Raw genomic sequence first — 144,179 nt, 5'->3', positions numbered from 1 at the left:
TAATGTTTGCGTCAGAAGGCACTTTTCCCAGTAGTCATGCCATAAATCTGCAGGATGAACTGTGATTCACTCCTGTAGGTGTGTAGGTGTTAGTATGTGATTACATAAGCATTTCCAATAATGGAAAAATTACTGGAAATTATGACAAAGGACGAATAAAAGCAGCAATATCTATCGAAATGTTATATCTCCCTGTCATAATAAAAGATGGTCTGTGTATAAAGTAGTTTATAACAGCTAGCAAGCAAATCAACACTTTTTAGATGATGATCAGCCAAATCATCATGTACCAAAGAGGAAAAAAAAAGAATAAAATATAAATAGAAATAATGACTAGTTGTCTGTTACTGTTTAGTCACTCAGTCGTGTCTGACTCTTTTGCCACCCCATGGAGTGTAGCCCTCCAGGCTCCTCTGTTCATGGGATTTTCCAGGCAAGAATATTAAAGTGGGTTGCCATTTACCTCTCCAACGGATCTTCCTGACCCAGGGATTGAACCTGTATCTCCTACACATCTCTTGCATTGCAGGCGGGTTTTATACCACTGAGCAACTAAGAAAGCCCAATAACTAATAATAATAACTATGAGATGACCTCATTTTTACATTGTTTCCTCCAATGAGTTGCAGGATTTCTTCACAGAGTAAGGAAGTCCTTGATGTATGCAAAGCATTTCCTATGTCTACCTTAATGCGTCTCTACTAGACTGCCAAGTCATAGTGGTCAAGGACCAAAGTAATTCCTTGGTTTGCATTTAGCACTAAAGCATGTAAATAGGTTTTTTTATTTCTCTCTCAATGGTAGCAGTAGTTTCATTTCAGGGGTTCTGTTTTTTAACATTTTGTTTCCAGCTCCATGCACCCAGCATCTGCTGGACACCTTCTCTTTGGCAAATACTGTGTTAAGACCTGAAAAAAAAAATGTTGTAAAAAAAAAAATGAGACTCAGTCTCTATATTCAAGGATCTCAGGGCCAGTAGATTAATATAGACATTCTATCTTCCATCCGCGTGGTCCCCATAGTTTCCCCAGGGAACTTAGAGAGCTTAGAGGTCCACTCTGCCACCCTCCATCTCTCTTTCCCCCCAAGCATGTCTCATTGGGTTCATTTCACTCTTTCAACACGTATTTTATTTGCCTCTGCATCAATGCCACGTATCTACTTGCAATATCCTCTAAGCAGGTCACAGGTGTTTTCAATACAAAAATAGGTCTTACTTGTTTGATGTCATTCAGAGCAAGGAGACAGTACCTAGGCTAATAAATTGTTTTGTCTCATCTTCCTAATGCTTATTTGAAGACATGAACCATGTCTGATTTTTTTTTTTTTTTTTCTTTTTGGTGATAGCCAAATACTCCAGCATAGCACAAATTCCACAGAACACTCTTAGGAGATATTTGTTGAATGAACCAATAGGAACATGAACTGCTCAGAGCAGAAGCACCTTTGTCTGCTGGTCTAATCTCATTCTCTTCTGGTTCTGGAATTTTGTTCTGCTACTGTGTTTATTCCTCTAAGAATGATTTCATCTATCTCAAAGTGTATTAGAAAAATGAAATACTTTGAAGTGCTCTATACAGTTCTTGGCTCTCAGAGAGAGCCTTAGGAATAGTAGGTGTAGTATAACTTAGCTCTCAAGGTTAGGGGATTAATCTCAGGATGAAGGAAGACCTCCCCCTCCAACTCTTACTTTGAGGGGTGAAAGAAATTGAACCTCCATACTCTGGCCTGAAATGTGTTGTCACCCTCAAAAATGCTCTATTTGTCAGATTTATAGATGGAAACTAAAGGAATTTCTGAGGGTCTGTGTGAGAGCATAGCAAACAGTAGCTTTTAGCTACAGTTCAGTTCAGTCACTCAGTCGTGTCCGACTCTTTGCAACCCAATGAACTGCAGCACACCAGGCCTGCATGTCCATCGAGTCGATGATGCCATCAAATCATCTCATCCTCTGTCGTCCCCTTCTTCTCCTGCCTTCAATCTTTCCCAGCATCAGGGCCTTTTCCAATGAGTCAGCTCTTCACATGAGGTGGCCAAAGTATTGGAGTTTCAGCTTCAGCATCAGTCCTTCCAATGAACACCCAGGACTGATCTCCTTCAGGATGGACTGGTTGGATCTCCTTGCAGTCCTAGGGACTCTCAAGGGTCTTCTCCAACACCACAGTTCAAAAGCATCAATTCTTCGGCGCTCAGCTTTCTTTATACTACAACTCCCACAACCATATATGACCACTGGAAAAACCATAGCCTTGACTAGATGGACATTTTTTAGAAAAGTAATGTCTCTGTTTTTTTAATATGCTATCTAGGTTGGTCATAACTTTCCTTCCAAGGAGTAAGCGTCTTTTAATTTCATGGCTGCAATCACCATCTGCAGTGATTTTGGAGCTCAGAAAAATCAAGTCAGCCGCTGTTTCCACTGTTTTCCCATTTATCTGCCATGAAGTGATGGGACCGGATGCCATGATCTTAGTTTTCTGAATGTTTAGCTTTAAGCCAACCTTTTCACTCTCCTCTTTCACTTTCATCAAGAGGCTCTTTAGTTCTTCTTCGCTTTCTGTCATAAAGGTGGTATCATCTGCATATCTGAGGTTATTGATATTTCTCCCAGCAATCTTGGTTCAAGCTTGCGCTTCCTCCAGCCCAGTGTTTCTCATGATGTACTCTGCATATAAGTTAAATAAGCAGGGTGACAATATACAGCCTTGACATACTCCTTTTCCTACTTGGAACCTGTCTGTTGTTCCATGTCCAGTTCTAACTGTTGCTTCCTGACCTGCATACAGGTTTCTCAAGAGGCAGGTCAGGTGGTCTGGTATTCCCACCTCTTTCAGAATTTTCCACAGTTTATTGTGATCCACACAGTCATGAATGCATTAATTCCCAAATGCTAATCCAAAATGTATGCATAAGCATGAAGATGAATTTTTCTGTGCAATGATTACACAGTTTTGATTAGATATTCAAAAGAATCAAGGGCTCAATATAGAGTTAAGAACTCCTGCCATTGAATAACGTTAGGGTATGAGAGTCCCTTGGACTGCAAGGAGATCCAACCAGTCCGTCCTAATTGAGATCAGTCCTGGGTATTCATTGGAAGGACTGATGCTGAAGCTGAAACTCCAGTACTTTGGCCACCTCTCGCGAAGAGTTGACTCATTGGAAAAGACCCTGATGGTGGGAGGGATTGAGGGCAGGAGGAGAAGGGGACGACAGAGGATGAAATGGCTGGATGGCATCATCAACCCGATGGGCATGAGTTTGAGTAAACTCTGGGAGTTGGTGATGGACAGGGGGGCCTGGCATGCTGCGATTCATGGGGTCGCAAAGAGTCGGACACAACTGAGCGACTGAACTGAACTGAACTGAAGTTTTGCTATTCCCTAAAAATCATTGAAGAGAATTTTCTTCATGAGTTGAAGTGTCCAGGAAGACCCTTGCACCTAGGGTGGATGTCATATTTCATAAAGTCAAAGAACTGGTGATTTTAAAAAACAGAGAACTGAGAGAGAAGGGCAAGATCTGACATCCAGAGGCACAAAATAGCAAGATGCCCTATGAAGAAACAAGTTCCAATGATTAAAACCTGACACATGCTCATTTCAACATTTGGGCTTGAAATATATTAGAAAGAAATGTCATAGCAATTAATAAGCTTCCATTATGCCCTCTCTCCATATTCAAATTGGGGGAAAAATAAACAGAAGATGAGCAGTTGCAAAAATCAAACAGCTGAGTTTTGTTAGTTCCACAGGAAATTCCAAAGAGATTATATTTCTTTTTTAATGAAATATGCCACCAGCAGCCATGAGATAACATAGAGGAAGTTTTGTGGCAATATAAGAATATTGTTTCATGGGGCCAACTCTGTAATTCTGATTTCAATCATTTCAGATTTCAGAGGCTCATAAAATGCAGTGTTTCCAGATATTCTTCTGTCAGTGTTACTATTTAAAACTGCCCAATTATTTCCTTAACTAAAATTTTATCACTGCTTTCTTTCAGCGCTTTTTCCCTAGTTTGTTGTTTGTTATCACTAATGAGTGCAATTTACTGAGTGCTTTTTTTTACTGTATCTGTTGAATTATTTATATTTCTTTATTAAATTATAGTTAATTTACAGTGTTTTGGGTATACAGCAGGTGGTTCACGTGTTTTTTATATATATATATATATATATATATATATACAAATATATGTGATTATATATACTTTTTCAGATTCTTTTCCATTATAGGCTATAGGTTATTACAAGATATTGAATATAGTTCTGTGCTATACAGTAGGTCCTTATTGTTTATCTATTTTATATATAATAGTCAGTCAGTTCAGTTACTCAGTCATGTCTGACTCTTTGCGACCCCAAGGACTGCAGCATGCCAGGCCTCCCTGTCCATCACCAAGTCCCGGAGTTTACTCAAACTCATGTTCATTGAGTTGGTTAATCCCAAACTCCTAATTTACCCCTTCCTTCCCCGCCTTTTTCCTTTTGGTAAGCGTAATTTTTTTTCTATGTCTGTGGGTCTATTTCTGTTTTGTAAATTAGTCCATTTGTATCATTTTTTTAGATTCTACATATAATGAATATCTTATGATATTTGCCTTTTTCTGTCTGGTTTACTTCACTTAGTATGATACTCTCTAGGTCCATCCAAGGCTGTGGTTTTTCCAGTAGTCATTAGGGATGTGAGAGTTGGCCTAGAAAGAAAACTGAGCACTGAAGAATTGATGCTTTTGAACTGTGGTGTTGGAGAAGACTCTTGAGAGTCCCTTGGACTACAAGGAGATCCAGCCAGTCCATCCTAAAGGAGATCAGTCCTGGGTGTTCATTGGTAGGACTGATGCTGAAGCTGAAACTCCAATACTTTGGCCACCTGATGTGGAGAGCTACTCATTTGAAGAGACCCTGATGCTGGGAAAGATTGAAGGCAGGAGGAGAAAGGGACGACAGAGGATGAGATCATTGGATGGCATCACCAACACAATGGATATGGGTCTAGGTGGACTCTGGGAGTTGGTGATGGAGAGGGAGGCCTGGCGTGCTGCAGTTCATTGGGTCACCGAGTCAGACATGACTGAGCAACTGAACTGAGCTGAACTGAAGGTCCATCCATGTTGCAGCAAATGGCATTGTTTCTTTTATGGCTGAGTATATATCTTTTAGAGCTGAGTAGCCTGCCATTGTATATATGTACCACATCTTTATCCACTCATTTGTTGATGAGCATTTAGGTTGCTTCCATGTCTTGGCTATTGTAAATAGTGCTGCTATGAATATTGGGGTGCATGTATCTTTTCAAACTAGAGTTTTTTCTATATATATGCCCAGGAGTAGGATTGCTAGATCATATAATAACTCTCTTTTTAGTTTTTCCAGGAAAATTCATACTGTTTTCCATAGTGGCTGCACCAACTTACATTCTCACCAACAGTACAGGCCACGTTATCATCCCTCCCAAGTTCAGAGACTCCTGCTCTAGGCCCTAATTCCAGATTCCTGGGGAAAGATTTCTGGCTCCACTTGAACCAGGGGTTCATAATTGAGGCAAAGGGAATGACATTCCCTTATGTAAAACAGTTTCCAGGGAGGCATTCTGAGCTGGGACACACTCCAAAATGTATTGCCATATCCAACATGAAGCTTTTAGTCACCTTGATTATATTATATGCCCTAGATTCTAAGACATCAGCCATTGTAAAAAGCGTCAGTTATTGAAAACTCTTCCAGGAAAAGCAAATAACATATTAAATATATAGAGAGAGGGAGAGAGGGAGAGAAGAAAGACTACAAAAGTTTGTATCTGTTCGTATCATAATATACTACTTTCTTCTCCAGAATCAGTATGACCATCAAAATTTGACTCTAAGCTTCATTTGCGAAGTATAAAAATAATTCTGAGTCACTTTGGGGTCACAAAGATATTCTAATTTTCATCACTTTACTCCATTGTCTTGACAATTATAACATTTTTGGATTGCCCGTGTCATTTAAAAGCACATCAAAGAATCTGGAATTTTGCCTACATTTCTGCTTTGATTATGCTCATGGAATTTTTTAATGGACTTACATATTATTGGAATTTAAACTGCTTTTCTTGAAAGTCAGCTTAAAGCTTTTATCTGATGTTCTGAGCTTGAATGATAGACCTTCACAAAACTGGTTGTATACACCTTTCTCCTAGCTTTGAAAATCCCATGATGTATTCTGAAAAACCTGGCCTTCTCTGATATCTTTAAACACATTGCCTGATAGGTAAAAGGTTGTCTACTATTGAAAAAAATAACTTTTAGTTTCTATGTGGCTCTAAGGTGCAGGCTTGTTTAAAAATATTTTTGTTGATTCTTACAATTACACTTCTAAATTTGATTTCAATGATATAGCACCTGTGGGACTACCAATGGTTCTAACTCAACTAAGGTCAACATCTACCCTCTGCATCTAGTAAAGCTGGTACATGAACACAGGTAATTGATCGTAACTTGTCAGGTTCTCTCGCAAGCACCTGGAAAGTCTCTTTGGAAAGGTTTTCAGACACATCCTGATTTCAGAAATGACACAATGTTGGAAATGTTCATCTTGCTCTCAAGCTGATATTCTTTTATTGAGACAATACATGATAGACCTTTTCAGACAAGTAAACCACATGGTTTAATTCATTTAATCTGCACAACAATCTAGGAAGCTATAGCTCCTGTGCCCATTTTACAAATAAGGAAACTGAGGTTATAAGGTTAATTAATTTCCTAAAGCCCACCAAGTTAGATAATAATCAAGTGAGATTTGAGGCCAGCCCATCCAATTCCAAATCCCATGTGTTTAATCAGTGCATCAAAATGCTTCCTAATTAATTGCACCATAGCCAGTAAAAGTCATTAAGAGAAAATTAATAGAATCAATCTATCTTGATCTTATTCAATAACTGAGCTATTGCTATTTAATCTAAGAAATGCAGACAGCGCTACTAAGCAGTTAATGTATACATCAACATCATTTCTGATACTAAGTTGGATAAACCACAAGTCACATGTACTTAGTTCTCTCATCTTAAAATTCATGGAACCGTTTCAAATGACAATAATAATAAGTGGAAAATAATTCACAGTTAAGGGGTTTTGAGGCTGTGAGCTCTTGTTTCACCTCTTCTGGTCCAGGCAGCTGGAGCAGCACAGTGCCATCCTAACCATCACTTTCACAGGATGAGGGACAGGGCAGATGAACATGAAGAGGCCCCTGCCCCTTTCTTTTTTATGTATGTATTTGCTTTTATTTGCATATAGTTGCTTTATAATGTTGTGTTAGTCTCTACTGTATAACAAGGTGAATCAGCTAAGTGTATACATATATACCCTCTTTTTTTATTTCCTTCCCATTTAAGTCACCACAGAGCATTGAGTAGAGTCCCCAGTGCTATAAATAGGTTCTCATTAGTTATCTATTTTATATATAGTATCAGTAGTCTATTTTATCAATAGTGTCTATTGATACTTTGTATATAGTCTCCATCTTCTGATTCATCCTGTGCCCCCATTTCCCACCTTGGTGTCCATATGTGTGTTCTCTACTTCTGTGTCCCTATTTCTGCCTAAGATTGTTGATACTAATTTTTTCAGACTCCACATGTATGTGTTAATATATATGCATTGTTTTTCTCTTTCTGACTTCTTCACTCTGTATCACAGTTTCTAGGTCCATCCACATCTCTGCAAATGACCCAATTTTGTTTCTGTTTATGGTTGAGTGATATCCCATTGTCTATATGTACCACATTTTCTTTATCCATTCCTCTGTAGATGGACACTTAGATGTTTCCATGTCCTGGCTGTTGTAAATAATGCTGCAGTAAAACATTGGGATGCATGTGTCTTTTTGAATTATGGTTTTCTCTTATATGCCCAGTAATGGGATTGATGGGTCATATTGTAGTTCTATTTTTAGCTTTTTAAGGAACTTCCATGCTGTTCTCCACAGTGGCTGTATCAATTTACATTCCCACCAATAGTGCAAGAGGGTTCCCTTTTCTCCACACCATCTCCAGCATTCATTGTTTGTAGATTTTGTGATGTTGGCCATTCTGGCTGGTGTGAGGTGATATCTCATTGTAGCTTTGATTTGCATTTCTTAATAATTAGTGATGTTGAGCATCTTTTCATGTGTTTATTAGGGCTCCTGTCCCTTTCACATCAGGACTGGTACCAAAGGAATGGGAATGGTACCAAGGGGTGGAGTGTGGGACAGCAGGATGTCACTTGCCTCAAACTGTCAAAGGACAACTTAAGCACAGTTGTAGCCACACGTTCTGGGAAACAAACTCACTCAGAAGGACAATGCAGATAGTGGAGTGCAGTTTATTACACCGGCGGGCCCAAGGCAGAGTCTCCTCTTAGCCAAGGACCCCATCAGTCTTTGTGAAAACCTGATATACCCTAAGTGTGTAAGGTTCCCTGAAACTAGTCTGAACAAAGGAAAAAGAAAGTTACAATCAAAATTAACCCATGATTCATATGCCTTAAGCCGAGGTAGTTAACAGTGGACAATTATCAATAGGCTTGTGGTCATACCCCAATAAGCATAATAGAATGTATGATTCTATTCAGTTACACAGATTATTAGGGTATTCTCTTAGGCATGGAGAGCCGGGGGCCTGGTTTTCCAGTTGGTGTGTCGTTTCCATAGATACTGGGCATATAGCTCAAAGTCCACAGCCCGGCCCTAGATGGAGCCCTGCTTTCAAGACAGAGCCTGTTCTGTTTCCTCCTTCACAGCAGCTGTTGCGGAACATTAATGTCCTCTAAGCGCCTGTATTCTTTATCAGGAAACTGATGCTTCCTCATCCTGACCCACCAGGATGGGTAAGGAAGGCCTCACTCTGCTGCGCTGTGCTTGGTCGCTCAGTCGTGTCCGACTCTTTGAGACCCCGTGGACTGTAGCCCACCAGGCTCCTCTGTCCCCAGGCTCCTCTGAGGATACTCCAGGCAAGAATACTGGTGTGGGTTGCCATGCCCTTCTCCAGGGGATCTTCCCGACCCAGGGATCAAACCCAGGTCTCGCGCATTGCAGGCAGATTCTTTACCATCTGAGCCGTGGGAGCAAACATCTTGCCTATTCAGTTACAGTGCGTCAATAAAGCTTGCAATATTATATTTCAAGCACAAGGAACATTTGCAATCCAAGCATAGTGACTCAATCAGGGCACCAGCAGGTTCTTAAGATTTCCTTCCCTGATTCTGGAAACCCACCCTGGAAAGCTTTATTGACTTTCGAAAGTCAATGTGGTTATTTGTTTTTCTTTGATAGTTTATCTAATGAACTGAAGAAACACAGGATTATTGTTTAGAGAACTAAATAGAAGGCAGAGCCACTTTCTGTGTGGGCTTTAAATGTGTTTGCCTTGTTTCTCATTTCCTGTTACTTTCAGGCTCTGGGTTGCTCTGTTGCCTATCTTTATGGCTTCTGTCCTTTGACGTTTCTATCTCCCTGCAGCTTGTCATGCTCATCCTTGTGACTTTTAGGTTAAAACCGGTCATCTTCTGGCTGATGTATCCTTTTCTTTCTTCCATTTATATTTTTCATTCATCTGTGCTACAAACATTGATTGAGTCCCTACCACATCTCAGATCCTGCTAAGTATGTTTATCTGTGGTCCTCATTCACTGGGAACATTGCAGTCAGTTCAAACAAACACTAGCTTTATTCAATAAGAAACAGAAAATTAAGTTCTATTCTTCCTTGGAATTGCAAATGGCTTCTGCGTTGCCTTGGGACACCCTTAGAACAGAACCTAGATCTGCCTGTCTTTATGTATCATCCATGCTGTGCAGGGGAACCTCGGCTTTGGAGGATTATGGATTTTGGCCTTGTTCACTTCCCATCCAAATTCTGTATCAACTACCAGGTGTGAAACCAGAAATAAGTTTGATAAATTCTCCAAGTCTCTGTTTTCTGCGTTTAGTAAACATCATTTTACGTCTACCTCAGAGTAGTTCAGAGGATCAAACGTTACTGTAAGTAATGACGAACCAGGCAGTCAGTAATGTTACTTTCCCAAGGACCTACCCTGTTCTTATTTATGTATTCCTCCTATTTACATTGTGTTACATATTCATTCTTCATCTGTTTACTGAGCCCCTATTATGTGCCAGGCCCTGGGCCAGGCTTTGAGGACCCAATGGGAAACAAAATGACTCTATGGCACATCCCATAGAGTTTGCTGCCCGGTGAAGATAAACTCTTAACTGAATACAAAGAGAGTTAGACATCTTTCTTCTTAAATGGGGCAGAAAACAATGACAGTTCCGGAAGTTCTAAATAGGAAGGTCTTACAGGCACTTGGATGGAATGGAGACTTATCTCAAAGCTTTATATGCAGAGCAAGCTAGTATTCTACTAAAATCTCTGTCCATGGGGTTGGGACTGGGAATGCTGATGGGAGGTACAGCCCTAGTCCCACTGTACCAGCCAACCTACCCACAGAGAATGCCTCCTTCTGCCTATACCTGAATTGCTTCAGCTATTGATACTACAGGCCTGACCTGTGCATGGAGGTGTTTCAGGCTGCCCTCACTCATGAACGAGATGAAAAGAAGATTCCACGGCTTCCCACATCCTTGTCCAGAGTCCCCAGCTCTCCTTCTAAACTGGCTTCCAGGAAGGCAACCAACTTCTCTGCTGGTTCATCTTTTCTGCTCTGGCTGTGGATGAGGAGACCTCTTAAGCCAGCTTCCTCAGTCACTGGATTCTTTTTCTTCTACTCACATGTCCATTGCTTATAAGGCAGCCATAGTTCATTTAATTACTGGTGACAAAAGCTATTTTTTTATTTCCTTTGTTCTTGGGTTTGGAAGTGAAATACTTTTGTGTATATAGATTAAGAATATCTGTTTAGTGTTTTTTCAGGCCACATTTCTCATACATTATCTCATTTAACTCTTAGGACGGTCCTGAGATGTAGGTGTTATTACTCCTCCTATTTTGAAGATTTAAAAAAATCAAACCATAGATTGACATGTAGGAGTCTTCAACTCCATAGGCTCTTACCATTACCCCAATATTGAAGAATTACTACAGATATTCTGCAGACAAATTCATGAGTAGAATAGGATACAAAAACTGTATGTGCAATGGCCAGCTGATGCATGCACTGAACTTGCCTCTATTTTTCATTTGTTAAATATTCGATCCTAAGCACTCAGACATCTTCTATTCTATAGGGAGCACTTGAGTCTAAACTTTAAGAAGCGATATCTCAACTTATTCATCCCTATCAAGGGGCTATTTGGTAGTATATTTTCTTAAGCATCAGTAGGCCAGAGGACTTTATAAAAGTAATGGAGTACAATTATTACCATGCACATCAATTCTTTGTGTCTGTATTACATTTATTTACTGACAAAGCCTTTTTCCCCCAGAGTCAGCACTATATCCTTAATACAGCTTTAGAAGAGAATTGTGTTCTCCTCTGATTCATACATCTCTAACAAAATTACTAGCAAAGATCCAGTTCTCAATTACAAGCACAAAATAGCCTAGATTTTAGCATATATCAAGCCCATCTAGTTCAACAAGCATTCTCTGACACTGATGTATTTCATCAGGATGGGACAAGTCAGTAAACCTTACAAGTTCCCCTAATGTCATATTATTAGGTTGTATTTTTCTTTTAGATCTTCAGTTTTTGCCTTCACACCCTAAAATCAACAGTGATCTGTTATAAAGCAGATTTTTTAAGGCATGTGTAACTTTGAAATGGACACCTCACCATCAAGATGGGAAAACTTTAGCAAATTTGCCCAAGAAAACTCCTCTAATTTTATAAGTGAAGTTTTTGGGGGCAACCAACTTACTGCTTTATTCTTACTCACCCTAGTAAATGTTCAACAGTATAATATATCCTAAATGTTACAATATGAAGGCCTGCTTGAGTCTTCTCAGGCTGCTGCAACAAAATACTGTAGACTCAGGGCTGAAACAACAAACATTGGGAAGTCCAAGATAAGGTGCTGCTATGGTCACATTCTGGTGAGAGGTCTCTTCTTGGCTTACCAATGGCTACCTTCTTGCTGTGTCTGTACATGGCAGAAAGAGAGTATGCAAACTCTTTGGTCTCTCTTATAGGCGCATTAATTCCATCATGAAAAATTTACCCTTATGACCTCCTCTAGACCCAACCACTTCCCAAAGTCTCTACCTCCAAATACCATCACAGTTGCGTTGGGCTTTAATATATGAATTTTTAGAGGACATAAACGTTTAGTCCATAACAATGCCTTTATCATCTATGATGATTCATAGATTCATTCTGTGATGATCTGTCTAAAAGGCTTTAAATTGCTGGTCCTATCACTGGCTTGTGTTCACTCCAAACCATGCCTAAAGTATCATTTTGCTAATCAAAGTAAAGCAACAAAAAGCCAGGGTATGACTAGGGAGGAAGAGTAAGAGGGAATAAGTTAGGATAATAAAAAGAAGAGACAATTGGGAGTTCAGGGACCTGGATCCGGTACAGCTCTGCCACTATTTCTGTCTCTTTAAATTTCATCATTTGCTTGGGCTGTACCTTGCTTACCAGAAAAATGAGTGAGGCAGAATGATCTCTAAACTATCACCAGCTTCAATAAATAAAGATTTTATGATTATATGAATAATGTATACCCTGAGATTGTTGAGAAAACATACCACAGACCTCACTGAGGAAAACTTGACAACGAGTAAGTGTGAACAAAGCTGTAGTGAATAAATAATGACTACTTACTGAAATAGTTATCTTGCTAGCTTCTCTGTTTCTAAGGAGAATGAACTTAAGTGAGATCAACAAAATTTTCTTGCTTAGAACAGACTAAGTAATAAAATGTGAATTTATAATCTATAATACAAGTAATGCTTGCCATCTATTGGGTTGATATTCTGTGCTGGACACTTTATGTCTTTAGCTCCTGTGATCCTTAAACAACCTTGCAAAGTAGAATCCATCATTGCCTTCTTCTCTCTGCTCCAATCACATTAGTTTTCTGGATCCCTCAGATACAACAAGCTCACTCCCACATCTCCTGGCTCATCTTGCTTCTAGTTTTATCTCATCATTTGGGTGTCTACTCAAATGGCACATATCATCTGAGAGTTCTTCCCTGGCTCAGTACCTACTCTGCCTTTACCCACAGTCACTTTCTATCCCATTGCCCTGTATTCTTCATACTACTTATCACCATGTGAAATTATTTTATGTGTGTTTTTTCTCCCTCCACTCTTCACCCTGGCTGCTCCATGAAGTTAGGAGCTCCATGAAGTCAGGTACTTAGCTTGCTCACAGCTAGATCCCCAGCACTTAGGACAGAGCTAGCTTAGTTACTATACACTGAATAAGTAAAGGTCATCCTCACTTTACAAATACAAAACTTCCAGTCCAAAGAGGTTCAGTGACTTCCCCAAGGCTACATACTAAAGTGCGAGGGCCAAGGTTTCAAGTCCAAGGTTACTGAGCGTTAACATCCATGATCTTTCCAGTGTAGCCCAAATTCATAGATGTCGAAATCCTCTCTAAAATAGTTTGTTTTTTAGTTTCGTGAGGGTTTTTGGTTTTTTGTTTTTGGTAATCTAAAAGTAAGCATGTTCAGAATAATATATCATGTCAGCTTATTACTTTAAAAATGAATACTGCTCCCAAATTTTAGGGCTTGGCTTGCTCTTGGGTTTGCCATGAAGTTAACACCATCTAAGTAAACACACAAAGGAGGCTTTTTTTCCAAGAGAAGACTAAGTGATGTAATGACATACTATAGGAAATAAAAGTTTTACAATAGTTCAAATGGGAAGAAATGGTAGAAGAATTAAATCATCACTTGACTTATGATGACTTAAACATACCAAATTCAAATGAACCTGTATCCTAGCATCTAGCACTAAGACACAATGAGCAGAATTGTCTAAAAATGGTCCTAAGAACTCACTCTGGGTCACCTGAATTACAAGCCCAGTGGCCACCTTCCCCCAACTGGAAAGTCTGGCCAAAACCCAACTCTACGTGGATTCCTAATGTCTCCAAGTAGCTGGTTTTCCTCAGACAACTTTTTTTAACACTGGAATCAAAAATTCAGATATCCCAAGGAGTTGAGTGGTCTGTCTCACTTCTAACATGACTACTTTGCTGTGTTTGTACTATAAAAAGGTACAACAATAGGGGGCAAAGAACCTTCCCGAAAACATACATCCACAGCATGTCCAGTTAAGCTTGCTAACTCCAACCACCTCCCTCCATAGACAACCGCACATCTTTCTTCTCACAGATTCTTGCCTTGTAAGTTTCCCCTAGTGAGACCTGTTCCCTATTCATTTTGGCTGGCATTGTGAAATTTTTTTTTATTCCTCTCGCAAGACAGATAGTGATCGTGAAAGGACCTATCTTCAATGAAAGTTGGTAGCTACACAGTATCCATTCACATAATGAAAGGTAATTTAGTTTTTAACAAACCAGCATTAAGTAAGTGTCCTAGATTTGGGTTCTGTCGATCTCATAGGCCTGGCGTGCTACAGTTCATGGGTTCGCAAAGAGTCAGACACGACTGAGTGACTGAACTGAACTGAACTAGTTTGTAAACTTGATTTGTATTATAGTCATATAAAAGCTATAAGCATAAACTGTTGATATCTGGTTCTGGATTTATTCATATGATTATACCTCATTTTATTGGGCTTCACAGTTACTACAGTCTGGGAGGGGGGCAGTTTTTTCTTTACAGATTAAAGGTTTATGGCAACCTGTGTCAAGCAAGTCTATCAGCATCATTTTCCAACAGCATTTGCTCACTTCATGTCTCTGTGACACATTTTGGTAATTCTCAAAATATTTTCATTATTATTATATTTCTTACAATGATCTGTGATCAGTGATCTTTGATGTCACTGTTGTAATTTATTAGGGACATTGCAAACTGCGCCCAAATAAGTAGTCTGGTGGGACATATATATACCATATCTTTATTCATTCATCTGTCAATGGACATTTAGGTTGCTTCCAAGTCTTGGCTATTGTGAATCGTGCTGCTATGAACATAGGGGTGCATGCATTACAGTTTTGTCTGAATATAAGCCCAGGAATGGGATTGCTGGATCATATGGCAATTCTATATTATTTTCTTGAAAAATCTCCACACTGTTTTCCACAGTGGCTATACCAACTGACATTGCTATTGACAGTGTAAAAGGATTCGCTTTTCTCCACACCCTCTCCAGCATTTGTTATTTGCAGACATTTTAATGATGGCCATTCTTTCCTGATTGAGGTGGTACCTCATTGCAGTTTTGATTAGAATTTCTCAAATAGTTACCAATGTTGAACATCTTTTCATGTGCCTGTTGGCCATCTCTATGTTCTCTTAAGAGAAATGTCTGTTTAGGTCTTCTGCCCATTTTTTAATTGAGTTGTTTTGTTGCTGTTGTTACTGACTTGCATGAGCTGTGACTAGCACATTTCTGTTTTCCTATGGAAAGAACTCCCTAAAAGGGTGCATCTTGGTAAACATGAGTTTCTGTCGTACTTCAGTGACACTACCTAAGTAGCATCCCAAACATGTGGGTATGAGTAAGACTGAATGAGGAGGATGCTATTCACCCCTCAATATTAGAAAATATACTTTGGGCTGAGGTTCCCTTTGCAGTCATGAGTTTACTGAGTCACACATGATCACTTGGTTCTCTAGAGGTTAATGGGAGAACACCTTGATATAGAATATTTTAGCCTTAAGCTACTTAGGCAGAATCTGACCTTATCAAAATTTAATATTTGACTGGAGTACAGGAAGGGAACATTCTGTAATACTCCATCCCTACTGGAGGACTGAAAATATTCCCTTGAGTTTCCCTATGGAATCAAGAGGTCCTAGGCCCCCTTTTTGACACCAACATTGAATTTGCCTAAGAAACTTAGAACAGTAAGAGTTTTATCAGACACAGGAACCAAACAAAATAGTACAAAGGTTAAGGATAAAATCACTGGACACATTCATTTTTCTCTCCCTCATTGTACTTTATCAAATCTACAACCCCTAGTTCCATTTCTATTTCTCCCTCTGCCTTTAGGGAAATCTTGACAAGCGTGTGATCCCTTGGAAATTAAGCCCTAGTGACTACATCTCTAGTCAAGTTAAGTTGGGTTCTTCTCTCATTTGCTTTTCCATAAATCATTTGAGCTTTTGAGTTTGCCAACAAGCATAATTCATAAATTCATTTGCTACTGAGTTTCTCAATATACTTTTAATTCTGTAGTTTAATGAACTGGCTTATAACAATATTCTAAAGACATAAAATCTCACTGTTGTTCCTGTTTTGGCGTACTGTGTTTACCCTGCCTCCTACCTACATGTTTATTCTTTCAGAGAATTAACTTATTAAGTCAAACTTCCAGAAGAAAACAATATTTAATCCCACTGCTGTTTCTAACTCAAAGCAAATGCAATAATTGGTTTTGTATAGAGAAGAAGCAGCCAACTACATTATTAATATATAATGCTATCAAAACGTATATGTCAAGTGCTATTTTAATGTGCTGACTATTGCTTAATAAATTATCCAAATATTATCAAAATTTAATGTTTCCATGTAGTTTAAACCATGCATCTGTTTAACACTTCTTTAGGAAAGGCTTTGTATAATTGTTTTCCTGTTTTATATTGAATTAGACTAAACAGACCAGTAGGAAGCTCTGAGAAACTGTTCAGATACCTGAGATAAAAGCTTAAAAATAGAACAATACTTTTTAGTGTTTATTAAAAACATTCCCCATAAGGCTTTTGAAAGGAATCATTTGAAGAGCTATAGCAATTTAGTTGTTCTGGAAATGAGGTTTTATTAAAAAGAGAGGAAAAAAACAAGATGTTACCAAAGAGATGGAATTTTAAAGAAACTGTGAGTTAAAATTAAAACATAATTTAATGTCTCAGTTCATAGGACTCTTTAAGACTTCAGCTCAATTTTAGACGTGACTAAAAATATGATAGGAGTATTCTGATGACCACACTCTTCTCCCCTCAGTGATCTTCACTGACCCTCCTGCTCAGGCCCTTTATTTGGAAAGACTCACAAAAGAAGACTGTCTTCACACCTTCTTTATTGGGCATCTCAAGAAACGCCCAAGAAATTAAGATGTAACCTGTCACAATTAGGAAAGGGAAATAGACAATGACTCTAATATTAGACAGAGGAAAAAAAAGACTCACCCAGAGATAAATTTAAGTATTGCTCAGAGAGGCTGTGTGTGTGTGTATGCGTGCATGTGTGCTAAGTCACTTCAGTCATGTCCAACTCTGCAATCCTGTGGACTGTAACTCACCAGGCTCCTTTGTCCATGAGATTCTCCAGGCAAGAATACTGGAGTGGGTTGCCATGCCCTTCTCCAGGGGATCGTCCCACCCAGGGACCAAAACTGTGTCTCTTAGTCTCCTACGTTGGCAGGCAGGTTCTTTTCCACTAGTGCCACCTAGGAAGCCATATATATATATATATTCACACACACAAACACACATATGTATTTAAATGTATATGCATATATATACCACAATCCATATATCTATATACATGTATATGGATGAATATACCATATGTCCATGTATATATATGTGGAAAGAGAGAGCATGTGTTTTCTTTAGGAAGATTCTGCTCGTTTCTGGTTTAGTCTTTCTGTGCATAATCCTTTAAACATATATGTTTCTAAGAGTATCTGTATGTCAATATCAGTATAGATATATATTAATAAATATACAGATGCAGATATGTTAACAGTAGCAACATAAAGAGTTTTTACAATACTTTAGGATTGAAACATACACACTGCTATATTTAAAATAGATACCCAACAAGGACATACTGAACAGCACAGGGAACTCTGCTCAATACTCTGTAATAACCTAAATAGGAAAAGAATTTGAAAAAGAATAAATACATGTATTTATAACTGAATCACTTTGCTGTATATGTGAAACTAACACAAGATTGTTGATCAACTCTACTCCAATACAAAATAAAACTTTAAAAAAATACCTAAGAATAAATTTAACTTTCTAGAAAGAAGCAGAACCTTCTTGAAGCAAATGTTTTATCTATATTGAGGTCCATAAAAGAAGACTTAAATACATCACATACCCTGTTCTTAGGATAAAAATCTTAAACTTGTAAAAATGTCAATTCCATTTAGATTAACCTATAAATTTATTGAGATCCAAGTAAAAATACTGGAAAGTCTTTTAACTTTGCATAACTGCAATTTTTTCCTTTTGTATAATTTTATGGGCTAATTCTTTCAGAAAAAATTAAATAATGACAGTAATAGTTGTCCTCTTTTTTATTTTACTATACTTTCCATCACTAGGAGTTAGGCCAGCACTGGTTGATACAACATACATGTACTGTAATTTTTTAGTTACATGAAATAACTAATAAAAATAAACAAAAAAAAAACAACACTGAACTTCTTAAATTCAATCAACATTGCTTATCTGTCTTTCTACTTTCTTCTTGTGACTTCTTATGCCACCATACACTCCTACCTCTTCTTCACCATGGTCCTTTGCTGTCTATACCTCTTTATTCTGACGTCTAAAAGTTGAAGATGCCTCAGAGTTTCTCTTCATCTAAACTCTTGTTCATGTAATCTCATCTGGTCCATCGATAAAATCCTAAATTAAAAGAGCCAACCTGGGCCTCTTTCCCAAGTTCCTTCCTCATATCCAACTCCCTTAATGACATCTCCACTTGCATGTCAAATAGGCATCTCAAAACTACCATGCCCAAAATAGGACTCTCTGTTCTCTCTGCCCCCAAACCTATTAGTCACCTCACACACTCTTTGTCTCAGTAAATACCGCCAACAACCCACTCAGTTGCTTAAGTCAAAAGCTTAATTCTTCTTGATTCTTCCTTTTCCTTCATACAGTCCTTTTGGCTGTACCCCCGAAATATCTTTGACATTTATTCCTTTCTATTTCTATTCCTCCATCCCAGTGCAAGCCATCATCATATCTAACCTAGATCCCTATGGCAGCCTCCTGGCCAGTCTCTCTGCTTCCACTCTACTTGTGTCCCCAACCCCACAGCCCATTCTCTGTGCAGCAGCCAGAAGGATTGTTTTAAGCATTAACCACATCTTGTCACTCCTCTGCTTAAAGTCCTTCAATGACTTCCCCTTGAAAGTGACATAAAGTCTAAGCCTTTCTCTGCACCCCAGAAAACAAATCCCTCACTGGTAGGAATCCCCCTCACTCCTCCAACCTCAATTCACACCACACTCTTCATCACAAGTTTCCAGCTTTCTGGCCATGAAGGGAGAGGGATCTGATTAACTTTTGATTTCCAAATCAATAATTTTCTCTTGATTATGATATTTATATATACAATTTTTTCCATGTAAAGTTATGACATTTTAAAGGAGTCCTCTATTTTACCCAATCTGTTGTCACTTATTGATTTATAGCTAGTGTTGTATTTAAACAATTCTTGTCCTTTGCACTAAATCTGAACTCCCTTCTACCACATATAGTCAATGCTTTCCCAGAGTTCATGTTTCCCACTCCATCAGGTGCACAAAATATCTCTACTGAAATGAGCTTATATTCAGTGAAGCAGGCAGAACGAAAAAAAAAAGAAAGAAAGAAAGGTTAAATAGAAGGGTAATTATGCTGTAGAAATCCCTCCAGGGGATCTTCCCAACCCAGGAATCCAATCCAAGTCTGGTAGATCTCTCTCCGGTGGGTTCCTTACCACTAGCACCACCTGGGAAGCCCCATGTAGAAACTGACACTCCTGCAAAATTGTGTGCATGTGCAGCTGAGCTCAGAGGAAGACTTTCACAACGGCTTCTGATTATGGGCATCCAACTGAAGCAGTGCAAGTCTGGGGGTTCCTGTCCCCCCCTTATCTTATCCTTTTTCTTACTCCCTACCTCACAGTACTTCATGCTGCCTCCATCCCACCTCCTCCACCCCAAACCAGAAGTCACTCAGCGTCTTCACTGGCACTTGTCTGGTGTGCATTAGTGAAAATGATCCAAGGCTCATTGTAAACTTTTGTCATTTAAGCTTTCATAAAAATAAAGAAGAGAAGGGCTTTGTTTCCTACTAAAGGCTTTGGGAAGCTTAGGGAAACCCTCCATAGTCACACTGTGATGGGCTTAGTCACTCAGTCGCCTCCGACTCTGCAACTCCATGGACTGCAGCCCGCCAGGCTCCTTGGTCAATGGGATTCTCCATGGCAAGAATACTGGAGTGCATTGCCATGCCCTCCTCCAGGGGATCTTCCCAACCCAGGGATCAAATCCAGGTCTCCCGCATTGCAGGCAGATCCTTTACTGTCTGAGCCACCAGGGAAACCCCCATAGTCACATTAGCTTGTGTGTTTTAGGTAAAATGTACACATTCTTTAAGGACACTTGTATATACAAGCATATTTTGCAAAGTCCTTACATTGATTATTTAAGGTGGTAGAAGAAGTAAGTACAGAAAAGTGGAATTAACCACTGTATTCACTTCCTACTGCTGGTGCGACACCTGTCCAAAAATTTGGTAGTTTGAAACAGCACAAGTTAATTTTCTTCTCATTCTTGAGGTCAGAAGGTCAAAATAGGTCTCACTTGGCTGAAATACAGGGGTCAGCCAGGCTTCTGTTCTTTCTGGAGGTTCTAGGAAGGAATTGTTCCTTGTCTTTTCCTGCCTCTAGAGTCTGTCAATGTTCTTGGCTCATGTTCACCCTCCATCTCCAAAATAAGCATCTCATGACCACTGACCTCTGCTTCTGTCATCACACCTCCTTCTCAGATTCAGATTCTCCTCCCTCCTCCTTTTGTTTACAAGGACCCTTGAGATTACACTTGGGTGAGCCTGGATAAATGAGGATAAAGTCCTCATCTCAAAACCTTTCATCATGTTTGAAAAAACTCTTTTGCTGTATAAGGTAACATATTCTCTGGTTTCAAGGATTAGGACATGGACATCTTTGTGGGGGAAGGTGCAACTAGTTTGCCTATCACAGTGATGAGGGGGAAAAGAATAAAATAGAGCAAGAAAAAGGTAAATTAGGAGTAGAAATAACAATGGGTCTGTAAATTCCATGCATCTGAAATTAGAAACTCCTTGTTTCACTAGAGTATTGTACAAACCAGTGATTCTGAGCCTTAGCTACACATTGTAATCATCTAAGACATTTTTAAACCTCCTAAAAACTAACCCAGGGGCTTCCCAGGTGGCTCTGTGGTAAAGAATCTGCCTGACAAGTAGGAGATGGGAAGTGGGAAGATATCCTGGAGAAGGAAATGGCAACCCACTCCAGTATTCTTGCCTGGAAAATCCCATGGGCAGAGAAACCTGGTGGGCTATAGTCTATGGGGTCACAAAAGAGTCAGACACAACTTAGCAACTGAGCATGATCACAAAGAACCAATCCACAGCCCAGGCCAGTTAAATCAGACTCTCTGAACGTGGGCAACATCAGGAGTCTTCAATGTTCCTCAGGTGATTCCATTTGGCAGCCGAGTTTGAAAACCCCTGGTCTAGGTTCTTATTGCTTAGTGAAAGCCTCTTCCTGTGTGTTTTTATTAAAGACTTGTTCCTAACTGGTTAAGGGACCTGGAGCTCTCCCAGTTGGCTGCCGCCTACTTCCAGCTATGTTCAGCCCTGACTGCTTGCTCCGTTCTGGGGTGAAAAGTGCCCCATTCCAGTTACTTTCTCCAATGGCTTCTGTCTCCTCCTTCGAATCCGACCCTCCAAGCTGCCAGGGTCCAGTCACCATCTCACTGTGCTCTCCACCTATCTCACATTAGAAACTGCTGCCTAAATCTCTTCTACCCCATCCTGACTTCCTCCTAAAGTATGGTGACATCATTTTGCTCTCTGGAAAGGTCATTCCCACTTCCTTGGCCCCGTCTCTCTTTTAGGTCTCCAGCATCCAGCAGAGCAGCCTCTGAAACACCCAGACAGTGGAAGCGAGGACATGGAAAGAAACACAGGAAAAACACAGCTGCCTAAGAACCTAAGAATTGAGAGGTTAGTTCCAGACAGGGTGTGTGTGTGTGTTTATGCGTGTGTGTTTTAAACTGCATGTGTAAAAAGCACAAGTGATTATCATTTTGAAGAACTCATGGGAAGAAAAACTTAACATCTCATCTTGATTCCATAGAAAGTAATACCAAGTTATTTTCATGAATTATTACTTGCATAATCATTGCATAGCATGAATATTATATATAATTTTGTGCTACATAAATATGTGTATCTATGTATCAGATAAACTTCATTTGACAATGACCCTTATAGCTCCTTGTATTATGCATGCTATAGGTTTTGGTTTATAACATCATATCAGAAATCTTGGTATATGAGATTCAGTTTTGAAGTCCATTGTTTAATCAACAACATACCCAATTAATGCCATATGAGTCCTGCTCTATCCAGTGATTCTTCACAGAGTTTTTTACAATATTCTGTCTGATAAGATGCCATCTTTTCCTATGACCTGGTGTAGAAACGAGACTGATTAACTGAAATATTTTCAGTACACTGTGCATAGATGCAGATAGTGTATCGAATATCCATTCTTCCAGCAGGGGGCTGTCTCACCATTAGAAGTGTAGATGGAAAAAATTATTTAAAATTATCCACTCCATTGTACATTCACTTACCCATTCACCAAAATATTATTGAGTACCTACTAACTGCCAAATTCTATTACTTTCCAGGAATACAGTAAGAAGGCCTTGGTCTCAGGGAACTTAGAATCTGATTTCTAAATTTTAGCTACCTCTAATAAAAATAATCATTGTTTCTTAAGTAAAAGCTGTTATTACTAGGACATTCATTTGGGGATTGGGTGATTCTAGTTGCTGAGAAAGTACTTTGAAATGTTTTGGAGTACACATTAAATTTGATTTTTGTTCTCCTCTGTGCTTTGAGAGATATATATTTCCTGTGGCAACTAGAAAGAGAAACTGCCTCTGTTCCTTTGATATACTCTTCTGAGATCCAGTCAATGCTCGATTCTGAGAGGAAGTGACTGACCTAAAGGTAGAGGATTCCTATGCCAACAATTTCAAATTGCTTGTTTTAGAATCGGTTATTCTAAGAGCTGGTGGTTTCCCTGGCAGTTCAGTGGTAAAGAATCTGCCCGCACAGCAGGGGACACAGGTTCGATCCCTGGGAGGGAGGATCCCCCGGAGAAGGAAATGGCAACCCACTCCAGTGTTCTTGCCTGGAAAGTTCCCTGGACAAAGGAGCCTGGTGGGTTATAGTCCGTGGGGTTTCAACAGTTGGACACAACTTAGCAACTAAACCACCAACCACCACCATTCTAACAGCAATGAGAGAATGAGGAACAATATTCAAGATGCAGAGACCATAAACATCATCTAGTACAATGCTTGTCAAGAAGTTTTATATAGGGACTAGTCAAGAAAACTCAAGATTTTTCAGGTTACATTTCTGTCTTCCTTCCCAATGAAAATGACATCATTGCTTCTTATGGGAGAAAACCCTTCCTACAACTTGGATTTTCCACTTTAATGAGTTTTTTAAATGCAAATAAGAAGATTGGTACTGTTTTAACAACCAGTAAAAAAAACATTAACATGAGAACATATTTGAGAGGTAAAACATAGTGGTGGCTTCTAATCTTCCTTCTTAACATTTCAGGCTGGACGCAGCTTCAGGGCCACAGAATGTACCTTGATCCTGTATCCAAACATCTTATCTTGCAGATTAAAGCTGGAGAGCCCAGTGACAGCTCAGGATTTGTTCACATCACACAGTGAGTACTCAGCACATCATTTTTTTTTTTTTTTTTTCAGAATTTGTTCTTAAAGATTGTGAAACCAGAGATTCTGTGAGTTAAAAAGCATCTTAGGAAGTCAACCAATTCAACCAGCCCAAAGTGAAAGCCAGTTCAGTAACCCCTCTGAAAAGACATCACTTAAGAAATGACAGATTGCTAACTGCCTTCACCCCCTCACAGGAGCCCACTCCGTCCTGAGAACTCCCATCTTATAAAATCACACTTTGGGCTCAAAGACAACTTCTCATTGTTTCTAGTTTTGTTCTCTGCATCTGTATAAAGGGTTGCACTATAATTATTTAAGAACAACCATCATAACTTCAGTTCTCTTTTCCAAGCTAAATATCCTCAATTTTTCAGGCATTTTCCATTTCCAAAGTTTCTCCTCAAATCCCACCCAGATCCTAACATGTAATGTCTAATGTAAAGTTATTTAAGAAGAATCTGACAAGCAGTGAGTGCAAAGCAGTGAGTGGGATATTCAGAGAAACAAAATATGTCCATTTCCCAGAACACGTTTTATCTACAGATGAGAGAAAAAAAGAATAATCACTCTGAACAACTAAAGGAAAAAATTCTTGCTTTTCATGCCATTTAAATCAATGGAAGGGCTTTTTCAGTTTAGCCAACCTAAAGAATGAGTTTATTTGGGGGGAAAAATTTAAGACATTGCATCCATATGATAGCAATTTACAAATCAACCCAGAAACTCCAGACACCTCTCCTTCCACCTGAAAATCCCAGACGGGTTCAAATGGATCAGTGTGTACCTGGAGGTTCAGTGCTCTTCCGGGGATATTACATTGTTCTTAAACATATATTCTCCACTGTCTGCGATATAAGAGGTCTTTGGATTAAAATAATAAGCATACCAGAAAAACCACCAAGGTGTCATCTTCTATTGATAAGTAATTCTGGATGTGTTTATGCAAATCAATGAGTAAAAGATAACCTTTGCAACAATTTCCAAATACAGTTCCTAAAACTAGTTTTAGCTGATTAAATACAGTAAAAATGAATCCATTGTCCTCAGGCTCTTTATGATTGAGCGAATTCTGTAGTTACTCAGAATAGTCCAGCCTAAGGCCAGCAAACCAGTATCGACAGGTGTCCAAATTTCACACTAGCCCCTAACAACTTACATGTTTTGTCCTTTGAAATTTTTTAGTCAGAAACCAGCCGTGTGTTCACCTTGTTACCTGTGTGTCAAGGCAGAGTTTCTTTTCAGAGGCTTATAGTGATCATATTCACTGGGTCAAAACAAAACAAAACAATTGACTTATGAGACAAAGTATTGACAATTGACAATGAGACAAAGTATTTAAATTAGTATCCTGAGAAAATGTAGAAATCCCATGACTAATGCTCATTCCCATTTGGACTTGGACCATGTTCACTTTGCTGGGATCATGTCTTAATGGTTAAATTATCAAAATATTATATGCACTCAACTTGCATTCTTTGCGAGCATTTTAGCCCCCAAATATGGGACATTAAAGTAGTCGCTAATAATATACCTAATGTGACTTGTTGGGTACCTTCCATAAACTATTTCATTTTGCCTTCATAAAAATATTTTCATATAGATATTTTATTCACCCACATCCTACAGGTGAGAATATGGAGTTTTAGAAGAGTGAATTCACTTAAGGTCACTTAGCTAGGAGGTGACAGAACTGCGAATTGGATCCCAGGTCTGCCTCCAGAGTTTATACAAAGGACCACGCTTCACAGAATATGCTTCTCATTAAGGAAGAGAGCATCTGGCTATGACTCTGTGTCTTCCACCTACAAAGAGTAAAATGAACCTGGGCTGGGAAGGACTCATTTCCACTTGTGACAATTTCCCTATAAAGCAAACCAAATATCTACACCCACTTACCAAGCACTTAATTTTGAAAATCCTAAAAGCACCTTAAACTGATTGTTGAAGTCCAAATCTGATTGCTTTTCCACACAGAGGCAGCTTCGTGTAATGAAAATTGTACTGAATTGGAAGTCAGAAAACTGCATTCTAATTCCACCCTCCCCGACTACTCCTGTGGGTAAGTTATTCCTTGAAATCTGTTGCCTAACAGAAAGCCCTAACATAAAAATAATAATGTTATCAACTTCCTAGTTCAGTTCAGTTCAGTTGTTCAGTCGTGTCCAACTCTTTGCGACCCCAAGAACTGCAGCACACCAGGCCTCCCTGTCCATCACCAACTCCCAGAGTTTACCCAAACTCATGTCCATTGAGTCAGTGATGCCAACTAACCACCTCATCTTCTGTCATCCCCTTCTCCTCCTGCCTTCAATCTTTCCCATCATCAGGGTCTTTTTCAAAGGAGTCAGCTCTTCGCATCAGCTGGCCAAAGTATTGGAGTTTCAGCTTCAACATCAGTCCTTCCAATGAACACCCAGGACCGATCTCCTTTAGGATGGACTGGTTGGATCTCCTTGCAATCCAAGGGACTCTCAAGAGTCTTCTCCAACACCACAGTTCAAAGGCATCAATTCTTCAGCGCTCAGCTTTCTTTATAATCCAACTCTCACATCTATACATGACTACTGGAAAAACCATAGCCTTGACTAGACGGACCTTTGTTGACAAAGTAATGCTCCTGCTTTTTAATATGCAGTCAAGGTTGGTCATAACTTTCCTTCCAAGGAGTAAGCGTCTTTTAACTTCATGGCTACAGTCACCACCTGCAGTGATTTTGGAGCCCCAAAAAATAAAGTCAGCCACTGTTTCCCCATCTATTTTCCATGAAGTGATGGGATCAGATGCCATGATCTTAGTTTTCTGAATGTTGAGCTTTAAGCCAACTTTTTAACTCTCCTCTTTCACTTTCATCAAGAGGCTCTTTAGTTCTTCTTCACTTTCTGCCATAAGGGTAGTGTCATCTGCATATCTGAGGTTATTGATATTTCTCCGGCTATCTTGATTCCAGCTTGTGCTTCATCCAGCCCAGCATTTCGCATGATGTACTCTGCATATAAGTTAAAAGAGCAGAGTGACAATATACAGCGTTGATGTACTCCTTTCCCTATTTGGAACCAGTCTGTTGTTCCATGTCCAGTTCTAACTGTTGCTTCCTGACCTGCATACAGGTTTCTCAAGAGGCAGGTCAGGTGGTCTGGTATTCCCACCTCTTTCAGAATTTTCCACAGTTTATTGTGATCCACACAGTCAAAGGCTTTGGCATAGTCAATAAAGCAGAAATCAACTTCCTAGAGTTGTTATAAATATTCAGTAAGAATAAGTGAAAAATATTTCTCAAAATCCTACATGAGACATTGTTATTATTATGCTTTGTATTTACATGGTTTTCTCCTTTATTTACAAGATATAACTACCTGGAATATTTTCACATTTCCATCTTTATTATAGCTAAACAATAATAAAACATCAACACAGTGAAGTACTTTTCAAATGTTAATTTTCATAGTTTGCGAAATATACAATAACAATGCTCTACCTTTAATGTTCCTACCATTTCATTTTGCTTTTTCTAACAAGTACAGAGAATGATGAATTTAACTAAGAATGATTTCAGATTAACTTCTCTAACATAAAGCACTCAACTTTTATAATATATGTAGAGCAAGTATAATAAGCACAGAAATATGTAATTGCTTTTTAGGAAATATTTGTTTCAAATTTAGGTTTCAGAGTAATGTGGAAGACTAAATTATATCATTTTTAATGGCTGTCAGGTAAAACTCTCAGGATCAGTAGCAGATTAAGAAACAGAAGTGCAATTGTAGAAAAAAGAAAAATAAACTTTAAAAGCACTGGACCTTAGGCCCTACCATTATCCCATAAACCACGAGAAGACCACACCATTATTGCTGAAGTAATATTATCAGTCATGCCTTATAACATTCCTGTGTACAGCTGGTTGTACCCTGTTATAACATTTGTGAGTGTAGATTTTAATCCCATGTTTTTGTTTTTATAATCAACAAATAAATCCATATATGTTCATCTTGATGATAATTTATAATTTCTTTCATCCTGTATTTTATATTCATTTTTAAAAGTCATATTTAGGAAATGTTGTTCAGTGTACACCTGTAGGGTCTTTCTGGCACTCAGGTTTCGGTGTCCCATCCCCATTTTCTCTGACTGAACTAAATTCTCAGAATTTCCTTACTCAGTGTGTGTTAGTCGCTCAGTCATGTCCAGCTCTTTACAACCCCATGGGCTGTAGCCCACTAGGCTCCTCCATCCATGGAGTTCTCCAAGCAAGAATACTGGAGTGGGTTGCTATTTCCTTCTCCAGGGTATCTTCCCATTCCAGACTGAACCTGGGTCTCCCACTTTGCAGGCAGATTCTTTACCATCTGAGCCACGAGGGAAGCCCCAAAAAATTAGAAAGTAAAAGCAACTAGGTTCCACCAAGACTTGAACTCAGATCACTGGATTCAGAGTGCAGAGTGCTAACCATTATACCATGGAACCCCATAGCTACTCAATGTCTGCTGTTATTTGTAGCATGCCCCTCCAGCCACTTCCTATCCTGTTCCAGCTACATCCAGCTGTTTGGTGTGTGCATCTAGTTATCTGCAAGCCAGCTGCTCCCTTCATGGATCCAATGAAAGACCAGGTGGACAGGATGTCTTCATCCTCAAAAGAAAAATCTGAAAATAGCCTTAGCATGCTCCTTGTCCAAAAGTAGAGATGCCATGGGGTCCTTAATTGTTTGTGCCCGAGTTCATTCATTCAGAGATGTTGTAACAAAGTATCAGAGCACCACCTCTAGAACAGCTTCTATTCCTAACTCTGCTACTTATTAGCTATGGTCTTGGGAGGCTTACTTAAACTCTCTGTGCTTTAATTTCCTCAACAAAATGTGGGAAATAATTGTACTTACTCATAGAGTTCTTGCAAGAAGTAATTGAGTTAATATGTGTGACATACTTAGTTCCTGATACTTAACATGTGTCCTGTTAGTATGACTATCATTTCTTTTTATTATTTACTAATTAAATATTTACTGGTCCCTACTAGTATTGTTACTTGAGGCATTATCATATAACCCTGAGGAAAGGAAACAAAGAACCCTTGTGGAACCTAGACAAACGCAACTCAAATAATCTCACAAATACACAATAAAAAACATGATATAAATACATAAGGGAAGACTGCCCCCCTGAAAATCATGAGTCTTATTTACTACCAGCTTTCTTTCTTTTAAGTTTATTTGGCTGCGTCGGGTTTAAGTTACGGCCTGCGGGACCTTCTTTGCATCATGTGGGATCTTTCGTTGCAGTATGAGGGCTCAGTAATTGTGGCACACAGGCTTAGTTGTCCTGCAGCACATGGGATCTTAGTTCCTCGACTAGGGATCGAACTCACGCCCCCTGCTTGCAATCAAGCAGATTCTTAACCACAGGGCCACCAGGGAGGTCCCTACTGAATTTAATACCTGTAGTTCTTCCATTTTTTCCCCCAGGTGACAGGAAGAAGTCTGCTCGGTTACAGACTAGTAAACTAGTAATAACTTATCCTTTGTGCCCTATTTCCAAGAAAAGGCCTGGTTCCCAATCCTCTCCATCTTGTTTTAGCACCTCTATTTGATAGTAGAATCCATATCTCATGATTCCTCCAACACAGCCTGCCCTTTTGAAGCTCAGCCCAGGCCCTGATTCTATTTAAACCAACAGCCCTCCGGGCTCTGCCACTCAGATAGCAGTGGACTCTCATCGTTTGGAATGTTGCCCATATTCCCACAACCTTCTACTGCACACACCTTAGGATACCCGTATCTGGCTTCAGGGGCTTCCCAGTTGTGCTAGTGGCGTAGAACCTGCCTGCCAAGGCAAGAGACGTAAGAGACGCGGGTTTGATCCCTGGGTCAGAAAGATCCCCTGGAGGATGGCATAGCGACCTACTCCAGTATTCTTTCCTGGAGAATCCCATGGACACAGGAGCATGGCGGGCTACAGTCCATGGGGTCACACAGAGTCAGACATGACTGAAGTGACTTAACACACAGGCACACATCTGGGCTATGGCAATCATCTCTTACATGACCTACCTATTTCCCCCACTAAGCAATTGTTTTTTGAATAATCAGTTGTTGGTTATTATTTCCGACAATCAATTCTTCACATACCAAAGTGGCCTGTTGAGAGCACGAACACAAATCCCATCATGTTACTCCCCTACTTAAGACTTCTGGGGCTTCCTGATGCACTTAAAAGATAATCCAAGCTCCTGACCCTGGACATAAGCCTATACCACTTGGCCCCTTAGCCCCCTCTCCCGCCTTACCTTCCACTCCTCCTCCTCTCTTCCTGTAACACTAAGCTCCCACCACACTGTCTTCAAACACACCACAGTGGCTTCCACCCAAAGAGCTGCATGCATCTTACTTTCTCTGCCTCACATCCTGAACCTGGTCTTGGCAAGACTGGCTTTCTCTTCTTCCTTCCAGTCATACCAAAATACTTCTGTCTCAGAGAAGCCTTCTCTAGCTTCTCATTTAGGAAAAACAAGTCCCTCAGACTTCCCCAGTCATTCTCGGCAAAGCACTGTCCAACAGGACTTCCTGTGATGGGAATGTTAGAAATGTTCTATAATCAGTCCTAATCAATACGGGAGCCAAGAGTCAAGCCCCATGTGGCTATAGAGCACTTGAAATGTGGCTCCTGCAGCTAAGGAACTAAGATTTTTATTTCATTTTAATTTATATTAATATGAACAGTCCCATGTACAGATCTACAGCATCACTATATTTTCTTTTCCTCAGTGCACCAGTAACTACTTAAAGTCATGCTCGTTTTTTTTCACACCACTGCAGGAAGAAGAGGGGCATGAGAGGAGAGTCATGTCCCAGGACCTGAGTGCATCCTTGGGACTGGCCACCAAGTGTGGTCCTTGGTTTCATGCAGAAAAGAATTCAACAGTGAGCCATAGTAAAGTGAAAGCATGTTTATTTAGAAAGCTACCTACTCCAAAAGCAGAACACAGTTTATCTCAGAAAGTGAGAGGACCCTCGGGAGAAACACACTCCACAGAGTGTGGACCATCTGAGAAGGCAAGAGGCCCCAGGGTACCTGGTTGTCCGTTTCTGTGTGCTCAGACACTCAATCGTGTCTGACTCTTGCACACCATGGACTGTAGCTCACCATGCTCATGTCCATGAGCTTCTCCCAGCAAGAATACTGGAGTGGGGTGCCATTTCCTCCTCCAGGGGATCTTCCTGACCCAGAGATCAACCCCACATCTCCTACATTGGCAGGTGAATTCTTTACTACTAGCACCATCTGGGAAGCCCATCAGTTTTTATAGGGGTGGGTAATTTCATAGGCTGAGTGGGAGGATTATTCAAGCTATTTTGGGAAAGGAGCAGGGATTTCCATGAATTGAGCCATCACCCACATTTTGGCCTTTCGTGGCGGGCCTTGGAATAGTCATGGTGCCTGTAGATATGTCGTTTAGCCTGCTGATGTGTTACACCGAACCTATTCTGAGGCTCGAGGTCTAGTGGAAATTGACTCATCCACCATCTTGGACTTAGTTGGTTCTAACCAGTTCATGTTGTGTCCTCAAGGGCTGTCATTCTTTTAGACATTGTGCCTTACTTCCTTCCTGTCTCAGTAAGTTCCCTACGGGCAGGGATCTGGTCTACCTAGAAAAAGTGCTGGGCACACTTTCTTTTACACTATCAGTTATCTATTTCTGCATAACAAATGACCACAAACTCAGCAGCTTAAAACAGCACTTATTTATATCACGGTTTCTGTGATTCAGGAATTCTGACATGACCTAACCAGGATGCTCTGCTCCAGTGCCTCTTACAGGTCTGCAATTCAAAGTACTGGCCAGGGCTGGGGTCTCACCTGAAAGCTTGACTGGGGAAGGATCTGCTTCTAAGCTCATATGGTTGTTGGCTGAGTTCAGTTCTTTAAGAGCTCTTAGAAGAAAAGTCTGTTCCTAGCTGGCTTTTGCCTGGAAACTGCCTTCAGTCCCTGGCTGTGTAGGCAGCTCTTCCATTGCAGTTTACTTTATCAAACATGCAAGCCAAGAAGGAAATGGAGAGATTGTGCTAGCAAGAGAGAAATTGCAATCTTAGGTAAACCGATCGTGGAAGTGACATCACGTGATCTTTGCTGCATTCTGTTGGTTAGAAGTAAGTCACTAGGCCAGCCTATACTCAAAGAGAGAGGATTATGCAAGTGCATGAATACCAGGAGGCAGAGATCATTAGGGGCCATTTTAGGGGGTCTGCCTGCTGCAGGATGTTCTTAAATGTCCTCTGGATGAGTGAGTGAATGAATGAAGACTCTCTTCTGGCTGAGGGGTTGTTCCACGTGTAGTACTTTTACTCCTCACTGTGGAGTATGAAGTCTCTGGAAATGATCAAAGAAAAGATAAGGAATCCTTCCCTGAAGAAATATGAAAAGAGCAACGGAAAAGGAAACTTTTCACAAATTAGGTATGTATCTACATCATAACTATTAAGAGGACAGGCCCTGACATCAAATAGCTCAGATTCAAAGCCCAGTACTGCATTTTCCCAGTCATATCCACGAGTTCTCTGTACCTCAGCTTGCTCATAGAAAACAGTTGTCCGGAATCAGTGAGTTAATAGATGTGGTGAATTTAGAACAGTACTTGGCAGAGAATAAGCACTTCAGTTATTATTGTTATTATTACTGCTACTGCTACTAAGTTTTGAGTTGAAAACAAATTTTCTGCTTTTACAGTTGTTAATGAGATTCTTATAAGTTAATAATTGTATCATTCAGGGTTTTTAGTTGCGGGCAACAAAACCCAACTCCAGCTGACTTAAACATGAAATGGGGTTCATTAAAGACATAAGGAGTGACTCCCACAATCACTGGACAAATTAAAGAACTGACATAGGGCTATGTAATTGATAACAACACCCCAAATCACGAGGCAGAACCTGTCTGGTGTGACCCCCTCTTCCCTCTTTCCCCGCTATGCCATTGTCATCTCTGAATCTCAGATTTATGGCTTGCACTGCTGGCAGCCCCAGTTCCAGATGCTGTCCTGAGGAACTCAATCTTCCTTCAACTGTCACCACCATAGAACTCAACTCTCACAGCCTATCACTGGCTGTGGGCTCCAACTGGCATCATCTAACTGATGGAGGCTAGGTCTCAGAGAGATGTCACAAGAGCAAGGATATAGCATCTTCTTCTTCTATGGGTTGTGGCTAAGCCTATCTCCTTCCAAGATTCATTAGAAGGGGGATTTCTGAAACCTAAGATGAGCATCTTAATGGTCAATGGCCAAAACCATTTTTAAAGGTGAATGTCCACTAAAGTGGTCATTAATGATTTCTCCATGATATTTGGTCACCAAGTCATGTCCGACTTTTTGCAGCCTCATGGGCTGCAGCATGCCAGGCTTCTCTGTCCTCCACTATCTCCTGGAGTTTGCTCAGACTCATGTCCATTGAGTCGGTGATGCCATCCAACCATCTCATCCTCTGTCAACCCCTTCCCCTCTTGCTCTCAATCTTTTCCAGCATCAGAATCTTTTCCAATGAGTTGGTTCTTTGAGTAAGGTGGCCAAAGTGAATGATTTTTTAATAAACAGGTAAATAATCTTCCTGCAATGCAGGAGACATAGGAAATGAAGGTCTGATCCCTGGGTCAGGATGGTCCACTGGAGGAGGAAATGACAACCCACTTCAGTATTCTTGCCTGGAGAATCCCATGGACAGAGGAGCCTGGTGGGCTACAGTCCTAAGGGTCACAAAGAGTCAAACACGACTGAGTAGTTAAACACATATTAAAATTTCAGGAAATTCCTGCAGGGAAGTTCTCTTAAGGATTTACATCCCTCTTTAGAGTCTTTTCAAAGTTATAATGGTATTCTTGGAGCTGAAATGAAAGGTTGGCTCAAAATACTAATTAATATATTTGCTTTACTATTTTTTCACCAATGGATTTTCCTTCATCAGGAAATTATTAATTGCATATTATACTTCTCCAGCAATCCTTGTGTTATTTCAGCACTCAGAAGCTGTGATATCACAAGCCTCTTGCCCTTTAAAAATTAAGCGGTCTTTATTCATGACTTCCTTGAAAGAAGTTCAAAATCTTATTTCTTATGGTATTTTAATTTTATTTTTCTAGGAGATAGTCAAGAGAGCATCTCTCATTGGAAACTTTGGAAGAGATGGCTCTGGGCCCTTGTGATTCAGCACTAGTGAGCTTGATATGAAGTAGAGGCTCTCCACATGTTAGAGAAGGAGTTGCTGACACCAACATGAGGATCATTTTACATGCCTACCAACAGCTTACATTTAATGTAAAAGAGGAAGATAAAATATTTCTGCTCCAGGTAATATTCTACTGCCATTATCTCAAGAATCTGGAATTTTTCTCTAGTCTTTTACCTCAAGACCATAATTTCCTCTTTTATTTTTACCTGATTTTCTGTTGCTGTTTAGTGACTTAGTCTCTAAACATGACTTAGTCTATAAGTCAGGTCCATTTCTTTGCCATCCCATGGATTGTAGCCCACCAGGCTCCTTGGTCCGTGGGATTTCCCAGGCAAGAATCCTGGAGTGGGTTGCCATTTCCTTTTCCAGGGGATCTTTCTGACTATAGAGGTTTGCCCAAAAAGTACTTGACAAGTTGATTGCATTGCTTTAAAAAATACTTTACAATAGTTTGAAGCAATAAAAAAGAAAAAATACTAAAATACAATTCATGTGCAGGCTGGTAAACACAAAGTTTAAATCTTCATTATTTAATTCAGCTTGACTCATCTTAAATAGAGGCTCAACCAAGGCAACTTTGTCTCTTGAGGGACATTTGGTAATATATGGAGATATTTTGTCACAACTAGGAATGGGGAAGGGCAATGCTACTGACATTGGTAGAGGCCAGGGATGTTGCTAAAAACCCTACAATGTTCAGGACAGCTCCGTACAACAGAAAAAAAAATCATCCCACCCAAATGCCCAGGTCAAGAAACCCTAATGAACACAGTGACTTTCCCCAGCATTTCCAGTTTTCCTTCCTTACATCATAGTCCTTTCCTCTACTGGTCTAGAGCTATCTTGTGGCTCTCAGGTCTTTAAAGAAGCAAGATTCTCTCCAAATGGTTGCCCCAGAGCCCAGCGTCAAACTTGAATTGTAGTAGATGAAGCCTGCTCTTCGAATCTGAAAATTCTTTGGGCAAATTTACCTCGGTAAATACACCTTCAGTTCAGTTCAGTTCAGTCACTCAGTTGTGTCCGACTCTTTGTGACCCCATGGACTGCAGCACGCCAGGCTTCCCTGTCCATCACCAATTCCAGGAGCTTGCTCAAACTCATGTCTATCAAGTTGGTGATGCCATTTAACCATCTCACCCTCTGTTGTCCCTTCTCCAGCCTTCAATCTTTCCCAGCATCAGGGTCTTTTCCAGTGAGTCAGTTCTTTGTATCAGGTGGCCAAAGTATTGAAGCTTCGGCTTCAGCCTCAGTCCTTCCAATGAATATTCAGGACTGATTTCCTTTAGGATAGACTCCTTTAGGGTTTAGGGGCAGGAAATACCACTTGGTTTTGAGCCTTGTCTGAAACACTCAGTTATGTATATTTGAACCTGAGATTTAACACACGTAACTGCTGTTCTCACCAAAGATGCACAGTTGTACACCCACCCCCGCCATTTCTCTGAACAGTATCATCCTAAAGCCCTGTGGGCTTCCAGCTTCTCCACCTAGAACTCACGTGGCCTTGGAAAGTCAGACAAGCTCTTCCTGCTTCATTTCCACATCTGCAAGATAATATAATGAAACTAATAACTATTAACAACAGGGTAGTTTTATGGTCAGATGAAATAATACAAAAGCATTTCCTAATCAGTGAAATAGTAGAATGCTTGTGCCATTATCGTTCTTCTTGCCAGTTCTTCTTCATACCTTACTCCCCTCTGGTTAATCTGTGTAGCCACCCTGATAAGGATGTCACACAGCATGCCAGTCAAACATTTGCCTTTAGCAACAAAACCAGCATATCTGTAACATGAGCTTTTGTTACTCTTGCTCCTACCCATAGAGGCAAAGAATCTATTGATACATAATTACATGTTTTAAAGCATAGAAAAGGGATGAGAAGGGACTTACTTCCCTGGCGGTCCAGTGGTTAAGACTCCCCTTCCAAGGCAGGGAGTATAGGTTCAATCCCTGGTTGGGAGCTAAGATCCCACATGCCTCCTGGCCAAAAAAAAACAAAATATAAAACAGAAGTAATATTGCAAAAGGACAGTATTGAAATTGGCCCCTCCACAAACATAAAAATTATAGAAAAAAAAATTATAGAGATGGTTCAGGATTTTTACTAAAAACACCCAGGGATAGAAAATAAAATGAATCATCACAAAATACCATATTTTCTCTTAGACACAATCTTATGACCTGTGGTTAGGGAAAAAAAGAAAAGCCACCATCAAATAAATGTAGGAAAGGACAAAAAATAAACAAAATTCTATAATCTCTGAAACAGAAATTTATTCCAACCCATAGAAAATAAACATAAATGTGTCAGACAGATCAATACATAATATTTGTGTTAGGCTTAGCATTTATAAAACTTTTTTATTGATGACTCAGTTAGTTTATGTTATAAAAACACAGCTCATGGAAGTTTGCATTAGCATCTTCATTGTCCCTTAGGATGTTTCTCAAAACTTAGTATAAATAATCCATTTACCTTGGAAGGCCTTGCAATGTTGAGATAGAGTCGTTGCTGTATCTGAGCACTTGAAGCTTCCCCAGAGAACCTGAGTTCCCCATTGCCTCTGTCCTCCAGTATTGAACGTGAAAACAAGTCACATAAGGAAAACTATAAGAAAATGAGTGACACAAAGGACAATCCCAGTTCATTGGCTGTGAACATTGGAAGGTATTAATGAGTTGGCTGTTGATGAAAAGGTCAGTGTTCATTCCAATCCCAAAGAAAGGCAATGCCAAAGAATGCTCAAACTACCACATAATTGCACTCATCTAACATGAGTGAGATGGAGAAGGAGAAGGAAATGGCACCCACTCCAGTACTCTTGCCTGGAAAATCCTGTGGACGGAGGAGCCTGGTAGGCTGCAGTCCTTGGGGTTGCGAAGAGTCAGACACGACCGGGTGACTTCAACTTTCACTTTTCACTTTCACGCATTGGAGAAGGAAATGGCAACCCACTCCAGTGTTCTTGCCTGGAGAATCCCAGGAATGGGGGAGCCTGGTGGGCTGCCGTCTATGGGGTCACAGGGGTCACAGGACATGACTGAAGGGACTTAGCAGCAGCAGCAGCACATGCTAGCAAAGTAATGCTCAAAATTCTCCAAGCCAGGCTTCAATAGTACATGAACCATGAACTTCCAGATGTTCAAGCTGGATTTAGAAAAGCCAGAGGAACCAGAGATCAAATTGCCAATATCCGTTGGATCATCAAAAAAGCAAGAGAGTTCCAGAAAAACATCTACTTCTGCTTCATTGACTATGCCAAAAGCTTTGACTGTGTGGATCACAACAAAATGTGGAAAATTCTTCAAGGGATGGGAATACCAGACCACCTGATCTGCCTCCTGAGAAATGTGTATGCAGGTCAAGAAGCAACAGTTAGAACTGGACATGGAGCAACAGACTGGTTCCAAATCGGAAAAGGAGTACGTCAAGGCTGTATATTGTCACCCTGCTTATTTAACTTATATGCAGAGTACGTCAGGAGAAACACTGGGCTGGATGCAGCACAAGCTGGAATCAAGATTGCCAGGAGAAATATCAATAACCTCAGATATGCAGATGACACCACCCTCATACCAGAAAGCGAAGAACTAAAGAGCCTCTTGATGAAAGTGAAAGAGGAGAGTGAAAAAGCTAGCTTAAAACTCAACATTCAGAAAACTAAGATCATGGCATCTGGCCCCATCCCTTCATGGCAAATAGATGGGGAAACAGTGGAAACAATGACAGACTTCATTCTTGGGAGCTCCAAAATCGCAACAGATGGTGACTGCAGCCATGAAATTAAAAGACACTTGCTCCTTGGAAGAAAAGTTATAGTCAACCTAGACAGCATATTAAAAAGTAGAGACATTACTTTGCCAACAAAGGTCCATCTAGTCCAAGCAATAGTTTTTCCAGTAGTCATGTATGGATGTGAGAGTTGGACTATAAAGAAAGCTGAGCACAGAAGAATTGATGCTTTTGAACTATGGTGTTGGAGAAGACTCTTGAGAGTGCCTTGGACAGCAAGGAGATCCAACCAGTCCATCCTAAAGGCGATCAGTCCTGAATCTTCATTGGAAGAACTGATGCTGAAGCTGAAACTACAATATTTTGGCCACCTGATGCAAAGAACTGACTCATTGGAAAAGACCCTGATGCTGGGAAAGATTGAAGGTGGGAGAAGGGGATGACAGAGGATGAGATGGTTGGAAGGCGTCACTGACTCAATGAACATGAGTTTGAGTAAACTCCAGGAGTTGGTGATGGACAGGGAGGCCTGGCATGCTGCAGTCCCTGGGGTCACAAAGAGTTAGACATGACTGACCAACTGAACTGTTGATGACAGAGCCTTTTGAGCAGCGGGTCTTGAAGACCCATCCTCTCTGCTTATCATGTTGCTCCCCTGAGTTACCTCTCAGACTTTACAGCTGCATGAAACACTGCCTCAGAGACTGCAAAGTGACTGAGTCTATTCATAGCAAGGTGAACCCTGGGTGTCAACTATCCAGCTACCCACATTTGATATCTAGTTGTATTTCCTAGTAAACCACCTTTCAATTTTATAAAATGTGATTCCTTCACACCGTATGTATTGTATGTATAAAGAAGACATTTCAGGATTATTTAGTCAAGAATGTCATATATACACATACTTTGACGTGTGTATCCTAAATGGAAAATCCACTCCCCTGCAGCTACAAGCATGTTTTTTTAAATTATTCTTGATGTATATGAAGTGAAGTGTTAGACACTCAGTCGTGTTCAACTCTTTGCGACCCCGTGGACTGTAACCCACCAGGCTCCTCTGTCCATGGGATTCTCCAGGCAAGAATACTGGAGTGGGTTGCTATTTCCTTCTCCAGGGGATCTACCCAAACCCAGGGATCGAACCTGAGTCTCCCACATTGCAGGCAGATTTTCTTTACTGTCTGATCTACCGAAAGTCAAATACTGTTTCTCAGTATTGTTACTGGAATCAGCACTGACAATTTACTGATGCCTGCTCTTGAACACATATTGTTGTTTAATAGTCCAGTGAGATTTCAGCTCTTCAAGAGGTCATTAGTTGTATCATGGACTCAGCCAAATATGTCAGACTTTGCAAGCTAAATCTCTGCTTCTTAATCCATCCTGTCTGGTCTAGTTCCCTAAGGGTCCATTTCAGCATTTGCTATCACTTGTGGCAGCATGAACTTTGCCTTTTCTATCTTAGGTTCAGGATTGCATAATTGACACCTCAGAGACTCATCTCAAAGATTCATCTCAAGACTCAGAGATTCATCTCAAACCCAGGAATGTGCCTGAAAATTCAAGTGCTGCCAAAGCTGAGTAATGGTCCCTGGTACTAGGATCCACATGCTGCTGCTAAGTCACTTCAGTCGTGTCCAACTCTGTGCAACTCCATAGATGGCAGCCCACCAGGCTCCCCCATCCCTGGGATTCTCCAGGCAAGAATACTGGAGTGGGTTGCCATTTCCTTCTCCAATGCATGAAAGTGAAAAGTGAAAGTGAAGTTGCCCAGTCGTGTCTGACTCTTCGCGACCCCATGGACTGCAGCCCACTAGGCCCCTCCATCCACGGGATTTTCCAGGCAAGAGTACTGGAGTGGGGTGCCATTGTCTTCTCCAGGATCCACATAGGTATGAATTAATAAAAGGAAAATCAGCATATTTTCCAACTGGTTGTATTTTGCTTATAACAATATATTTGTTTCTATAAACCAAGGTAATAACAATAAGTTATCCTCTAATAATTAAATATAAAGTGAAACATAATTCAGAAGAAGGAAGAAATTCACACATCTCAATAAATTCTCACAAATCTCTGCAGTAAGTCAGGATCTTCCCATGTCTCTAAATATCTCTGTTTGGTCAAATTATCTTACCATCTTCCTAAAATGGCCAAGGCTGTCTAAGCTCAAATGACTCCCATTCTAAAAATGAATCTAGATCCTATGAAGTGGTGGTACCTAGGCTCTAGCACTGTATTTGACAACTCAAGTTGTGTGCCCAGCCCAGACATTGTGACCATCCAGATTCACAGCCATCCCCATTCACCCATCCACAAGTATACACAGCATGGTCTGTATGCTGCCCCCAGGCCCAGCTTTGACCTTGGACATCATCAACACTTGCTGCCTGAAACTCAGTGCTGATACCCAAGCATTAATCTGCGAGTGCTTAATCGGGACATGAAGAACAGGGTTCTTTGAAGCCTCATCTCTCTCTTTTTAAAGGTATTTGAACCAAAAGCAAATATATCCATTCATATTTTTTCATAAAGTTTTTACTGAGTTTGTTACAATATTGCTTTTGTTGTTTATGTTCTGGGTTTTTGGCCATGAGGCATGTGGGATCTTAGTTCCTTGACCAGGGATCGAACCCGTGCACCCCATGAATTGGAAAGCAAAGTCCCAATCACAGGACCATCAGGAAGTCCACCTTGAAACTTCATTTTGAAACTATTTACATATAAGGGTCTTAATTCTTCATGACGTGGAATCTAACTGAGGCATGGATGCATGCTCAGTCATTCACTTGTGTCCGACTATTTTGCGACCCCATGAACTGTAGCCTACGAGGCTCCTCTATCCTTGGGATTCTCAAAGCAAGAATACTGGAGTGGGTTGCCATGCCTTCCTCCAGGGGATCTTCCCAACCCAGGGATCTAATCTGTGCCTCCTACATTGGCAGGCGAATTCTTTGCCACTGAGCCACCAATATCATCTAAATAAAAACTTGACTGTAGCAAGAGAAATAGGAAACACAGTTTCATACTCATTAGACTTTCTGTGTGATATTAGTGCCATTTTAGCACTGCCTTGTTTTTACCACATTGTCAATAGTATTCCATAGGTCATTCTTTCATCTCCCTCAGGAAAACCCCCACAGCATATTTAGCAATCCACAATATTGCCAGGACTTGCCCTGGCTGTTCATGTACACCTCCCTACTAGCTGAGCCCGCCCAACTCCTGATTCTGCTAAGTCTATACCCACCTTGGCCTTTGCAATTGCTCTTCCTTCTTCCTGGAATGCTCTCCCTACAGAAGCTTCAGTGGCTCACTCTTTCTCATCCAAGTTTCAACTCAAATATTCTGCTTCAAAGAGGCTGCCTTTCATCACCCTACTTAGCAAACTTTGCCCCCCTCCAACAACATTCACTATTATAACACCCCTCTCTTGTTTCTTCATAGCACTAAATACTACCTAAATTAACTTACTAATTTACTTGTTTATTATCCCCCACTAGACTATTTATCTACCTGAGAACAGAAATCTTGTCTGTTTAGTTACCACTTCCTTCTCAATTTCCCAAACAGTGTCAGGCACTGAATAAATATTTATTGAATTAACTACTTGTTGTAAATTCATATGTTTGAATATCTGATAGAACTATGTCTACCTCATCACTCTTTCTTGTCACCTGCTTTTATAATATTTTTTTATTGCAATGACTGCAACTCATTTAACTGAATTGGACATAAGCTCTACTCTAGATATTGGACATATCTAGATATGCTCTAGATATTAGATATCTGCTCTAGATATTAGATATTGTCACCCTGCTTATTTAATTTATATGCGGAGTACATCATGTGAAATACCAGGCTGAATGAAGCTCAAGATGCAATCAAGATTGCTGGGAGAAATATCAATAACCTCAGATATGCAGATGACACCATCCTTATGGCAGAAAGCAAAGAGGTATTTAAAGAGCCCCTTGATGAAGGTGAAAGAGGAGAGTGAAAAAGCTAGCATAAGACTCAGAATTCAAAAAAAGAAGATCATGGCATCTGGTCCCATCACTTCATGGCAAATAGATGGGGAAACAATGGAAACAGTTAGAGACTATTTTCTTGGGCTCCAAAATCACTGTGGGTGGTGACTGCTGCCCTGAAATTAAAAAACACTTCTCCTTGAAAGAAAAGTAATAACAAACCTAGACAGCATATTAAAAAGCAGAGATATTACTTTGCTGACAGAGGTCCAGATAATCAAAGCTATGGTTTTTCCAGTAGCTTTTCCAGAGGTTTTTCCATACCTCTCATGTACAGGTATGAGAGTTGGACAATAAAAAAGGCTGAGCGCTGAAGAATTGATGCCTTCAAACTGTGGTTCCAGAGAAGACTCTTGAGAGTCCCTTGGACAGCAAGGAGATCAAACCAGTCAATCCTAAAGCAAATCAGTCCTGAATATTCATTGGAAGGACTGATGCTGAAGCTGAAACTCCAATACTTTGGCCATCTGATGTGAAGAGCCCACTCTTTGGAAAAGACCCTGATGCTGGGAAAGATTGAAGGCAGGGCATGGCAGAGGATGAGGTGGCTGGATGGCATCACCAACTCAATGGACATGAGTCTGAGCAAACTCCAGGAAATGGTGAAAGACAGAGAGGCCTGACATACTGCAATCCATGGATTCACAAAGACTTGGACACAACTGAACAACAACAGTAACAACTACTCAGATATATGACTTAATAAAGCTAATTTTACTTTCCTGATTCTTAAGTTAATATTTGTTGATAAAAAACTTAGAAAATATGGGAAAATATATGGAAGAAAGCAAGATATCAACCATACTCCCATAACTCAGAGAATGATATGATTAATATTTGATTCCTTCTAGTTTTTTATATGCATACACACACACAGTTAACAGTTCTGCACCCAATTCTATTGTACATGGAGAAGAGACTGGGGGAGTGTGAGAGGGGTTTCTCCACACCAACAAGAAACGTTCAGATACCAGCTGGATGTCCTACAGTTCAACCCAATTATGACACTATCTAAAACGGCAACCCACTCCAGTATTCACGCCTGGAGAATCCCATGGACAGAGGAGCCTGGAAGGCTACAATCCATGGGATTGAGAGAGTCAGAAACAATTTAACGACTAAACCACCAAGCCACCAACCACCACTGGGGGATAGCATCAGATTCCAGAGGCTAAGGGGTCAGTCCTACAACCCTGCCCGCCACCCCCCCTCAGTTTCAGATGCTAGTCACAAGCCCAGGTTGTTATCTGTGCCTCTGAGATTTCCATCCCTCTAATCACATGGTCGGTTCTACTGGCAACCAGTCCCCATCCTTAGATGGGATCCCAAAGTTATTTTATTAAAATAACCTATAAAATTCACCTTTGTAGTTCTCACCCCTTAGGAGATTCTAAAGGTTTTAGGAGCTTTGTGTCAGAGACAAAGACCTAACATATATTTCTAATGATAAGTCACAATGGCACCATGATACTCTTTTCAACAATCTATTTATTTATTTATTTTTGGCTGTGCGGGGTCTTCACTGCTTCATGGGCTCTTCTCTAGTTGCAGCGACCTGGGGCTTCTCACTGCGGTGGCATCTCTTGTTGCAGAGCACGGGCTCTAGAGTGTGCAGGCTTCAGTAGCTGTGGCACATGGGCTCAACAGTCGTAGCTCCCTGGTTCTAGAGCACAGGTTCAATAGTTGTGGCACATGGGCTTAGTTGCTCTGAGGCATGGACTGAACCTTTATCTCCTGCATTGGCAGGTGGCTTCTTTACCACTGAGCTATGAAGGAAGCCCCAAAAATACTCTTATAAATCCATTTTTGTATGTTTTTATTTCTCAAATTTAACATGCATACCATAGTTCCCCGGTACTGCTGAACACTGTCAGTGCTTACCTATGAGAAAGTAAGTGGCGTGGTTTAAGAGAGAGATCAGAGGCTGTAAGAAAGACTATTTTCACTTTTTTATTCTATGTGCAGTCATGTTTCCTTAAAAATTTAAAAACAGGCATACATTCACATAGTACTTTTGTAAATGGAAATTGAAGAACATGGCCCTACTAAGATCATGCTCTGGTAGCTCAGATGGTGAAGAGTCTGCCTGTAATTCAGGAGGCCCCAGGCTCGATCCCTGGGTCAGTAAGAACCCCTGTAGAAGGGAATGCCAACCCACTTCAGTATTCTTGCCTGGGAAATCCCATGGACAGAGGAGACTGCAGGGCTACGGTCTGTGGGGTTGCAAAGAGTTAAACATGACTGAGTGACTTTCACTTTACTTAAGATTATTCTTTTTATGTGTTATTTTGAAGCAACCTCAAAATTCGTTCTGAAAACTCTTTAGGCCTGTTTCCTGGCATTATCTTGGCTCATCACCATGCAAAATTGAGGTGACTATTCAGACACAAATCTTGGTTAACTAAGGTCTTTAATTATGCTAAGAGAATTCACCTATGTATTAATTCATGAAATATTTGTTGAGCACCTACTATGAGCCTGTGAAGTGAAAATATTTCCTGCCATATCAGTAGACAAGAAATTTCACAACTGTCAGTGATTTCTGGCTTCCAAATGTGAGTGTATGTGCTCTGTGCTAAGTCACTTCAGTCCTTCTAACTCTTCACGTTTCCTGCATTGGCAGGAGGGCTCTTTACCACTAGCACCACCTGGGAAGCCAGGCAAAATGTTAATGAGGCCTCCTCAAACTGTGATCCAGCAGATGCTGCAACCCTCTACATTGATTGCCGAGGAGCTGGGGCAATGCAAGAAGCAAAGTTAACAAAGAAACAGGATTGGCCTCAGATAGCTGAGATATACATGAAAGGAATGAATTCAGTGAGCCCAGAGACTTGCATCTTCCCATAAATAGAATGCTAAATTCCTTAACTTCATCCTTGATTGTTCACACTGCCTGCTCCCTTTGTTGCAAACTCATATATAGCCTGACTTCCCCTCCTGCCTCCTTGGAGCAGTTTTCTCAGAGCTACTGAGATGCTGTCTCCTGGGCTCAGAGTCCTAAACATTCCCACCAAATAAAATAGCTCTCTACTTTCATGTTGTGACTATATTTTTCAGTCAACAAGCCAGTGTAGTGATAAATATCTGGTATATACCTTACAGCAAGATAGACAAGATTCTTATCCTCATTAGGCCTACTTTCTAATGCAAAAAACAGACAATAAATAGGTATCATTCAGGATAGGCTAGATTATTCTGCAGTAATACACAACTCGTTGATATTGCTTATCTACCACACACTGGCAGGGGAATCTGCTTCTCATAGTTATTCAAGAACTCAGGCTGAGGGTTTCTACCCTACTGGAAAAAGAACATCAGAGGAGCCCCCAATGGTAATTAAATGTTTGTGGGAATTCTCTGACTGTCCAATGGTTAGGACTCTTCACTTTCACTGCTGAGGGCCTAGAACTGAGAGATCTCTTATGCCGTGCTGCCTGACCCCCCCCAAAAAAACTCCTAAGGCCTAGAAGTGGCATATCACTTATATTCCCGGCTCATTTGTCATAACAGTCACATAGCCCTACCGAATCACTAGGGGGCCAGAAAGTGCTCCAACAGCAGAAGACTGAGCAGGAAGACCAATGACTGCCACAGTCACCCGCTAGTCAGATATTAGGTTTGCTTTTCTTCCCATGTGCAAAATATACTCATATTCCCTTCCAGAGAAATGACAAAAAAGTTCATCCTATCACAACATCAAGGTCAAAGTCCAGGATCTGACAGTAGTCAAGCCTAGATCTGTATCTCCTCTGGATCTGGACACACATGAAGAAAAGTCTGCGCCACACCCCTTACCTAATAGGTAATGACAGAGGAGAAACTGGATAACTGCCATAAACACTCCCATTTGAAATGGAGAAAAATGGGATAGAGATAGTAATCAGTGTCCGGCAACTGTGGAATCCTACCAGGCAGACACTGCAAGGGTGTTGCCTCCTAGTCTTTCCACTAGGGTGGGGGATGTTCTGATCCATGGTACACTCCCCTCCCCCACTGCATTGTTTTTCTCAGATCCTTAGCTTCATCTTCTACCTTCTAGAGAAGTTCTTTTCCTTCATTCCCCTGTGCCCTATAGACGTTCAGTCGCTCAGTCGTGTCCAGCTCTTTGTGACCCCATGGGCTGCAGATTGCCAGGCTTCCCTGTCCATCACCATCTCCTGGAGCTTGCTCAAACTCATGTCCATTGAGTCCAAGATGCCATTCAGCCATCTCATCCTCTGTCATCCCCTCCTCCTCCTGCCTTCAATCTTCCCCAGCATCAGGGCCTTTTCTAAGGAGTCAGCTGCTTGCATCAGGTGGCCAAAGTAATGGAGCTTCAGTTTTAGCATCAGTCTTTTCAATGAATAATCAGGACTGATTTCCTTTAGGATGGACTGGTTTGATCTCCTTGCAGTCCAAGGGACTCTCAAGAGTCTTCTCCAACACCACAATTCAAAAAGCATCAGTTCTTTAGCGCTCAGCCTTCTTTACGGTCCAACTCTCATATCTATACATGACACTAGAAAAACATAGCTTTGACTATACAGACCTTTGTTGGCAAAGTAATGTCTCTGCTTTTTAATATGCTATCTGGGTTTGTCATAGCTTTTTCTCCAAGGAGCATGTGTCTTTTCATTTCACTGCCATCACCATCTGCCTTGATTTTGGAACCTAAGAAAGTAAAGTCTGTCACTTGTTTCATTTCCCCATCTATTTGCCATGAAGTGATGGGACCGGATGCCATGATCTTAGTTTTCTGAATGTTGAGTTTTAAGACAACTTTTTCACTCTCCCCTTTCACTTTCACCAAGAGGCTCTTTAGTTCTTTTTCACTTTCTGCCATAACGGTGGTGTCATCTGCATATCTGAGGTTATTGATATTTCTCCTGGCAATCTTGATTCCAGCTTGTGCTTCATCCAGCCCAGCGTTTCTCATGATGTACTCTACATATAAGTTAAATAAGCAGGGTGACAATATACAGCTTTGACATTCTCCTTTCCCAATCTGGAACCAGTCTGTTGTTCCCTGTCCATTTCTAACTGTTGCTTCTTGACCTGCATACAAGTTTCTCGGGAGGCAGGTAAGGTGATCTGATATTCCTATCTCTTGAAGAATTTTCCACATTTTGTTGTGATCCACACAGTCAAAGGCTTTAGCATAGTCAATGAAGCAGAAGTAGATGTTTTTCTGGAATTCTCTTGCTTTTTTTCTGTGATGTTGTGTGATGTTGCTTTTTCTGTGATGTTGGCGATTTGATCTCTGGTTCCTCTGCCTTTTCTAAATCCAGTTTGTACATCTGGAAGTTCTCATTCACGTACTGTTGAAGCCTGGCATGGAGAGTTTTGAGTATTACTTTCCTATCATGTGAAATGAGAGCGATTGTGCGGTAGTGTGAACATTCTTTGGCATTTCAATGAAAACTGACCTTTTCCAAACCTGAACATAAAGAATAAATCCTCAGATTTTGAGCAGTTTTCTCAAACTACTTCCTGACCACATAAAGGTGAGGACCAAGGGTCATTTTAAGTCTCACTTAAGTCTCCTTTAGCACTCACTGGTAGATATTTTGGCACTACCCTAAAAATTTTAGTCATCTTCTTTATTTGATTAAAGTCATCTGAGACACAAATTTTTATTTTATTTCTCTCTTGTGGATAGCTTGTGCCCATGTGGCTTTGTTAACAGGAAGACCTGGACCAGTTTATCCAACTTACTGGGCACCACTTTAATCCACTCAGAGGTTTTAGTCATGAATGTGACAGTCATATCCTTGATTTGATCCTTGACATAAGGCTGAGTTCTAATTAGCCTTTGTTGCTCATCTCATTTAAAGATGAGAATCATTTATATCTTCCAACAGTGCAAGTTTCCATATTTCTAGATTCTTTATAATCGCTTTCATTTTTAACTGTAAAGTCAACAATTACTCTCTGATTCATCTTTTCCTATAATGTCTTATGTAGTCCATAATTACCAACATTTGAATGTATCTAACAAACATATACAGAATAGTCTATCCAACAGCAATAGAATATACATTCTGATATACAAGTGTACATGGAACATTTTTTAGGATAGATCACATGAAATTGTTAGTCACTCAGTCATGTCCAACTCTTTGTGACCCCATGGACTACCAGGCTCCTCTGTCCATGGGATTTCCCAGGCAAGAATACTGGAGTGCCTCACCATTTCTTTCTCCAGGGGATCTTCCCAACCTGGGTCTCCCACATTGCAGGCAGATTCTTTACCATCTGAGCCACAGGGAAGCCCCCATGTAAGGCAACAAAACAAGTCTCAAAAAATTCAAGATAGAAATTATATCAAGTATCTTTTCTAACCACAGTGGCATGAAACTGGTGACAGGAGGAAAGCTGGAAAATTCACAAATATGTGGAAAGTTTATTTATTAACTTTTTTATTTTAATTGGAGGATAATTACTTCACAATACTATGATGGTTTTTGCCATACATCAACATGAATTGGCCATCAGTATATATGTATTCCCCCCAAAATATGTAGAAAATAAACAACACAATTCTGAACAACCAGTGGATCAAAGAAGAAATTTAAAATGAAATTTAAAATATCTTAAAATCAATGAATATGGAAACACAACATACCACAACTTAGTTCAGTTCAGTCGCTCAGTTGTGTCCAACTATTTGCGACCCCATGAATTGCAGCATGCCAGGCCTCCCTGTCCATCACAAACTCCCAGAGTTTACCCAAACTCATGTCCATTGAGTCGGTGATTTTGGAGCCCAAAAAAATAAAGTCTGTCACTGTTTCCACTGTTTCCCCATCTATTTGCCATGAAGTGATGGGACCAGATGCTATGATCTTAGTTTTCTGAATGTTGAACTTTAAACCAACTTTTTCACTCTCCTCTTTCATTTTTATCAAGAGGCTGTTTAGTGTTTCTTTGCTTTCTCCCATAAGGGTGGTGTCATCTGCATATCTGAGGTTATTGATATTTCTCTGGGCAATCTTGATTCCAGCTTGTGCTTCATCCAGCCCGGCATTTCTCATGATGTACTCTGCATGTAAGTTAAATAAGCAGGGTGACAATATACAACTTTGATGTACTCCTTTTCCTATTTGGAACCAGTCTGTTTTTCCATGTCCAGTTCCAACTGTTGCTTCCTGACCTGCATACAGGTTTCTCAAGAGGCAGGTCAGGTAGTCTGGTATTTCCATCTCTTTCAGAATCTTCCACAGTTTATTGTGATCCACACAGTTGAAGGCTTTGGCATAGTCAATAAAGCAGAAATAGATGTTTTTCTGGAACTCTCTTGTTTTTTCAATGATCCAGCAGATATTGGCAATTTGATCTCTCGTTCCTCTGCCTTTTCTAAAACCAGCTTGAACATCTGCAAGTTCACGGTTCACATATTGCTAAAGCCTGGCTTGGAGAATTTTGAGCATTACTTTACTAGCGTGTGAGATGAGTGCAATTGTGCAGTAGTTTGAGCATTCTTTAGGATTGCCTTTCTTAGGGATTGGAATGAAAACTGACCTTTCCCAGTCCTGTGGCCTCTGCTGAGTTTTCCAAATTTGCTGGCATATTTTGTGTAGCACTTTCACAGCATCACCTTTCAGGATGTGAAATAGCTCAACTGGGATTCCATCACCTCCACTAGCTTTGTTCATAGTGATGCTTTCTAAGGCCCACCTGACTTCACATTCCAGGATGTCTGTCTCTAGGTGAGTGATGACACCATTGTGATTAGCTGGGTCATGAAGATCTTTTTTGTACAATTCTTCTGTGTATTCTCGACACTTCTTCTTAATATCTTCTGCTTCTGTTAGGTCCATACCATTTCTGTCGTTTATCGAACCCATCTTTGCATGAAATGTTCCCTTGGTATCTCTAATTTTCTTGAAGAGATCTCTAGTCTTTCCCATTCTGTTGTTTTCCTCTATTTCTTTGCATTGATTGCTGAGGAAGGCTTTCTTATCTCTCCTGGCTATTCTTTGGAACTCTGCATTCAAATGGGAATATCTTTCCTTTTCTCTTTTGCTTTTCACTTCTCTTCTTTCCACAGCTATTTGTAAGGCCTTCTCAGACAACCATTTTGCCTTTTGGCATTTCTTTTCCATGGGGATGGTCTTGATCCCTGTCTCCTGTACAGTGTTACAAACCTCCATCCATAGTTCATCAGGCTCTCTGTCTATCAGATCTAGTCCCTTAAATCTATTTCTCACTTCCACTGTATAGCCATAAGGGATTTGATTTAGGTCATACCTGAATGGTCTAGTGGTTTTCCCTACTTTCTTCAGTTTAAGTCTGAATTTGGCAATAAGGAGTTCATGATCTGAGCCACAGTCAGCTCCCAGTCTTATTTTTGCTGACTGTATAGAGCGTCTCCTTCTTTGGCTGCAAAGAATATAATCAATCTGATTTCGGTGTCGACCATCTGGTGATGTCCATGTGTAGAGTCTTCTCTTGTGTTGTTGGAAGAGGGTGTTTGCTATGACCAGTGTGTTCTCTTGGCAAAACTCTATTAGCCTTTGTCCTGCTTCATTCTGTACTCCAAGGCCAAATTTGCCTGTTACTCCAGGTGTTTCTTGACTTCCTACTTTTGCATTCCAGTCTCCTATAATGAGAAGGACATCTTTTTTGGGTATTCTAAAAGGTCTTGTAGGTCTTCAAAGAACTGTTCAACTTTGGCTTCTTCAGCATTATTGATTAGGGCATAGGCTTGGATTACCATGATATGGAATGGTTTGCCTTGGAAACGAACAGAGGTCATTCTGTCGTTTTTGAGATTGCATCCAAGTACTGCATCTCGGACTCTTTTGTTGACCATAATGGCTACTGCATTTCTTCGAAGGGATTCCTGCCCACAGTAGTAGATATAATGGTCACCCATTCCAGTCATTTTAGTTCGCTGATTCCTATAATGTCGACATTCACTCTTGTCATCTCCTGTTTGACCACTTCCAATTTGCCTTGATTCATGGACCTAACATTCCAGGTTCCTATGCAATATTGCTCTTTATAGCATTGGACCTTGCTTCTATCACCAGTCATATCCACAACTGGGTATTGTTTTTGCTTTGGCTCCATCCCTTCATTCTTTCTGGAGTTATTTCTCCACTGATGTCTATTAGCATATTGGGCACCTACCGACCTGGGGAGTTCCTCTTTCAGTATCCTATCAATTTGCCTTTTCCAACTGTTCATGGGGTTCTCAAGGCAAGAATACTGAAGTGGTTTGCCATTCCCTTCTCCAGTGGACCACATTCTGTTAGACCTCTCCACCATGACCTGATCGTCTTGGGTAGCCCCACACGGCATGGCTTAGTTTCATTAAGTTAGACAAGGCTGTGGTCCTGTGATCAGATTGGCTAGTTTTCTGTGATTATGGTTTCAGTCTGTCTGCCCTCTGATGCCCTCTCGAAACACCTACCGTCTTACTTGGGTTTCTCTTACCTTGAACGTGGGGTATCTCTTCACAGCTGCTCCAGCAAAGCACAGCCGCTGCTCCTTACCTTGGACGAGGGGTATCTTCTCACAGCTGCCCCTCCTGACCTTGAATGTGGAGTAGCTCCTCTCGGCCCTCCTGCCCCACAACTTATGGGATATAGCAAAGCAGTTATAGTGGGATTGTTTATAGATATAAATTCATACATCATGTAAAAAGAGAGATCTCAAACAACCTAATCTTGGAGGGCATTGAAAAGTGAAAGTGAAGTCACTCAGTCATGTCCAACTGTTTGCAACCCCATGAACTGTAGCCTACCAGGCTCCTCCTTCCATGAGATTTTCCAGGCAAGAGTACTGGAGTGGGTTGCCATTCCCTTTTCCAGGAGATTTTCCCAATCCAGGGTTTGAACCCTGGTCTCCGGCATTGTAGGCGGACACTTTACAGTCTGAGCCACCAGGGAAGTCAGTTAATTTTTGCCATACGTCAACTTGAATCAGCTATCGTTATACATGTGTTCCCTCCAAAATATGTGGAAATTAAACAACACAATTCTGAACAACCAGTGGACCAAAGAAGAAATCAAAAAGGAAATTTAAAAATATCTTGAAACCAATGAAAATGGAAACACAACATACCACAACTTATGGGATATAGCAAAGCAGTTAAATGGAGGGCATTATGCAAGGTGAAATAAGTCAGATGGAGAAAGACAAATACTGTATGGTCTCATTTAAATGTGGAATCTGAAAAATCCAAACTCACAGAAACAGTAGATGGGTGGTTACCAGAGGCTATGAGGTGGGGGAAATGGGTGAAAGTGGTCAAAGAGTACCAAATTCTAGTTACAAGATGAATAAGTTCTGGAAAATCTAATGCACAGCATGGTGACTATACTTAACAATACTGTATTGTATACTTGAAAAATGCTGAGAGTAAATCTTCCAAATTCTCACCACAAGAGAAAAAGTAACTATGAGGTGACGGTTGTGTTAACTATCCTTGTTGAAGTAATAATTTTGCAATATATACATATGAAATCATCATGCTGTATATCGTACACCTATTCAATGTCATGTGAATTATATCACAGTAAAGCTGGAAAGAAAATAAATAAAAACATGTCCTTCACCACCCCAACACCCCCACCCCACCCTCACCAGGCAACACATAAAAATAGTTACCAACGCATGCCACCAGCTTTCCATTTCCCATTCTCTTCCACCAGAGCCACAAGTTTACAGCATACATTATCTGCCTTCCATGCCTCACCATTCTATCACAGAAGGTTGTTTTGCCAAATGTTTCTTTTTTGCGAATATGAATCACCATCCATATGGTTTCCAATATCATTTCCTTTGTTGTGTGCCACCTAGCCCCTAAACCAAAGCCACCTAATGAAGATTTTTGTTCTAGTAATAGCCCACCGCTGTTAGCCAAGATTGGCTCAGTGTTGCTGCAGTCATAAACACTACAATCTCAGTGGCTTGAAACAACGAAAGTTTAATTACTATTTTATTCATTCTGGGATGGCAGGGGAGTTCTGCTCACTGCAGTCGCTTGGGAACATGGCTGACTGCAGCCACTGTTTCGAATGTTGCTGGTTGCTGCGGGAGAGAGAATAGGGCCCTCTGAAGGGTCTTGCATTGGCAAGCCTGGAGGTGACTCATGTTACTTCTGCTCATAACTAATAGGCCCAAATTAGTTACATGACATTATCCAACCACACGGAAGCCAGGAAGAGCAATTCTCTCTTGTGCCTGGGATGCCAAATGAAAAGAAAAATTGCTGAATGCCTGCCAAAACAGGTAAACAAAAAGCAATGAAAATATTTGTGATAAGTGAGCTAAATTAAAAAAAAAAAAAAAGGTAGGTTATAAGCTAGACACAATTGAGGGACCTATTTAAAGTGGATAGTCTGGGAGGCCTCTCTGAAGAAGTAACATTTGCATTGAGACCTCCAAGTGAGCATAAATTAAGACAACATTCCAGACAAGAAGCAACAAGCTTAACAGTCATAGGGTGGAGTAGGCTTGATTTTTCCTGAAACTGCCAGAAGATGAGATCTATGAGAAACAAAAAAAGTAAAGGGATGCAAGGGGAGTGTTATGGATGGGAGAAACCATCAGGGTCAAATCACAGAGAACCCTGACTGTCATAGCAAATAAATAGAATTTTATCCTAAAATGCAATAGGAAGTCATTGAAAGGTCTTAAGATAAGAAATGCATGTTTGATTTATGTTTAAAAAAGTAACTGGCTCTGTGGTAAATTCCTCGGAAAAGGGTGAGAGTGAAAATGGGGATGCCAGCTGGGACGCGATTGTAGCAGTGCAAGAGATGACAGGGTTAGGAAGGGCCATAGCGGGGTAGTCAGCAGGGAAGATGCCAAGAAGTGAACCACTTAAGATATATTTTGCAGAGCTTACTGATGGATGAAATAAAAGAAAGGTTGGGAGCGGCAGGAGTTACCTATGACTCGCATTGTCAAGGATGAACAAAGCAGGACATTAGTTAATGTGGTAAGAACAGATTTTTATTAGTAATAACTACTGCTGTAAGGAAAAAAGAGTCCAACATGAACCAAACAAAACTTCAATCTGTACAGAGATGAATAGGTGTTTTAAAGGGAGAATCAGGAAAAGGCGGGGGGAGTCAAGTCAGGGAAGTAAAAAATTACAAAAGATTAGTGTCAAGGTGTCTGAGTCTTTCAATCCCATGCACTATAGCCCGCCAGGCTGCTCTGTCCGTGGAATTTCCCAGGCAAGAATACTGGAGTGGGTAGCCATTTGACAACCCATTCCAGTATTCATGCCTGGAGAATCCCAAGGACAGAGGAGCCTGGCGGGCTACAGTCCTTAGGGTAACGAAGAGTCAGACTCAACTGAAGTGACTTAGCACACATGTATGCAGTCAGTGTCAATGCAATGAGGCCAGCTGTGTCTGCTAGTGGTGATGACTGGACTTAGGATTCTACCCTCTTGCAGAAGCTGGGAGAGAGAGGTCCCAGTCTTGGGTGTTGACTGGAATAAACAGGGGCTTTGGCACCCTTGAATTTTCTCACGCAGGCACTTTAAGAGGACTGGGATTATTTTAGGATGTGGCCTCGAGAGGACCTATGTTCCTATTTGTTCAAGTCTTTATAGACAGAGGTTGAAGCCTCTGTCTATAGGCTTCAAGTCAAGAGGGCTCATAGGAGTCTGACTATAGTTTAGTCGAGGAGAGAAAATTTGTTGCTATGTTTTTGGTTTTAGTGACAGGGTGCTTGGTGATGTCATTCACAGAGAAGGGATGGTCTAGGGGACAACTAAATTTAGAATATAGAAGAGACCAAATCCTATTTTGAACATATTAAGTCTGAAACATTCAAATGAGTAAGAAGTTAAATAGCAGAATGGATCACATAAGAGAAGTCTGGGCTAGAGAAATAAATCAAGCGCTTTCAGCAGGATGTAACTCAGAGATCACACAGAGATCACTCACAGAGTTAGAAAAGACATATAGGAACTTCCGGAGTTACCCAACAAACTCATTCCTGAGATTTGTTTCCAGAAATGTATCATTGTTAGGTATGTGAACTTGTCTTTCTAATTGTCAGAAAGGAAAATTAACAGAATAACAATCAAGGTAGCTATTAAATATTTGGAGATTTTTTCTATTTTTCTTTTGGTTTGAATCCTATCTCTATTTGCTATTGCTAAATCATAGGGCTTCCTGGGTGGTGTGAGTGGCAAAGAACCCACCTGCCAACTCAGGAGAGGTGGGTTCCATCCCTTGTTTGGGAAGATCCCTTGGAGGAGGGCACAGCAGCCCACTCCAGTATTCATGCCTGGAGAATCCCATGGACAGAGGAGTCTGGCAGGCCACAGGCCATGGGGTTGCAAAGAGTTGGACATGACTGAAGTGATTTAGCCACACACGCACAAATCATAGGTGATATATATGCATGCATTGAACACTGTTCTCATACCCACTTAACATACATGGAAAACTGTACAGAGAAGGGTTAAATAACTTGCCTGAGGTGACACAGAATTAATATAGTTTGGGTCCTTTATTAAAACTAACCATTCTGGTTCCAGTATGTTTTCTGATCCCCTATACTATACAGCAAGCCTAGAAAAGTAGCTTGGTTTATCATTTATCCGTTTCAGTTCAGTCCAGTTCAGTCGCTCAGTTATGTCTGATTCTGCGACACCATGAACCGCAGTACGCCAGGTCTCCCTCCCCATCACCAACTCCCGGAGTTTACCCAAACCCATGTCCATTGAGTAGGTGATGCCATCCAACCATCTCATCCTCTGTCAGCCCCTTCTCCTCCTGGCTTCAATCTTTCCCAGCATCAGGGTCTTTTCAAATGAGTCAGCTCTTTGCATCAGGTGGCCAAAGTATTGGAGTTTCAGCTTCAACATCAGTCCTACTAATGAACACCCAGGACTGATCTCCTTTAGGATGGACCGGTTGGATCTCCTTGTAGTCCAAGGGATTCTCAAGAGTCTTCTCCAACACTGCAGTTCAAAAACATCAATTCTTCAGTGCTCAGTTTTCTTTATAGTCCAAGCTCACATCCATACATGTCCACTGGAAAAACCATAGCCTTGACTAGATGGACCTTTGTTGACAAAGTAATGTCTCTGGCTTTTCAATATGCTGTCTAGGTTGGTCATAACTTTCCTTCCAAAGAGTAAGCGTCTTTTAATTTCATGGCTGCAATCACCATCTGCAGTGATTTTGGAGCCCAGAAAAATCAAGTCAGCCACTGTTTCCCCATTGATTTGCCATGAAGTGATGGGATCAGATGCCATGATCTTAGTTTTCTGAATGTTGATCTTTAAGCCAACTTTTTCACTCTCCTCTTTCACTTTCATCAAGAGGCTCTATAGTTCTTCTTCACTTTCTGCCATAACGGTGGTGTCATCTACGTATCTGAGGTTATTGACATTTCTCCTGGCAATCTTGATTCCAGCTTGTGCTTCCTCCAGGCCAGCATTTCTCATGATGTACTCTGCATATAAGTTAAATAAGCAGGGTAACAATGGGTCATAAATAATAGACTATATATATATACACACACATATATACATATATATACATATAATTGTACCAATAAGAGTTTTTATTGGCTCTGTGTTGATATGTGCGCACCTGGATCATTAGGGTTAAAGCACAATTCACCTAGTGGCTGTGCCCCAGGTTATTACCGTCAGTCTCTAGGAAAAGTGGAACTGGTTTTGCTAGAATGGTCCTGAAGCCTCAAAGCAAAAGAACAAAAATTTTTAAAACAAAACAAAAGCACAATTTTTTTTACAAATACAAATTGCACCGGTCAGTTAAGTCTGCCCTGTCATATGGCATCAAACTGAAGTCTTAAGTCTCTGGACATCATTTGCAGTTGGGGAGATGAGTCAAGTTTTTCCCTCCATAGAACATTATGTGTAGTATTGACACACAGTATTCACATTGTTGTCTTAACTATGGAAGAGTTCCTTGAGGGCAGTAACTGTTTTATGCCACATTTTTTCTTTTTTTTTAATCTCCTTGGAAGAAAAGTTATGAGCAACCTAGACATCATATTAAAAAGCAGAGACATTACTTTGCCAACAAAAGTCCATCTAGTCAAAGCTACGGTTTTTCCAGTGGTCATGTATGGATGTGAGAGTTGGACTATAAAGAAAACTGAGCACCAAAGAACTGATGCTTTTGAACTGCAGTGTTGGAGAAGACTCTTGAGAGTCCCTCGGACTGCAAGGAGATCCAACCAGTCAATCCTAAAGGAAATCAGTCCTCAATACTCATTCAGGAAGGACTGATGCTGAAGCTGAAACTCCAGTACTTTGGCCACCTGATGCAAAGACCTGATTCATTGAAAAAGACCGTGATGCTGGGAAAAATTGAAGACAGGAGGAGAAGGGGACGACAGAAGGTGAGATGGTTGGATGGCATCACCGTCTCAATGGACATGAGTTTGAATAAGCTCGGGAGTTGGTGGTGGACAGGGAGGCCTGGCGTGCTGCAATCCATGGAGTTGCAGAGTCCGACGCGACTGAGCAACTGAACTGAACCTTTTTTTCTTTTTAAAGTGTATTCTCTGGGCTTAGCAGAGTCTGACATGTAGTAGGAGCCCAAGGATGCTCAATAGTGGAGGAAGGAAAGGAAAGATCAAGGAAGGGAAGGAAGGTGAAAAGGAGGGAAGGAGGGAAAAGAAAAGGGCAGGAATTCAAATCAGACATTTCTCCTGAACATTTAGAAGGTGAGCAGGGTGCGCTCCGACATTGCGAATTGTTTTTTTAAGTTTTTCCCATTCACGCCGCACAGTTCCTCCACTAGCGCTCTGGCCCTTCTCAACCTCCAACCCAGTTTTCTGGCCTCGCAGACACGCCCACTGCTCCCCGACCAGCGCTGTCCGGACGGCTCACTCACTGCGTCTGCGCACGCGGAGCGCTCCACCGCGGGCTTTCGGGGCGGGGTCCCGAGCAGGGCGTTTCGCCGCGGGGAAGAGGAAGAGGAAGTTGGGGGACGGTCCTAGCCGGGAGTGAACCGGAAGTGCAAGCGCTCCTGCTTCTCCTCGGCCAGGCGGAACCTGCTCTGCTGGGCCCGGTGGCCTCAAAAAAAAAAAAAAAAACTTTTCTTTCTCCCGCCCTAACGGTCGCCGCGGCCAACTGCCTCGCCCGCCTGGCCGCCTACCCTGCCTTCTCTTCTGTGCGGCTACCGCGCGGCCCTGTGTCCCTCTCGCCCGGCGGTATCCGCTTGCTGTCCGGCCAGCCGGCCCGCCCCGCTGCAGTGATGTGCGACAAGGAGTTCATGTGGGCCCTGAAAAACGGAGACCTGGATGAGGTGAAAGACTATGTGGCCAAGGTAGGTGGGGGAATGAGTGGAGTCGGCGAGAGCACGGAGGTGGGATGGAGAGGAGGCTGAGGAAGCGGGGGCGACCTCCTGGATGGAGGTGGCGCGGAGAGAGTGGGAGGCCGGGAGCGTCTAAAGCCGAAAACTGGGTCCACAGAAAACGGTCGCATTCTGGGTCAAATAACTGCCGTGGTGACACAGAGCCTTGCCTTCCTGGTTTCTCGGGGGTTGGGGAGAGTGGGTGACCAGCTCTTCTAGAGTCGCTTATGAGCACTGAGGACTTGAGTTCGGCCCTCTTCGACGCCAACATTACTTCCAGCTTTCCTTTGGATGAGGTAATTCTCCATCTTGGACCTGCCCACTACTGAATGAAGTAACTTAAGTGATTAGAATCAGAGTAACATTTTCTATGTAACTTTGGGCCTGTTATGAATTTAAAGTGTTCCTTGACCGTGAAAGGAAAAAAAAAAAAAAAGAGCACCAAAAATAGCAATAGTTAAAATGCTGAAACTTGGTGTCACTTCACTGTGAACTCTTAACTTTGGGTGTGGCCTCTTTCCTCTCCCCGGCTGCAATGAATAACTTAATTTGCTTCCAGTGGTCAGGTTGTCAGTTAGCATCTGGGAGTGTTTAAGATACTTGAGCAGTTTTCAAACCAGCGGGTTAACTTCAGTGATTGCATCTTTCTCCTAGATTCCATCAGAAGTGCTTACATGTGTAATAAAAAAGTAATGTAGTTTAGTCATAGTACATTTAGAGGGAAAATCATGATGAAGAAAGCTAATCTCAAACCTAAACCCAAATGTGAATCCACGTTGTGATGGAGTGGTAAACTTAAAATTCCAGTGGCCTGCCTTTGGGCCCTGAAATTATGCCTTGTGTAATTATGAGAGAATTTACGTGTGATTCTAGTATGGTGATGATCTAAAAAGAAATCTTCCAAAATAAATAAGACTTTATTACATAAATACGGAGCACATTTTGTTTCTAAAATGTATAACGTTGTGACATGATCATGGAGGGCATCTTGCTCAACTTCTAAAAGCTTGAGAATCTGATCCAGCTTCTAGTTCTTCAAAGGCTGTGACCACTGGTATATGATACTGTGTTTCTGCTTCACAGTGGAGTGTTAGAAGCAAGTAAGCAAAAGCAGAGTTTCTTAAAACTTACAGGATTGTGCAGGGCAAGCTACTGTTAGTTTTTACTCTGTTTAGTACCATTACAATCTAGACTTTCCACATGCAGATTATCTTCTTAGTCCTTTGAGATGGATTTTTAGGATACAGTTAACTGCCTTCAGCTAGTGGGAGCCTGAAACCAGTCTTTTCGGATGTTTCAATGTAAGGTTAAAGGAAAGAAATTACTTGAAACTCTTCATGGTATGATTCCAGTGGTGAGACACTGCATGCAGTACTCTGGAAGTGAGTGGGCTCTTGTTTTTCTGTTAATGGTGGCACCTAGTTTATTTGATATTCTTGAGATTTGAAAAGTTAAGGACTGAGTTTGCAGCTACAAAAATAACATAGTGTCTTTACATAGTGTCTTCCTGTTACATTATCCTTGTGAGTCTTGTGAAGTAAATCTTTTTATTAGTCCCATTTTACAGATAAGATTACTGAGATACAGGGTGCATAAGAAAAAAAAAAAAAATCTAGTTACAGAGATAACAAATGAAGGCAGAACTAAACTGATGACTCCCAGACTTAGACTCTTTCACTGCTCCTTGCAGTCTCACAATCTAAACTGTAATAGTGAAAATTTATGATACCAAAATCTCTAGCAGGACATTTCCAAGGTCCACATCCAGGCAAATTATGCACAGTTTTCAATCACACAAAAACATTTGTGTAAAAATAAGTGCCAGTAACAATGGATTAATTTATTTTCAGTTTTTAAGTTAGGTCATTCTGTTCTGTTTAATTTTGATTTTTCCCTAATACGACCATACTGCCTACACTCATTAACAAAAAAGATGTGCATAAGAGGGAAGGATAGACATCAAAAGAAAGTATTAAGAACTGATTTATCCAAAAAAGTAATTCTTTGAACAGATGATGGAGCTTTTTCTTTTCTTAGTTTTTATCGAGTAAAAACTAAGACACTGTTGAGTCTCTTAAAATATCTTTTGTTTTGTTAATGAAAAATGAAAAAAAACAAAACAGCCAAAAACTAGCCCTCCATTTTTAACTGACTGAGCTCTCCTCTTGTGCCTTTTTATATTTCAAGTCCTCCTAACATGGTTTCTTCCACCCAGCCTCCATCTTCCCTGCTTATTCATTGATTCACCTTTTTCATCTGGTGGGCAGTCATTATTATTTTCTAAGTTTATGTGATCTATATTTATCTGAGTTGTGTACAAAGAAAGTACATAAAGAACACGTCTTGTTGTCTAGTTTTCCTTCTAAGGGATGAGAATCTTTAAAATACTCTCCTGAGTACACCTGTGAAGATCTCTCACATTGTTAACATATAAGAATGGACCTGTAGATGAAGCGGTTTAGTATTTTTCCGTAAAATAAAAGCAATAATTGTACTTTTTTACTGACTTCTGACTTCTGTACAGAAGTCTGGAGTATGGATAGGCATAAATTGTTGGCTTGGGGTGAATTCTTGAATTCTGAAAAATAAATTCAAAGTTCCAAAACCATTGAAAATTACATGTTGCTAAATGAAAAAAGCAACATATAAAGAAAAACAGATTATTCCACGTTACATGCTTATCTGAATCATCATTAAAACAGTATCTGAAGCAGTTTGGTTTCTTGACTGACCTAAACACTATATTTACTTAATTCTTCCATTTTTATTGGGCACTCTTCAGGCCCCCAACACTTTGCTAATCTTGGCATGATAGTGATGCTCAGAAAACTTAAACATTAATGTTCAGCTGACCTCTGGAAAAAGCATTCATACTTATAAGGTAGCATGTAGATTAAAAGTAACATGTCACATATAACAGTTTGTTCAATTGGAAAACAACTGAAAAACACGAAGTAAGGATGTTCATCGGCAATGGTAGTAGTATTCACCGTTTTCAATCTGTGTGATTCATATGAATGTCTTATTTTTGCCTTCCATTTCTGCCTTTATGTTAATTTCTCCCATTGGAGTTAATTCGACCTTCATTTGAGCTCCAGACTTAGTAAATAACTGCGTTCAGATAAATCCTGAATGTTTCTATTTTTCTTGTCCACCTTCCGACTAATGACTTCATGACCCAACCATTTGCCCAAACTAGAAATTGGGGAATTTCCCCAACTTTTTGAGTTTAAGGAAATCAAGACTACCTTATTTCTTAGTTCCTTTCTCTTAACATCACTACTTTAAATTAATTGCTACTTAACCACCTGGACTGTATTTTCCTTGACTGTCATTTGCGTCTCTTCCCTGGTCAGCTGGAACATCTCAGCTGGAGGAACCTCTATGTAATAGGAATCTGAGCGTCTTTTTCAGCTCACCTCCTTCATTACCCTTATACTTTCGTGATTCCCCATTATTTATTTTTAAAAGGGCCAACTCCTCCTTGGTTTGGCATCCCAGTTCATGAAGATCTGGCCTTTTTAAATGCTCCTCTCTACACGTGCTCTGTTCCACACCTCACCAAGGTGTTTCTTACTTGTGTATTTTCTTCACCTGTGATCTTTCATCCTTCTTGACCCAGTCAGCTCACCTCAGTCCCTAAGTCCTACCTGGTGAGCTGTTTATCCTCTTAGCTTAACTATCACCTCCTCCAGAAAGGCATTTTGACTTCAAATGGAGTGCTGCTGGCTTCTACTGTTTCACTTACCAAATTGCTATGATTTTGTTTGTGTGTCTGTCTTTAATTAAAGGCTGTGAGCCTCTGGAGGATAGATACATATATCCTTTTTCATCTTTGTATATCCAGTATGGTGCCAAGGAATTTCACACATTAAAAGCATATGTTCCAAATAAGAAATCCTTTATATTCGTAACTTCACTGTAGTTTTAACATCCTGCATTAGTTATGTAATGATAATTATCATCGACAGGATGACTTATTTTGGCAGGTACTGGAAAGTACTCTGTAAGATTTTTACCTCAATTTTCATTTGCCTTTTACCACAGCATTTCAGTATAGGTAATTGCATTCCCATTTTAAAGATGAGGAAATTGAAGCTAAAGAGAAGTAACTTAACAAGATCACAAAATAAGTAACATACCTGGGATTTAAACACAGAGCTGTCTCTACAGCCCATATTTTTTTCACCAGATCGATTTGCCATGAAATGGTTATCTGGCTTCTTAGCTCACAGTAATTTAGCGTGAGCACATTAAGAAGATGAGAAAGGGGCTTGCAAAAGGCAAGCACAAGTTATTTGATTGTGAATAAGGATATAGTAAAATGGCTATAGTTTTTAAAAATGTTAACTGTTTACTTTTAAAATTGTTACATTTGGAAATAATTAGCATGGAGACTTCTCTATAAACTTTAAGTCTTGTCAGGTGCTATCTTAAAGTGTTCCTAAGGAAACTGATTGATAGCTTGTGGAAACGTGTGTGCATGCACGTGCGCATGTTCAGTTGTGTCCGACTTTGCAACCCCATGGACTGTAGCCCGCCGGGCTCCTCTGTCCATGGAATTTTCCAGGCAAGAATACTGGAGTAGGTTGCCATTTCCTACTCCAGGGGATTTTCCTGACCAGGGATCTAACCTGCGTCTCTTGCATTTCCCGCATTGGCAGGCAGATTCTTTACTGCTGTGCCACCTGTGAAGCCCTCATAGTCATACATAATCTTATCATTTATATTAGTAATTATCCTGTAGAAAAAGTTAAGTTGTGTCTGTTTGCTTTAAGAAGAAACAAAAATTAACTGAGGTATTGAGATTTCTATTCAGAATGGTTTAAACAAATGGCACTTTTTTCAAAAAGTATGTTCTTAAAACTTTATTTGAATACTGTGAAGCCATGTAGAAGTGTAACTGCTTTTATTTATCACTCCAACCCATGAACATAGTTAATTTGTTAACCCAATATTAGCGATTTTAGAGATGAAGAAACAAAGCCAAAGGTTAAACAACTTGCCCAAGGTCGTAGAGCTCTTGAGTAACAAAGCTGAGATTTTAAGTCAGTCTCTCTGACGTAAAAGCTCTTGTTATGTAAGCATAACATTGACTTTCATTTTTCAATAATGCTGGATAACTCAGGGATGCTATATTATTGAGTATAATTAAGTATTAAAAATAATCACAGCAAGATGGTAATTATCCATTGAGACTACTTAGAGGTGAGCTTTGGGTTTAGTTTTGAGACTCCAGCTCTCAGGTGAAGGTTTGTGAGTTGTATGGATAAGTAGTTACCTTAGAATCTCCAGCAGGTCTGATATATGTACTCTTGTTTACCGGTGCTTCTGTTTCACTTGCTGTGAAACACTAGACATCAGGTCTCTCTCTAACTTCTCTTTCTCTGTGGTTTTCTTTCCCCTTCCAGCCCCTTTCTAGTTACACCTGCCTTTGACATTCTGATAGGTTGAAAAGCAACAATTGTTCATCTTGTGAGAGAAAAGGATCTCTTGAACCTGAGGAAAAGGTTCAACTCTAATCTTTAGAAATTGCATGACTTATTGGGATCACTTCACTTTCCTAATAGGCAGTTGAAAAGAGGTCCTGATTCAGACTATCTTGCATATATCAGTTTTACATAGTTTCCTCTTTTTTGTTTCTTTTTTAAATTACCAGTTTCTTTCTTGTAAAAATTTGTCACTGTGTTTAGGCCCTTTCTGCAGCAGGGCTTGTGACCCAATCAGAAAGCCAGTAGGTCAGCTTGTGTAAAAAGGTGCCCTCAGTAGATACAGAATAGTTTAGATACTTTTCTGTGTGTCTCTTACTTTGAATTGAAAATGAGAATATCTTTTTTACATTGCAAGAGGAGTGTTTACTCATATGTACATCAGCTATTTGTCATGTTTTGCTTTGAGATTCTAAACATCAAAAACTAGGGCAAACAAGTAAAAGTGTAATAAAGCTGATTTAAATTTTAAAATAGCATTCTTATTATTTAAGAGATGAAGCTGTATTGATATAATCATCAGTTCAGTTGCTCAGTCATGTTTGACTCTGTGGCCCCCTGGACTGCAGCAAGCCAGGCCTTCCTGTTAATAAAATGCAACAAAGTACCCCTTGCCCATTATCCCTACTGGAGTGCTTTTTTATTTAAAATACAGATTTTATTAGGTTTTTTTAAGACAGAGAAGTATAAAAAAAGACGAAATTTGGTCTGTAATTCTACTCTCTAGATAATTACTGTTAACTTTAAAAAGGGAAATTAACTCAGGTACAGATTAGAAAATACAGCATCTGTGGCTCTCTGTGCTAGTACCTATGAACAAAGTTAGCCGTTCTTAACAGGTTCACATAAGTAATTCCAGAAAAACATTGGAAAACCCACTTACTCCTCTTATTTCCCCACTTAAAAAAATTTCTATGCACACTTCTGCACTTTGCTTTTTTTAAATTCCTTAATAATTTATCTTAGGTTCCACATTACATTTATTCATCCCTGCTTTTTAAGTGGTACATATTATTCCACTTTATGGATATACCATAATTTAACTGATGCTCCATAATAAACATCTTTTTCTGGCTCACGTTACTGTGATTACCTTTATATATATATATAGATATATGTATGTATGTATGTATGTATGTGTATATACACCTTGACAGTTTCTGAGGCCATAGCTCTATGACCTTCCTGATGAGTTTTATCAACTTAGACACGAGTCAGTAGCACATGAGACTGACCATTCCCTAATGACATTGCATTTTTGCTATTTGAATAGGTGATTTGCATTTCTTTAATGAGGAAATGAAACATCAGAACTTTTAGCATTTGTATTCATTTCCTCAGATTTCTTGTTTATACCTTTGATTTTTCTAATAGGTAATTGGTCTGATTTTTTAAATTGATTTGTATGAGCCCTTTATAAATTGTTAGTTTTTTATCATACGTTTTGCAAGTATTTTTCCCAGTTTGTCTCTTGCCTCTTATCTTTTTTTGTTGTTTTACAGCAGTCTTTACTTTTTATGTGATTGAATTTGTTGCTTTTTCCCCTTTTTGTGACTTGGATTTTGTGTGCTATTTGAAGAGACTGTTTCTGCTCTATCAGATTATGAGTAAAGTTGGTCTTTTTTTCAGAACTTCTGTTTTTCTTTTTTTTTCTGTTTTAGACATGTGATCATTTCTGTTAATTATCTCACAGGAAGGTATGAAATGGGAATATAGTTGGTGTATTTTTTTTAAGACAATTTTCACATTTATTGTAATTCCTCTTTGCCTGCTAATCTGAACTATTATCTTTGTCATAAAGAGAATTCCAATGTTTCTTGCTCTTTTTCTATCCATAGTAAGCGATTTTAATGGTAGCTTCATAATATGTTTTAGTATGGGATAGAGCCATCTTCTCTCTTATATTCCCTTTAGAATTACTGCAATAGAATTTCTTTAAGAATTCTTCCTTTTTTTCTGTCATTTTAAGGAAACTGAGCATTTTTGGAACCGACCTTACCTTTAACCTATATGGCTTCATAAACATTGCATTTTCTTTTTCCTCGAATGCTTGCAGCTTGTGATCTGAAGACATGCTGCTTTAGATTTTAATTCTTAATGAAGTATCTCAAAGTAGGAAGGTATGGTACAGCATGGCAGTATTCTGTATCAAAGTATTTAGAACAGCAAAGTTCTGCTTAGGTAATCAAATCACAGCTGAATTGATAATTGAAGTGAAGTGAAGTTGCTCAGTCGCGTCCGACTCTTTGCGACCCCATGGACTGGAGCCTACCAGGATCCTCAGTCCATGGGATTTTTAATTTGATAAATAAGAATTACTTTATATTACTACATCCAGGCTACCTGTAGTAAGAAATGTGACTGAAAGTAATTTTTAGGCAGCTTGACTTACTTTTTTAGTCCACAAGACACTAATATGGGTGTGGAGGACCTGTGGTCAATGAAATCAACGAGAGAAGAAACAAAAATTTAAGCTGACCTGAGAGAATGAAGAGACAGAGGCACATTACCTTCAAGTTCCCCAGACCTGTACAATAACTACTGTATGTAAATATAACCTTGAGCTTCAGGAAAAGTTAAGATTTGATCTAACTTGATTTGGATGAGTTAGTTAACTGCTTAGAGCTTGAAATTCCTGAATTGGAGAAAATGGAGATAATGATACCTACTTAATATACGTAAACTGTAAACTATTTTCCTTGGAATACAGTGAGTGCCAATAAGTGTTAACCATTGTTATTAATAATGATAACCTAACATTTGTTTAGAAGCAAAACTACTTAAAGGTCATCTAGGCTACCTTCCTCATTTTGTAAATGAGGAAAAGTTAGATAGGAAAGGACTTGACTCAGATTATACTGCTAATTAGGATTAGGACTTCAGTTCACTTTTCTGACCCGAACAGGTGCCTGTTGCACTGCATTGCACTGTTTTCTCATGAAGTGCTTTATATAGCTATTACCACTGTTCTATTATTTTTTTGTTCCACTCTATTTGCTTGGTAAATTTCTGCTTATTTTTAAAGTTTTTGTTTTGCATAACATTTCCTGTGTTATTAATCTCTCGTTTATGCCAGTGTAGTATGCTAATAATACAGAGCTTTCTTGTTGTATTATGTTTTAGTGTAGAATTGCTTAAACTTAAGACTTATGGGCTTTGGGCTTGACTAACAAGTCATTGGATTTGAGTTTGAAAAACTGTAAGTGGCTTAAGAAACTCTTGCTCTATGGAATATCTCTCTTAAGTTTTGAATGTTCCAAGAGTTTTGTCTTAATGAATGGTTAAAAAAGCAAAGGTGCCAGGTATAGGAGTGTATCACTTGTTATTATTTAAATATTTGACTAATGCCTTTCAAACTGAGAACACAGAGACTCCCTCTCAAAATATTTCTGCAAGTCTCGATTTAATTTACAGTGTTTGTAGAGAGGCATTTGTTTTCTTGGGGGTGGACCTTGCAGCCTTTGAGCCCCTTCCTGCTTTTGAAGAGTTCCCTGCTATTTATATGGCTTCCCTGGTGGCTCAGAGGGTGAAGCAGTCTGCCTGCAGTGTGGGAGACCTGGATTCGATCCCTGAGTCGGGAAGATCTCCTGGAGAAGGAAATGGCAACCCACTCCAGTGTTCTTGCCTGAAGAATCCCATGGACAGAGGAGCCTGGTGTAGATTATAGTGCATGGGGTCACAGAATCAGACACGACTGAACGACTTCACTTTCTTTTCTGCTATTTATATATAGTATGAATCTTGGTGAAATGCAAGGCCCAACTCCCACTGCACAAGCAGAAAAGGACAAATAAATTGCTTTCTCTTGCCCAAAGTTTAGGAAATGGGCCCATAACCCAAACATGGCTAATTGGATGCTTTTATCTGGAGCGGATACTCAGACACAGGAAGAGACAGTGTCTGCAGTAAAGCATCCAGTTTCCAAAAGGAGAAGTAGTGCCTGTTGTGGCATCTTTTCTCTACCCAGGTGGTTCGTGTCACAGATTTTGATTTTGATTTCTTCCCTTTAAGCCTCCTCACTTGGTTCCTACCCATTTATTGAGTGTGGTTCTTCAAATGTCTCAGCAATTCTCAGAGCTGTTTTTAATATCTGTACATTTGTGTTGATGACTGTAAATTGGTTTCTGTTGCTTGCAGTTAAGAACCCTATATTAATGTTTACCTGCCTGTCTGCCCTGTTGTGCTGTATAGTTTTTGAAGTTAGAACTTATCTTTGTATTTCCAGTATTCATCACATCTCTTACCCACCTGTAGTTTACTTAAATTTGAGTTGAAGTATCTCCAGAAATTGACCCTTCCTTCGTTTTTTCCCAAAGCTTTTTTTTTTTACATATTCCTTTTTAAAACATATGTTCTTAGTATAAATAATATTTCATTTCCTCACTTAAACAAAGCTCAGTTTCAAACTACTCTGTTCACCTTTTCCATATTACTATAATAGTTATGAAAAACAGTAATAATGATAGCAGTTATATATAGCAGGTATAAAACAACTTCCACTTATAACCTCTCATGACAATCATTTTAGAATTTCATTAAGTATTTTCAAATTCTTAATTTCATTACAGCATTATTTACAATAGCCAAGATATGGAAGCAGCCTAAGCATCCATCAGTAGATGAATAAAGAAGCGTGTGCCATGTGTATATACGATGGACTATTACTCAGCCATAAAAAGAGAATGAAATAATATAATTTGGAGCAACATGGATTGACCTAGAGATTATCATATTAAGTGAAGTAAGTCAGAGAAAGACAAATACTGTATAGTTTCACTTATATGTGGAATCTAAAAAGCAAAATAAGTGAACAAAACCTAACAAATAAGATGCATAGATAACAGAGAACAAATAGGTGGTTGCCAGAGGGAAGGAGAGTGGGAGAGATGAGTGAAATAGGAGACGAAGAGTTATAATCTACCAGTTACAAAATAAATGTGTCACAGGAATGAAATGTACAGTGTAGTGAATATAGTTAATATGGTAATAACTTTATATGGTGACAGATGGTAACTATACGTACCATGGGTATTATTTTGAAATCTTTAGAAGTATGGTATCACTATGTTGTGCACCTGGAACTAACATAGTGTTATATGTAGGTCATTTATATTTCAGTTAAAAAATAAGATTACATATATGAAAAGAGCTTTTAGTAACAGCATTTGAAAATATCATTACTGAGAAAAACACTCAAATCTGTAAATAAGTCTTAAATGTGTTTCCGTTTTTCAGTTCATTTCAGTCGCTCAGTTCTGTTCAACTCTTTGCAACCCCATGGACTGCAGCCCACCAGCCTCCCTGTCCATCGCCAACTCCTGGAGTTTACTCAGACTCATGTCCATTGACTTGGTGATGCCATCCAACCATCTCATCCTCTGTCGTCTCCTTTTCCTCCCACCTTCAGTCTTTCCCAGCATCAGGGTCTTTTCAAATGAGTCAGTTCTTTGTATTAGGTGGCCAAAGTATTGGAGTTTCAGCTTCAGCATCAGTCCTTCCAGTGACTATTCAGGACTCATTTCCTTTAGGATGCACTGGTTGGATCTTCTTGCAGTCCAGGGGACTCTCAAGAGTCTTCTCCAACACCACAGTTCAAAAGCATCAATTCTTTGGTGCTCAGCTTTCTTTATGGTCCAACTCTCACAACCATACATGACCACTGGAAAAACCATAGCCTTGACTACACCAACCTTTGTTGGCAAAGTAATATCTCTGCTTTTTAATATGCTGTCTAGGTTGGTCATAACTGTTCTTCCAAGGAACAAGCATCTTTTAATTTCATGGCTGCAATCACCATCTGCAGTGATTTTGGAGCCCCCCAAAATAAAGTCTTCACTGTCTCCATTGTTTCCCCATCTATTTGCCACGAAGGAATGGGACCAAATGCCATGATCTTAGTTTTCTAAATGTTGAGTTTTAAGCCAGCTTTTTCACTCTCCTCTTTCACTTTCATCGAGAGGCTCTTTAGTTCTTCTTTGCTTTCTCCCATAAGGGTGGTGTCATCTGCATATCTGAGGTTATTGATATTTCTCCCGGCAGTCTTGATTCCAACTTGTGCTTCGTCCAACCCAGCATAGTACAGCATATGTACTCTGCGTATAAGTTAAATAAGCAGGGTGACAATATACAGCCTTGACATACTCCTTTCCCTATTTGGAACCAGTCTGTTGTTCCATGTCCAGTTCTAACTGTAGCTTCCTGACCTGCATACAGGTTTCTCAAGAGGCAGGTCAGGTGGTCTGGTATTCCCATCTCTTTCAGAATTTTCCACAGTTTATTGTGATCTCACACAGTCGAAGGCTTTGGCATAGTCAATAAAGCAGAAATAGATGTTTTTCTGGAACTCTCTTTTTCAGTGATCCAACAGATGTTGGCAATTTGATCTCTGGTTTCTCTGCCTTTTCTAAAACCAGCTTGAACATCTGAAAGTTCACGGTTCATGTATTGCTGAAGCCTGGCTTGGAGAATTTGAGCATTACTTTACTAGCATGTGAGATGAGTGTAATTGTGCGGTAGTTTGAGCATTCTTTGGCTTTGCCTTTCTTTGGGATTGGAATGAAAACTGACCTTTTCCAGTCCTGTGGACACTGCTGCATTTTCCAAATTTGCTGGCATATTGATTGCAGCACTTTCACAGCATCATCTTGTAGAATTTGAAATAGCTCCACTGGAATTCCATCACCTCCACTAGCTTTGCTCATAGTGATGCTTCATAAGGCCCACTTGACTTCACATTCCATGATGTCTGGCTCTAGGTGAGTGAGCACACCATTGTAATTATCTGGGTCGGGAAGATCTTTTGTATAGTTCTTCTGTGTATTCTTGCCACCTCTTCTTAATATCTTGTTTCTGTTAGGTCCATATCATTTCTGTCCTTTATTGAGCCCATCTTTACATGAAATGTTTCCTCTGATTTTCTTGAAGAGATCTCTAGTCTTTCCCATTCTGTTGTTTTCCTCTATTTCTCTGCACTGATCACTGAGGAAGGCTTTCTTATCTCTCCTGGCTATTCTTTGGAACTCTGCATTCAAATGGGAATATCTTTCCTTTTCTCCTTTGCTTTTCACTTCTCTTCTTTTCACAGCTATATGTAAGTCCTCCTCAGACAGCCATTTTGGTTTTTTGCATTTCTTTTTCTTGGGGATGGTCTTGATTCCTGTCTCCTGTACAGTGTCACAAACCTCCATCCATAGTTCATCAGGCACTCTATCAGATCTAGTCCCTTCAATCTTTTTCCTCACTTCCACTGTATAATTGTAAGGAATTTGGTTTAGGCTATACCTGAATGGTCTAGTGGTTTTCCCTACTTCAGTTTAAGTCTGAATTTAGCAATAAGGAGTTCATGATCTGAGCCACAGTCAGCTCCCGGTCTTGTTTTTGCTGACTGTATAGAGCTTCTGCACATTTGGCTGGAAAGAATATAATCAGTCTGATTTCAGTGTTGACCATCTGGTGATGTCCATGTGTAGAGTCTTCTCTTGTGTTGTTGGAAGAGGGTGTTTGCTATGACCAGTGTGTTCTCTTGGCAAAACTCTATTAGCCTTTGCCCTGCTTCATTCTGTACTCCAAGGCCAAATTTGCCTGTTACCCAGGGTGTTTCTTGACTTCCTACTTTTGCATTCCAGTCGCTTATGATGAAAAGGACATCTTTTTTGGGTGTTAGTTCTAGAAGGTCCTGTAGGTCTTCTTAGAACCATTAAGTTCAGCTTCTTCAGCATTACTGGTCGGGGCACAGACTTTGGATTACCATGATATTGAATGGTTTGCCTTGGAAACAAACAGAGATCATTCTGTCGTTTTTGAGATTGCATCAAGTACTGCATTTCAGACTCTTGTTTACTATGATGGCTACTCCATTTCTTCAAAGGGATTCCTGCCCACAGTAGTAGATATAATGGTCATCTGAGTTAAATTCACCCATTCCAGTCCATTTTAATTCACTGAGTCCTAAAATGTTGACATTCACTCTTGCCATTTACCTTGATTCATGGAGCTAATATTCCAGGTTCCTGTGCAACATTGCACTTTACAGTATTGAACCTTGCTTCCATCACCAGTCATATCTACAACTGAGTGGTGTTTTTGCTTTGGGTCCATCTCTTCATTCTTTCTGGACTTATTTCTCCACTGATATCCAATAGCATATTGGGCACCTACCAACCTGGGGAGTTCATCTTTCAGTGTCCTATCTTTGTCTTTTCATACTGTTTATGAGGTTATCAAGGTAAGAATACAAAGTGGTTTGCCATTCCCTTCTCCAGTGGACCACATTTTATCAGAACTTTCCACCATGACCTGTCTAACTTGGGTGACCCTACACAGCATGGCTCATAGTTTCATTGAGTTAGACAAGACTGTGGTCCATGTGATTAGATTGGTTCATTTTCTGTGATTGTGGTTTTCAGTCTGTCTGCCCTCTGATGAAGAAGGATGAAGAGGCTTATGGAAGCTTCCTGGTGAGAGAGACTGACTGAGGGGGAAACTGGGTGTTGTTCTGGTGGGTGTGGCCATGCTCAGTAAATCTTTAATCCAGTTTTCTGTTCATGAGTGGAGCTGTGTTCCCTCCTTGCTATTTACCTGGGGCCAAACTGTGGTGGAGGTAATGAAGATAATGGTGACCTCCTCCAGAAGGTCCCAGGCATGCACTGCTACACTCTGTGCCCCCAACCCTGCAGCAGGCCGCCACGACCCACGCCTCTGCCAGAGACTCCTGGACGCTCACGGGCAAGTCTGGTCAGTCTCCTGTGGGGTCCCTGCTCCTTTCTCCTGGGTCCTGGTGCACAAGGTCCTGTTTGTGCCCTCCAGGGGTCTATTTCCCAGTCCTGTGTAAGTTCTGGCAGCTCTGTGGTGGGGTTAATGGCGACCTCCTCCAAGAGGGCTTGTGCCATGCCCAGGTCTGCTGCACCCAGAGCCCCTGCGCCGTGGCAGTCCACTGCTGACCCGTGCCTCCACAGGAGACGCTCAAACACAGTTCTCTCTCAGTCTCTGCGGGGTCCCTGGGTCCTGGTGTACACAAGGTTTGTTTGAGCCCCCTGAGCGTCTCTGGCTGGAAAGGGGTTTGATTCTAAACGTGAATCTGCCCTCCTACCATCTTGCTGGGGCTTCTGCTTTGCCCTTGGGCGTGGGGTATCTCCTCATGGCCCGTCCAGCACCTACCATCTGACGTGGGGTATCGCCTCACAGTGCCGCACAGCCACCGCTCCTGACCTTGGACATGGGGTATGTCCATTTTACTTACTATGTATGTATTGATAATTGCTTTAAATTGTCATTTAATCCCAGTATAACTTGTTTTTAAAAATAAATAAATTAAAAAAAATTTTAAAAACCATACAGTCTCAGTAAAAGTAAAGATAGTTTTTATGCTCATTTCTTTGTGAAAAATAAAAATCATTTTTCTTTCATTGGTATTAGTGGACAAATATTAAAATATATACTTAATTCCGTACTTACATACTAAGTAGTACTTATGTACTACTACTAACATAGGTAGTAGTAGTTATATACTACTTCCAATATAAAAGCATGTGGACCATCAAACCAATAAAATTGAAAGCTTTCTAATCACAAACTAAGTCCTTGGAAAACACCTTTAGTGTTATTTTTAAAACCCTCTGAAGAAGAGTAATTATACTTCTACTCTTGTTTCCAGTAGACCTAGGTTTGACTCCCAATCCACCTGTTAACTTTGACCAGACTATTTAGTTTCATCAAACCTCAACTTTCCCATCTGAAAATAGGAATTATAATAGTACCCAATTCATATGTTTTAACCATAAATTTTATCCAAAAATTTTACCCAGTTTTAAAGGAGATAGTTAAGGTAAAATTTGGCAAAGCAATGCCTCACATACTGTAACTATATAGTAAATGTGTGCTGTTTTTGTTTTTTTACATAGACCATTTTCTTAGTGTCTCTTTTGGCTTAGGTTTTGTAGACCTTACAGTCTCTATCACAGCTTTTCATCTCTACTATTGTTCAAAAGCAGCTGTAGATGATATGTAAACATATGAGCGTGTCCAGTTATATCTTATTCACAAAAGTAGGCAGCAGACTAGATTTTGCACATGGTACATAGTTTCTTCACTGCTGTGTAACATTCAAGTTCCAAAAATTAGGTTGTCCAATAAACTAAATTTCATTTTTCCCCCTGGAGTTTTTGAGAACTAAAATAATTAAAATATATGATCAAATATAAAACTTATTTTGGGGATCAGCCTTTCCAAAAAAATTATCTTTATGGTTTAAAGATACTGAACTATAAGGAAAAGCAAGTCATGGAAAGCCATGTGTAGATTGGGGTAAGAGAAGAGAGGCTGAATGAAATTCTCTAAAAGTACTGAGCTTTTATTGTAAATTTGAACCTTAGGCAGGAGACCTAAAATTACTCTGAAAATTAGGAATCGTTACTTATAAACATGCAAACAGAAGCTAATTTAAATCTTAAAACTGAAAGGGAATTTTACAAAGTCTTTTTGGCTATCAAAGGTCATCCATCCTCAAAAATGTGCCAGAATTCTTCTCTTTCCAGCACTAGTGCCAGTCACACGACCTGGCTTGATTTCCAACTCTAGAAGTGAAAAAAAAGGCTAGTTAGCACAGTTCTCACTGGTTCATTCACAGTTCATTCAGCCAGTATCATTTGAGACCTGCAGTGTTGGCCAGTGTATTCAGTAACTTTTGAGGATGAGTTTTCTTGGGTAGGTTCTGATAAGAGGGTGTATGAAAGGGAAAGTTACTCGGTGTGTCCGACTCTTTACAACTCAGTGGACTCATCCATGGAATTATCCAGGTCAGAATACTGGAGTGGGTAGCTGTTCCCTTCTCCAGAGGATCTGACCCAGGAATCGAACTGGGGTCTCCTGCATTGCAGGTTGATTCTTTACCAGCTGAGCTACCAGGAAAGAACAAAAAGGGTGTTTAGGACCAACAATAAATAAGGTAGATAGTTATGTAGGTTCTCAATGAATTATTTCCCTGTTTATTATATGATATATGAATAAAATTTAGCAACTGTAAAAACACTTTAAGAAAACATACAATTGTATAAAAAGAATAAACAGCTGTAAGAGCCAAGAAGTTCTGTTTGGTTGCAGTATACAGGAGAATGAACGCTGTAGAACATCAGAGTGAGAATGGAAGGTAGTGAAATAAACGCCTTGTCCTTGAGTCCTTAGGCCAGCTATGGTCCCACATAATTAATGAACATACAGATGTGTATGAAATTTAATCGTTACCTCTACCCATAGGTCTTGTCTCCGTTTTATAGTTAGGGAAATGGAAAGTAAAGTTGCCTGCAGTTGAACAACTGATAAGTGGAAGGATTGGATTTGGTCTGACTCATTCTAGCAGAGTATTCTTTCTGCATCATTTGCATTGAAATGTTTCAGAACCACATTTGAAATACATAGATGGAAAAAATTGAAGATTGAGTGTTACAGTAAATAAAGCATTGTAACCAGCTTTTGCTGGTTAGGGAAGAACAATGTAAGTTTGAACTGATTAATAGAGATCCAAGTTTTCAGAAAAAAGACCCCAGATTGGAAATAAGAGGGTCCCTGTATTTCTGTTTAAAATTAATAAGCCCAAATGAGGAACAAGATAGATGCTGCTTGCTAAAATGATTAACTGAACTTTGTTTTTTGGTTTTTTTGTTTGTTTGTTTTTTAGTCTGTAAGTTTCTGGGCAAAATAACATTAATTGCTAAGAGGTTTAAAAAAATTTTCCTTTTACCTTTATATTATTACCTATGATGTTACTAGAAAACAGTGAAATAAGCAATTCTGTCAGGAATAAAAGATAGGAAGAAATATATTTAAGTTGTCATTCACATATGATGGTGACAAAAAAAAAAAAAACAATCTTAAGAAAGTATATATCCCCCCGCTTCTCACTCAACAAATTTCTGCAGAGACTATGCCTGAAATTTTAGAATTTTTCTTTCTCTTCTCTTGCCCCCCTCCTTTCTGTCTTTTCCCCATCTCTCTTCCTATCATGGGATTATTACAGATATTGTCTTTCAGAGTGTAGACCTTTGGAACAGAACACAGGGTATTTCCCTGGCTACATAAGTTTTTGGGAATTTATTCCCGTTACAGAGCTATGAATTAGTTTATTAGTTTATTGAAAATGAAGCTACTTTTTATCATACTAATCTTTTTTCCACATTCAGTTACTGCTATAATGTTTTGGAAGGACTTTCTTAATTTTGATAGTTTTTATTTATATAGAAATACGTATTTTGTTAAATTAAAAATTTTATACCTTCAGTTCAGTTAAGTCGCTTAGTCATGTCCGACTCTTTGCGACCCAATGAACCGCAGCATACCCGGCCTCCCTGTCCATCACCAGCTGCCGGAGTCTACCCAAATCCATGTCCATCAAGTCGGTGCTGCCATCCAACCATCTCATCCCCTGTTGTCCCCTTCTCCTGCCCTCAATCTTTCCCAGCATCAGGGTCTTTTCCAGTGAGTCAGCTCTTCACATCAGGTGGCCAAAGTATTGGAGTTTCAGCTTCAACATCAGTCTTTCCAATGAACACCCAGGACCAGTCTCCTTTCGGATGGACTGGTTGGATCTCCTTGCAGTCCAAGGGACTCTCAAGAGTCTTCTCCAACACCACAGTTCAAAAGCATTAATTCTTCGACGCTCAGCTTTCTTTAGAGTCCAACTCTCACGTCCATACATGACTACTGGAAAAACCATAGCCACCAGTAAAAAATTCTAATACTTCACATTTTCAATTATTAGGTTGGTACAAAAGTAATTGCAGTTTTGCATTGTTGAACTTTGCTGTTTGATATTAGAATACATTTCCAAATAAATGTGGTTATGTTATACATGATTTTAATGCACATTTCTCACTTTATATTTTTGCTAATGATTTATCACTTGCTGTGTTGTTGTTCAGTCACTAAGTCGTGTGTCCAGCTCTTTAGAACCCCATGGACTGTAGCATGCCAGGCTTCCCTGTCCTTCATTGTCTCCCAGAGTTTGCTGAAACTCATGTTCATTGAATCGGTGATGCCGTCCAACCATCTCATCTTCTGTCTCCCCCTTCTCCTCCTGCCCTCAATCTTTCCCAGCATCAGGGTCTTTTCCAGTGAGTCGGCTCTTTGCTTCACGTGGCCAAAGTATTGGGGCTTGAGCATCAGTCCTTCCAGTGAATATTCAGGGTTAATTTCCTTTAGGATTGACTGGTTTGATCTCCCTGCAGTCCAAGGGACTCACAGGAGTCTTCTCCAGCACCACAATTTGAAAGTGTATTTTATATTTATTTTAGACTAGGGAAATAATGTTAGACAGAAAGCAAATTTGAGTGATTTTCTTATTCGAGTTCAAAATGAGCTGTAAAGCAGCAGAGATAACACCCAACATCAACAACGCATTTGGCTTAGGAACTGCTAATGAATGTATAGTACAGTGGTGGTTCAAGAAGTTTTGCAAGGGAGACAAGAGCCTTGAAGATGAGGAAATGCAGTGATGGGCCATCAGAAGTTGACAACAACCAGTTGAGAGGATCATTGAAGCTGATCCTCTTACGGCTACAGGAGAAGTTGCAGAAGAACTCAACATTGACCACTGTACAATCATTCAGCATTTGAAGCAAATTAGAAAGGTAAAAAACTCAATAAGTGGGTGCGTCATGAGCTGACCGCAAAAAAAAAAAAAAAAATCGTCATTTTGAAGCGTCATCTTTTCTTATTCTGTGCAAGAACAACGAAACATTTATTGATCAGATTGTGACCTGCAACCAAAAGTACATTTTATACAACACCTGGCAACAACCAACTCAGTGGTTGGAGTGCGAAGAAGCTCCAAAGCACTTCCCAAAGCCAAATTTGCACCAAAATAGGTCATCGTCACTGTTTGGTGGTCTGCTGCCCATCTGATCCACTACAGCTTTCTGAATCCCAGTGAAACCATTACATTTGAGAAGTCTGCTCAGCAAATTGATGAGATGCACTGAAAACTGCACGCCTGCAGCCGGCATTGGTCAACAGAAAGGGCCCAGTTCTCCATGACAGCACCCAATGACTGCATGTTGCACGACCAACACTTCAAAAGAACTGGACTACAAGGTTTTGCCTCATCCATCATATTCACCTGACCTCTCACCAACTGACTATTACGTCTTCAAGTATCTCTACAACTTTTTTGCAGGGAAAACGCTTCCACAAATAGCAGGCGGCAGAAAATGCTTTACAAGAGTTCGTTGAATTCCAAAGCATGGATTTTTATGCTCCAGGAATAAACAGACTTATTTCTCATTGGCAAAAATATGTTGATTGTAATGGTTCCTATTTTGACTAATAAAGATGTGTTTGAGCCTAGTTATAGTGAAAGTGAAAGTCGCTCAGTCATGTCCGACTCTTTGCAACCCCATGGACGGTATAGTCCCTGGAATTCTCCAGGCCAGAATACTGAAGCGGGTAGCTGTTCCCTCCTCCAGGGTATCTTCCCAACCCAGGGATGGAACCCAGGCCTCCTGCATTGCAGGCAGATTCTTCACCAGCTGAGCCACAAGGGAAGTCCAAAACTGAATTACTTTCTCACCAGCCTGATAGAAGATACCCAACCCTAACCTGTTGCTTTTAAACCTGTTCTTCTTTCAGAAAAGAAAAGTGTGCTTTTAATAAGTAAATCAGCTATATAAAACTAATTTAAATGCCTGAAGTAGTCATTTTGGAAAGAAAAGAAAATTTGAAGATTCTGTGTAGGTATATAGATGGTATGTATGGGAACATATGGTAAGATTTGAGGCCTTAAATTATTGCAGGATTCCACTTTAAGGCTTTTTTTTGTTGGAAAGATAGATGCTTAACACTTTAACTGATTAAAAATACTTAAAAAGACTCACACATTTGCACTTAACATGTTTTCTGGCACACATTTTATTGATACCTCTTTGCCTTGTTTTAGTTCCGTGTGATGCTAATAAGTAAATTAATGAACATAAAGCCTGTAATTTGAATATATACTTTCAGAATCTTGAATAGTCTTAGGTTAAGAATCCCAGAGATGGAGATGCGTAATTATTTGTTAAACTGTGTTAAAAACACAGGACTTATTTTGTAGTTCTCTAATTCTTAAACAAGGTATATATGTTTTGTTTTTTACCATGAACAGTTTTGTTTTTTTCTTTTTGGCCAGATTCTCAGCCATTGCACTATGTCCACTACAAGTGAACTACAAGTGGTAGTACCTCTACAGGTGTTAGTGATTTTGTCAGTGAAAATAACCCTCAATTGGGAACATGTCTGAGGTGACTGATCCATTGGATTTTAGAAGGTGATCACTTTCATCAGGATCAGCCTAGTATGGATTTGTAGCTAGTAACAAAAAACTATTGTTTAAAACACATTCAAAATGTTTTATGAAACTGTGTCTTCATATATTACATTTATTAAACAGGTGTTCACTAAAATGATTATTTGTTATGGGTATCATTGTTCATTATTTTGAAATGAATTCATGTTTATAATATTGAGAGTTCAGTGCATTTGATGTGAGAGAACTTTACTGTTAACTTTGTAGAAACTATGTAGAGTAAGTGCATGTTGATTTTATTTTATACTTCTCAGACTTTATACCTTTTTGTTGTGCCATCTATTTTACTTGTATCATAAAGTTCCATATAAAGTACTTAAAGTACTGATATTATATATTTGAATCCATAGCTATGTTGTAATATATAACTCTGGTACTGTTTTACCCACTAATGTCACCAGTGCAGTAATACATGATTTTTCTTGGCAAAGTAATACCCTTAAGTAAGGACTTTTAACCTTGAGTGGCAGGGGAGAGAGGAGGACAGGAGGATCATAGGAAAGGAGAATTGATTGCATCCATACAGTTCTCAAAAGATCTGTCATCATGACAATACTAAATATCCAGCCTACAGACTTCTGAATTCTAAGTGGGGAAATGTAGGGTTAGCTGTAACTTGAATTATTGGGGACATTGACTCAACTATATAGGATTTAAATTTAATAGTTTTACTGCATTCTACAATCAGTCAGGTGTCTAGTATTAATTTACATGCTGTGCTCCAAAATGGTCACACCTGTGCTAATTTAACCTACTCTGTTAAGGAGCTTTTCAGGATACTGATTTCTTATGACGGTACAGTGTGTACTTATGCTTTAGAACTCAGCAACGTGTACATGTTTTAGAGATCAGAGGAAAATAAATCGTTTCATTTTACCTGAAGAAAGACCTAAAAAAGAAATTATTCAAGTGAACCGCATGCTGTGTAGTAGAGGCCTGTAGGAAGTACTGGATCTATGGTAAATATCTCCACCAAACTACAGTTTTGAGATACATTTAAAAAATTTTACCATTAAGGATAGGAAATCTGAAACTATTAACAATACATTTTTATCCCATATTAAAGCCATTTAGAAGAGTGAGGAAGGCAAAGATGGAGACAGACTGAAGGAAATTTAGTGAAAGGAAGAGTGAGCTCTAAAAAAAAAAACAGAAATAATAGGTAAACTAGACTCTTCTTGATTTACTCTGTATTTGGATTGTGGGTGTTAGAACAATTCTGATCATAAAGCTCCTTGAACTTGCCTTTTCTTCACCAGTGTACCTAAACTGTTTGCCTGACTCATAGCTGCATTTACAATGAAATAGTAACAGCAGTCCAACAGGAGAAATTTTTTTCTCTGGACCGTATGTGATTAGAATAGTAATATCCCTAGAACACAGATAAACCAAACCAGAGGCCTAATTTTTTAATTGAACTATAGTTGATTTAAAATGTGTTATTTTCAGGTAAACAGCTGAGTGATTCAGTCTTACATATATTTGTTGTTGTTCAGCCACTCAGTTGTGTCTGACTCTTTGCAACCCCATGGACTACAGCACGCCAGGCTTCACCATCTCGCAGAGCTTGCTCAAACACACGTCCATTGAGTTGATGCCATTCAACCATCTTGTCCTCTTTCTTTTCCATTATAGGTTATTAGGAGATATTGAATATAGCTCCCTATGCTATACAGTAAATCCTGTTGTTTTATATGTGGTAGAAAAAGTCAGTGTTAGTTGCTCAGTTGTGTCTCTTTGTGACCTCGTGGACTGTAGCCCACCAGGCTTCTCCATCCATGGAGTTCTCTAGGTAGGAATACTGGAGTGGGTAGCCATTCCCTTCTCCAGGTATCTTCCCAGCCCAGGGATCAAACCCAGGTCTCTCACATTGTAGGCAGATTCTTTACTGTCTGAACCACCAGGGAAGCCCATACACGGTAGTATGTACCTGTATTGTGATTATTGTTATTTCATAGCACTGGGCAAAACTTAGGTCTCTAGTCATAGAAAACAAACCAAAAAGGGAAGAGAAGGGGGTGAGGGATAAATGAAGAATATGGGATTAGCAGGCACCTGGACTGGAGGTTGTGGTCCCTATTTAATGTGAGGTTGTTTACTTAATGCTTGGTCTACATTTTTGTGTCAGAAAATTTTGTTTCAAAAAAACCATTAAAGATTGTTTTTGCAGATGAGATAAATGAGACTTGGAGAAATTCAAGTAACTTGCCTAGGATAACCAAGCTAATAAACGGCAGAGCCAGAATTTGTTTTTGGAGCCGTTAGATTCTGGAAACCACTCTAATTCCATTATAGGAACATAAGCATTATTCTTTTATTTAAGATTAAGAGGGGAGAGGAGGAATGGAGTTTGAACTTTTGTTTGACTTAGCACAAATCTATTGTCAAAAGAGAAACTTTCAGAACTGCAGTGACCATAGTCCAGCTCATGCTGAGTAGGTTACAGCCATGACTTGACCTGATGAACTTTGCCATTTTTGTTCATGTCTGTATTCTTGTCACTGAGGATAATGTATAAAGCTCATAATGGGAGCTCATAAATATTTGTTGGATGACTGACTGACTGACTAAATAAATGACTAGTGACTAATAATAAGCTCTTTAAAGCTTCAAGGTCTTAGGGAAGATCTAGGACGGTGTATACCAGGGTAAGAGGAGTGTGTGTAGAAAGAGCTTGCAGCTCTTCTTTATCCAGAAGTCAGAATCGAGATCAGATTAAGGAATATCAGATTGAGGTGAAAGTCATTGGCAAAATTTGGAGCCTAAATAACAGGGAAAGAGCATCCACAGTCTGAATAGGAAAAAGAGCATTAGCAGAGTTCAGATTTAGCAAACTGGAAGATAGGGTGTCGGGGAGGGGAGGGGAGAGGAGTGGCGATTTGATTCTTGTCAACCAGTTGATTGGGGCGGGGGGAGGTGCGGTTCTGAGTTCTTTGATACTTTTAACTATTTTTACTCTTCTAAGGTGAAAGTAAACAAAGGACAGATCAAATAAAGATGCCAAACTGCTTTGACCTAATCATGTAAAAAAAGTGGTTCAGCATTTCAAGCTTCATAATTAAATAATAATTTAACTTTTAAGTCATTGTAAGACGTCTTTACTTTTGGCACAGAATGTTGCTCATTATTTTTTTCCCCCTAATTTGTATTTCAAGAGAAAACAGTCACATTGCTACACAATACCACCAAAGCCAGATATTAGTTTGCCAGTTTTATTTAAAGTGAAAGATTAATTCAGCAGCTAAACTTTGGCCCCAAATATTAATACTTGTATTTTTAATTAGCTTGGAGATACTCTTCAGTTAGTGCTGTAATTGTTATATCTTGTTCTTAATTCATTTCTTGTTTCTCTTTAGAATACTTATTTTTGTAAGGATATATTTTGAACAGTGTCAGGTTTGGGAATAATTATTTTAAAGGAAATATTGATGAAATGTACTTTTATGTGTGTGTAGATATACTTATATATAAATCCTGGGTTTTTTTCCTCAAGTATTAAGAACTCTATTTAATGAATTCTTATTAACACTGATTTTCACAAAACTGGAAGGCTAGATCTTTGAAGTCAGATTTTTTTTTTCTTTTTTTTTTTTTCATTTATTTTTATTAGTTGGAGGCTAATTACTTTACAGTATTGTAGTGGGTTTTGTCATACATTGACATGAATCAGCCATGGATTTACATGTATGATGTTTTTGAGGTTAGTTTTCAATTTTCTTAGGAAGGAAGATGGATCAAATGATGTTTCTAATCAGACTTTGTTACAGATTTTTGAATTTGTAAAGATTGTCATTACCTTCAGTTAATATGAAAAGTTACCACAGTATACTTAAAATTTTTATCAGATTTCCCTAGTGATCCAGTGGTTACGACTCCATGCTTCTGCTGCAGAGGTCACGTGTTAGATCTCTCATTAGGGAGGTTCCAAATACTGCACAATGCAGACCCCTCCCCCCAAAAAATTTTAAAAATGTTTTTGTTGTTTCTAGATTTAAGCAGAATTAGCAATGTTTCCGAAATCTAATGTGAAATAAAAGAACTGTGACAGACTTCAAATTCATACTTTTGGTTTAACCAACCATTTCACAAAAGCTCACTTGGTTTTTTCACAGTCAGTTTTGGTTCTGACTATAAGTAATTTTCTGTAATATAATTAATATTTTTCCCTTTATTGTGAAAAGAGTCTGTAATTCTAGTATTGAGTTCCTTTTTACTGCATGAGTAATTTAGGATGTGAAGTACTGTATGTGTGTTTGTGCTTTGTTTTTTGTGTTATTTTTGCTCTTTGTTCTCTTGGTTTTTTGTTCTGCTTTGTATTTGTGCTAAAACTCTTGGTATTAATTTTTAGTTTTATTGCATTGCGATTAGGGAATAGGTTCTGTAAGCTTCTGAACTTGGGAATGTATTGAGGTTTTCTTTGGTGTGTGATTTTAATTTTGTTTAATTCTCTGTGGAAATAGAAGACGTAGTTTCCATAGAGTCCATAGTTTAATATATAGTCATTCAGTCTCATTAATTATTAATCAGGCCCTGCTATATTCTTACCTACCAGAGACTCAGATTATTATGATAGACCCTCACTACAGTGATGTTTTTGTAAATGTATACTTCTTTTTGTTGATTCTTCATCTTTCTTCCAGGAGATTGATAGGCTTTTTTTTTTTAAAGTATAGCTGCTGTCCAGTGTTACATGTTACAGATATACAATGTAGTGAATCACATTTTAAAGGTTATACTCTATAGCGACTATAAAATATTGGCTATATTCCCTAGTTGTGCAGTGTATTCTTGTAGCTTATTTTATACCTAATAGTTTGTATCTCTTACTTCCTTACCCTTCCTATACCACTCCTCTCCTGTTTCCTCTCCCCACTGGTAACCATAAACATGTTCTCTATGTCTGTGAGTCTGCTGCTTTTTTGTTATATTTGCTAATTTGTTGCATTATTAGATTCTCCATATAAGTGGTATCATGTAGTATTTGTCTTTTTCTCTCCGACTTATTTCACTTTAGCATAATGCCCTCTAAGTCTGTCCATGTTGCTGCAAATGGCAAAATTTCAGTATTTTTAATGGCTGAGTAATATTCTATTACATACACACACACACACACACACACACACATACTTATATATATATATGAAAGTTGCTCAGTCGTGCCTGACTCTTTGCAACCCCATGGACTGTAAGCCTGCCAGGCTCCTCTGTCCATGGAATTCTCCAGGCAAGGATACTGGAATGGATAGCTGTTCCCTTCTCCAGGCAGCTTCCTGGATCTTACTTCCTTATCCTAGAAGATCTCCAGGGGATCTTCCCAGCCCAGGGATCAAACCCAGGTCTTCCGCATTGCTGGCAGTCTGAGCCACCAGGGGAGATACACACACAATCTCTCTGTGATCTTTTTTCCCGTTCATCTGTCAGCAGCCATTCAGGCGGTTTCTGTGTCCCGGCCATTGTGAATGTGCTGCTGTATACATGTGTCTTTTCAAGTCGGTGTATCTGGTTTTTTGGATACATACCCAGAAGTGGAATTTCTGGGTCATATGGTAGTTTTATTTTTAGTGAGAAACTTCCATACGGTTTTCCATAGTGATTGCACCAATTTACAGTCCCAACAACGATGTCCGAGGGTTCCCTTTACTCCACATCCTCGTCAGCATTGGTTATTTGTGTTCTTTTTGATAGTAGCCTTTCTCACAAGTGTGAGGTGCTATCTCCTTGTGGTTTTTGATTTGCATTTCCCTGGTGATTAGTGACGTTGAGCATCTTCTCATGTTTCTGTTGGCATCCATATTTCCTCTTTGGAAAAATGTCTGTTCATTTCTGCCCATTTTTTAATTGATTTTTTTTTTTATGTTGAGTTGTGTGCCGTGCTATTTTTGTTAGTTGTTTTATTGATATTCTTCAGATAAAAATTCATGACCACCTTTCTACATTTTTTAAAATGTAAAATAAACACCTTTTTCCCATTTACTTTTCTTTAATTCTGCTTTGTCGTATATTAATATCAGTTGTCTTAGTTTTTTAGATATATGTTCCTGATGTGTTTTTGCCCATTCTTTTCTATTCTTTCTCATATTACTTTGTTTTTAGTTGTGTTTCTCAATATCAGCTTCTAGTTGGGTTTTGTGTGTGTGTGTGTGTGTAATCAAGTTTTATTAAAGTATAAAGGAGATAGAGAAAGCTTCTGACATAGGCATCAGAAGGGGGCAAAAGAGTACCCCCTTTGCTAGTGTTAGCAATGGAGTTATCTACTCTCCAATGAATCCAAAGAATGTCTGGAGGTTGTAAAGACCTCACCAGACCCACTCGCATAATTTACATTTTAAGATAACAGAGTTGGCCAGAAGGTTTAATCCAAAGATTGTCCTCAGGCAGGATACATCCTTGTAAAGACCAGACCTACTCCCATAATTTACATTTTAAGATAACAGAATTAGCCAGAGGGTTTAATCCAAAGACTGTCCTCAGGCAGGATACATTATTGTTATATAATCCTAAGGAATGTAGAGGAAAAAAAGTAAAAAAGTTTGTCCTTTCTTCCTCCTTGAATATCCCAGACCTCTCTCTACTTGGGGACCCCTAGACTTCTTATCAGCCTGCCTAGGAAATGACTCTCATTCCCCCCCTTTTCTTTTAGGAGAATTACGTTGCCTAGGGAAAAGGGGCGTCGTTCTCATTCCATAACTGCTTCTGAGCTGACAAGGGGCGTTGTCCCTAAATTGGTGAGGCAACATATTCTCCTAATCCTCATAGTGAGGATATCTGATCCAGGGGCCCCAAATAGTAGTCGGGAGAAGCTGCAGTGATAGCAGGAGTTTGAGCAACCATTTGTAACTTAAAAGCTTTCATGCTACTAGAAACAAATCCAGTTACACAGTTACAGATGCACGGACCAAACAGCAAAAACAAAACAATCAGAATTAAAAGTCACGTTATATCCGTAGTTAAGGTACAGAGTATTGCACCAGTCCATTCTAGGGTTGTTAGATGTCATCAGACGAAGCAGAGGCATCACATGTGATTGTTGTCGAATGTATTCGCAGACCTGGAGAAAGTCCTTTCCTTGAAGTGGAGATGTCCACCATGGGACGCCTTCCACTGATGAAGAGGGGAGTGCTCCGCAGACCCAGCAGTTAGACCGATTGTGGAATGCAGCATAGGAGTGAGCCCAGGACAGGAAGGCATTGTCTTTGAAAGGTCGGGCATGTTGAGGCATGCCCCGGAAAAGTGCCGCAGGCAAGTTCCGGAGGCTGGCTAAACTTCCAGGGGCCGGCCCCCTGCAGCCTGGTCCAATCAGGTGCCGACACAGAGTCCTTGGACACCAACCACCGCTGTAGTCCGCGCTTTCTTCCTTATATGGGAAGACCTGGCTTGGTCGCCGGCCCTGGCTATAAAACCTCTCCCCACCCCTCAAACCTCGCAGACTCCCTTTGTCTCCTCGCTCATCCGCCCCCAGGAGTTCTGCCCGAGAGCGACCGCCCAATAAAGGCCTTCATCAACGGTCCTTAGAGGTGGCTTTTTCTTGCCGCGGCGTTTTCTAACAGTCTTGAGGATCAAACGGCAGACTCAGGATTTCTGGAGTCAGCAGAAGTAGGCTCACATAGATTGTCACGCCCATCTTGTCCTGAAGGATCCCGGACGAGCCCCCAAGATGAAAGGCTGTTGCTGAACGATGAGACGCGGGATTCTTGGCCTCCGGAGGAGATGAATTCAATCCGGGGCCAGAGACGAGGCTGGATCGCTCAGAGCTTTTGTGTAATAAAGTTTTATTAAAGTATAAAGGAGATAGAGAAAGCTTCTGACATAGGCATCAGAAGGGGGCTAAAGAGTACCCCCTAGTTGGGTTTTTTGTTTGCTTTTCTTTTTCTTGTCATTTAACAAAATGCAAGATTCAGTCTTCTTATCTTCAGTAGATAAATCTATTCACATTAAAATTTTCTGCTTTTTAGACTTTGTTTTCACTTTGTTTAAATTTGCTTTCACTTTTTAGGTGTAGGAATTTACTTCTTTTTCTTCCATGACTTGAATGTCTACTTAAGTCTACTAAAACTTTAGTTTCATCAGAAAAAAAATGTTTAGGTCTACATTTTGCTAAGCAGCAGCCTTTAATTTTAGTTTTTCAAAAGAAAAATGTCTATCTTGCTTTGACCAAAAGTAATATGTGCTCATTTTTTAAAATATAATATTACTGAAATACAGAAGTATGAATATTTTCATAATCCTCTTATTAAAGATAACTACTAATAAACTTGTATGTATTCTCTGAAATTTTATGATTATATATAAGCATCATCTTCTAAGTTTTGAAATAAAGGGGATCATACACCTCCTTTACTGACTAAATAGCATGGTCATCTCACATTTCAGCAATAGAGAACTTGAATGAGTTACCTTCTCTGTGCCTCCGCTTCCTCGTACAAGAAGAGGAGTACTAACTTCCTAAAGCTTTTGTGCTAATGAAGCGAATTAGGAATTAACACCCAGAAAGTACTTAAGGCAGTACCTGGCCTGTTGTAAGCATTGGGGAGTATGAGCCTTTCTCATTTTCATTTTGAGTGATTCCACTCAGTATTTCAGGGAGCATATGCCGTCATTCATCTAAAAACCTCCCGTGTACAGCATTTAGCTCACTGTGTCACTCAGTAAGACCTTGTGTCTCACAAAATCTAATAGGCTTTTTATTTTCTACCCATTTCTACTTTATATAAATGTGTGATTATATTTGTTACATGCTATATCTTCTCTCAAGATTTATTTTTTAGTCATAATTGCCTAAGTAAAGGCTCACTTAGCTTTACTTTTCATTATTCTTTTATGCCAAACTCCCCATTTTTGTGTTCTGATTTTGAATTCCTCTCTTGTTTCGCTGGATCAGCAGTTCTCAAAGTATTACAGGTCTCCTTGGACTCCGGAGACCTTTTCAAGAGATTCGTGAGGTCAAAACTCTTCATAATAGTATTAAGACTTTTATTTTCTCTTTTGATTGATACTTTTACTGATGGTGCAAAAGCAAAGGTAAGTATACCTGCGGTGTGAATCAAGGCAGTGGCATCAAAATGTGTAACTGCCAGTTGTTGTGAACCACGCACATGTGTAGTTGAAAAATAGGCCCTTGTTGAAGTACTACTAATAATTTATTTCTCTTAAATGTGTGTTAAAATTTTATTTATTTATTTTTTGGCTGAGCTGGGTCTTTGTTGTGTGTATGGGCTTTCTTTTGTTGCAGCGAGTGGAGGCTACTCTCTAGTTGCCGTGTTGAGGCTTCACATTGCGTGGCCTCTCTGTTGTGGAGCATGGGCTCTAGGGTGTGCTGGCTTAGCAGTCGCACCCTGTGGGCTCAGCAGTTGTGGCACGTTGGCTTAGTTGCCCTTCAGCATGTAGAATCTTCCTCGACCAGGGCTCAAACCCGTGTCTCCTGCATTGGTAGGCAGATTCCCAACCCCAGGACCACCAGGGAAGCCATGCTTTTGTTAAATCTTGATTGTGGAGTGCATGTCTTTACTACTTTGTATGAAAATGTCCTACATTTGTTGGACTTGCAGCTTAAACTAGCTGCTTTTATATGAAACTTTTAAATATATATATACACACATATTTTATTGAAGTAGTGGCTCAGACAGGAAAGAATCTGCCTGTGATGCAGGATTGAACCCAGGGTTCAATCCTTGGGTCAGGAAGATGCCCTGGAGAAGGGAATGGCAACCCACTACAGTATTCTTGCGTGGAAAATTCCATGGACAGAGGAGCCTGCAAGCTACAGTCTGTGGGGTCACAGAGAGTTGGACACGACTGAGTGACTAATACACACACACACACACACACACACAGTTGACTTACAGTGTTTCAAGTACACAGCAAGATGATTCAGTTATGCATATGCACATTATTTTTAGAATTATTTTTCATTGTAGGTTATTGCAAAGTATTGACTATAGTTCCCTGTGCAATACAGTAAGCTTTTCCTGCTTGTTGCCTATCTATTTTTTTTTAATTAGAAATCTAGCATTCTGTTCATACTTAGTCAAAACAAGTGGAATCAAAATGTCATACATTTTTTAGTTAGGCAAAAATTCAACTTTTTAAAAGCTTTTTCCACTATGCTTGATAATGGCTTGAGAAAGAACATAAAAAAAAAAAAGATGGAAAAATAAATGGGAGCACTGAATATGAAATAGAAAAAGTGAAACAAACTAGATAAAAGATCATCATATAGTCCAGTTGTTTTTAAACATGGCTGGCTCACTAGAAACATATCTGGAACTTTGGAGGAAAAAAAAGATACTTGGGCATTTGTATTTTTCAAAAACTTCCAAGATAATTCTGATAGGCATCTGGATTTTAAAAAGTGATTAAAGGTTTTCCTACTAAATGGTAGTTTTGGTGATATAGAACTCTGTTATTTTTCCATTGATCAATCATGATACAATGGTATTAAGTGAGTAATAGTTACACATAATCACAGTAGTAGAAAATGTTTGTTGGTTTTCACAGTCAATAGCCAGACCAAAAAAAAAAAGATAATTACAATTGCAGGCCATAATGGGAACATGATTAACCTAACAGTATAAAATAATGCATACATTTTGGGGGGGGTCAAGCAGAGTGATGTGGTAAGTGGAAGTGCATAAATGCACGTTTTCATGCACCCAGCCTGTCTTTGTCTTTTGGTTGGTGCATTTAACCCATTTACATTTAAGGTAATTTATGATCTATATACAGCTTCCCTGGAGGCTCAGATGGTAAGGAATCTACCTGCAATTCAGGAGACCTGGGTTTGATCCTTTGGTTGGGAAGAGCCTCTGGAGGAGGGCATGGCAGCCCACTCCAGTATTCTTGCCTGGAGAATGCCCATGGACAGGGGATCCTGGCAGGCTACAGTCCATGGGGTTGCAAAGAGTCGGACACGACTGAGTGACTAAGCACAGCACAGCACATGATCCTGTTACCATTTTCTTAATTGTTTTGGGTTTATTTTCTCTAGGTCTTTTTCTTCTTTTATGTTTCGTGCCTAGAGAAGTTCCTTTAGCATTTGTTGTAAAGCTGGTTTCATGGTGCTGAATTCTCATTTGCTTCCCTGGAAAGCTTTTGATTTCTCCATCAAATCTGAATGAGTCTTGTTGGGTAGAGTATTCTTATTTGTAGTTTCTTCGCTTTTATCCCTTTAAATATATCATGTCATTCCCTTCTGGCTTGTAGCTTTTCTGTTGAGAAATCAGCTGCTAACCTGATGGGAGTTTCCTTGTTTTTTTTTTCCCTTGTCACTTGTAATATTTTATCTTTGTTTTTAATTTTTGTCAGTTTGATTACTGTGTGTCTTGGTGTGTTCCTCCTTGGGTTTATCCTGCCTGAGACTCTGTGCTTCCTGGACTTGGTTGACTATTTCCTTTCACATGTTAGGGAAGTTTTCAGCTATTACCTCTTCAAATATTTTCTCAGGTCCTTTCTCTCTCTCCTATTTCTGGGACCCCTATAATGCAAATGTTGGTGAGTTTAATGTTGTCCCAGTGGTCTCTTGGGCTGCCCTTGTGGCTCAGCTGGTAAGGAATCCACCTGCAATGTGGGAAACCTGGGTTCTGTCCCTGGGTTGGGAGAAGGGAAGGGCTACCCTCTCCAGTATTCTGGCCTAGAGAATTCCATGGACTTGTGTCCATGGGTTACAAAGAGTCAGACATGACTGAGTGACTTTCACTAAAAAGGTCTCTTAGGCAGTCCTTTTTTTTTTTTTTTTTTTCCCGTTCTTTTTTCTCTGTTCTGTTCTGAAGCAGTGCTTTCCACCATTCTGTTCTCTGGATCATTTATCCATTCTTCCACCTCAGTTATTCTCCTGTTGATTCCTTCTGGTGTATTATTCATCTCTGTTTGTTCTTTAGTTCCTGTAGGTCTTTGGTAAACATTTCTTGTATCTTCTCGATTGTTTTCCCAAGATCCTGGATCGTCTTCACTGTCATTATTCTAAATTCTTTTTCTGCAGGGTTGCCTGTCTCCACTTCATTTCATTGTTTTTCTGGGGTTTTATCTTGTCCCTTCATCTGGGATGTAATTTTCTGCTTTTTCATCCTGATTAACTTTTTGTAATGTGGTTTTCATTCTAGCCACTGTGAGACTGATTCTTCTTGCTTCTCTCTGCTCTGATGGAGGAGGCCAAGAGGCTTGTGTAAGCTTCCTGATGGGAGGGACTGGTCCTGGGAAAAACTGGGTCTTGTTCTGGTGGGCAGGGCCTTGCTCAGTTAAGCTTTAATCCAATTTTCTGCTGATTGCCTCCACCTTTGCTGTTTGGCCCGAGGGGACCCAGCCCTGGTAGCTCTATGATAGGATTAAGGGCAGCCTCCAGGAAGGCTTGTGCTGAGGGGGACCTTCCAGGACTGCTGCTGCCAGTGCTCTTGTCTCTGTGGTGAGCCCCTGCTGACCCACGCCTCCGCGGGAGACCCTCCAACACTAGCAGGTAGTTTTGGTTCAGTCTCATGTGCGGTCACTGCCCCTTTCCTGTGGGTCTTGGTGAATGCAAGATTTTTTTTGTACCCTCCAAGACTGGAGTCTCTTTTTTTACCCTAGTCCTGTGGAAGTCCTATAATCAAATCCCACTGGCCTTCAATGTCAGGTTCCCTGGGGGTTCCCAGTTCCTTTGGTGCTTCCCCAGGCTGGGAAGCCTGACTCAGAACCTTCACAACAGTGGAAGAGCTTCTTTGGTATTACTGTTTTCTAGTTTGTGGGTCACCCACCCAGCGGGTATGGGATTTGATTTTATTGTGTTTGCACCCCTCCTACCGTCTCACTGCGGCTTCTTTGTCTTCAGACATGGGGTATTTTTTTTTTTTGGTGGGTTCTAGTGTCCTCCTGTTGATTGGTTGTTCAACAACTAGTTGTAATTTTGGTGCTCTCACAGGAGGAGATGAGCACCTGTCCTTCTAGTCCACCATCTTGAACTGGAAGCCCACATGGGTTTTTTTCTGTTTGGTTGGTTGGGTTTTTTTTGTTTTTTTTTTTAACCAGCTGATTAAATTATGAATTCAGTTATTCAGACTTGGATATTTGGCAGATATTGTCTTGAAGATGAATTTAGTGAGACTCAATTCAAGGAAAACAGATGATAAATTTTTTTGCCAATGACAAAATTCAGATTTTCAGAGAAAACTAAAATTTTGGAACATTTATATCTGCCGTTTTGAGCTTGACAACTTCCCAGTACTTAAAGACTTTTTTAGTGAGATATGCTGCCACTGCTGCTACATCGCTTCAGTCGTGTCCCACCTGTGCGACCCCTTAGACCGCGGCCCACCAGGCTCCTCCCTCTCTGGGATTCTCCAGGCAAGAATACTGGAGTGGGCTGCCGTTTCCTTCTCCAGCGCATGCACGCATGCTAAGTCGCTTCAGTCGTGTCCGACTCTATGCGACCCTATGGACAGCAGCCCACCAGGCTCCTCTGTCCACAGGATTCTCTAGGCAAGAATACTGGAGTGGGTTGCCATTATATGAGGTGATATCAATGAATGTGATGTTTTGCTATTGTATAAAGTTGTAAACATCGGGAAGATTTGCATAACTCTAAATATAAACCAATGTATTCTAATATATTGGAAAACCAATATTGGTAAACCAATATATTCTAAATGACCAGTGCATGAGATTACAGAATCATACTGCATGGATAAAAGAGCTGTTCAAAGTGTAAATAGACTTACTGGTGGATTTTAATGTAACAGTATGAAGTTCACTGATACAGTTTCAAATTCCACATTGTAAATAACTTTTAACAAACTACCACTTGTTTAGTTTTTATTATAATGTCAAAGAAAAATATCCATAATTGACTAAAAAGACTTAAAATTTTTTTTACTTGTTAAACTAGGTATCTTCAGGAGGCCAAATTTTCTTCACACATTTCAGCCAAAACAGTATGTCAAAATAAACTGAATGTGGAAGCAGATAGGAGAATTCAGCTGTCTTCTATTGAAGCAAACATTTTAAACATTTACCAAAAAAATATACAGTACCATCCTTCTCAATTTTGGGGTGGGGGAAATATGGTTATTTTTACTAAAATTGCATTTACGTTAGCATGTAATGTCTTGTTATTTCTATATGAATAAACATTTAAAATGCTTTCTAATTTCAAATTCAATAAATACCTATAGATATAATCCCCTTTAAAAAAGAAAAGTTCTTTGGGATCTTATTTGGTGAATACTGCACTAGAAGTCTTAAGGTTTTCCTCACCTTTTTCTCCCATTCTCAAGGGAGCAGCAGTTCAGTTCAGTCTCTCAGTCATGTCCCACTCTTTGTGACCCAATGAACCACAGCACGGCGGGCCTCCCTGTCCATCACCGACTCCCGGAGTCCACCCAAACTCAGGTCCATTGAGTCAGTGATGCCGTCCAACCATCTCATCCCCTGTTGTCCCTTCTCTTCCTGCCTTCAGTCTTTCCCAGCATCAGGGTCTTTTCAAATGAGTCAGCTCTTCGTATCAGGTGGTCAAAGTATTGGAATTTCAGCTTCAACATCAGTCCTCCCAATGAATACCCAGGACTGATCTCCTTTAGGATGGACTGGTTGGATCTCCTTGCAGTCCAAGGGACTCTCAAGAGTCTTCTCCAACACCACAGTTCAAAAGCATCAATTCTTCGGTGCTTAGCTTTCTTTATAGTCCAACTCTCACATCCATACATGACCACTGGAAAAACCATAGCCTAGACTAGACAGACCTTTGTTGACAAAGTATGCTTTTTAATATGCTGTCTAGGTTAGTCATAACTTTCCTTACAAGGAATAAGCGTCTTTTAATTTCATGGCTGCAATCACCATCCACAGTGATTTTAGAGCCCAGGAAAATAAAGTCAGCCACTGTTTCCACTGTTTCCCCATCTATTTGCCATGAGGTGATGGGACCAGATGCCATGATCTTAGTTTTCTGAATGTTGAGCTTTAAGCCACCTTTTTCACTTTCCTCTTTCACTTTCATCCAGAGGCTCTTTAGTTCTTCACTTTCTGCCATAAGGGTGGTGTCATCTGCATATCTGAGGTTATTGATATTTCTCCTGGCAATCTAATTATCCTTTTTTAAAAATTAATTTTATTTCCTTATCCCCTTCATATTCTGGAAGATAAGCTTGTTCTCAATTCTTTATTTAATTTTTTCTTAATTTGAGTAGTGCTGCCCAATTCTACTGACTTTGGTGCAAATTTTAATTTTTCTATTACAGTTTTTATTTTCTTGCTACATTTTACTTTTTTAGCCAACTTGCTTTTCCTATCGGTTGGCATCTCAGTTTGTTCACTGTGTATGTTTGCCTGTTTTCTTCTTAAAATACCTGTTTCAAAGAAACCATGTCTTTTGGATTCCATTTTGGTCACGCTATAAGTGCTTGCTAAATAAAATTAGGTTTCTTGAGATTTCAATGTGATATTCTTTTTCTTTTGCTATGTGATTAATTTTTATGCATTCCCATATTGTTTTTCTTGTGTTACTTACCTTTTAAAGTGGGAAAGCTGTCCAGTTTCAGGGTATGTGAATAGATAGGATGTGATGATTGCTTCTGCCTCGTGTGCTAGAAGAATTCTAGTTTGAGGTGACTTTGTTGGCCTGATGTGAGATCGTTTATACTTTATATTGATATTGCCTGCTTCTAATAAACTTCAGAAAAAATTCTTCAGACAGGAATGTGCCTTAGGTCTCTGACTGTGTCTCTGCATAAGACAATCCTTTATGAGTAGAGAATTAGTAGATCACTTTTTTTTTCTCTCATGGGAGCAGGCTCTGCATCCAAGAATGAATATGCAAGTAGTTTCTGAGCTTTTTTTTGGATTGCCTCTTCCTGCTTCTTTTCCAAGAAGTTAAGACAGGCATATCAGAGAATGTTTCCCTCAGAATATGTTACTCATACTGGAGTTCAGTTTGCTTTCCTTTTAAGTCTGGACGTAATTCCAATAATGTCAGAACTTGTAAACATGTTAGCATTGGAGTATAATGTGTCCTTTTGGGGTTTAACTTTAATCTCTTCATTATATCAAAATCATATAAAATTACTTTTAAGGTATGAAATATTCTGTTCCCTTTTTTGCAGTTCTTGACTGTTAAATAAAGGAAATCTCAAGCATTTCATTGAAACTATGGATGTTAGAATGTTATGCTTGGGGCCATATGGGAAAGGATGGTTAGAAGAGAGTGTGACGAATTAGATCTAAGATAGTTTGAAGGGTGGTACGCAAATACAATACATGTCTCTCTATGCAGCAAATTGAAGGAAGTTTTCTGACACTGCTGGGGCTCTTTCCCTAGTCTTTTTCTTATTTAATTTTTTAATAAATGTCTTTAACCATAATGAGGATAGGTGAGATGCAACTGGAGGGAGGGGCAGATGAGGACTAACAAAACTCTTAATAAAAATCTAGAAAGAACTTGGGAGCCTGGAGAAAGAAGATGACCATTTTAAGATGCAGTTTAATAGTAGTTTATGTAATGGCCCTCCATGTATACTCAGAAAGTCAGTAACTGAATTTCAAGATGACAGCAAATCCTATAGAAAAGATTTCATTTTAGTACCATGTCTACTAAACAGCAATCTAATGAAAGGGGGAACTCCTTGTTCCATGTGTTCCATGTTCTTTGGGGAAAAAACAGGATCAAAACCAGTAAGCAGTGAATTTTCCAGCATTTAAAGCAGGGATAGACTGACTTGTAAGGTCTTGAATTGGCTCTCATTAGAGAGATTCAGTTGTATGTTGGGCATACACAAGCAGGGATTCAAATACAATATAGACGGTTGAATTAGATGACAGAGTCCTTTCCAACAGTGAGATTATGTGACTTTCAGACACTGAGTTAACTGTTGTTTTTAAATACCTCTTTATATTTGTTTTGTATATGTTTTGGTAAGCAAAAGGTTACATAGTGTGACAAACGTGGTATAAAGGAATACACTAATTCTTTAAATTGGACTCTTAAGTACAAGTCATCCATAGACGTGGTATGTAGGCAGTATATACATAAGGCATTGCCCTTTCTTTAATGGAGTTATCATCAAAATGACATACACCTAATTAAATAAAGATAAATGTAGTAAAAGACATATAAATAAGAACTATAAGAATTAAACAGAGGAAATTGTTTATCAAGAGTATCAAGGGTGGGAGGCGGGGAGAGTATTAGGTAAAAGTTTCATAGAGAAAATAGATCTTCAAGGACAAGTGGAATTTCAGTAGACCAAGAAGAGCAACAAAGTGAAGTTTCCTAGATATGTTGGGAGCAGTGAGTTTGAGAATAAAAAAGTCCAGAATGTTAAGTTGGTATTGAAGATGACTTGGGTATTGTGACGAAGATTTTCTGTTTAACAAAAGGGAGCAGTTGAAATTTTTTTGCGTGAGGAAGAGGTGTGATCAGTGTTCCTCTGTTACTCTTCAGGAACATTGATTTACTTGATTGATATTTTTTAAATTGTTGAAAGTGGGAAAATTGATTGTAAAACTATTCAAATGAGGACTATTGAGACCTCTGATAATATTATCAGTTAACATTTATTGAGTGCTTCCTGTGCCAAATACATTACCTTATTTCAGTGAGGCCTCACGGTAGCAGGGGCTTCTGGTAAATTTGCTTTTTGGGAAGCTAGCATGGTAGCTAGCTCAGCTGGTAAAGAATCTGCCCGCAGTGCGGGAGACCCCAGTTTGATTCCTGGGTCAGGAAGATCCGCTGGAGAAGGGATAGGCTACCCACTCCAGTATTCTTGGGCTTCCCTGGTGGCTCAGACGGTAAAGAATTTGCCTGCGATGCAGGAGACCTGGGTTCGATCCCCGGGTTAGGAAGATCCCCTGGAGAAGGGAAAGGCTACCCACTCCAGTGTTCTTGCCTGGAGAATTCCATGGACTATAGTCCATGGGGTGGTCAAGAGTCGGACACAACTGAGTGACTTTCAGTTCAGTTCACAGCAACAATGTATCTGTGGGTGCTTTCCAAATGAGCACCTGGATTTCCTGTTGGCCTATGAAAATTCCATACCGCATAATATATTATTTAATTTCTCCAGGTGCCACTCTCTTACATACACTTATGCATACATCCGCACTCTCCAAATCAGTAGACACCTTGTTGAATACTGTTACTCCTTAATTTAGCATTTTAGAATATGCTGTTATAATTAGCAATCAAAACAAATTTTTATTAAAGGTTTAAAAGAACCATGTTTAGAATTATGGTGCAAATGAAAAAATATTAAGATGTGGTGTCTGACCCCTAAGGACATTGAATTAACAATACAAGATATAAATACATGAAAGGTTAAATGGCAGTAAAAGATGAATTGCCAACAAACAAAGTTGTTGAACATTCATTTCATTAAGGTTCCTCTGTATTTTGTGGTACTTAACTAAATGGCATTCATTTATTTGCATGCTAGCTTCCCAAAAAGCAAATTCTTTTAATCAGGGCTCGGCCTTCCTATTTTATCCCAAGCAAGTAGCACAGTGCCTAACTTATAGTAGGCTCAGTAAATGTTTGTTGAATTAAATTGATTGCAAGTAATGTGTCTTTTTCAAATACCATATTGCATTTTTTTAAAAAACCATTGCCTACTTTTGTTAGCAAAACAACTCTAAGAATTAGGTTTGAAAAAAAAGGTTTTTTACTTTGAAATGTAGATGTATTTTTTACATCATTCATGTTGTTGTATTAAACCTTCATGCTGGATCCAGTTTGTGTGGAAAGTTAAATGTACCTATGTAGCAGCCATTTTCCGCTTCCAGTCTCTTAAGCTACTACTTTGTTTTCATGGCCAGAAGTATAGAAACACCTATTCTCCCTGGTCTCAAATACAAGGGGGGAACAGTTGTAGACTTAAGAGATCATCTGCTCCGGCTGCAGAGTTTTCAGTGAGGAGACTAAGGTCTTCCAAGCTTCTTACTTCCTCATTGCGGGCAGTAGCAGAGGTAACAGCACTGAGGGTTTCTGTCTGGTGGTCTTTCCACTGTGTAATACTGCTTCCTGTCATAAAGTAGGAAAGTTCAAGGAAGGGCTTCCTGACTTCTAAGGGATCATGGTGTACCCTTTGAGAATCTGATGAAAAGTGACCTGGGCTCTTTACCTAGAAAATGTATACACACAAAAGAATTTGTAAGCTTTTTGAAAGTCTCTTCACTGATTGTAAAGTAAAATATATTATATTTTAAAACAAAATAGCTTCAAAACAGATTTCTTGGTACAAGAAAAATATAGTAAAAAGTATAATTTTAATGTAACCAAAATCTGTTGTATATTTAACAACCAACAGGCTTCACGTTGCAATGACAGAAAGGAGAGTAAAATGATACTGGATAAATTATTCTTGCTAAAAAGGGAAAAGTGAAGCTAGACAGGCCTGGGTGTGTTGAGAAGTTAGATTTGCCAGCCTGCTTTGCCTGAACTGCGTGTGGTAAATAGAAGCTGTGTGCAGTTATTTGTCACCTGCCTGGTTGTTTACACATAGATCATGGTGAGAATTTGTTGCTGTCCAACTCTGTGACACATGATATGATGCTATTGCATGATGTTACTGCATGATGTCTTTAAAAACATAAAAACCATCACTGAAGAAGTAATCAAGGTGTATACTATTACTGGACTATAAAGCTAACCAGTTTTTATCAACTGAATTATATATGATAATCTGAATTCATAACCAAGATCTCAAAAATTAGTTTTAAACATCTCCTAGAAGTGGACAAATCAGAAGAGGAAACAACAAAGAAGTAGCCAGAGAGCAGAAGGAAAACTAAGATAATGTGGTGTCCCTAAAGTCAGGGGAAGACAGGGTGCTTTAAAAGGGGAGAAATGATCCGCTTTGTCATGTTGGGACATCAGTTAAGGTGAGGGCTAAGAGATAACCTTTGCGTTTCACAACATGGAGGTCTTTGACGTCAGCAAAAATGGCTAGAGTATAATAATGAGGGTGGAAGCCAGATTAGAACAGGAAGTGAGAAGCTGGAGATAGCAGATATTCACAATTGGTTTGGCAAGTTTAGCTATGAAAGGGAGGAGAAAGAATAGTAACTAAAAGGTGGATGTCAGGCCTAAGGATAGACTTTTATGTTGCTGTTGCTTTTTTAATGAAGAGTTGTGAGTGGCATATTCTGATGAAAGGGAGCCAGTAGAGCAGGAGAGGTTGAAAACACAGGCAAGAAAAGGGATAACAAAGAAACGAGTTTTTTTAAGACAACAAAAAAGGATGATACCCAAAACTTAGGTGAGGGATTGTCTTTAGATAGGAAAGGATTTGTCATTTGCAGGAAAGTATAGAGAGAAGTTCAGGAGGAAATTCATGTCTGAAGACCATTTTCTGTTTGGAGAATAATACAGGGTTATCTGCAGAGAATAAAAAGGAAGGAGGAGGCTTACAAAAAGTGGAAGAGATTTAAAATAGTCTCTGTGCAACGTGGAAAAGCAAGATAAACAGGAACATGGTAAGATTGCCATGTAATGCTAAGGGACCTGTTGGAATTGTGCATCTCTCACTTCTGTCCCCAGAATCTGGGAGACAAAATTAGGGTTAGATTTTTCTCTGTAGCTGGTAATGCCTCATGAAGTTAGAATGAAGGTGAAGAATAGGTATCTGACGTCCTCTCTTCTGATCACCGCTGATCACCGATGCCAACCGAGAGTGAGGAAAAAGGAACTAGATAGAGCACTGCCTTCCTTCCCTATTTCACCACCACTACTGAAGTTAACACCTCTCCAACTGCTGGGTAGCTGGTGAAATTGTCATTCCGATCCCTCCATCAGTAAACATAGCACTGGTCTCAGGTTACTGCTGCTATTACTGGATAACTAATGCATTATCAGTGGTTGCTTGAAGTAGAAGATGGTGTGTATGACTTACTTCCAAGTCTGTCACTTGAGCAATTTCACATTTGTTCAGTATAAAAGCTTCTATTACGTAAAATTTACTATGTATCAGAAACTATATAGGCATTGGAGCTGCAAAAGTAACTAATAGTGACATGATGTGTGACCTGCATTCATAGAGGATACAGATAGAGGCAGACTGAGTTGAATGTGACACAGGGAAATAAATATACAAGCTGCTTTGGGTACCCCTGTGAAGGTCATATTACTCAAAGATGACTTTTCAGAGGAAGTTTGAGTAAAGCTTCATTCTAAAGGATTAGTAGGGATTAACTGAGCAAAAGACAGTGGGAAGGAATGGGGTCGGCATAATGGGGCTGGAAGTTGAGGTACCGAGTAAGATTTTTTTTTTCCCTAGCAGTGCAGACAATTGTTTTGATATCTGAAGCCCAGCTAGTAGAGGCCATACTGATTCACACTTATTCCACCTTAGAACTTTTCTTCCATCTAGTTTGTTGAGTTATAGAATACAGAGGTCGGGAGCTTTTCATTTAGCATTAACAATGAAATAACTTGATCCCAAGTAGCTTTTGCTTTTTAAGTCTCCCATGAAGGTACTATTAGTCATTACTGCCCCTCTTCTACATCGAATTTTAGTTAGCATCAAGAATAGAGCCACAGAGACTTGATTTAGGAAAATCTATGTTATTGAAGTATAATTTAAATGCAAAAAATTTCAGATATTTAAAGAGTGCAACTGGATAAGTTTTGACATGTATACAATCATGAAACCATCACCACAATCAAGATAATGAATTTGGTGGATTCCATCACCCTCAAGTGCCCCTTTGTAGTCCCTCCCTTCCATAATACCCCAGTAAGTAACTACTATTCTGCTTTTTATTAGTATATATTAGTTTCTATATTTTATATCTTTATGCCAGTACCATGCTTTCTTGATTATTGCAGTTTTTAATAATTTTTGAAATCAGATATTGTTAGCTCTCCAGTTTGTTCTTTCTTTTCAAAGTTGTTTTGGCTGTTCTAGATTGTTTGTTTTTCCACATGAAATTTAGGGTCAGTTTGTCAGTTTCTTTTTTTAAGAGCCTGCTAGAATTTTAATTGGTATTGCGTTGAATCTGTATATCAATCTGTGGAAAATTGACATCTTTGCAATGGTCAGTCTCCCCACCCATGAATGTGCTTATCTCTCCGTTTATTTATTTAGATCCTCTCTTAATTCCTCTCAACAGTGTTTGGTGATTTTAAGTATATAGGTATTGTCTTTTTTGTTAGACTTATTACCAGATGTTTTATAAATTTGTATGCTATTGTAGCTAATACTGGTTTTAGTTTTGGCTTATAATTATTAATTGCTGGTGCTATATAAAGCAGTTGAGTCTGTATATTGATCTTTTGTTCTTTATTTAACATTGCTAAAATTATTTATTCTAGTACCTTTTTGGTAGATTCCATTGGACTTTCCTCTGCATAGCTATCACATCATCTGCAAACAAAGACAGTTATACTTCTTCCTTTTCAAAATGGATGAGGTTTGTTTGTTCCCTAGTTGCACTGTTCAGAACCTCTAGTACAGTGTAGAATATAGGTGGTAGAAAAAAGATGTCTTGTTCCTGGTTTTAGAAGAAAAGCATTCATTCAGTCTGTCACCAGTTAAGTATGATGTTAATTGTACTTTCTCTGTAGAGGCCCTTCATTAGTCCAGAGAGATGTCCTTCTTTTCCTAGTTTGCTGAGCTTTTATCAGTAAAGGACATTGGATTTTGTCAGATGCTTTTTGAAATGATTATACTATAGTTTTTCTTTTTTTCAGTTTGTTAAAATGGTGAGTTATATGAACTGTCTTCAAATATTCAACCAACCTTGTATTCCTGGGATAAATACTACTTAGTCATGGCCTCTTGTACTTTTTATACATTATTTGATTGAATTTGGTAAAATTGTTTAGAGTTTGTGTTCATGAGGGACATTATCCTGTGGTGTTCCTGACTTGTAACGTCTTTGTCTCAGAATCAGAGTATGTTGATCTCAAAGAACACATTTCGGCCCTTCATATTATTTTGGAAGAGTGTGCAGAATTATTATTATTATTATTCATGTTTTCTTAAGTGTTTGGTAAAACTTACCAGTGTAGCCATCTGTGACCTGGGAGTTTCTTTGTGGGAACATGATAGTCTATAAAATCTGGTATTAGCACACTCTGTCCTTTTTTTCCCCCTAATCATTCTAGCTAGAGATCTATCAATTGTATTGATCTCAAAGAAATAGCTTTTGATTTCTGTTATTTTTCTGTTTTCCATTTCATTGATTTCTTCTTACTTTGAATTTAATTTTTTTTAATAGACTTTATCTTTTAGAACATGTTCAGGTTTGCAGCAGGGTACAGAGATTTCCATATGTCTTTTTCCCATGTATTTTCTTATGGTAGAAGGACAAAGATGGTTAATTTGAGACCTTTCTACTTTCCCAATATAGTTATTTAGTACTATAAATTCCAGAAGGCCCTGCAGAAGAAGATGCTTTCTTTCCTGTCAGTCACACTAAGCCTTTCCAGTATTGTCATTTTTGTCTGCTAAAATAAGAATTGTAAAGGCAGTGTCTGCAGGGATAAAGGGGAGTTTAAACTCACAACTGTTCCTTTTCATATGCCTTTTCCACATTTATACCAAGTGAGAAGGACGGTATCACATATTTTACTTCAGGAAAACAACTTTTTGACAAAAGCTGTCTTACTGACTACTTACTGAAGTTATTTCTTTACTTTGTTCCATTGAAAAGGCCTATCTAGTTAATACTCTCCAGTTAATATTAACATGAATAATGGAAAGGAAGTGAAAGGAAAACTAGTTTTATCTAAATCATTTTGAGCAATACTTCTTTTCCTCAAAGCCTCACATTTCTGCAGTTGTGAATAAAGATTAAGCTGGTACTCCCGATTGGCCTTACTTTTAAATTTGTTTCTGAATATAAAGTATCATAAGTCATATCTTTATATTTCAGCCATTATTCTGAAACTGCATTAAAACTAATTTTGGATAGTCTTTTAGAACTAGTGTGAGTCAATCCACAGCAATAATACTTAACCTTTATTAAACATACTACCTTGTCTGGTACTGTGTTAGATACTTTGCATGGATTATTTCATTTAATGATACACTAAAGTCCAGTGATGTGTGTTTTTAGTCCCATTTTACAGATGGGAGTAAAAATGGGAAGAAAACAAAGATTTAGAAAGTAGTCTAAGGTCCTCCAACTCAGTGATAGAATTGGAGCTCTCACCCAGCCTCCAGTGATATTAAGTATGTTAAACACCTTCTCTCTACTAATGTGTCAATTTACTGTATAAGGAGCCCTGTTGTTGTTCAGTCGCTCACTTGTGTCGGACTTTGTGACCCCACGGACTGCAGCACGCCAGGCTTCCCTGTCCTTCACCATCTCCCAGAGTTTGTTCAGACTCATGTCCCTTGAGTCGGTGATGCCATCCAACCATCTCATCCTCTGTCACCCCCTTCTCCTGCCTTCAGTCTTTTCTAGCATCAGGGTCTTTTCCAGTGAGGTGGCCAAAGTATTGTAGCTTCACCTTCAGCATCACAGTCCTTCCGGTGAATATTCAGGGTTGATTTCTTTTAAGATTGACTGGATGGATCTCCTTGCAGTCCAAGGGACTCTCAAGAGTCTTCTCCAACACCACAGTTTGAAGGCATCAGTTCTTCGGCACTCAGCCTTTATTATTATCCAGCTCTCACATCCCTACATGACTACTGGAAAAACTATACAGAACTTTGTAGCAAAGTAATGTCTCTGCTTTTTAATACACTGTCTAGGTTTATCATTTTCTTCCATGGAGCAAGTGTCTTTTAATTTTGTGGTTGCAGTCACTGATGACAGCGATTTTGGAGCCCAAGAAAATAAAATCTGTCACTGCCTTTGTTTCCCCACCTTAATCTTTAGTTACTCTTTGCTTTCTGCCATAAGGATGGTATCATCTGCATATCTAAGATTATTGATATTTCTCCCGGCAATCTTTATTCCAGCTTGTGCTTCACCCAGCTCAGCATTTTGCATGATGTCAAGGTGACAATATACAGCCTTGATGTACTCCTTTCCCAATTTGGAACCAGTTTGTTTATTGTTCCATGTCTGGTTCTAACTGTTGCTCCTTGACCTGTGTACGGGTTTCACAGGAGGCAGGTAAGGTGGTCTGGTATTTCCATCTCTTGAAGAATTTTCCACAGTTTGTTGTGATCTACACAGTCAAAGGCTTTAGTGTACTCAGTGAAGCAGTTCAGTTCAGTCGCTCAGTTGTGTCCAACTCTTTGCGACCCCATGGCCTGCAGCACTCCAGGCTTCCTTGTCCATGAGTTTACTCAAGCTCATGTCCATCGTGTTGGTGATGCCATTCAACCATCTCATCTTCTGTCGTCCCCTTCTCCTCCTGCCTTAATCTTTCCCAGCATCAGGGTCTTTTTCAATGAGTCAGTTCTTTGCATCAGGTGGCCATAGTATTGGAGTTTCAGCTTCAGCAACAGTCCTTCCAATGAATATTCAGGACTGATCTCCTTTAGGATGGACTGGTTTGATCTCCTTGCTGTCCAAGGGACTCTCAAGAGTCTTCTCCAACACCACAGTCAAAAACATTAATTCTTCAGTGCTCAGCTTTCTTTATTGTCCAACTCTCACATCCATACATGACTCCTGGAATAAGCATAGCTTTGACTAGATGGACCTTTGTTGCAAAGTAATGTCTCTGCTTTTTAATATGCTGTCTAGGTTGGTCTGGAGAAGGAAATGGCAGCCCACTCCAGTATTCTTGCCCGAGAATCCCAGGGACAGCAGAGCCTGATGGGCTGCCGTCTATGGAGTTGCACAGAGTCGGACATGACTGAAGCGACTTAGCAGCAGCAGCTAGGTTGGTCATAACTTTTCTTCCTAGGAATAAGCATCTTTTAATTTCATGGCTGCAGTCACCATCTGCAGTGATTTTGGAGCCCAAAAAAATAAAGTCTGTCACTGTTTCCCCATCTATTTGCCATGAAGGGATGGGACCAGATGCCATGATCTTAGTTTTCTGAATGTTGTTTTAAGCCAACTTTTTCACTTTCTTCAGGAGGCTCTTTAGTTCTTCTTCGCTTTCTGCCACAAGGGTGGTGTCGTCTGCATATCTGAAGTTATTGATGCTTCTCCTGGCAGTCTTGATTCCAGCTTGTGCTTCTGCCAGCCCAGCATTTCTCATGATGTACTCTCAAATTAAATAAGCAGGATGACAGTATACAGCCTTGACGTACTCCTTCCCCGATTTGGAACCAGTCTGTTGTTCCATGTTCAGTTCTAACTGTTGCTTCTTGACCTGCATACAGATTTCTCAAGAGGAAAGTCAGGTGGTCTGGTATTCCCATCTCTTTCAGAATTTTCCACAGTTTATTGTGATCCACACAGTCAGAGGCTTTGGCATAGTCAGTAAAGCAGAAATAGATGTTCTTCTAGAACTCTTGCTTTTTCAATGATCCAGCGGATGTTGGCAATTTGATCTCTGGTTCCGTTGGCTTTGGTAAATCCAGCTTGAACATATGGAAGTTCATGATTCACGTACTGTTGAAGCCCGACTTGGAGAATTTTGAGCATTACTTTACTAGCATGTGAGATGAGTGCAATTGTGCGGTAGTTTGAGCATTCTTTCGCATTGCCTTTCTTTGGGATTGGAATGAAAACTGACCTTTTCCAGTCCTGTGGCCACTGCTGAGTTTTCCAAATTTGCTGGCGTATTGAGTGCAGCACTTTCACAGCATCTTCTTTTAGGATTTGAAATAGCTCAACTGGAATTCCATCACCTCCACTAGTTTCATTCATGGTGATACTTCCTAAGGCCCACTTGACTTCGCCTTCCAGGATGTCTGGCTATAAGTAAGTGATCATACCCTTGTGATTATCTGGGTTGTGAAGATCTTTTTTGTACAGTTCTTCTGTGTATTCTTACCACCTCTTAATATCTTCTGCTTCTGTGAGGTCCATATCATTTCTGTCCTTTACTGTGCCCGTCTTTGCATGAAATATTCTCTTGGTATCTCTGATTTTCTTGAAGAGATCTCTAGGCTTTCCCATTCTGTTGTTTTCTTCTGTTTCTTTGCGTTGTTCACTTAAGTCTTTCTTATCTCTCCTTGCTATTCTTTGGCACTCTGCATTCAGATGGGTGTATCTTTCCCTTTCTCCTTTGCCTTTCGCTTCTTTTCTCAACTATTTGTAAGGTCTCCTCAGGCAACCATTTTGCCTGCTTTATTGTAAATATCATTTACTGACTTGAATAAACAATCCATTAGAAGTTACTGCTGTGTTGCTCATGTCCTCTTAACAGAAAAAGGTGGTTTTATCATCAAGGAATTAAAAAGGAGGAAAATTATTTTTGATGAAATTCTTGACATAGAGACAGTATATTTAAAACATACATCTGGCCTGGAACTCAGAAACACTGTGTGTAATTTAGTTTCCTGACTTAATGCTCTGAGGCCTCCACTGATTGTTGTGATAGGCAGGTAGTTTTACCTCTTGTAATGCTTTTTTTTTTTTTTTAAAGTACCAGCCCTTGAAAAATAAGATGATAACTCACTCTAATACTTTCTGGAGGATGTAAAACCCTGGAGGTAAACTTTTTCCTTAAGGGAAAAAAAAAATATCTCTATATATTTAATGATTTCAAATTGTTTGAATTTAATGATTTTATTATTTGTAAAATAGATGCTTTGTCTATATAATGACCCTTAACCTTAAAATGAAAAAACTGAGTAATGGATTTGAGTCAGTATTGAAATACTTACTTACTTACATAGGTAGCTTATTATAATAACTAATCATATATCTGTTAATTTTAGCTATACTGCCTTTTTTTCAGTGCTTTGCATAGATCAGTTACTTTAATTCTCACAACTCCATTAAATGTATGTTTAATCATGTGATTATTAGATTACTATCTGCCTCCCACACTGGGTGGTAAGCTCTGTAGAATCAGAAACCATTTCTGATTCTATTTACCATTGTTCACTCGGTGCACAGAGCTGACCATACAATAGGGCTTAAATGTTGAGTGAATGAATGAATGAAATGAATTCTTAATAGCTAATACGGATTACCTTGTGATAGTGATGCTTTCTTTGAAGTATTAAAATACATGTCATATGATTTAAACTCAACATTTTTTTCTTTGCTGGTCACATCTTGACATGATGGTGATTAAAATTCCTTAGAAATAGAGCACAGTAATATATTTCATTACGTTTAGCATTTTTTGTTTGTTTTCAGCTTGACTAATGGTTTGAATTGTGGTCATATTGTGTGCTAACCATTGTGCAGAATTTAATTTCAAGTTCTTGGTTGCTTGTTTCACTTTGCAGGAAATGTAATTCTTTGATGAAACCGTTGTATATTTAAGAAAGTAAAGATAGCAGATGCCTTCTTATTTCCCTTCTTCATTCAGTCTACCATCCTTACGAATACTGTTTTCATTTGGCTTCTAAGGGAGAAGATGTCAACCGGACACTAGAAGGTGGAAGAAAGCCTCTTCATTATGCAGCAGATTGTGGGCAGCTTGAAATCCTGGAATTTCTGCTGCTGAAAGGAGCAGATATTAATGTATGTAAAGAACATTATCATTCTAGAAAAAAATTCCTGTTGTATGCTTTGGGGTAGTTGTTTTCAGTAGATTTGTAAAATAGTTACTGGTGGAAATCTCATGTGAAGTAAGAATATAGTCTGAAATTTTGCCGAATTTCTGTAGCTTAGAAATATATGATTGTGATTTTTTTTTAAATAAGCAGAACAAGTTTTTTTTTTTTTAAACTGATAAAACTGGTGGGTGAGAGGCATGGATAGATGGTTCATGCTTCCTTTTCATGTTCTAAAGCAGTTTGAGAGTTATCACTATCTGTAGGTGGCAAATGGCTATCACCCAATGGAGGGTAGGCCCTGTAGTCATACGAAAAATCTAAAAGTGGATTTTTGGACAACGGTTAGGCAGCAGTTATCTCTTGATTCTTGCCTTTTGTAGCTTCTGCATTTCAGAGTTTCAGAAAAATGTTTAACCATAGCAGCAAGTGAGATGAACTTTTCACATCGCAGGGACTCCATGTCACCTGACCCAATTGTGGGCATCTATTACCTCTCCACACTGGCATGCCTACAGTAGTGGGGAGTTGAGGCTCAGAGAGATTAAGTAACTAGTCACACAGTTAAGTGCCAGAGTCCAGATCTGAGCTGGGGTCAAAGTCCTGCTCCCTGTTTCACTGTGCTGACTTCTAAGGAGAAACTGCTTGTGGGCCTACACCTCTGTCAGCTCTATAAGAGGCTAAAAATGGGAGAACATTGATTTTCAATTATTTACAAGCATTCCCTAATGATCTAGAGAAAGGAAAAAATGAAAAATGGATAAAGTGATCTATATCTCATTCTTTCATAGGCTCCAGATAAACATCATATCACACCTCTTCTGTCTGCCGTCTATGAAGGTCATGTTTCCTGCGTGAAATTGCTTCTGTCAAAGGTGAGGTCAATTGCTGATTTTTATTGCTTTTTCTATTGTTCTTTAACTGTTCAAGCTAAGTAATTGGTTATTAATTTACTTAAATTTTGTGTGGTATCAGGAACAGAAAAATTAGAGATAACAGCCAAAATTGAAGTCTAGAGCAGTGTTGCTCGAAAGAGCTGATTCACACGCTGTTAGCAGTTCTTGGTGGGTAAAGAGGCGGGGCTAGAAAATAAGTCAACACAGTCTCCTTCATCAGGAATATCTTGCAATTTTTTAAAAAAGTTAGCTGAACTAGACTTTGTACTTAACACAAAAAATGTTGTCCTGTGCTAGTAACAGTTTGCAGACTGGTGCCAGATTCACATACCACATTTTGAATAATTTTGCCTTTGAAATTTGTAAACTTCTTTGTCTGTAGTGATCTTTCTGAGCAAGATTATTGAGGCAGATTGCTGTAAGGGCTCTACCAGTCATTTGGTTTCTTGGTGTGATTGAGATCATGGTACATTTGGAGTTTTCCAGTGTTTTGTCTTTGATTACAAGCTCTCAAATGAAGGTCAGAGTCCAGCCTTAGAAATTAACCAGTCAGTTGCAACCATTCTAGCTGTATTAGATGGAAGCTGCAAATGTTGGAAGACAAGAAATCGTCGTAAAATAAGGCACTCACATTAATCCCAAGATTATCTTTTCATAGCCATATTCTGGAAAATGTCCATAATGTTTAATTTGGAATTTTCAAATAAGTCCTGCTAAAAGAAGCAAGAAAGAATTAGAAATAAAATGAGTAAATATATTTGAAGCATTTTGCACAGTACCTGACATATAATAATAGTCAATAAATAGTAGCTTTTATTATGTTTAAGACTAAAGAGGATTTTATGCTTCATAGATTCAGTTTCAGTAGGATTTGGAGAACACTGGGAAAGAAAGTAGTACTTTTGTTCCAACACTTTATTGACAACTTTTCAAGGGTACTGTCTGAAAGCAGTTAACTCAGGTCCTTTAAAATTAGGGGGGGTTTACCCATACCTTCAGCACAAATACTGGATTTCTTGAAATGTGTGGTGGTGGTGGTGGTTTTTGGGAAGTTTGGGGTAATTTTTAGATATTATATACCATACTGATATAAAAACCCAAAATAAAGGAACACATTATTCTTTGCCACTGTAATAGATCCAGCATCTGTGGTAGGACGTGATCATGAAGATTTCCAGCCACTGTATCTTTCTCCTGTCTTCCCATCCATGTAAAGATTAAAAAGAACCTTTGAGAACTATGGATAATTTCAGCCTTGGGGGAATATTTTTGTATTGTGTTAAAAATTGGTTGTCGCAAGCTTCAAATATTAATTTACAATTCATGGAAGATTTATTTAATTGTAATATTTTATTGGTTAGGACTCTTTATTGCAAGTAACTAAACCAAGCTTAGACAGGCTCAAGCAGTAAAAGAGATCATGTTGACTCACATAGTTCTATATATATATAGACTATATTGCTGAATTATTGGTTATAAGTTGAGTTTCCTGACTTTAAAGTAGTTTTTAAATTTTATTTGTGCCTGTAATATTGTCCTTTCATTATATCCAAGCCTTAATTTTTGTAGCTAAATAAGTGACATTCAGCGGTGGCTATATTGATGGCAGACCAATTGTAACCATGTAGAGCTGTTATTTTAGATGAAAAAAAGATTTTCTTTTTATCTTTTTGAAAGCAACATATTACCTTTCTAAAGCAATGTAATACAATGTAGTGTTGTTTTTCCAAAATTAATTATGTTGATTTTATTTTTGCATAAGCTTCTTAATGGATACCCCGTAGTTCTGTTAACAAAATTTTTAAAGGAGGAAATTGTGCTCTTTCAAAAATCCTTAATTAACTAAAATAAGGCTATTCCAGTGCATTTATTTAAAGTCCAGTCAGAGTTTATATTATGTAATCTATTTGTCCTGCTTTTTATCAAAATTAGAATCCTTATCAATTACTATGAATTTATTTGAAAGTACATAGTTTAGAAGTTTCCAGATTTGTTGACAGCTCTAATATACAACTGATTCTTGAACAACAAAGGTTTGTATTGAACCAGCACACTTACATGCAGATTGCTTTCAGTAGTAAATGCTGAATATACTGCACGATGCATGGTTGGTTGAATCCACAATAATGTGGAGGAACCACAAAAACGAAGAGTCAACTATATTATTCCACTGGTATATCATTAGCATAAGGGAAAAGCCAAAATAATATTTTAAAACTCAGTGTGATCACAAGTAATGGTAAAAACAAAATCAAGCTATGCCATTTACTGGACAATTTTTATTTTAATGCAGTGGAAGATGAAGTTATGACACAAGTAGGAATTTAAGATGTTTAATTCTTTATTATCCATATAGCAAAAAAGGAAGCTAACATCTGTGGAAAATATAATCTTTGTTTATGTAATCTCCAAATACATAAGGTGACCATAAAGGAAGTTAAACAACTTCCTAAAGTCTAACAGAAAGTGATGGAATCAAGAATTTTTCCCAAGATATGACTCCACACATGTTCTTTCTCCTCCTTGAGAGTTCCTTTTCAGACTTATTATCATGGACAGTTAGGAGAAATGATTATATTTATGCAGGTAAAAGCTATTTGGCCTGATTTTTTATTGTTACACTCATGATTGAAAAAAAATGTAGAGATCAACACTTGTAAGCCTTTCACTTCAAGACAGGTCTGAGCATATGCCAGGGTATCCCCCTTTAATCCTCGGATGATAGAAAAGAGGTTTTTTAAAATAAATGAATCGACATCTGCTTTAGACCATAAGATGGGATTCATGAGACAATAACTTATCCTTGAGCGACAGAAAGCAGGTGAGATGAAGTTGAAGAAGAAAGAGTTCCCAAACATAAGCAAGACCGGACTGTTACAAGTAGGAGTCGATCCAAGGCAGCTCAAAGCCCAGAAGTGGTCAGCACCCTTGAGCAGCAAACAAGTGAACTAAAAATTAAACCCAAAGGAGAAGACTGAGATGTAAAAAGGAATAAGCAAGAAATAACTGTGTGAATAAAAACAAATATTGAAATATAAAATGAACATGAATGTTTAAAAATATAAGCTAAAACTATAGAACTACTAAATAATACTAAATAAACAAAACTCCTGGTACTCACCAAATCCAGAGTACATGAGAAATAGTGGTAAAACTGGTGAAAGGAGACAGATGAAACAGATTAAAAATTCAGGCTCCAGAAGCATCCTGGTGAATAGAGTAGTCTCAGGGAGTAAGAAGCCCAAGTGAGGGTATAAAACAGAAGTGGCAGCTGCCCCATAGTCACTAAAAAGACCAGACCTGACAGACTTCAACCTAATGTTATGAAAGCAAAAATAGACCATGTAAGCACCTGTCATTTTAAATTGTAATTATCTCACAGTTGAATAAGATTCCTTTTTTTTTTTTTGCCTGAATAAAATCTTAAGAGGAAACTTTTGGAATAAAAGATATTTAAAAGATGTATAAAAATCTGACTAAAATCTCAAATGCCTGAATAATAGTAATGTTGCAGGCACACATTATGTAGAAGAGAGTTAATCACAAAATGGTGCTCTTGAACTGTTATAGCTGATAGATTCGTTAAGTCTAAAATTCATTTATTTTTCACAGTTACATATAATTTGGCAGCATCTAATTTCTGTGTGGTTAAAGAAACAGTTCTCTGTGAGAAGTAATTGTTTGCCTGTAACATTAATACACTATCAGGCTACACATTTCCTCTAATCTAGTATAGTATTTAATATATATCAGATTTCTATATTTATACTTACTAAAATTCTTTATAATTTATGTAATTCTTTTGATAATAAAAGATTTTAAGATGTCTCCTTGTTAATTCTAAGGAAAACTGTTTCTAAATAATCCACTCTAGGGTATTGTGGGGAAAAGGGAAATACTTAACATCAAAGTAAACATTTAAGTTTCCTATCATTTAGAATTCAGACAGATAAGCATTCATTACTCTAGTGTTTGTTTATACTCTGTCCCTTAGATGCTATATACTGCTATTAAAAATGACCACTCAACCTCCTATTAAATAAGAATTCTTTTAAACAAATAAAGAGAAAAGGCACCCTAGCATGAGAGAATCACAAATCTTAAAAAATTTAATGAGTTTTTAAAATATAATTACTGTTTTATTCTTATAGAATCAAACTGACAATATACTTGTTATTATAAATTCATTTGTTGGTAGAGACATTTAGCATACTAAGCTATATCTGAGAGAGAAAAGTCCAAAATAAACTTGGCTTTTTTGTTTTCCTTTATTTCTCTGCTTTACACTGTGTCACAGAATTGACCTCCTGTAACCTTTCAAGAGAAATATGTAACCACTGATGTTTGTGCAACTCTGATGCACAGCTGATTCAGACCACTCTGTTCATTGTGTGGATAAATGAGTGAAAAACAGATTTACTCAATGGCCTTCCTTTTATCCCTGGGTCGGGAAGATCCCCTGGAGAAGGAAATGGCAACCCACTCCAGTATTCTTGCCTGGAGAATCCCATGGACGGGGGAGCCTGGTGGGCTATAGTCCATGGGGTTGCAAAGAGTCAGGCACGGCTGAGCAACTTCACTTTCACTTTCGCTTCCTTTTATAAAAAGGTAAAATGATTAACATCTTATGTACAACTGCTGTAGAGAACAAAAGTACTAAAACTGCTCTTATTAGAAAACCATCTTAACCTGATAACGTTGAAGATTTTGCCCAATGTGTTTTCTATGCTGTACTTGAAAAAACTTAAGCAGCCAGCTGATAATAAAATTTGAATATCCCTCTCAAATACCAGCATTGTCAAAAGAGGTGTCTGTGGTACAGATTTTGCTGCTTGAAGTCGACCCCTTTTCAGCTTAAACAAGTAGATGTGTGGTAGATACAAACATTGTTTTACTCAAATTACTCACTATTCCACTCCTGGTAAAAATCTAAACAGTTGCGCGTATTCTCAAAGCACACATATTATGATTATTGCTTTAACCCCCAAAGTTCTTTTCCATGTAACATGGGCAAGTTTAGTTTCAAAAAAATTTTAGGACTAGTGACCTACAAAGAACTGAGCAATACCTTTTCTGAATTGCCTTATTTTAAGAAACTGCATGAGGAAAGAACTAGCAGGCTTGATACAGCTAGAAAAGTACCCCCCAGATACTGTAGAAACCAGTTGTTATACTGTTTGATACACCTTACAGATCTCATCCACAGGTATGTCCTTTGTAAGCTTTTTGTTTTTTTACCTGTTTAGCTCTTCCAGACTGGAGTGCATCATTATTTTAGCTAGTTTGTCAGTGACATAAAGTGTGTGCTGTGATGTGACACACCTCCAAGTTTGGCTCTCAGTTCTCTTTAATAACTTGGGGGCTTTAAATAGATTCCTCATCCTCTCAGCCTGAGTGTTCTCTTCTAAGACATGGGGCTAGTACTTACCACATAGAGTTGATGAGAAGGTAAATGAATTAGCTCCTAGTTAAAATAGTACTTATACCTAAGAAATGTCATTTAAGTGCTTTACATATATTGATTCATTTAATCTTCACAGTAATCCCATGAAGTGGGTATGATTTTTAATCCCCCATTTTACGAGTGGGGAAACTGAGGCACCAAGTTTGGGAAGCTTTCCCAGGATCGCACAGCTCGTTAGGAGGAGAATGAGAATGCAAGCCCAACCACTTTGACACCAGAGCTGTAACATAAGAACAAATCCAAGACCATTATATATATGCACCTGAAAATGAACTGTAGTCACTGTCTCCAAATGAGAAGTACAGTGAAACATAGAATGACTTATTGCTCCTGGGGTGGAGAGGGGCTTCATTTGTTAGGTTTTGTTATGTAAATAGGTTGGGGTGGCTACTTTTCTCTTTAAGAGTTAATTGAGGTTATAAGAATCAGTTTTTTATTTTTTTCAAACTAAAAGGTTAAAATAGCAACACAGCCCACCACATAAATTAGAAGTCCTCGCAAGTATTGTCGTTCATACATGCCATTTCCTGTTGCTTGTTTAGCACACTGTTTAGAGAGGCAGACGGGGTGCACAGCCCTGAAGTTAGCAAAGCAAGATTTAACACCTGGTCCTGTGACTTCCCCGGGTTCGATTCCTGGGTTGAGAAGATCCCCTGGATAAGGAAATGGCAACCCACTCCAGTATTCTTGCCTGGAGAATCCAATGGACAGGGGAGCCTAAGAGGCTACAGTCCACGCGATTGTCTGAGTCAAACATGACTTAGCGACTAAACCACCACCTGTGACTTCACAGCCAGTAAAGCGCAGTTAGCAAATAATTAAAGACTGACAAATCCTCTAAGAGAAGTGGAGCTCAACTGTAACAAAACTCCTGCTACAGAGATTTAAACAAGACAGTGGCTTCCCCTTTTTATGACTGAATAATAGTCCACTGTTTAATTCTTATTTTTAAGAGAGATTAACAGAATTTTTTGATGTAGGACTTTCTGCAGAGATCATGTAAGCCTTACCATTTTATTTACAGATTGTTTTGGGGAGGGTGGGCAAGAATACCACTCCCTTCTCCAGGGACCAAACCCAGGTCTCCTGCACTGTAGGTAGAACACTTTACCGCCTGAGCTACCAGGGAAGCCTTATTTACACATTGTAAAGCAAATAAAACCTCTGCAGAGAGGTTAAGGAACTTGCCAGAAGTTACACAGCTACTTTGGGGTAGAATTGGGATTCACAGTCAGGTTCAGTATGTCCCTGGTCCACACTACCTGCTTTTTTTTTTTTTTTTTTGAAGTGTAGCTGCACAGTGTTGTATAAGTTACTGGTGTACAGTATATTTCTCTAAATTGACGTATAGTTGATTTACAATACTGGGTTTCATGTGTACAGAAAAGTGATGTGGTTATACATGTATGTATATCTGTTCTTCTTAAATTCTTTTCCTTTATAGGTTATTAACTGAATATAGTTCCCCGTGCTATACAATAAACCCTTATTCATATATGGTAGTGTACATCTGTTACAGTGTATCCCTCCCTTCCCCTTTGGTAACCACAGATTTGTTTTCTGTGTCTGTGAGTCTTTTTGTTTTATATATAAGTTCATTTGTACTGTTTTTCAGATTCCACATGTAAGTGATACCATATAATGTTTGTCTTTGACTTGCTTTATTTAGGATAATCTCTAGGTTCATCCAGTGATTCACAATTTTTTAAAGGTTATATTCCATTTATAATTATTATAAAATATTGGCTATATTCCCTGTATTGTACAGTATATCCTTTCCATTTGTGACAACATGGACCTTGAAGGCATTATGCTGAATGACATAAGTCAGACAGAGAAAAATACCATATGATCTTACTTACGTGTGGAATCTAAAAATTCACAGATACAGAGAACAGGTTATGTTGATGGTTGCCAGAGGTGGGAGGGTTCAAAAGGCACAAGCTTACAATTATCAGATAAATAAGTCCTGGGGATGTAACATACAGCATGGTAACTATAGTTAACAATACTGTATTTCACATCTGAAAGTTGTCAAGAGTAAATCTTACAAGTTCTCATCCTAAGAAAAGAAGACTTTGTAACTCTGTGTAGTGATAGATGTTGACTAGTCTTATTGTGGTAATCATTTTGCAGTATATCCATATATCAAATCATCATATTGTACACCTAGTGTCATGCTCTGTGTCACTTATATCTCAAAGAAAAAGTGACCTGAAGGTATGACAGTCCAAGGCTGAGTGACTGGCTGCCCTTGTCCTTAGCACTCACACTCTCTTCTCCCCTGTCTTCCCTAGTCCTTACTGTCTCAAGACAACTAAGGATTCTCTTGTCCCTGGGGCTTTATGGAGAAAGAAAGCTGTCCACAGCAGAGGCCAGCTCTGTGCCAGACGGCCACTTACAGCTTTAAGGGAGTCTGGGGATTCAGTTTCTTCTCAGCGTCTGTAGGGGAGGAAAGCACAGAAAAAAGGGGGGTTGTACTAGACTTCAGATAAGCCAAGCTACAGTGTCTGCCTTGAAGTGTGGTCAGCAACATGCCCTTGCGTACAGGAGGAGAGAAGCCAAGCCAACTCACTCTCTGGAAAATTCCAGAAGGGCTTCACACAGAATAACAGTTGAATAAAAGTTAGTCGAGTGGTTAAAGGGAGAGGACAAAGAATTGCTTTGTTCCTTTACATTTTAAGAGTCCTATGGGACGTTTAATACCAGATACATTCATTCAGGCATTCATTTTGTATTTGATTCTGACCCACTTTCTTTCCAAAAGTGAGTTGAATATATCAAACCATGGTTGCTAAGTTTTTATTTAGTGGTTATATAGTGGTTATTCTATAATCAGTGGTTATATTCTAAGGTTGTAAAACAGTGTCTAGCAACATACAAAGAAACATCCACCGAAGTGTTGTGTGTGTATTTGTATCTAAATGCTAATTTTTTAATTAATTTGATAAATTTTTCATTGAAACACAGCTGCTTAGTATTCTAACAGTTGATCAGCGTAATTATAATTATCTTCACCACAAAAGTCTTTTGTCAATATAATATCAGATAACCTCAGGACAAGTTTAAGAAGTCATTCTTAAAATGTTACTAATCCAGTTTTTTTTGGCCTGTTTATCCAGATTAAGAACTGATAGTATAAAACAGAATTAGGCTCTCTGAGGTAAGTAGTAGATAAAGATACCTCTTGTTGATTCATGCCAGCATACCTTATCTTTTGGCTACACTGTAAACTATTCTGTTCAAGGGCAGAGATAGTATGACTTTAATTTTTTTAAAACATTTCCCATAGTCAATGACTTACTGTCAAATAATACCATTTGCAGCAACATGGACATGCCTAGAGAATGTCATACTGAGTGAACTTTTAAGTCAGGCAGAGGAGGTGAAATAGCATATGATATCCATTATATGTGGAATCTAAAACGAAATGATACAAATGAACTTACGTACAAAGCAGACTCAGACTTTGAGGACGATCTTATGGTTGACAGGGCAGTGGGGAGAGGGTCGGTTTGGGATGGACGTGTACACATTGCTACAATAAAATGGATAACCGCCAAGGACCGACCTTACAGCACAGGGAACCCTGCTGTGTTACCTGGCAGCCTGGGCGCCAGGCGAGCTCTGGTGAGAATGGATACGTGTGTGTGTATGGCTGAGTCTCTCCCCTGCTCACCTGAACTTGTCACAGCATTGTTTGTTATCGGCTGCACCCGAATACAAAATACAAAGTTTAAAAAATAATGTGTGATTATCTAAAGCCATAACTTTTGAAAATCAAGGAATTTCTTATGAGGCCTTAAACGTTTTTTACTCCCTAGAATGACAAATGATCTCTCTTTCTGCTGAGGCCACTTAACTTGGCCGTAGCAGCCTTTTCATCCTCCAGGAAACTTGACCACAACCTGAATCATGCTGTAAATGTAAGCAGATGAACCTAGTTCTGATCTAGTCTGTCATTATATATAGTAATAGTCTATATCAATTAATTTTAAAAGCATTTATATACTATCATTTTATTGCCTGTTAGACACTGTGCAAGGCTTTGTGAATTTAGAGACTGTTAAGCTTAGTACTGCTGTCAACCTATTTGGTAAAATGTAAAACAAGGGCATTAAAGTGTTGTGATTGTTGTGGCAGGAGTTTATATGTAACACAGCAGGGATCTAAAGGAAGGAGAGGTCACAAGTCCTGGGAGTCAAATGCCTAGTGTGATATAAATAAGAATGTCATTACAACTTCAGGGACCACAAATGTAGCTTCAAAAAGCAATTGGCACTTGAGTCCTCAAAACTTAGTGTCCAGGAATCTAATAGATAACTGGATTACCTTTCAAAGCAGAAGCATTAGTGTGAGAAAAGTCACAGAGGCAAGAGAGACCTGATGTGTTAATGCGCTAGGGTAAGGGAAGTTGTTCAGCACAGCTGCAACATGGGATTTAGTAAGAAACATGACTAAAGAGGTGGGTAGTAAGTGGATTATACCTTATGTATCATGTGATTTATCTTGTTTTCTTCTGCGAGGATGCCATTAAAGGCATTTATGTAGGTGAGTATTACGCTCAGACTTGAATTTTACAAAGATCACCCAACAAATGTATGGAGTCTGAATTGGAGTAGCATGAAAATTGAAAAAAGAAACTTGTATTAGAATTTACATATGAAAATACTGAACTGAGATAGTATTAGTAGTAAGGACAGGTGAGAAATTTTAAGAACATTATTATCTAAAGACTTAGTGACTGATTACATGTGAAGTAAGCAAAAAAAAAAAAAAAACTGCGTAGTATCTCCACATTTAACATGATAGAGAATGCTCCAGATGAAGAAATAAGTTTGTTAGGAAACATTATGGATTCACTTTAGGAAAGCCTCCATTTATAGTATTTCCAGGACTAAAGTAGGTAAGTCTCAGTGTGTGTGAGTGGTGGGGAAGGCCTTAAAGATCAGGATAGATGTTCAAAATGAACATATAAGTCAGAAGTTTAATCATGATGTGGATGAGATCAGGCAAAAGCATTCTGAGCAAGTGGTGAAGATGCCTGCCAAAAACCAGAACCATGGAGAATCCAGCATTTAAATAAAGTTGAGAGAAAGTAAAGGGGAGGAGGGTGGAGTGGAAGGAGTAAGGAGGAGAGGCAGGCTAGACAGAATTTGGAGATAATATTCCAGAGTATTTTCAGGACAGCATAGGTTAGGGTGCAAATTGCCTTTCATGTCCAGTCCTTACTCTTCCTTTTAAAAAGAGAACCTTCATGTTTTAACTTGGTGCATACGTGGCAGCCCAGCTAGTCCTTGTATCTCAGTTTGCCTTGCAGTGGCTGGGGCTTTGTGTCTAAGTTTGGTCCGATGGGGTGTGCACAGGTGATGTGTGCCATTTCTAGATCATCACCTAAAATATGAGGCCACTTGCCATGGACTTTCACGCCCACATCCAGCAGGCTGGAAGCAGATGTGGAGGTGAGCACACTAAGCATTATTGTTCTGTGAAAGAGAAATAAGTTAACTTAGTTTAATCCATTGTGTTTTAGCCTCTATTATAGCAGTTTAGCCAAACTGGAACAAATAAGATCAAGAGTTGTTATTTGTAAATGAACGAATAGGACTGAGGAAAAACTCAGCTGTGGATGTCCCGATTCTGTCATTTAAGAGGGGTGCACAGGGTTTTGATACTGGAACAGTAGAAGCAAAACTAATCTTAGTAGTCTGCCAGGTGCCACAGTGAGCAGTGTTTACCCAGAAGTAATTTTTTTTTAATTACATTTATTTAAGTTGGAGGCTAATTACTGTACAGTATTGTGGTGGTTTTTTGCCATACATGTGTCCCCCATCTCGAACCCACCTCCCTCCGCATCCCATCCCTCTGGGCTGTCCCAGTGCACCAGCTTTGAGTGCCCTGTTTCATGCATCAAACTTGGACTGATCATCTATTTCACATATGGTAATATACATGTTTCAATGCTGTTCTCTCACATCACCCCACCCTCACCTTCTCCCACAGATTCCAAAAGTCTGTTCTTTATATCTGTGTCTGTTTTGCTGTCTTACATATAGGGTTGTCGTTACCATCTTTCTGAATTCCATATATGTGTTAATACACTGTATTGGTGTTTTTCTTTCTGACTTCACTCTGTATACTAGGCCCCAGTTTCATCTACCTCATTAGAACAGATTCAAATGCATCCTTTTTAATAGCTGAGTAATATTCCATTGTGTATATGTACCACAACTTTCTTATCTGTCTGCCAGTGGACATCTAGGTTCCTTCTGTGTCCTATCTATTGTAAACAGTGCTGCGATGAACACTGGGGTACATGTGTCTCTTTCAGTTCTGGTTTCCTCGGTGTGTATGCCCAGGAGTGGGATCGCTGGGTCACATGGCAGTTCTATTTCCAGTGTTTTAAGGAATCTCCACACTGTTCTCCATAGTGGCTGTACTAGTTTGCATTCCCACCAACAGTGTAAGAGGGTTCTCTTTTCTCCACACCCTCTCCAGCATTTATTGTTTGTAGACTTTTTGATGGCAGCCATTCTGACTAGCATGAGATGGTACCTCATTGTGGTTTTGATTTGCATTTCTCTGATAATGAGTAATGTTGAGCATCTTTTCATGTGTTTTTGAGCCATCTATATGTCTTCTTTGGAGAAATGTCTGTTTAGTTCTTTGGCCCATTTTTTGATTGGGTCATTTATTTTTCTGGTATTGAGCTGCTTGTATATTTTTGAGATAATTCTTTGCTTTCAGTTTTTCACCATTGAGGTAATGTTTGTTGTGGGTTTATCATATATGGCTTTTATTATGTTGAGGTATTTTCCTTCTGTGCCTGCTTTCTGGAGAATTTTTAATCATAAATCGGGGTTGAATTTTGTCAAAGGCTGTCTCTGCATCTGTTGAGATAATCATATGGTTTTTATCTTTCAGTTTGTTAATGTGGTATATCACATTGATTGATTTGCAAATATTGAAGAATCCTTGTATTCCTGGGGTAAAGCCCACTTGGTCATGATGTATGATCTTTTTAACATGTTGTTGGATTCTGTTTACTAGAATTTTGTTGAGGATTTTTGCATCTATGTTCATCAGTGATATTGGCCTGTAGTTTTCTTTTTTTGTGTGGCATCTTTGTCTACCCAGAAGTAATTTAAGCATTGTTTTTATATTTTAACTGTAAAAATCTATCAGTATTCAGAACCAGATAGCTTTACTGGTGAGTTCTACCAAACATTTAAAGAAGCGTTAATATCAGTCCTTCTCAAACTCTTCCCAAAAACATCAGTACAGATGGGACCTTTTCCAATCTCATTTTACAAGGCCAGCGTTTCCCCATCTAAAACCACACAAGGATGCAATAAGAAAATTGCAGGCTAGTATCACTGATGAACATAGATATAAAAATCCTCAACGAAATGTCAGCAAACCAAACTCACCAGTACATTAAAAGGTTCATATTCCATGATCAGATTATTCCAGGGATACAAGGATGATTCAGAATCTGCAAATCAATCATTGAGATATAATGCAATAACAATGAAGGATAAAAATCATACGACTATTTCAGTAGATACAGAAAAAGCATTGACATAATTTAACATTAATTCATAATGAAAACACTCAGTAAACCAGATGGAGAGGGAATATACCACAGAATAATAAAGGCTGTATTATTATCACAACCCGTGTATCATACCCAACTGTGAAAAACAAAGCTTTTCCTCTAAGGTAATGAACAAGTTGCGGATGCCCACTCACACCACGTATTTAACATACTACTGGAAGTCCCTAGCCAGAGTGGTTAGAGAAGAAAAGAAATAAAAGGTATCCAAATTGGAAGGGGAGAAGTAAAATGTTCTCTATTTGCCATGACACAACATATATTATAGAAAACCCTAAAGACTCCACTAAAATAACTGTTAGAACTATTCACCTAATTCAGTTAAGTATCAGGATACAAAACCAATATCCAAAAATCAGTTGTGTTTCTATATACTAATTACAAATTATAAGAGAATTTAAGTTCCACTTAAAATAATTGCATCAAAAAGAATAAAATACCTAGGATTATAAATTTACCAAGAAGGCAAAAGACTCATTCATATGCTGAAAATTACATTGATGAAATATATTGAAGAAGACGCAAATAAATGGAAAGATACTCTGTGCTCATGCATTGGCAGAATTAATATTGTTAAAATGTCCATACTGCCCAAAGAAGCTTTAATGCCATTTCTATCAGAATTCCAATGGCAATTTTTCTAGATTAAACAGTGCTAAAATTTGTATGGAACCACAGCAGATGCTGAATACTCAAAGCAATCTTGAGAAAAAAGAACGAAGCTAGTAGTGTCACACTTCCTGATTTCAAACTATATTACAAATATGTAGGAAGCAAAATTGCTTCCCAGGTGGTCCAGTGGTAAAGAATCTCCCTGCTGATGCAGGAGACACAGGAGATGTGAGTTCAATCCCTGAGTCATAAAGAGTAGGAAATGCCAACCCACTCCAGTATTCTTGCCTGGGAAATTCTATGGACAGAGGAGCCTGGTGGGCTATGTCCTTGGGGTCACAAAGAGTCGGACGTGACTGAGCATACATGCACGAGAATCAAAACAGTACAGTATTGACATAAAACCAGGTACATAGATCAATGGAACAGAAAATAGAGAACCCAAAAATAAACCTGTGTATATATATATGAAATTAAAAGATACTCCTTGGAAGAAAAGTTATGATCAACCTAGACAGCTTATTAAAAAGCAGAGACATTACTTTGCCAACAAAGGTCCATCTAGTCAAAGCTCTGGTTTTTCCAGTAGTCATGTATGGATGTGAGAGTTGGACCATAAAGAAAACTGAGCACCAGAGAATTGATGCTTTTGAATGTGGTGTTGGAGAAGACTTCTGAGAGTCCCTTGGACTGCAAGGAGATCCAACCAGTCCATCCTAAAGGAAATAAGTCCTGAATATTCATTGGAAGGACTGAAGCTGAAGCTGCAATACTTTGGCCACCTGATGTGAAGAACCGACTCATTGGAAAAGATTGAAGGCGGGAGGAGAAGGGGATGACAGAGGATGAGATGGTTGGATGGCATCACCCACTCAATGGACATGAGTTTGAGTAAACTCTGGGAATTGGTGATGGACAGGGAGGCCTGGCGGGCTGCAGTCCATGGGGTCACGAAGAGTCGGACACGACTGAGAGACTGAACTGAACTGATACACACACAGTCAACTAATTTACCATAAAGCAGCTAAGAATATACAATAGGGAAAGGACAGTGTGGTCAATTAATGATATTGAAAAGTGGACAGGTATACGCAAAAGAATGAAACTGGACCACTATCTTACACCACACACAAAAATTGACTCAAAATGGATTAAAGACTTTAAGACCTGAAACCATGGAACTTCGAGGGAAAAAACATGGATGATAAGCTCCTTGCCATTCATTTTGGTGGTAAGTTTTTGAATTTGGTGCCAAAAATGAAAGAAACCATCAACAAGATGAAAGGGCAACCTATAGAATGGGACAGAATTATTTGCAAATCATATTAATGATAAGGGTTTAATACCCAAAACACAAAATGTTCACATAACTCAACAGGAAAAAAAACTCAGTTAAAAAAATCTGATTTTAAAATGGATAGAGGATCTGAATAGACATTTTTACAAAAGATATACAGATGGCCAGCAGGTGCATTAAAAGGTTCCTCAACATTAGCTTCCCTGGTGGCTCAGATGATAAAGCGTCTACCTGCAATGCGGGAGACCCAGGTTCAATCCCTGGGTCTGGAAGATCCCATGGAGAAGGAAATGGCAACCCATTCCAGTATTCTTGCCTGGAAAATTCCATAAACGGAGGAGCTAGGTGGGCTACAGTCCATGGGGTTGCAAAGAGTCGGACACAACTGAGCGACTTCACTTTTCTTTCTTTCAACATTAGTAATCACCAGGGAAATATAAATCAAAACCACAATGAATTGTCACCTCATACCTATTAGAATGGCTGTTATCACAGATATAAGAAACAGTAAGTGTTGGCAGGGATATGGAAAAAAGGGAACTCTTGTGCACTATTGGCAGGGTGTAAGTTGGTGCAGCCTCTGTGGAAAACAGTATGGAGGGGCCTCAGAAAATTAAAATAGGACTACCATATGATCCAGCAGTTCTACTGGGTGTTTATCTGAAGGAAACAAAAATCCTAACTCAAAAAGATATCTGTACCTTGTGTTCACTGTAGCATTATTTACTGTGACCAAGACTTGAAAATAACCTAAGTGACTATCAATAAATGTGTGAATAAAGAAAATGTGTGTGTGTGTGTGTACATAAACACTGCAATGGAATATTATTCAGCTATTAAAATCCTGCCACTTGAAACAGTATAGAGAGGCCTTGAGGGCATTGTGCTAAGTGTGAGATATTAGAGAAAGACAAATACTGTATTATCTCATTCATATGAATGTCAAAACTCATTTGGGGGCAAGGAATGGGTGAAGGTTGTCAAAAGGTACAAACTTCCAGTTATAAGTCAGTCCTGGGGATGTGATTTACGGTATGGCAACTGTGGCGGAAAAATCAACCAATAAACAAAACACAATTTTTGACAGAATATAAAAGTTAATCTTGACAAAATAGAAAAGCTGGCAATTTAGGAAATGAAGGGATGGGAAAGTAGAGAAAGCATCTTACAAAGCAGAGATACTGTCAGAATTGATGGTATAAGAAACACAGGTTTAAATAAGTACATTACAAATTTGCAAAGAAACAAAACTGCTATTTTTAAGTATAAGAAATTGGGAGGACCTGGAGTAGAACCTGGTAGTGCACTAGAGCTGCATCTGTATAGCTGGGAATCAGAAGGTAATATCTAAAGTTAATAACTCTAGTGGCATGAGTGTATTAGTTAGAGACATGAAACAATCCTTAGAACTAATAACAATTGATTGAAAATGGTTTCCTCGAGGCCAGATATTCTTAAGTTCTCCAATCAGCTACCAAAAAATCATTTTCTTTTATTTTCCACATTGACAGAACTGCTTTATCACTTTTAGAAGAACTGGTTTGAGTTCATTAAATTTATTCCTAACATTTACTTTTGATGTTATCATAAATGGAATTTTTTCTTGGTTTTATTTTTAAATTTTGGATATTAAGCCTTTTAATGATATGAAATGTCCCTCTTTGTCTCTGGTAATACTTCTTTATCTTCAAGTTTCTTTTGTGTGGTGTAAGAGTCACTCTGTTTCTCTTATGGTTACTCATTTATTTTTAAAAGAGGTACATGCACATGCATATTTAGGACATAAGAGTAGATAGAAACACTAAAATGTTAACGTTAGTTGTATCTAGCTTATAGAATAATGAGTATTATGGGGGCTTTTTTGGTGTTTATTCTGAATTCTGTGATTAGTTTGTGTTATAATTAGGAAAAAGAGATGGCTTATATAAAATTTTAAATACTTTTATCAGCCAGATTTTTTGGGTTGCAAATAGCAGAATTTGACTCTAACAAGTAGAATGTAATTGGACTAATCATAGAATCAGTTGGAGAGTTGGAGTACTGGGCTCAGAAGAGGCCAGAACTGTGCCAGCTGTAAGACTCAGGACAGGAGAAACTTGTCCACTGCCTCTTCTGGGCGACGCCACAGAGATAAACGGGCTCTGACTTCTTGTTGCCTTCTTTTGCTCTCTTCAGTCAAGACGCAAAATCCAGAAGTGAGTGTCCTGCTCTGATGGTTGGCAAGAAAAGTACCTGGCACCTTAAGTTATAGTTTGAGGAGTCCGTCCACACAATGGGGACAAGTGGCTCCCTAGAATGAAATTTAGGATTCTGTTATCAAAAGAAGAGAAGTGAACTCTGTCAGCTAAAAAGCGACAGATATTCACTGTGATATTTGACTTTTTGTTAATGGAGAGTTACAGTTTACAGTTGCTAGTCATAAAAACAGTTACCAATATGAGTAAGAAATAATTGTTTTGTTAAAAATAGAACCACCATATGATCCAGCAGTCCCACTTCTGGCCTTATAGCCAGACAAAACTATAATTCTCAAAAAGATACATGCTCCCCTCTGTTCACAGCAGCACTATTTACAGTAGCCAAGACATGGAAACAGCCGAAATGTCCATCAACAGATGAATAAAGATGTGGTACATATATATACAATGGAATACTACTCAGCCATAAAAGGAGTGAAATTATGCCATTTGCAGCAACATGAATGGCCCTAAAGATTATCATACTAAGTAAATCAAAAAGAGAAAGAAATACCATATGATATCACTTATATGTGGAATCTAAAATATGACACAGATGAACCTATCTACGAAACAGAAACAGGGACATAGAGAATAGACTGGTGGTTCAAAGGGATAGTGATATGGAAGAGGGATGGATTGGGAGTTTGGGATTAGCAGATGCAAACTGGTATATATAGAATGGTGAACAATACGGTCCTACGTAAAGCCTAATGGAAAGAATATGAAAAAAGTGTGTATACATATAACTGAGTCACTTTACAGCAGTAATTAACACAGCAGTGTCTTTCAACTATACTTCAGTTAAAAAAAAAAAAAGAATTTGTTTTGAATACAACTGACCCAATTATTGTCACTTAACCTGTGTTGGCATGCTCGCCACTGAAGTTCTCACTTGCAGATTTCTCTGTCACTTGACTGTAAGTTCCGTGTGTCTCATAATGCAGTTAAAATTACTTAGAAAATGAGAAAGCAAACATTTATATTGGTAATGAGGAGGACTTTGTGATAATTTTAACGCTTGCTAGAATTTCTGTCATCTCCTTCCTGGCTCACCTAATCAGCTTGTACTTTGACTCATCAAGACCCAGCTCAAGCATTACCTCATCCAGAAAGACTCTTGCACCCTCCTACCTCATCCCATTCTGGTTTATGGGCCACTCATCACTGTGCGTAGTGCTCTTTTTGTTCTCATCCCGGTGTATCATAGTTGTTAATTTGTTTGTCTCTCACACGAGCCATACTGGCAGAGTGTATCTTGTTTTTCCTTTGATTCTCCAGCCCCTTAACGCCTGGGAAATCCCATTGAGAGAGGAGTCTGATTGACTACTGTCCATGGGGTCACAAGAGTCGGACATGACTTAGCGACTGAATCACCACCAGCCCCTTACACAGTGTCTATACATACCTCAGACATTCAGTAAATATTTGTTGAATGATCGAATGGGTTTCCCAGAGAAAGGGGGCAAGGCATTCCATATGGAACCCAGCAATGTAAAAAGATATGGAATGGTTCAGGAATGGTGAGACATTCTAGAGGGATAGCACATTGAAGGATGAATGGGAGGAGAGACTGGTGAATTTGACTGACACTGGTCTCTACAGGACCATGTACTCCAAGTTAAGACAGTTCTGAAGGCCTCAGAAACAGAAGAATGAGTGAGACTTGGCAATGGGAGGAAGACAGGACACTAGAGGTTATTTGGTGAATACGTACTGGTTGGGCTGGAGCTATCAGAGAACCCTCAAGAGGGTGCAGTGTTGCTCTCACTAGTAGTTAGAGAGTTCAGACATGGTTTGGGAGCAAATTCACCTTCCATGCACCAGGCACCTGTTTAAATACTGGGGACAGAGTAGTGGACAATATGAGTAAGATTTCTACTTCCATTGAGTTTTTATTCTAACAAGGGAAGATGGATAAGAACAAGACACCAAAGCATATGTACACATTGTCAAAGCTGAAGTGCTGTGTTGCAAGTAAAGCGTTCAGAGCAGCACTCTCCTCGTGAAGCACAAGGGAGCAAGCTGCAAAGAATCTCTCTGGAGTAGAGCAGGGACCCTCCTCCTTTCCCGGCTCACATTCCAGTCACTTACTGCTCAGTTTTTTGGAAGTATAATGACCAATATCATACATGTTCTTTAGGAATTTGCCTAAAAGAGTTATAAGTTCTAGATTTTAAAAATATGTGCGTAACATTTATGCACTCTCCAAAAAGTGTTGCAAAGAAGAAAATGTTGTCACAGTAATGCTTTTTTTTTTTTTTTTTTTTTTTTTTTAGCAAAAGTGTTCTCTCCCCACCCTCCTCATTATGTACTACACACAGGGATCTTCCTATTTAAAACTTAATTAGTTGAGTATTATAAATATTAGTTGGGTATTACAAATAAAAAGTGTATGATATTATAAATAAAAACCAGTCATTGCCTATGTTACTGGCAAGTTGTGTTTGAGGTTTGTATATTTCTAGTGCCTAAAAAATAATCTGATATTTTTACAGCTTAATCTGTATCCTTGACAACTATTTGGGGCTTTTCCTTCGGTGGAACAGATTCCAGGAGCAAAGAAGTTTTGCATGTGCCAAGTAATCTAGCCTTTCATTCTCTTCTCTTGGTTGTAGGCTCATTTAATGATAAAGGCTCTTTCCTGTGTTTTCCAGGGTGCGGATAAGACTGTGAAAGGTCCCGATGGGCTGACTGCCTTTGAAGCCACTGACAACCAGGCAATCAAAGCCCTTCTTCAGTGATGGACGGATGGGCTAACAGCTCTGGAAGAATGACTCTCCTGTGGCCTCACACTGCTGCCTGTCTGTCTGTCACTCTCTATCTGCCAGCTTCTTCAGCTAAAATACTTTTAGAGGGGTGAGGGGAGAGAGAAATTCATAACAAATCAGACTACCAGGAAAAAACAGAAAAAAAAACAATGTTTGGGAGGAGAGGAAAAAATAAGATCAGGCTTTTACTAGGATTCCTGATCAGGTCAGCCTCTTTTCCATTTCCAGTTAAAAAAAAAACAACTGATACCCATGGGAGAGCAAAGACAAAACATACCGTTAATATTTGACCTTTTCAGCTCCCTAGCTAATTTATTAATTAGATTGTGTGGAGGGTCTGATTATACCAAGGCCAACTCTACATTTGGTAGCCCCATCTGTGTGAGCAGTAGTGGCTGCTGTGACGACACTTAGGGTGCTGAGATAAGCAATCCGCTCTAGCCTTCTGCCTTAAGATGCACTCTAGTGGGGATCTCCCGGCGGCGTCAAGAGCGCTGCCTGTGGTTGGTGACCAAATCTCCCCTGGTGACTTCCAGCGTTACATGAGAGCTCGGTTAAGGCGAGGGGGCGCACACTCCTCCGCTGCTGGACGGCTGGACTTCGGGTTTCCTCTCCCCCTTCACATGGATTTCATGTATCTTTAGGTAAAACTGACTAGTTTTATTTATAAAATCTCAAATTTTGGAAGTCTAAAGGAGAAATCATTCCAGTCTGCATTTTTCTTTTTTTCCTCCTCTAGATTCAGACATATAACATTGAAACACTTTCCAACTCCTGCTGGTAGTAAAAGGGGATTTGAAAATAGAATCATAGCCATAAGCCTGTTAGATAAAGAGAGAACAGTTGTCTTAGTACTTATGGATTTTCTTCATTTGCTGTTTGAGTAGATTGGCCTCAGTTCTGTTTGGAGAATCAAGGCACATTCTTTTGGAATGCCTCTCTCAGACCCACCTTGGATGCTGATTACTTACAGTACCAAAGCTTTCACTGGGGTGAGATCTACTGTTTGGACCAGTTTAACCCCATCTCTTAAAAATACGCATGTCACCAGGTTTCCCAGAGTTGTTGATAGGCTTCTGCTGAATGTATGCCAGCCCACCTGCCTAATATATTTTTGTTTCTTTTCTCTTTCATGCATTGCATAAAATGGGACACCTTCAAATTATATTCTGTATTTTTAAAAATACAGTGCCCTAAAATGGTGTTCTGACCTGCAGAAAATAGTTAGACACATTTTCTAATGTTTATTTCTTGAGCAGTACAGCTGATTAAAACATATACCCTTAAATTTGCTGTCCTGCATATAAAATAAGATTCATTCGACTTGCCATCCATATATGCTTACTAAAAATACTGGCGTTTTTCCTTAGCCATGTCATGCAATAATTGAATGTACCTCAAATTTTTAAAAGTGGGGGGAGGGTGGGTTAGGGACTTGTATTCAGATTGTGGTTAATAAAGAATTAATGACAATTTTTTAAGGCCATGTAGCATCCTATAGCAGGGTTAAACTAGTACCAAGAACAGTCAGCCTGGCCAATAACAAATTTTACTGACCAGTTGCTGATTGGTTGGTTGATGTGTGGGTTTGTTTGTGTGTATTTTTCCCCAGTGAACCCTTTTTTTATCCTGTGGCTTTTTCACTTAAAACTAGCTTAACCCTGGAATTTTCCTGTGTCCAAGTAAACAATCACAGAATACTAGTTTAAATACTTTGATACCTGTGGCTAATTCTGCTGTCTTGATGCAGGCTATTCGAGTTGGATTAGAAGTCAGTAATCAGTGCTTTATGACATCACTGAACTGAAACACAGTGGTCCTCGCTGAAGGTGGAGGGCACTCTGTCAGTATGTACTGTCAGCGTACAAGGTGTGCTGGTATCTTTGTTTTCGCTTCTTGGCATATGCTGTTTAAGAGACTCGACTTTTACTCTCTACACCTTTATTTTCCAAGTGTTTTCTGTAGTGGGCTACTGTAGAGAGTGTGCTGTTCTATCATTCCTAAACCTGGTCTGCTTCCTCCAGTCACCTGGTCCAGAGACCACGTGATTCTTTGTACAGTTTATCCTGGTGTTCCTTGTAATGCAGTAGAGGCTACTTTGCCTTCCCTCTTCTTTCTCAGCCATTTTGTAAACCCCGTAATTATGAAGCGGTTGCTTGAGAAAATAACAGATAAACATAGAATAGACTGACCAAGATGGTTTAGAGTTTTTTTTTTTTTAACTAGGTTATTTATAATGTATTTCTGAACCACTTGGCAGAGAAATTTACAACACTTAATGTTTGTATTTTGAGTAAAGAAAGCTAAAACCTTGTCTGCTTTTTTGGTACTACATGCATTAGTAAAAGGTTAAGTAAGTTTTGTTCACCACTGCAGTAATATTTAACATCTCAGAAAAAAATTTTGCATGTTTTGTAGTTTTGTATTAAGTCAGTCTTTTCAGATGCACTATTTCAAGTGAAAACAGGTGGTTTACCTGTCTACATTAGTATCCTAACAGATTCCCCCTTGCAGCTTCCGACTGGTGTCTTGAGACTTACAGTTCAGCTCCGGCACCGGAATCAACCCAGTAGTTCTCTGCACAGCTCACCTTCTAAACCCAGTGGGGCACGAAGGAGAAGTAGGTGGATGCCATGGGTGGAAGCTATCAGCAAGCAGGCCCTTCATTCATTGATTTCCTTCCCCCAAATAATCGATTTCAAATCTATATGTACTTATTTGATTTTTTTCCCCTAAAACTTCAACTAAGCTGCTGTTTTCTTCCATGCAATATTGTGTACTCGATTGTGTATAGAAGAAGCTGGTGAGAGTGCCCTCCTACATAAGCAATTGCAGTGTTTGCATGCAAAATTTTAAAAAATTTAAATTGTCCTGATTCTATTTTGTAAATGGAGAAACAATCATATCTTTCTAAGCAGTAATGGAGGAAGACTAGTGCTTTGTGCATTTTGATATATTTGAGTTCATTTTTTCCACAATGTAATACATTTGACACAGTTGGGTTTCTCATATTATCCTAGTTCATGTACATCAGAATGCTAAATAATACTGTGTTTAAGTTTTGTGTTGCAAGAACAAATGGAATAAACTTGAATTGTGCTACAGCCAACGTGTCAGGGTTTTTCCTTTTTCTCTTCCCTCAGTTACTTTGGGTTATTATCACCTTCCTCCTCTAGTCTTCTTTACAAGTGTATCAGTACTTTGCCTTAAACTTTAATCTGAATTTCCCCCCTTTATTCCACTTCTAGAAAGAAAATAAGACTAGGAAAGATTTAATTGAAATAAACTGTACTACTCATCTCATTGAGAGGTTCTGCTCATCTGTCAGTTTCCCAGTACACACTGTTTGTTTGTAATCAATGTTGAGATTACTATGAGCAGGCTGTAACTGGGAAACATCAGAGTGTCAGGATCTTAATAGGTATTAGAATAGTATCAAGCTAAACCTCTTTAATCCTTTCATATGCTTATTTAAGCTATCACAGAACTATCACAATATATCAGACTTATCACAATATATCACAGTATATTAGATTTTGTCCTCTTTCTGTAAGACCAATTATTCTCAAAATGTGGTCCCTAGACTAGCAACCATAACCAGGGAACTTGATAGAAATGTCCAGCCCAGGCCCAGCAATCTGTTACAATAAGCCTTCCAGGTGAATCTAACGCACACAAGTTTGTACAAGACAATAAAGAGAAAAACAATCAAAAAGCCTCCAAACAGGATGTCATCAAGGGTGGCTTCCTAGAGAGGAAGTAAACGGAAGCTGCTAACACATGCAACAGCAGAACTGGACACCTGAGAGAATTTTAAGATAAGCTTCCAAGTTATATTCTGGGTAAAAAGTCGGATTAAGATAGAATAGCGGTTCCAAAGATATAACACTGGTAAGAATGATGCGTGTATTCACTTGGTTGTGTCCGACTCTGCAACTATGGACTGTAGCCTGCCAGGGTGCTCTGTCCATGGGGATTCTCCAGACAATACTGGAGTGGGTTGCCATGCCCACCTCTGGGGGATCTTCCCAACCCAGGGATTGAACCCAGGTGTCCTACATTGCACGCAGATTCTTTACCGTCTGAGCCACCAGGGAAGCCCAAGAATACTGCAGTGGGAAGCCTATCCCTTCTCCAGGGGATCTTCCCAACCTAGGAATTGAACCAGGGTCTCCTGCACTGCAGGCTGATTCTTTACCAGCTGAACTATGACCCTTCATTATTAGGACTTTTCCCTGAAGGATGTCCCATCAATCGCTGTGGACAGTATTTCCGTGGTCTCCAGCAGCAACCCATGGTTACAGTCCTCAGCTGAATTGCTGAGGCTTGAGCCTTGTCCAACCCCTTTCTTTGAATTCCTGAGTGAGGGGAACATGCAAGGAATTTGGGTAGATATGTCATAAATCTCATGCTTATGTCGCAGGTCATGGGGCTGGCTCTAGTCCAGCTGTGTCCCTGCTGGCTTCTGCCTGGCAGTCTCCTACTTCCAGCAGGAGAGCCCTCTGGGAGACAAGGTGCCTTCTCAGCTCTGCTGTCCTATGGAGGCATCAGTGCTTTGGTTGTGGATTCTCCACTGCAGTGGGTGTACCACCGACTCGGAAACAGCCACCCTTGTGCCAGCAAACCATCTCCTGTTTTAGATCCACCGTCTTCCCCAGACACTAACCAGATCATCACACATCAGCCATAGGATATTTTTCTAGAGTCGGACACGACTGAAGCGACTTGGCGCACACAGTAGAATTTATCAGCAGCTTTAGGAACACCTGATACATAGCAGACATCTACTGTATTTGCTCTGAACCACTAATGTCAAATCATTATACAGTCAAATGCGAGATAAACTTTGTTTTAGTAAATCCTAGCTAAAGGATTACTGGCTATTGGGATCATGGGGCTACACCTAAGCGTCATTGTACTCAAATATTGGCCAAGCAGCTTCAAAAGTACCACTGAACTTGAAGACCCAAATCAATGAAGTAGAGACAAATAACAGTCACAATTATACACTGAGGAAATGCTGACCATGGGGTCAAATGTAGGTCACTGAGCTGTTTGTAGTGTATACTAAAACACAGCTGTAAATAGAGAAGCAACACAAAGGATGGTCTGGCCACCCTAGCAACTTCTACGCATTCTGCAGCTGCAGCAGAGCAGCCTTTTTCACCTCATTTGGATAGAACGATGGGTCACAGGTCTGGCAGTGTTGACAGGCCACAGCATCTTATCACACAAAGGAAAATAATGCATAGACAATTCCTAGCTACTGGATGCTGATTTTGAAGACACTACTAGATAACTTTCTTTTTAAAAAAGAAGCTGTGTTTTTCTAAGGTTTTTTTAACTTAACAAATCTAAGGTTGTATCCGATATCTGTGTATCTTCCTGATGTCTAATAATGTCCTATATGCACACCCACCAAGTCTAGCCATGTGCCACTATTGGTGAATTGTGAGTCCAATTTCAGTAGGCTTGAAAGTACTCGATCTAAGTTAATTTAGTTTTACTAGTAAAATTTTTAAAAATATTTATTGTCTTACAGCTAGGAGTTGTGCTGAGAACTTTTTACATTGGTGGTGGTTTAGTTGCTCCGTCGTGTCCAACTGTTTGCAACCCCATGGACTGTTAAACACCCTGCAGGCTCCTCTGTCCATGGGATTTCCCAGGCAACAATACTAGAGTGGGTTGCCATTTTCTTCTCCAGGGGAACTTCCCAACCCAGGGATTGAACCTGGGTCTCCTGCATTGCAAGCAGACTCTTTACTGACTTGAGCCAGCAAGGAAACCCCCCTTTTATATTATCTTATTCAATTTTCATAATAATCATATGCTAAAAAAACATATGTTAAGGAAAAGAGAATATAAGGTTAAATAACTTGCTCACAGCGAGTAGTTCTGTTTATTGATTTTAGAGCCCACACTCCTTCAAATTAAGTGAAGAGGAAAAGCTGTTCTCTTCCAAAACCAGAGCTTATACCTGCTCCCTTGCAGAAAGTTCAAGGAAGCCCAGCAGCCCTGGTACTTTTCTTTTTTTTTTTTTTAGTATATATTTATTTATTTATTTGACTGCATGAGGTCTTAGTTACAGCACATGGGATCTTGTTCCCTGATCAGGGTTTGAACCCGGGCCCCCTGCATTGGAAGCACAGAGGCTTAGCCACTGAACCATCAAGGAAGTCCCCCTTCTTTTTCTTAATAATAGATCTCCAGAACTTATTTTGCATATCAGAAAACTTACAGGGGAGGGAAGGTCTGGGAGTTCAGGAGTAGCAGGTGCAAGCTATTATATATATGATGGATAAACAACAAGGTCTTACTGTATAGCATTGGGAAATATGTTCAATATCCTGTGATAAACCATAATTGAATGTTTAGACATAATTGAATATTTAGACATAATTGAATGTCTATTGAGACATTTTTAATCAAATTATTTGGGAATTTGCCTATTTTTAAAATCAAATTATTTAGGTTTTTGTTTTTGTTTTGCTATTGAGTTATGGAAAGAAAGTGAAGTCAGTTAGTCATGTCCTATTCTTTGCAACCCCATGGACTGTAGCCTGCCAGGGTCCTCCGTCCATGGGGTTTTCCAGGCAAGAGTACTGGAGTGGGTTTCCATTTCCTTCTCCAGGGAATCTTCCCAACCCAGGGGTTGAACCCGGGTCTACCCACATCAAAGGCAGACACTTTCCTGCCTGAGCCACCAGAGAGGATCCCTTTGAGTATATAGTTTCTTATATATTTGAATATTAACCCCTTATCAGCTATATGGTCTGCAAATATTTTCTCCTATTGCGTAGGTTGACGTTTCATTTTGTTGATGGTTTCTTTTGCGGTGCAGAAGCTTTTTAGTTTGATGTAGTCCCACTTATCTTGTTTTGCTTTTGTTGCCTGTGCTTTTGATACTATATCAAAGAAACCATTTCAGAAACCAATGTTAGAAGCTCTTTCCCTATATTTTCTAGGAGTCTTATTGTGTTGGGGCTTTAAGTCTTTAATCCATTTTGAGTTGAGTTTTGTATATAGTGGGAGATGAGAATCCAATTTTATTCTTTTACACATGGATATCTAGTTTTCCCAACACTATTTATTGAAGACAATCTTTTCCACAATAAGTCTTCTTGGCTTCTCTGTCAAATATTAGTTGAGCATATGTATATGCCAGAATTTATTTGTTTTCTTTTATCCTGTTCCATAGTCTGTGTATATATCTGTTTTTATGCCAGTACTATATGGGTTTGATTATGGTAACTTCATAACATGTTTTAAAAATCAGGGAGCTTTGTTCTTCTTGCTCAAAACTGCTTTGGCTATTCAGGGTCTTTTATGGTTCCAAATTAATTTTAAGATTGTTTTTCTATTCCTGTAAAAATGTCATTGGGATTTTAATAAGAATTACATTGAATTCATAGATCACTTTGGTAAATATGGACATTTCAACAATATTAATTTTTCCAGTCTGTGACTGTGGGACATCTTTCCATCTGTATCTCTTTTATCAGTGATTTATAGTTTTTAGTGTACAAGCTTTCACCACTTTGGTTAACTGTTCCTAAATATCCTATTCTTTTTTGCACTATTGCAAATGGAACTGTTTCCTTAATTTCCTCTTCGTTTGTTTTTGGCCACACTGCACGGCTGGTGGGATCGTAGTTCTCTGGCCCAGGACTGAATCTGGGCCTTCAGTGTAAGAGCACAGATTCCTAACCCCTGAACCACATTAAAATTCCCTTTATTTTCCTTTTTGGATAATTTTGTATATAGAAATGCAACTCATTTTTGTAGATTGATTTCTGTATCCTCTGACTTTACTGAACTTGCCTATTATTTCTAATAAAGTTAAAATTACGTATTTGAAACTAAACACTATGAACCTGGAAAACCTATCATCATGCACCCAGGCTTATCAAAAATTACTATTTAAGGGAGTTAGAATTTTAAGACATTTTGATGTTTCACATTTTAACTGAGCATCTATTATGGTCTGGGCATTATGCTAAATATTTCCTAGGAACTAACTCATTTATACTTCATAAAACTATAAGGTAGGACTATTTCAAACGAGAAAACTAAAGCTCAGAGAAGTTAGGTAACTTGCATATACTCAACTGCCATATACTGGTTGTAGGCTGTGCTTCCTACATAAATTTCCTCTCCAACTCTCAGTGAACCAACTTATGACATTTTATTCAGTAAATAACACATTTTCCAAGTTCTTAAACATTTTATGATTCTATAAGAAAACATTTTATGAGTTTGTTTATGATGTTAAGCAATTAGATGAAAAGTATGATGTAACATGCCTTGATCAATCACTTCTCATGACAAATTCTGCAGAGACGACATTTAATTTTTAGTTTGAAAAATAGCACTACTTGAATGTACTGTTTTTCTGGCATCTAGAATTAATATATAGATCAAGAATCAGCACACTATGTCCCACAGACCTAACCTGCCCCACCACCTGTTTTTTTTTTTATAAATACAGTTTTTTATTGGAACACCATTTTACATCCATTCACTTAACACGGTTTATGGCCTCTTGCACACTTCAAAAGGAGAGGTGAGTAGTTGTAACACAAACTTGATAGCTCACAAAGAAAGCCTAAAATATTTATTCTCTGGCCCTTCACAAAAAAAGCCTGCCAACTCCTGATATACTTGTTTAGTTCAGATAGGCTAAAGAAAACTCTGTAGGATTGACCGGAACCTAATTAGAGAGTGATCAGCAAGTCATTGGAGAATGTAATGTGTTAAATGAAACAAATTATTAATAAAAGCCAAGCCTATAAATGGGCTTCCCTGATAGCTCAGTTGGTAAAGAACCTGCCTGCAATGCAGGAGGCCCTGGTTCAATTCCTGGGTCAGGAAGATCCCCTGGAGAAGGGATGGGCTACCCACTCCAGTATTCTTGGGCTTCCCTTGTGACTCAGCTGGTGAAGAATCCTCCTGCAATGCAGGAGACCTGGGTTCAATCCCTGGGTTGGGAAGATCCCCTAGAGAAGGGAAAGGCTACCCACTCCAGTATTCTTGCCTGGAGAATTCCATGGACTGTATTGTATAGTCCATGGGGTCACAAAGAGTCGGACATGACTGAGCGACTTTCACTTTACTTCAAGCCTATAAATAGGGCACCTCTCTTCATACCTAGGATAGATTATTACAGTAATGGTCCCCAGTGATCATGTCTGGGTATGTAGGCTTTGGGCCATGAGTGACCTCAGGTGAGATCAAATTGCAGAATTATAAACAAATATATATGGTTATTTTAAGCCACTAGGGTTTTTGGTTTTTTTGTTTTTTTATGCAGCAAGAGATAATGACACCCCACCCTAGATGGAGGAAATCTGCTGATGAACCATCAGGAGCATCACCTGGGGACAAGAAGATATGTCTCATTAAAAGGAAAGCATCATCCTTTTAATCATGACCAGATCATGACCTCCTTATTGCAAAATTCAGATTTAAATTGAAGGAAGTAGGAAAAACCACTAGGTCATTCAGGTATGACCTAAGTCAAATCGCTTATGATTATACAGTGGAGGGGGTGAATAGATTCAGGGGACTAGATCAGATAGACAGAGTGCCTGAAGAACTATGGATGGAGGTTTTAATATTGTACCAGAGGCAATGACCAAAACCATCCACAAGAAAAAGAAATGCAAGATGGCAAAAAGCTTGTCTGAGGGAGGCCTTACAAATAGCTGAGAAAAGAGAAGCAAAGGCAAAGGAGAAAGGGAAAGATACACCCATCTGAATGCAGAGTTCCAAAGAATAGCAAGGAGAGATAAGATCTTCTTCAATGAACAATGCAAAGAAATAGAGGGAAACAATAGAACGGGAAAGACTAGAGATCTTGTTAAGAAAATTAGAGATACCAAGGGAATATTTCATGCAAGGATGAGCACAATAAAGGACAGAAATGGTATGAACCTAACAGAAGCAGAAGAGGTTAAGAAGAGGTAGCAAGAATACACAGAAGAACTATACAAAAACGTTCTTAATGATCTGGGTAACCACGATGGTGTGGTCACTCACCTAGAACCAGATATCCTGGAAAGTGAAGTCAAGTGGGCTTTAGGAAGCATTACTATAAACAAAGCTAGTGGAGGTGATGGAATTCCAGTTGAGCTATTTCAAATCCTAAAAGATGATGCTGTGAAAGTGCTGTACTCAATATGCCAGCAAATTTGGAAAACTCAGCAGTGTCCATAGGACTAGAAAAGGTCGATTTTCATTCCAATCCCAAAGGAGGGAAATGCCAAAAAATGTTCAAACTATTACACAATTGCACTTATTTCACATGCTAGCAAGGTAATTCTCAAAATCCTTCAAGGTAGGCTTCAACAGTACATGAACCAAGAACTTAAAGATATACAAGCTGGATTTAGAAAAGGCAGAGGAATCAGAGATCAAACTGCCAATATCTGTTGGATCATAGGGTTTCCAATATGGCACTAGTGATAAAGAACCTGCCTGCCAATGCAGGAGACATCAGAGACAAGTGTTCAATTGGGAAGATCCTCTGGAGGGGGGCATGGCAACCCACTCCAGTAGTCCTGCCTGGAGAATCCTAAGGACAGAGGAGACTGGTGGGCTACAGTCCATGGGTCACAAAGAGTCAACACAACTGAAGTGACTTAGTATGCACAGTACACACACTGGATCATAGACAAAGCAAGAAAGTTCCAGAAAAACTTCTACTTCTGCTTCACTGACTACACCTTTGACTATGTGGATCACAACAAACTGTGGAAAATGCTTAAAGAGATGGGAATACTAAACCAACTTACCTGCCTCCTGAGAAATCTGTAGGTAGGTCAAAATGCAACAGGTAGAACCAGACATGGAACAATGGACTGGTTCAAAATTGGGAAAGGAGTCATCAAGGCTGAATACTGTCACCCTGCTTATTTAACTTACATGCAGAGTGCATCATGCAAAATGCTGGGCTGGATGAAGCCCAAGCTGGAATCAAGACTGCTAGGAGAAATATCAATAACCTCAGATATGCAAATGACACCACCCTAATGGCAGAAAGCAAAGAGGAACTAAAGAGCCTCTTGATGAAGGTGAAAGAGGAGTGAAAAGCTGGCTTAAAACTCAACATTCAAAAACAAAGATCATGGCATCCAATCCCATCACTTCATTGCAAATAGATGGAGAAACAATGGAAACAGTGACAGACTTTATTTTCTTGGGCTCTAAATTACTGCAGATGGTGACTGCAGCCATGAAAAACTATGGAAGAAAAACTATGACCAACCTAGACAGCATATTAAAAAGCAGAGACATTACTTTGCTGACAAATGTACATCTAGTCAAAACTATGGTTTTTCTAGTAGTCATGTACAGATGTGAGAGTTGGACTATAAAGAAGGCTGAGTGCTGGAGAACTGATGCTTTCCAACTGTGGTGCTCGAGGGGACACTTGACAGTCCCTTGGAAAGCAAAGAGAGCAAACCAGTCAGTCCTAAATGAAATTAACCCCGAAAATTTATTGGAAGGACTGACGCTGAAGCTCCAGTACTTTGACCACTTGATGTGAAGAGCTGACTCATTGGAAAAAACCCTGATGCTGGGAAAGATTGAGGGCAGGAGGAGAAGGGGGCAACAGAGGATGAGATGGTTGGATGACATCACAGACTCAATGGACATGAGTTTGAGCAAACTCCGGGGGATAGTGAAGGACAGAGAAGCCTGGTGTGCTACAGTCCGTGGGGTCGCAGAGTCAGACAGGACTGAGTGACTGAACAACAACCATTAAGGAAGGACCCAGCATTTCCTTTTCTTTCAACTCTTGAAAGAAAGAAAAAATAGGTTAAAAGCAAAATACTTTGGCTTTCTGTCTAACAAAGGCTAGGTGCTATAAATAATAAACACTTGTCTTTCTGCAGAATCCTCTTTATCCCTTTCTATCTGCCCAGACAGAAAGTGTCTCTCACATCCTTGTAGGTTTTTCTTTTTTGCCTCTTGGAGGAGTCAAAAAGCTAGCGGGGATTTGCTGGTATGAGTCAAAACATCCATGCCAAACTAGTGGCTTTATGGTAAAATGCTATAATAGCTTAAGTAGTATGGGGAGAGGGTGGAAAAAGGGGGCAGCATGGATAAAGAGGAGCCAGCAGGGCTAAGCTTCTCTCCTGCCATTCCCACGCTAACTGCCAAGTGAGCCTACGCTGACCATCCCGCTGTGTCGGGGCGGCACTAACGCAGGCTAAGATGTGGGAGGAAGGTGGTGGGTGGCAGCAGCATTGAGACCAGATGAGACGTTCAGCGGACCCTGAGGAGGATCGCCTGGCACCCGGCTGATGACCCTGCCCCCAGGGCAGGCCGGGCAGTGACGTCCCAAGGCCATCTCTGCACTGTGTGTGCTCACTGGTCAAGGAGCAGCAGTATCATGGCCCCAGCTAGCCTCTCTAACCAGACTGTCCCAATGGGACCATGCAGGAGCCAGCAGCTCAGAGCCCTCTGTTAGGTCAGCTCGGTCGCTCAGTCGTGTCTGACTCTTCTCGACCCCATGGACTGCAGCATGCCAGGCCTCCCTGTCCGTCAGGGAAGAGCTCTCTGTAGGGAGCCACTAATGCTTCCGGGTGCAGGGAGTGATTGACCAGTGCTTCACTTGCTTTACCAAACAGGAGTGAGGTCCCCAGGCTTCATCACCCCAAGGAGGATGTGCCTTCTAAATATCTACTCCTCACACTCAGCACAAAACACTAGAGAGTGGCTTGCCATCTTTTTCTTACTCCCCCTTTCCTTTTTGCATGCACCATTACATCAGTCCTGTGTTCATCTCATTTCAGTAGCTGTGAATTTAAATCTTGGTTTCATGTCTTTATTAGCAATTCTTTTCATGATGATGAGAATCAATACAAACCCCAATTAAAGCCTGGACATCTGCCACCCAGTTGCCACAGGCAACCGAGCCCTTCACTCAGGAGGTTTGGCCAAAGTTTGATGATGTGGAAGAAAGAAGGGAATTCTCCCTGAGGAGAGCGGAGGTGGAAACATATATTTTGATTGTGTGACCCAGTGGATTCTATTTTAAAAGTTTAAACTGCCTCATTTAAGAGGGATGTGTGTTTTAAAAGGAGGTCTTATAGAGAACAGACTTGGTGGTGGCCAAGCAGGAGGGGTGAAGGGGAGGGATGGAATGGGAAGGTGGGGTTAGCAGATGTAAGCTATTATATATGGAACGGGTAAATTACAAGGCCTACTGCAGTAGCCCCCAACCTTTCTGCCACAAGGGACCAGTTCCATGGAAGACAATTTTTCCCTGGACCTGGGGGGCTGCGGGGGTGGGGTGGGGACAGGGATGGTTTGGGGATGATTCAAGGACATTAGAGCATTGTGCGCTTTATTTCTATTATTATTACATCAGCCCCACCTCAGATCTCAGGCGTTAGATCCTGGTGGTTGGGAACCCCTGTTCTACTGTATAGCACAGAAAATGATATTCAGTATCCTATGATAAACCATAATGGAAAAGAATATTTTTAAAAAGGAATGTACATATAGATATAACCGAATCTCTTTGCTGTACAGAAATTGATATTGTAAATCAACTATGCCAAATAAATAAATGGAGATCTTATTGACTAAATATTAGGGAGTTAAAAAAAAATCTACCACCTCTGGCCCAGAATGTTTTCATTTAATTCAATTTCCTTTTTTCTGAGATAGTCACTATCTTATTATAATATAGAGTCAAGCACACCACTTAATGGGCCTTCCAAACTGTGGAGCGTTGAACAGAAAGAAAATATCTTTATTACGATTTTTCTCCTGCCACAGTTATTTGAGTTATTCTGCCTTATGCTTCCCGACATATTTTAGGAAAGAGTTACATTCAGTGCCTTGCCATGCCCGTGTGCGTGCTAAGCTGCTCCAGTCGTGTCCGACTCTCTGCCACCCCATGGACTGTATAGCCTGCCAGGCTCCCATGTTCATGGGATTCTTCAGGCAAGAATACTGGAGAGGGTTGCCATACCCTCCTCCAGGGGATTTTCCCAACCCAGGGATCGGACCCTCGTCTCTTGTGTTTCCTGCATTGGCAAGTGGGTTCTTTACCACCATGTCTTGAATTAACTTAACAATCCTTTTTTGCCAAAAATCACACTTTTAGCCCTACCCTTTCTCTTTGAGGTTGTTGTCTCCTCGTTAATAAGGAAAAAAATAGGGGCTTCCCTGGTGGCTCAGTGGTAAAGAATCTGCCTGTCAGTGTTGGAGACAGGGGTTTTGTTCTCTGGTCCACAAAAATTTCACATGCCTCAGAGCAACTACTGGGCCTGAGCTTTAAAGCCGGGGAGCTGCAACTACTGAAGCCTGCGTACCCTAGGGCCCATGCTCCGCAACAAGAGAAGCCTGCACAGTGAGAAGCTGGTGATAGTTAACAGTGGGGTGTCGGATTCGTGATCTCCAAAGATTTAGCTTCAGGGCCGCCCCCTCCTGCTAGTCTTAGCAAAGCCTTATATACTTTTATCAGACTCACTTCCAAAACAGACTTAAGATAACAGGATTAGTAAAATGGCTTTTGTTAAAGAGAAACATATCCTCAAGCAAGATACATTGTCATATTGGCTAAGACAAAGCGATGTAGAAAAAAAAAGTTCATCCTTTTCTCAAGAGCCTTGGACCCCTTTCTTCTTCTCAAGGGCCCTGGACCCCTTTCTCCTTCCTGAGGGCTCTGGACTTCCCAACCTTCCTAGGAACTGACTCTTAGCGGTACACTGCAACTAGAAAGTAGCCCCCACTGACCGCAATTAGAGAAAAGCCCCCGCAGCATGGAAGACCCAACACAAGCAAAAATAAATTAAATTTTTCAAAAAGAAGAAGGAAAAAATACATGCTTCCATAAGTTTATGGGCTAACATGTCAAAGGGGAGGATGTGGAAGCCGATTCCAGGTGGAGGAACATGGGGCTGCCTGAGGCTGATCTCAAGCAGAAGTCTGCAGATGAGCACTTCCTTTGTTCATGTTGTGTTCTGTCCTTTCCTGCACACAGTGACACTTAACATGCAGATGAACTTGCATCCTAGCTGGCTGAACTGATTCCCAGGAGGTCAGACACAGTCCTGACACCAAGGACAAACCAGGTTCCTCATGTCCGCAAGTAAATCCATCCAACCAAATTTGAATTAAAAGGTCCTCGTTGCCCAATCCTGCTTCCTCCCGCAACGATGCTTAATGGGTCTAATAAAGTCTCACAAGGACCACCCAGGCCTCCAGGGACTAAGGTAAACAGCTGATGAGAAGTACCAGTCAGCCAGGTTTAAACTGGATGACTAATGGAGGCAAACACATGGGTAATCAGGCAAGAAGAAAGCGCTGAGAGCCCTGCTGATTCTGCCGCACAAGATGGTCACAAAATGACTCAAGGTGTTTAAAGACAGACAGTGTATTTTGAGAAAAACAGTTGTGCCAGGTTTCAGGAAATCTGAAGACATCCTGTTTCCAGTCACAATAGGAAGGGTTCCAGGAGAGTGGGGGCATGAACAAGAACATCCTAGAGATAAGTTTCAGGCCAACTTGCTAGAGTCCTCCTGCATCTCAACTCCTAAAGCACTTTTAATCTCATCTCATTCTCAAGGAGACACCTCCATTAAAACCCTATCACACCATCAACTCAGGAAACCAGTGTTCATTTGTTATGACAGGAGCCCCCACCCTGCTGGAGAGAGAAGTTGTTCAGGACTAGAAGAGTTCCTTACACAGATGTTTAATATCAAAACAAGAAACAGCAACCCCAAAGCCAGTTCAGGGATACAAACAATAATTCAAGGGCTCCAGGAGCCACCCCCCTCCATCAGAATGACTCCCAGATTTTTATCTTTCTTGAAATCTCACCCAAGCTCTGGGCCCGGACTTCCAACTACCTTCAACATCCACAACTAAACCTCCGATCCTCACTGCCACCCACTTACAAAAAGAAAACACTTCA

General features: G+C 39.4%; 1 protein-coding gene across 1 annotated transcript; it reads left to right on the top strand.

Annotated features, from left to right (window-relative positions):
* The first annotated feature begins 57,738 nt into the window (after positions 1-57,738).
* MTPN (myotrophin) lies at positions 57,739-131,346 on the top strand. Its single transcript, XM_061165877.1, has 4 exons — positions 57,739-58,022; positions 107,205-107,318; positions 108,142-108,225; positions 128,129-131,346. The coding sequence occupies exons 1-4, from the start codon at positions 57,951-57,953 to the stop codon at positions 128,213-128,215; spliced, it is 357 nt and encodes a 118-aa protein (XP_061021860.1). The 5' UTR covers positions 57,739-57,950; the 3' UTR covers positions 128,216-131,346.
* The last annotated feature ends 12,833 nt before the right edge of the window (positions 131,347-144,179 follow it).

Source organism: Dama dama, chromosome 18 (genome assembly GCF_033118175.1).
Source record: "Dama dama isolate Ldn47 chromosome 18, ASM3311817v1, whole genome shotgun sequence".
Taxonomy (NCBI): domain Eukaryota; kingdom Metazoa; phylum Chordata; class Mammalia; order Artiodactyla; family Cervidae; genus Dama; species Dama dama.
Note: the sequence above shows the minus strand (reverse complement) of the source record. Positions and strands in the feature narration are given on the sequence as shown.

Bases quoted from the DNA above. Each gene is read 5' to 3' on its own strand.
- MTPN (XM_061165877.1), top strand. From the start codon at position 57,951: ATGTGCGACAAGGAGTTCATGTGGGCCCTGAAAAACGGAGACCTGGAT. The intron at 58,023-107,204 runs GTAGGTGGGGGA...TTGGCTTCTAAG, and splicing joins TGAAAGACTATGTGGCCAAG to GGAGAAGATGTCAACCGGAC. The intron at 107,319-108,141 runs GTATGTAAAGAA...ATTCTTTCATAG, and splicing joins TGAAAGGAGCAGATATTAAT to GCTCCAGATAAACATCATAT.